The sequence below is a fragment of the Xiphophorus maculatus genome, chromosome 14, assembly GCF_002775205.1.
Source record: "Xiphophorus maculatus strain JP 163 A chromosome 14, X_maculatus-5.0-male, whole genome shotgun sequence".
NCBI classification, from domain to species: domain Eukaryota; kingdom Metazoa; phylum Chordata; class Actinopteri; order Cyprinodontiformes; family Poeciliidae; genus Xiphophorus; species Xiphophorus maculatus.
The window spans coordinates 7972196-8107342 of NC_036456.1; the positions used below are offsets into that span (position 1 = coordinate 7972196).

General features: G+C 39.7%; 4 protein-coding genes across 7 annotated transcripts; 3 read left to right on the plus strand and 1 right to left on the minus strand.

The window, feature by feature from the left end:
* The first annotated feature begins 535 nt into the window (after positions 1–535).
* LOC102237452 (rho GTPase-activating protein 6-like) lies at positions 536–66127 on the plus strand. 2 transcript variants are annotated; one of them, XM_023346665.1, is made up of 12 exons: positions 536–796; positions 34857–35013; positions 44075–44143; positions 52065–52378; positions 55860–56064; positions 56152–56207; positions 58121–58271; positions 59301–59449; positions 60107–60277; positions 60409–60497; positions 60589–60815; positions 63391–66127. In XM_023346665.1, exons 1-12 carry the CDS (start codon positions 779–781, stop codon positions 63717–63719), a joined length of 1935 nt encoding a protein of 644 aa, XP_023202433.1. In that variant the 5' UTR covers positions 536–778; the 3' UTR covers positions 63720–66127. The 2 variants fall into 2 exon arrangements, with proteins under 2 accessions (XP_023202433.1, XP_005806482.1); XM_005806425.2 differs by lacking the exon at positions 536–796 and adding an exon at positions 27820–27965.
* Positions 66128–66704: 577 nt separating this feature from the next.
* Positions 66705–89332, minus strand: LOC102237191 (ubiquitin carboxyl-terminal hydrolase 12-like). Its single transcript, XM_023346217.1, has 10 exons — positions 89188–89332; positions 83001–83081; positions 82706–82789; positions 81517–81646; positions 79008–79276; positions 77807–77883; positions 77605–77688; positions 76050–76247; positions 74529–74607; positions 66705–70085 (listed from the first exon to the last, which is right to left on the minus strand). Exons 1-10 carry the CDS (start codon positions 89233–89235, stop codon positions 69984–69986), a joined length of 1152 nt encoding a protein of 383 aa, XP_023201985.1. The 5' UTR covers positions 89236–89332; the 3' UTR covers positions 66705–69983.
* A 2228-nt stretch (positions 89333–91560) lies between these two features.
* rasl11a (RAS like family 11 member A) lies at positions 91561–101018 on the plus strand. Its single transcript, XM_023345769.1, has 8 exons — positions 91561–92247; positions 94426–94482; positions 94602–94684; positions 95993–96033; positions 96124–96253; positions 96801–96876; positions 98805–98881; positions 99997–101018. Exons 1-8 carry the CDS (start codon positions 92091–92093, stop codon positions 100141–100143), a joined length of 768 nt encoding a protein of 255 aa, XP_023201537.1. The 5' UTR covers positions 91561–92090; the 3' UTR covers positions 100144–101018.
* Positions 101019–111682: 10664 nt separating this feature from the next.
* LOC102236669 (retinal guanylyl cyclase 2-like) lies at positions 111683–130407 on the plus strand. 3 transcript variants are annotated; one of them, XM_023345763.1, is made up of 26 exons: positions 111683–111861; positions 112565–113006; positions 113126–113254; positions 113346–113525; positions 113695–113812; positions 114595–114896; positions 115540–115671; positions 115783–115886; positions 116622–116740; positions 116936–117020; positions 117149–117245; positions 117617–117739; positions 118040–118120; positions 119110–119286; positions 119380–119536; positions 120019–120168; positions 121073–121221; positions 121351–121514; positions 121736–121928; positions 122015–122189; positions 122328–122426; positions 122872–122966; positions 123055–123140; positions 126014–126114; positions 128230–128253; positions 128382–128494. In XM_023345763.1, exons 2-24 carry the CDS (start codon positions 112620–112622, stop codon positions 126111–126113), a joined length of 3402 nt encoding a protein of 1133 aa, XP_023201531.1. In that variant the 5' UTR covers positions 111683–111861; positions 112565–112619; the 3' UTR covers position 126114; positions 128230–128253; positions 128382–128494. The 3 variants fall into 3 exon arrangements, with proteins under 3 accessions (XP_023201531.1, XP_023201530.1, XP_023201532.1); XM_023345762.1 differs by lacking the exon at positions 126014–126114 and having other exon boundaries at positions 128382–130407; XM_023345764.1 differs by lacking the exons at positions 120019–120168; positions 126014–126114 and having other exon boundaries at positions 128382–130407.
* Positions 130408–135147: the final 4740 nt, after the last annotated feature.

Sequence of the window (135147 nt, forward strand, 5' to 3'; positions counted from 1 at the left end):
GAATAACACACTCACACGCAAAGGGAGGGAACGACGCTTTCATCAGGGCCAAACTACCAAGCTGCATACTTCCTGTTTCTGACAGCTCAGAGCGTGCCACGCTATCTACGTCCTACACACACACACACACGCACACACACACCCACACACACACACACACACACACACACACACACCAGCTAACGCAGGAAGAGCTGACAGCAATCTGCAGTCAGCACTGAAAGACACAGAGTGAGACAGTTGTGCAGCAGTTTGTGAGGCTTCACTAATTATTCACTCAAGTTGAATAATAGGGGAAATAAAAACCTCACATGGTTACAGAGTTAGGCTGAAGATAAAGAAATTTAAATGAAAATTAAATAAAAGGAGAGAAGGAGAAGAACTGACTTTAACCTGAGGAGCAAGGGGACAGAAAATATATATATATATATTGGAGGAAGCACAGCCAAAAGAGCAAATGGGAGGGGCTGGGGACTTGAGTCATGTGGAGAGGAGGAGGAGGAAGAGGAGGGAAAGAAAAAAATTAGATGGGGAGGAGTGACATCAAGTGCAGGAGGGAAGAGAGAAACTGCAGCTAGTTCAGCATCGTGACGGAAAAGCAGAAGAAGAGGGAGAAGGATTAACAGAGGAGGGAGTTGCTTTTCCTCATCAGCACCTGATTTATACACCTGAGCCACACACACACACACATGGACTAATGATACTGCTGAATGGACCTGCCGCATTCACCTCCACTCTTCCAGCTGTGGACATTTGAGACTCACCCCTGTGGACAGACATGCAGTTCTTCTATGTGGTAAGAGACATCTGCTAATTTTGTGTTAGATGACAGTGGATGCATCACAGGGATTCTGAAAAAAGAAACTCTTTCCAGGGTGTTACAAAATAAATAATTGAAAAATGCATAAAAAGATGTTTTTTAAAAAACCCTCAGGGTTAAAAGTTGAGACACGAGCTATTAACATATATTATAAGATAGTCATAACTTTCAAACCTTCTTTAACTATAAAGGCTGCACAGCTTTGGTTTTCATTCATCATCGTCCGTCGGAAAACTAGAAGCACATTGTGAAAGCTAAACATGTGTGAGGGGAAAATAAAAAATAAACAAACAAAAAAAAAGAATAAGCCAGGCGTACGGTTTAAAAAAAAAAAAGTGGAAACAAAAGTGAAGTGTTGCCTGAAACGGTGAGAAAAGCAGACTATCTTCTTAACCCACAAAAAATGAGAAGTGATTTGTCTTTATATATACTTGAGTGCATTATTTTTAAACTTGTGATTCTGCTCTACTTCCTCTGGTGAATAAAAACCCTCTACATCAGCTGTTCAGACCTTTGACATGTGGTGCTGTACTCACCCTGCGGTCTGCTGAAGCTCGCTGTGATGTGAGGAAACTCGGCTCATCTTCAGCTGCCGCTTGTTTTATCGAAAGGAAACTCTGGGGTGGCAGCGGACGCTTAAAGGCCGCATGTGTCTTCAACTTGTCCATGAATCTTCATGGACAAGTTCATAGGTAGCCCAGTCAGCCCTTCTCCCTCCCCCCCTCCAGCTTTTACGTAACATTTTAGTGTCTTGACTAGCTCAGTGTCAAAGGTTTGTCCGACTGCGATAAACACCAGCCGGCCCCCGCGCCGCCTGATTTACGGCATTAGCGTCTGGCTGATGGATGCATTATGCTGGAGCATTTTGTAAATAAAATAACGAATATTCCCCTCCAAGGAGAAGGCGGCGAACAAACCCGGACCTTCGAGCTGTTGCAGACATTTTCAAGAGAAAGCGAATGTTGCCCCTTGTCTGAATGAAAATGCAGAATGTTGTAGTGTGTTAAAGTCTCCAGCTTTGGCCTGGAGACTACTGCCTTTTACCCCGAGCTGTTTCCCGCCGTGCTCCCGTAGTAGTAGTATTTTCCCGTAAAATTTCCCGTATTATAATAGTTACGTCGCCAATAATATAAAAGTATTTTTGAATTGGATTGAAGCTCCAAACTTCGCTTTTGCATTACTGTCCTTCCATCAAATTTCCCATATTCTCCAATCCAAAACTTGACAGATCAATTGCCCTTAGGTGTCCCTTGTGTGTGTGACTGGTTGTTAGTCCTGTGCGTCTTTTTGTTGTCCTGACTGCCGACCTGTCCACTGCCTGTTGCCCCATGACAGCTAGAGATAAGACACCGGCTTGTGCCAGATGCCGAGATAAGCGTAGATGAAAAGAAACGGTATGTGTGAAGTTTGCATGTTCTCTCTATGCATGTGTGGGGTTTTCCCCATGTACTCTGGTTGCATCCCACTGTAAAAACATGATCAAAATGATGACAGCCACACCTGTTGCACAGACTCACCATTCATTGCCCAAGGCTGTGGAGAGTCTGACTCCAGTTGGCTTTTTCTCCGGGCTAATGTGGTTTTGTTCAGCTTGGCTCAGTGTGGACGTCTCTGGGATTTACCCCTGAAGTAAATCCGGTGAAATGCCTCTCCAAAGTGGTAGTTCAGGAGAGGAAATAAAGAACGATTGGCCATGCTTAGTATTTTCAGCAATATTTCAAAAGGCCTGACCAGTTTTGACAAACTGGGGAACCAAACACGGCCTGAACGGCAGCCTCAATCAAACCGAATCCCCAACTGGATAACAGCAGGTGTGAAAATGTCATGTCTGTTTTAGGAAGGTTTTAAACACTTTTAGATAAAAATACATCTTATGTTAATCTACACATTATGTGAGCATTGTTACATATCATTTAAGGACACAAAGGAAAAAAGTGAGCCTTTTTTTAGAAATACTTTTTTCCTCTTGAATATAATTGTAATAATACATTTTCCACCTAAATGGTGAATACACCATTGATTTATTAATTTATGAATTTGTTAATCATACCACATATTGACAACTGCTTTTAGTGACCGTCACTAAAAGTAGAGCATAGCAACCATGAATAACATTTTGTTTTCTCGATTAACAGAAATTACATATTTTGCGAAAAGTTAATGTTGGCAGTGAATTTCAGAAACGTTGTCCTTTTGACAGAGAAAACATTTAAGATGTTTTACATGATAGAACTATATTTACTACTAAGACCTGCTGAAAGGTAGAAGAGGAAGAATATTTATACATACACCCCTGGAAAATATGAGTAAAATGCCCTCAAATACAATGTAATTATGGATACCATATTTCTTCCTACACTTTAATGCAAATTTATTGAGTTTGGTTAATTCTTAGAGTCGTTTCAACATGTCTGCCTTAGTTTCATGTCATGTTCACTTGTCTTTCCCATATTTAAAAGTGTCTAAGGAAAATGGATCGTGGCGTAAAATCAGAAAAATTAACTCATGGATTACTAATTAAACATTTCTAAAAAAAATAAAATAAAATAAATAAATAAGAACTTTCACTGGTTGAGGAAAAAACCTTAATAGAAATTGATCCTCCCTCCCCATTGATGACGCCAATGGGTCTGTTTTGGGTAATTTTGCTATAATCTATATTTCTCAACATAGATTTGTGTTCAGCTTTGAATAAATGTCCTCAGTTAAGAGATCGGATTTTTCTAAAATGTCCTAAGTGTGAGAATGTGTTATTTCAATAAACTATACATTTATTTTAACTTTTATTACACTTTGTTTTTGTAAGGGATACAAAAAAAACAGCAGGTGTTAAAAAATATTACAGTGGAAAAATCTGCAAAACGTAAATTTAAAAAAAAGATCATTGCCAAGCAAATTATTGAAAATTAATTATGTTATATCAGACCATCAAGCTATAAAACAAGGATTACAATGCCGTCTCTGTATCTCTGTGTTTCTTCCACTCCTTTTTAACAACACTTTGAAAGCAGTTGGAAGTGGACTAAACCAGCACAGTTGTTCAAAACAAAACAGCTTTCTATTTTCTGCTTCATATAAGAAGGTCCAGATGGTCGTCCTCCTGCTTGGCCCAGGAGACTCGTTCTCCTTTAGCCAGTCTAACACATTAAGCATGTGCAGACAGTTCCTGCACTTTATCTGCAGTTGCTGTTCACGCTTGCAGCTCGTAGTTGTTGGGGATCGCGTGGCTGTAACTCTGATATCTGGAAATGCAAAGGAAGTGGTGCGTGTTGGCATCGGCTTGGAGTGGGCAGAACGGTAAAATAACGGAAGAATGATGAGGACCGTTCTCATGCCGATGACGACGTTTAATGTAATCTCATATATTATGGATGAGGGAATGGAAGGCAACATTAACAGGAAAGCAGAATCTTTCCAGGCGGATGGATCCTCAAAGTAATTTTTTACCTAGAAGAAAATTTGCAATAACGTCTTTAAAAATTCCCCCTGAGGGATCTTCCAGGCATTTTACTCAAGAGATATCTGGGAAACCCCTAGAGACAGGCAGAATGAATCTTGTATATGTATATAAGATTGACATTCTAACTATCAAATAGTATGTTTGTCCTCATTTTGCCACTATAACCTGTGGAGTAGTGGGTTCTAGTCGAACTCCGCAAGTGTGGTGAGGCACCTGACTCGACGAGGTCCTGTCAGTCCTGTGATATGTGAGCTGAAGTCTCCATCAATTGGACTTGATGGTTGAACAGGATAAGATCTGCGGAATACCTCAAAACTTCTTGTTCTCTTTAAAGTTTTTGCCTTGTGGCAGGTAGCATTTTACTGGTGAAACAGAGCAAAGCTGCCACTCTGTCTGGTCTACGGTCTACACTTTAACTTCCTTGGAGCAACTTGATGAACACTGACCATTGTGGACTGGGAAGAGCTGAGGTTTTGGAGATGATCCAACCATGTATCCATCACAACTTCGCTCTCAATGTGGACACATCTTGTGGCTCATGAAGAATCAGGTCAATGAAAAGTTTTCCCCATGAGCAGATGTTTTTCCTCAGGGTCTTCATTGTCTAGTCTCCATCATCTGCCTTTGACAACTATTGGTGAGCACTCAGCTGGCACTCTATCATTTCTTTTAACAAAATCAGTGCTCTAACTCTCCAGCAATTGACAGTATTGTTTTCTATGGACAAAGATGCACTAAATTTCCGTCAGTGTTGACGGCACTGAAGAAAACACTCGTTTAGAAGAATCGATCGTCTTAAAACAGCAGCAATTATCTGTGCCCCTAATAATAAGTGTGGTTTTCCAGAGATTTCCTGAACTCGCGTTGAGATTTACACCGCAGAAAACTGCGACTGGTTTTAATGTTCTTTTACACAAAGATCCCAAGAATCCATTCCTGGCTTTGTATCCACTTAGCATTCTTGCAAGTTTTTTCATATCATGTAGAAAAAAACAGACATTCCTGCTTAAAAATGTTTGTTCTTTTTGATCCATGATTGTTTATTTTTTAATTGGTTTCACATCCAACTTTGAAATAAATACTTATCTTTGCATTACAAATTGGCTAGCTAAAGCTAATCCCTACATAAATAAACTACTGAATGAAATGAAGTCTTGTGCAGTGTTACTTGTAAACTTTTTTTCACAGCAAGACCAAAATTTGGAGTCCAGAAACGTTTGGACAGGACTTTGCTAGCACATCGATATTTCCTCTCTATGAGAAAGGCAGGAGTTCAACATGCTGCGCTGTAGCACAAAGGGCACAAAAAACAGTTTAAGATGCTCTAAGTTGGCAGCCGCTGTAGATTTATGAAGTGCGTGTAATGATGCAGAAGACTGCCCTGCCATCTGCGCTGGAGCACCGGTTGGCCTCGACTTACACAATCAACTGCAGCTAAATCTTAAACTTTGTTGGCGCTCCATTCACTTTCCGTCTCCCCTTCTCCTTCCTCTCCAGCATTATCAGACAGCTGCATCGCTTTATTCCCAGATAATATTTCTGCTTCGGCCCATCTGTCATCAGGTCTCCGTCTCCGTCTGCTCGGGGTGTTTTAGAGTCCGCCGCCTCGCTCTGCCCTGCTTTGGCGCAGCCTGCAGGACCCAGTCGTATTTCACGCTTGTCTTTTTTCTTTGATTTGTGGGCGCGTCTCTGGCACGTTGATGTCTACCAGTAGATCCCGTTTAAGTAGGTGGAGATTTGCCCAACGTGAGTGATGGCGTTGCCGTCCCACGGGTGTTCTTCACTTGGGACTCGCTGTGAAGCAACAAATGGAGTTTTTGTTAAATTTGACTTAGGTTTTACAATTGATCTGCTGAAGATGGAAAAGCTTTCTTACCTCATCAGAAGTCATAGTTGGAGATGAATTTTACTGAAGGGAATTCGATTACAGTTTCAAGCGAGGCTTGGAGCCTCAACAGGCCTCACTCCGGAGCTCACGTCAGATATTGAATGTCTATTAACGGGACCACCGTGCATTCTACACAGGTGGTCCTCATGGAGGAATAACCTTCAAGACAAGGAGTTTGTCAGGTGCTCAACAGTAAAACTAATTTAGCTTTTTTAGTTTCTTAATCTCTAGTTCTTGAAACAGACCTGTCAAAGACCAGTGCTTAGTCCATTGGAAAAGCTTTGGGAAGATTTACAGGGTTGCTAGCATCCATCGATAAGCAGCTGATGTAGTTATGCCTCGAGGCTTGATGTGCCAAAACAGACACGCCTAAAAAAAAAAAGCTTCTACCAGCAAAAACCACAGGAAAAAAGCAAATTGAAAAAAAAAAAAACCACGCATAAATCTGTTAAACTGCTTAAACTATGTGCTGTGTGGTAAAGACCTGGTTAGCACACATCCTCAGTGGAGCCCTAAGGAGACTTCGTCTTCGCTGTAATGTCTGATCGACGGTGACATGATTTTACTTATGGTGTTTGTCTGACGTAAGTTTTTCAGGTTCAGGAAAAACTATTTAAATACCAGAAAAGGCCCAGAATAAATAAAAAAATGTAATTTGTAAATGTCAATTTCAATTATGGAAATCATTTCTATGGCTTTGGAACTTCAACAAACTACAGAGTATAGTCTTTATCTACAAACGGAGAAAGCATTTCCCAATGGTGAGACTGCCCTGCCGAAATTACTCTAAGAGGAGTAAAAGACGACAAAGCTTTTCGCACATTGTACGCAGTTTTCCAAATCCAGCTAGCATGGCTCCGACCAGTTGGAGTAGTCAAAGTAATTACTCATGTATTTTTTTGTCTTACATGCAATTTTTTTTTAATCATTTGAAACATTCAAGTGTGACAACAAAAACAACAAACAAAAAAAAAACTTTTGTGTTGAAATGCATCTCATGAAGGCAGATGGAAATGAACCTCGGTTGGTGTGAGAGACATAAAACAAACCCGCTGCTGCTTCATGCTTTCAGTGACTCATGCTTCGGCTATCTGATCCCGGTCTCAGCTTGTTTTAAATGAATTAATGAATGTCACTTTGGTCTTCTTCAGAGAAATCTTTTAATATATATACAGTACATATATAAATAAAAAGTTCCTATCCTTTCACAGATCAAACAAAGTTGTTGAACTTTAGCATAAACGTGAGTTAGTTTTGTTTCCCGTTCGGTTCCTTCGGCTGACTGGAAGAAACAGAGCTGGTGATTGTGGTTTAACCTTCCCATTGTGCGCAGCATTGCACTGGGTGCCTTTAGGGTGTCTTCATAAACAATCTAATCTCTCATCAGCCTGCTTGCAGTTACATAACCCAAATAAGACGGGTCACTTCCAGGCTCAAGCTTACTCTTCCCCAATCATCCTGTTGATCATTTATTGCCGCTGACTCTCGTAGAGGACTTTTTGATCAGTGTTACTTCACTCAGCGCAGCGTCAACACACCGCCATTTCCACTTAATTTAATAGATTAATGGAGTGAGTTTGTTCTTTGGAGAAAACTCGGACTGGAATGTTTTGATGCAGAGTTAATTTATTTTATGCTAAACAACATCTGGTTGTACTTTTCGACTGAAACCTGATATCAGTCCCAAATGGGGAGAAAACTATGTGACGGGTCTCCTCTCTAAATCATATCAGGGCTGTGCTTTATTTTCTTGGAGGATGTTGAGGAAAGTGTGCAGTATACATTAAATTTAAACCCACTGGATTTTCTTTAAGACATATAAAAAAATTACAATATTTTTTCATTCGTTGTAGTATAAACTGTTGGTTATTTTTTAACTGTTTAGGTCGTCTGGTCAGACTCAAAGATGTAGAACAAATGAGTAAAATTTCTCAGCATAGGTGCAAGCAGACTTAACCTATGAACCCTAACTTCACTCTATGCCCCAACACAGGGTTGCCCAAAGTCGGTCCTCGAGGGCCAGCATCCTGCATGTTTTAGTTCTCTCCCTGGTTTAACGCACCTGGATCAAATAATGGCTCGTTAGAAGGCCTAAGAAGAACACTGACATGTAAACGTGCAGGATGCCGGCCCTCGAGGACCGATTTTGGGCACCCCTGCAACACCTACCCCCTTCATTTTGTGTTCATGTAACAGGTGCATGGATATTTTTTTATGTCTGACCAACATTTTCTGTGTTACTTTGTTTTCATTATCCTACTACAAAAACCCTCAGAACAAACCATATCCATTTATCTGGCATATCAGGTCCTAGAACGTAATCAAACCGTCAATGACTTGAAGAGTTAATGAATCAATGCACTCTAACAAGGTTCTCAGGGATTTTGGAGGTGAAATTGGCCCACAGGCTCATAGAGCCTCCTCCATACCTCAGCATAGGGAATGAGCAGATTTCCTAATTGGGCTACATATTACATGAAATTGTGCAATTTTTGTTCAGAATTGCAATTCAGTTAACCCACATTTTACACTTTTTCCTATTATTGCAGTGATGCCACTACTTTATTTTAAGACAGATAGATTTTTTCTTAGTTTCAGAATGTCTTCACTTAGTTAATGTCAACAATCTCATATTCTGGTGGGCGTGTGTGTGCGTGTGTGTGTGTGTGTGTGTGTGTGTGTGTGTGTGTGTGTGTGTGTGTGTGTGTGTGTGTGTGTGTCTCTGTCCTGTTAAGAGTTATGACAGAAAAACCACACAATTCCCAATACTCGAGCATGTTTTGTTTCCGTAATCTGGGAGCAGGAAAGAATCGACTGGAAACAATTCTCTTCTGTTTTCCCTCCTGCTTTTCTACCTTTGAAAAATGAAGTGAATGCAAAAACAAAAAAGTAGAGAAAAAACAACAACCTCCTGCTTTGTTTACATCTTACATGACAGGCTTTCGGTTTTCAAGTCCGTCCACATGTTCCCGTCTTTGTATGAAAGTGTGCGTTTGTCAAATACGGCGGCACTCTGTGTCCTGACATGTGATGGATCTTCGTCTGGTCAACCGCAACCTCAAGCATCTGGTTGACTCGCAGGCGCCTGCCACTGCTGGAGGATCACTCCGCGCCTCCGCTCATGCGGCAGAGTGTCTCTGGTCCTGCGTCTCGCTGTCGAACATCCCGCTCTGACGGCCGAGTCACGAGCTTTACCAGGAGATAATAAATCCTTTAGGATGAAGCGAGAAAGCCGAGGGACTCAGGAGGTTTTTACGGACATGAGCTCATGTCTGTTGGTAATTTGTCAGTGTATGGTGGGAACAGGTTTAAAAGGTATTCTGACGTTTGTTCATCAGCGCTTGGCAGCTGCTGTTGTCTACAAAAAGCCGTAGATCATACAAGAAAATGGATGAAAGAGACGCAGAAACACTGGCCAAGTAGAACATCTCTGGCTTCAGGAAATTCAAAAAACATACGTCAGTCATTAGTATTATTAAAACTATGATCCTTCTATAACCCTTTTGTATTTTTGTAGAGATATAGTGTGCTCTCTTGAAAGTACTAATGGCATTTTATTTTTTTGCCACTTTATGTTACAAAGCAGATCCAGATGTTAAAGCCTTAATTTACTCCCTCTAAATTCAACATCCAGTTCACAATTAAAGCCAATGACATTCAGGACAAATTTCATGTGTCCTGTTGATTGAAGAGGATGTGGAGTGACACACAATTGTGTCTATGCAGTCCCACAGTTGATCGTATCACAGCAGAAACCAAGCAATAAAGTGACCAGATTGTGGCAAATCCTAAATTGGGGGCAATGTTGAGTGTCCCAACACGTTCTGAGGTCTCCATTATTTAGAAATGGAAGACGTTTGGTACCAACAGAGTTTTGTTTAGATCTCTTTGTCCAACTAAAGAACAGTCAGGGAAGAAGGCCCAGATCCCAAACCCAGACAATGTAAACAGTATAGCTTTTTAGACTGAGAATACGTTGGAACCTACCAGAGTGAGCTTTGGTTGAAAGGTGGTTTGGGTTGAACAAATTCAACAATCCAAGCCTGAATTTTTAGCGTCTTTGTTTAGAACATCATGGGTTAAAAAAATGGTCACAAAATTAAACACAAAAAAGACTGCCGTCGATGGCATTTAGAGGGTTGAATAGTTACCTTGGTGACTCTGCCACGCGAAGTGAAGCCAAAGGATGGATGAGTTTTCCCAACTCTCAGCATCTTGCCAAGATAATGAACCTTACAGTCCAAACAAAAATAAATGACACCCTCTAAAACTGAAGGGTTTTAAGAATTTTGCACTTCATGCAAGAACTGACGCTTTTTTCGACATGCATGCACACCATTGTACTTGGGCCATTTCACCATGGTGTTTGTGATTTTGATAGGCCAAAGCTGGCTTAGTTACCCAGCAATTTAAAGACAATACTAGTTCTTTTTTGTTGTTGTTCCTTGGTGCAGGCAGAAACTTGCCTTGATGAAAAATGCACTGCATTTTATCTCCCCTAGCACTTTGTGTATTTTCTTTAGCTGTATGGAGGACAAATGTAACTTACAATTTCACTATTTCTATGAATTTCAAGGAAAACTTCTCCACTGTCCTAGAAAAAAGATTAGAATGTTTTAGCTTAGTAAAAGCTGTTTTTTGACATTCAACCCCCCTTGCCCCCGACACTGTTTTCTATTTTCAAAAAAAGCACACATGCCTTTCAAATGAACATTATTTACTATGGCAGCATCTGTTTAGATTGTGCCTCATGCTGCTTCTATTTATAACATTGAGCAGCTTCAGCGGGTTAAGAAGATTTCCTCGTACGTTTTGCCTTCCAAGTTGATGTTTTCTGCTCATAAATCCGCTTCTTAACGTTGTCGTGGTTTTGTTATACAAGTCGTGGGCAAGCTGTCAAATGTGAGTAGTTAATGGGGCTGAGGCAATCCAGGAACGAAGAGTCAGATACAGATTTGGTTTTGGGGTGATAAATGATATTGTTTATTTATGTTAAAAAATGTTCTGAGGGTACCTCAGATTTGTAAGCGAATTCTGATAGTAAAAGCCGTTATGGTCGCATTAACATGAGAGTTGTGACTTTTCAAAGTCAGTTTTAGAGATACAGGATTCCTCATGACTGAGATTTGAAAGTCTCAGTTGACATTTTGCACATTTCCCCTCTATTCCCTGTAGACAGCCCCCTCCCATCCTCTTAGTGCCCACCAACAAACTCAACTTTTATTCTAAGACTTTGTGCAATTCTGTAAAGATTTTACTACAGCTGGTAGACAACAACCGAAACTCATCTATACGTATTACATCCATAAAAACAGTTTGTTGTGCAATTCAATCCATTCAATTTAGCCTTTTTTGTCTTGTTTCTGCTAGTGTGTTATGAACTAAATATTGTCCAATTTCATAACATTTTGGCTCTATGTTTGCCTGTCCATGTGTAAAAATAATGACTCGGACTCCAGGAGATTTCAAGTTTGGTGATCCTGGAAAATGTCTGCACCATCAGGGAAGATAAAAATCTTCTGATGGATATGTTCTTCTTCTTGCTCATCATTCCAAAGTCCAGTCCTCATACTTGCTATCTAGCTAAACATTGATGTAAAAGGTTAATCTCAGTAATTAATGGTGGTTTTCATAAATTCATCGAGCTGTTTTATCCCAAAACCTTGACAATTTGTGGATGAAAATGTTTACCTCTAACTCCATTGCTCAGACACTTTTTTTCATAGCAATTCAAACGCTCGACTCCTGCCATCCTTCTAAGTTTAATCAAGTGGATGACATTTTGTTTTGGCTGGACAAACTTTGGCAGTCTTCTCTTAGATACTGGCTCCATTTTTGAGTGGCAGCAGCCGGTTTAAATGTATTTTTATTTCTAATCGTTGCCCTCAGTAAAGCCAAGCACGGACAACTTGGCTGGTTTTGGGTTCTGCATCATGACTGTTTGCTGAGGAAATTTTTCAGTCTTGAACAGCCATCCAGATATCACAGGAGGAGCAATAACTGTAACTCAAAGTCAATGGGCTTTTACATAATACAGTTACGTATATAAACATAGTGAAATGTGTTCAGCAGGTTTTGTGTGCCTAAGCCACGCTATGAATTTATTCAGACATGTTTGCCTTAACTGGGATTTTAATTGGTCGTTGTCGAAGATTCACAAGGATTTAAGAGCTTTTCCTGATGTCTTATAAGGCTTATAGTTAAAAAAAAAAAGCAGACAAATAAGCTCCTTCACATCTTAAGATTTACAAGGGGATTTGTTAACAAACCAAACATGTATTGTGTCTGTACATGTCCTCCTAATACTTGAGTTTGTTTTTTTTGTCCACTCGCCTCACATTTTTTCAGCTTTTCTTTTTTCAGTTCATTTCTGCATCTTTTTATGCATTCTAAAACATTTATTTTACATGAGCTCGTTGCATCTCAAACAGACAGCTTCACATATTTAATCTGTGTTAACATTCAAAATTCTCTCTCTTTTTTTTGAGCTCCTTGAATATTCCCTTTTTTTTTTCACTTTCCATGAATCGGGCTGAATAGCAGCTAGCTTCAGCCCTGGTTATTATCATTGTCATCATAAATTAAACAAAGTTACAAAAGCAGGCCTCGGATCAAAGGTGGAAACAATGAAGACCTCACATGAACCTAAGGCGAGTAAACGCAGAAAACTAAATGTATGGCCACGCATGTTCATGCTACACTACACATAGGCTAACAGCAAACAGATGCTGATTGTTGCGTGGTTTCTCCGTCCTGTGTTGCGTCTTCAGGGTGAGGAGTGAAGTAAAGATGTGAGTCTGTTTAATTGGGAGAGAATGAGCAGAGGGGCTTAAGGTAAGTTGCTCCTTTTTATGTCAAGGAATAGCCAGCGGTGTGTTTTCAAGTTTGAAAGCTAATTAAAACGAGCTAGCTAACTAGCTAGCTCAAGAAGAGCTAGAAGAAGAAACTCCAAATGTGTGTTGAGCTAAATGCTAGCATGCTACTGTGATCAGTATTTGTTTACTTTTTATTTTTGTCACTTTATACATTTCAAGCGGTCTTCATCCATTTACTGAAATGGTGGGAAAAAAGGGCAAATTTTCAACATAAGCTCTGAGGTTCTATAAGCAGCTTCTTTATCCTTTTTTTTTTCTTCTCCATATTGCAACATGTACGCCACAGCTCATCGGCTGTTGCTTAGATACAATCAGCTTTTACCAAGAAAACACAGATTTGCACCAAATCCAAGATTCAGACAAAAAAAAAACCCTCTTAAAACTGAGTTTGAGCATTGAGTCAAATGGCATTTTGCCAGATGTCGACGTCTGTGACAGAGCATGTGACATCAATTCCTTAAAAAACGGCATCTGACGAAAATAATAGACCAAAAACTATTAATTTAAAGGAGATGATCTTAAAATACTTTGTGGATGAACGCATTTTAAGTGATCTGAAGCTGCAACTTGAATAAAAGTATATTTTTAGACACTATTTAAAATAATGAATCTATTTGTACAACTATTAACTTGTGAGAGACAAGCCAGACAAACAAAAACACAATCTACTGAGGTTTTGGGAATATCATTAAATTAATTTTAGCCTGCTTCTCTTTTTTTGTCTTTTTTTATGGAATTCAGGCCCAAGTTCCAAGTTATTTCAAGTGTACTAAGGTATTTGTACTAGAAAATAGACCAAGAATGCTTTGTAAGATTTTGCGTTTTTGGCGTGGAGTACACAATACTGCAGATAGTACAGGTGCAGAAATGCTGTAAATTATTCTACTGGCCTCAGACTTTACTCGATTTCCTTTTTGACAACAAGTCAGAGTTGCTACCATTGACGCAAAGAGAAGTTTACATGTTCAAGTATTTTATCCAGATATCTTTCATGTGTGCATCCAAGTACCTATCAGAAAGCAGCACAGAAGCCAACCTTATCAGCGTTTCTTTTTTTTTGTTGTGAAAAACCCTTGACATAACAAATTTAGGAAGGAAGAGGATCTGAAGAGATAGCGTTGGTGCACTGAAGCCTTGAATAGTACCATGTGGTTATGCACTACAGCATGCGACAAGATGGAGAATCACAAGTATGTCCTCAATGCTGAAAACCTGATTCCTTGCCTCTAAAGGAACAAGAGATTCTTGGAAATACCTAAACCAAGTTGTAGCCATTCGCCGTATCAATTTCTTTGGGAAGCATTTGATGAAGATGCTCAGAAACTACATTTAAAAAAGTGTTTTATCAGTTTAGCTCATGTGACTTATGTGTACTTGTTTAATGGTGGATTATTCTCTCTTGGGTTTTAAGGTTTCATCTGTTGACAAGTTAATTCCCCTTCCTGTGACGGGTGTTTGGTCGAGCAGAATAGAGAAGAGGAATGGGGACGATTACATTACTCAGGTTGATGACAACTGTGTGGCATTAAAAGCTTACAAAGAGTTGTAAGATAAGAACAATAAAGGTGGAGTTTATTGGCTTCTGGTTGTTGAAATCAGGGCAGATATAAAAGTCTAAAGTCTCCACAGCCAATGACAGAAAAATTGACCTTTCACCATTACACATTTATAAGTCCTCTTGTGCACATCATAGTAGATTTTAAAAAAAACAACCATAATACAAATAAAAAAACACTTACCTAAATGTATACTTTTGGATGGATGGACATTTTGTTTCAAGAAAACCAACCCGGTATGTTATCTGAACTTCAGAGTACTCCAGAATCCATTGTATCCGACTGTACTTTTTTTTTTTTTTTTTTGTCTTTTTCCATTGCATAGTACTAGAAAAAACATTCATGTACCCGCAAGAAATTTTCTGACTCGGCACATTTTTGGCGGAACTAAAGACTCTCCCAGGAAGACTAAAATTTATTCAGCACATGTGTTTTTGTAGACTCTAAATAGATGCTCTGAAAGTAGGACAGCAAGAGAAGAATGGGAATTCTGAATTAGAGCTTGGATATATTCACCCTATTTCAATTTATGTGGCACAAATATTGCCATGAAGGTCACGTGTGAGACCATCACAAAATAGGAGAAATGTTGGAGAAACCGCTGACAGGACAGTGAGACAAGGACGCCAGTCGGAGCTGAAGGGGAAAGCGATGGACGACTTGTTAGTGGCTGCAAAATCCCAAAGTTACAATGAAATTGTCTATTTTAAAGCATACAGACCGTAATCCAGATGTTAATCTATTGGAAAAAATGTATGTACTTTTACTTGACTTGGTCAAAATTGCAAAGAAGGATGCAGAACGTCAGTCTCTGTGTTTAAAAAGCTGGTTGGTATTGTCACTGTAGTGAAATGGGATTCTACAACAAGCAAGGAGTCACAAAAGTTTAATATAAATACATGCAACATTTTTTGATTTTCATTTGTAAAATATTTCAAAAACCATGTGTCAATGTTCCTTCCAGTACAAAATGTAATATTTTTAAATACAATTAAATTGGCTTTGAATTACGGCCACAGAAACAATTGGCTTACATTATAACATTTTGAATTTGTTTTGGAAAAAGTGATTAAAAATGGCAAAAAAGGAAGTACTGATAGGGAGCTCTCAGTGATAAAGACTGACAAAATCCTACTGACCAGACATCATGGGAAGCAGCAGTCTCTTGTTCTAGTTTGAATTTGAATTTGCCCTATTTGCTGCTTTCATCTACAGTTTATACCCCCCAAAATATTGTAGTTTAACACCAGACATTTAGTTTAAGCATTCTGTCTACTGTCCACTCCCTTTTTAAAATCCCTACAGGAAGTTCAAACGGAATCAGTGTTAAGTCACAAGCAATACCGACGTCATCTCAGACCAAACCAAAGAGCAATTTCCTCCCCCAACAGGAAGTTGTTGAATACTTGCCCCGTTCTCGCTGGAGCAAATTACGGCGGGAGGAAGCGCTAGGATGCAGGAGGCTGTCCAACTCTGAGGGTGCTGATGGTCGGGCCGATGGGCGTGGATGTGAATGTCCTGTTTAGAGAGGAGGGACGGGACAGGGACAGAGATGGAAGGGCGCGTTATCGATGCCCTCAGTGAAATCTTGTTTTTTCTGTCCCTGTTGGCATTTCCTCTCCTGCTTTTTCCAAATTCCATTGAGAAACAGATACACACCAAATGCTGACAGGAAGAAAAGCAGTCGAAGACGATGAGTATTGGAAATCAGTCTCACTAGCCGTTGTCCTCATTTACCTGACTGAGTCTAAATTGCAATACAGGCTAATATAGGCTGATGACAAAGTAATATTAGCCTTTTTGTGCTTTTCATGCATTAAAACAAATGCATGAATTATGAATAAATGTTATATACTCTAACTAATTGAGGAAACAATTTGACAGGTCCTCTGTTTCCCATTCAAATCTGGCAAGTTGCTGTAATACTATTGACATGTCAGTAGATGATAACTGAAATCAAAATAATCAATATTTTAAAGAAGATTCTAGCAATGCTAGGTTATTGATTCTAGTAAAACTTAATTCACTCATTGGAGTTTTCACCCGACGGACCCACCGGTGGGTCCGTCGGGTTATCCTGTTCATCGCAGGATTCTTTTACATAGACTATTCACCGAACTCAGATTCAAAACCTCACAGCATTCTGGGAGATGTAGGCACAAGGAAGGCTTTAGTAGCTCTAGCCATAGATATGAATACGTAGACGCCTCATTGAGCGCTGAGTCCTGCGTTACGTCACCGCCATCTTGTATGTGGCAGTAGAGCGAACGGCGCTCCATAAGTCATGTGCTGTGTGGACTTGTTTCAACCGTCTTACAATACAAACTGGATTCATTGGCATTACCTTTCAAAAAATATTCTGCATGAAAGAGCAGAATTACTTGACTTCGCAGCCAGAAACTAGCTTCTAAACAACCGAGAAGTATTTCCTATGTAGCTAAATTGGCCCGAAGTAACCACTGATTGTTAGCGGAGCTAACATTTTCATACTGTGTTTTCTAATGAGAGAGAACTGATGAGAAACTGCTGTTATAAGGGAAGTTTATGTAATGAAATAAAAAATAATTTACTCTGTTAGAATTATTTTCACTCTTTGCTGTCAATAGCAGAGTTGACATATACTGTAATATTTTTTTTTCTCCATAAAAAAGTAAGAAAAATATGTAGTTTAATGTTTGACAATGATTGATTTATCAAAGTCATTATCAAGTGACAATGACTTTTATAAATCAGTCATTTATAAATAATATATATATATAAAAAATAAATACAAGAAAATGTATTTTATTTTCTTGTTTTGAAATGTTAAATGTACATTAAATCACATCAATCAATCACAAATCCGGGCAGAAAAAGAAAAAAATGAAGCCCTTCAACAAGAGCTGGGCAAAGTGAAGACTCACTACAAGGAGCTTCAATCAAAATACGAAGCTGCAGGTGTGGGGACCCTGCAGCTAGACATGCAGCTGTTCTATGAGGAGAAAATCAGGCATGAGCAAAATTGCAATGAAAACCTGAGAGCGGAGAAGGACAATCTCAAAGAACAAATGTCCAAGGAGATCGCCTGCCTGCAGGAAACGGAGAAAAGTCTGCAGAGTGAGCTGGAGCAGATTAAGGTTTCATACCAAGAACTGAACTGGAGGTATGAAACAGATGTTTCTGCACTGAGACAGAAAGCAGAATGCCATCAGTACGAGGTTGACTGTGAAAAAGAATTTAATTTGGAAAGAGCAAAGTATGACCGTCATCAACTCACTCAGATTAGAAAAGAACAATTTGCGTCAAGAGTTCACTTTCCTGCAGCAGCAGTCAGCGGAGACAGTTCAACATCTCCAAAGTGAACTGGAGCGAATTAAAGTTTCATATCAGGAACTTAATACCAGATATGAAGGAGATGTTTCTGCTCTCCAAAACCAACTCAATGCCTTCCAACAAATGTACTCTGCCTGTGAGGTCAATTACAAAACGGAGCTGGAACATCTGAAAACGGAGCTGCAAGACAAAGAAGAACTAGGAGCTCCAAGAAGGAAAGTGGCCAGGCGTCAAGAAAGAAATGGGGAAAAAAGACACTACCCCTGAGAATAACATCTCTGACCCTTATTCATGGACATGGACCATCTCTCAGAGGGAACCTTGTCAGAGGATATTGAGGTACATGTTCCATCTTTCGAGGAGCTGAAGAGAAGAACCAGACATTCCTCTAGAAGAACGTCTGGTTCTTCTAGAAGAACCAGAAAAACCTGAACCAGTGGAGGCAGTCTCCTGTGGAAAACGATACGACACACTTTGAAACTCAAGAAACTCCAAAAAAGGAAGAGAAGCAAGAAAACCTCCAAAACAAGCAACTAGCAAAAAGCGTCCAGGTCAGAACCATTTGAAATTGCATCTCATATTTTGGACCAAACTAAAATGTCTGTGGGTTTTCTCCGGGTGCTCCGGTTTCCCCCAGATTTCCAAAACCATGTAAATTGGGGTGATTGACCAATCAGATTGTCGGTACGGTGTTGCAGTGGTTAGCGCTGCAACTTTGCACAAAAGAGAACTTAGTTCTTAACCGGGCGCCTCTTTCTGTGGGAGTTTGTATGTTCTCCCTGTTTTAGTGGGGGTTTTCTCCGGGTGCTCCGGTTCCCCCCAAATTTCCAAAGTCATGTAAATTATCATCAAAAAAGGTCGTATTAATTTCTAGAAAATTTAATTTGCAAACATTTCAGATTGGCGAAACAACAAAAGTCTTTTGCAGTGAGAAAAGCAAGAAGCTTGTTTTAGAATGGTGGACCATTCTGTGGATGGTTGTCCATCTAATTGTAATATTGCTCTGACATTTTAGGACATGTCTGCTCCCGCTGCATTAACAACCAGCTCCCCTCGCCAGCTGCCAGCTGGCCGGGCGCTCCAGGTTTGGTATACCGGGAGAGAACGCCTGACTCCCGGCACATTGTTTTAAAAACTCCCGCTAGCTTTCCCCAATGAGTCTGACCGATATTAGTCAGACAGGTAATATCTAGTTGTAAAATGTTTCGTTTACTAAAGTATTTCATTTATTCCTAGGCAAATCGATTTGATTGATTGAAGTTAAGCCTTCAAACATAACAGTTTTATTTAACTGTAATGGCTTATCTGAGATCTGGAGAGTATTATACTTAAAAATGAATAATTTGCTTATATTTATTCCTGATAGAAATATGTAATATAGGTTTGAACATTTTAGAACTAACAGATTTCTTGTTTTTTTTTTTTCTTACTATGGAACAACCTTTACTATAAAGGTAAAGTATAATACAGAAATCAGGAGTAATACATGGCTAAAAAACAAACTTTGGCTCTGTTGTTTTTTTTCTTCGCAGCTCTTTGCTTCACGCTGGCAAGGTTGCTAGGCAACATAAGTTACAGTTAGGTGGGGGCGGGGACAGTGGGTGAAGGCTAGGTCTGTCCGAATTCACAGCTTTTCTCTTCCGGTCTTCGTTTATTCACGGCCTTCGAAGGACCTGGTTTCCGTAGACCGGGTCCTTTGAAGGATGCAGACCCTGAATTCGGACACAGCTATAGAATGAATTTAGGTAAAAGTTTACACTTTCTCTACTAACAGTCCTACCAAAATAATTATATTGGCCTTTCAGATTAAATTGTTTGTTACACAGCTCTTCGGAGAACTTTAGCTAACATACCTATTTTGACTTTATTTTGCTAATCCTTCAGTTAAATGTAGTTAACTGTAGCTACTGACTCTAACCCTTCAATAGCTACAGTTACATAGCTACAGTAGCTAGGGTTAGCTTCAGTAGCTCCTTTGTAAAATCCCTACAGGAATTTAAAACCAGTTTACTGTAACTTTGGTAGCTACAGAAAACTTTAGCTACTGAAGTTAGCCCTGCAGAAGCTAATGTTGACTGCAGCTGCAGCAGCTAATGAAGCTAACAGTAGCCACAGTTAATTGTAGCTTAACTGTTGGTGAACTACAGTTTAGTATTATGCCTGTAAAATTATGCTTCCAGTTGTTACATGTTTTTGTTAAACAGAACAGTTTGATAAAGTTTTGAGAATTCAATTCAGGAACTAAAACCCACAACATCTGCATAGAATCCGCTAACAGAGGCAAATAGCTAAACTTCAGTTAATCTTGAAGTGCTAGCGCTACTAGAAGATCAATTCAATCTACGTATTTCCTACTTTCAGTGTGCATTTGGGCACTGTTTCATTAAGACCAGTAGGTCACAAGTATAATTCAAAACAATATTTTCTCTAACAAGTATGGTTAGCCGATCTTGTGCTGAGGTGACCATGTGTATCTGTTGGAATGTATGCTTTACCGCTGTTTGAAATCCTTCTATCTAAAATAATTACCAGGGTTTCTGGTTTGAATATTTAGAATTACCACATGCATTCACTCAGTAGCAGCAGCTCAATCTGATCTGGGGAAAACGTCTGCTGTATCCCACAGTAAACTGTCACAGGACAAATAGTCTTGTTATCTGACTTTCATTTAGAAGAACTTAATCTTCAAGCCTAATTATGATCCCTATAAGCCTTTCTGCTTATGACAAAGTGCACTGTGACATATCCATGCTTCAAAAATAGGGTGAGGGCTCTTTATCCTTACAGCTGACAGTTTACCTATATATCTCATATTACTATAGCAATTTGAGCTGGCTTTAAAAGACCATTATGTGTACTGTCTTCTTTTCACACAATATGATCTGTAACTAGATGTGCCAGTGATTCTATAAATAGCAGCACTTCATCAATTATACTGCACCTGCACTGCTCCTCTCTAAAGTAACATAATGTCCTCCTTTGTCACTGTATGGTGTGTGTATTTATAATTGACTGTGTTTCTTCTTGCGTCAAGTAGGTGTGTGTTTTTGTGTATATGTGTATTTTCCTATATATGTGTGTTTTAGCATTTCTCACCTTGTAAGGCCCATTTTTACAATGTTTTGAGTACGATAGAAGTGTTGTTTTTGGTTTAATGGTTGGGTTTAGTGTAAGGGGCTGGGTTAGGCTATAGAAGTGAATGAAAACTGAATGGAAGTCAATGTGAAGATAGAAAGACGTAATCATGTGTGGATAGATGAATGTGTGTGTGTGGGAGAGAAATGGCAAAAAAAAAAAAAAAGAGAGAGAGAGATAGTGTGAAGATAATTGCATCTGGTTCCAGTAATGTGCAGCTTGCAGTGTTGGACTCTGTCCTCTGTGCACTGAAACATCAAAGTTGCAACATATTTAATTTGGCTTACTCAAGGCTGCACTCTAAACCTTCAGTCTAATCTCATTTTTAGAGGTTTAATGACATAAAAGCAATTGTAAATACTTTTTTGATTACTTTTACAAGGGATATACAGAAAGGTTTACAAACCCCGGGCTTCTAAAAAAAATTACATAATTGAAAGGCTATTTCATTTTAGTAAGTCAATAAAAAAGTGCAACCATTAATTTTGATGATAATGGCTTACAGGCAAGGAAAACCAGAAATTCAGTTTCTTAGTAATAAGGTACACTCAGCATTAGCAGATCAATATAAAATGTTAAATAAACCTATTTTGTGGCTTACACAATCACAGAGTGCTTTACCCAGACTTATTATTAGAAAGTTTAGTGAAAGGAAAAGCATGTTAGAAGCAGCAGAGCTAGTAATAACCATGAGAGGACAAATACATGCAGGACATTTGGATACACCTAACATATCCCTTCTGTTGATGCATTTCTGAACAAAAGGCAATATCGGAGGTGTTTTACCGCGACTAAGGAGATGGGGAGATATTTTTTCCATAAAAGTATATTTTCCATTTCATGGATTTGGTATACATTAACAGAGAGGGGAAATGCCATGTTCAAGGGATTTTTGATTATGGTTTTGGTTTGTTGCTATGTGTTGTGTTATCACACTTACATCTTATGACTCTGGGTGTACTCTTCTGAAAGTTTATCTTTATTTGATGCTTCTGTGCTCTTGCTTCCATAGCCTGCTTAAGCCCCCATAAAGTTAAATAATTGTAATAAATTTTTTTAAAATGTCTTTTAGCAGTATACAGATAAGAACTGCTTTGACTTGATTGATAAAATATTCATTTAACTTTGATGTTGAAGGTTCTAAAGGACCACATAAAATCTTATGGCGGGCCAGATTTGGTCCCCGGGCCTTGAGTTTGACACATGTGATCTAAAACATGCTCGTCGTTCATGTACTATTTCTAAGACACATGCTTTTAGTTCTTGCCCTGCTGTATGTGAATACTCTAAACATCATAGTGTCATATTATTACAACGATACTGATAACCTCCCCTTATTTTCACATAGTTTTCTAAATTTGATTCATCTTAAAGTTTAAAAATCACATATTCATATTTACATGTAAATAAAACCCTCAAATTGATCTTAAATTTAAATGATCCCTTTCATCAACCCTTGAACTTAAAAGTATCCATCTGTCTTTTGCTGCTCTTGCCATCTTGTTGAACATATTGTGGCCTATAGGTGGTGCTGTATCCTTGAAGTTCATCCATATGTCCTGACATGGATTTCCTGCTCTGGCAGAGAGCATTAATTTGAGAGTCGCCTGTGCATCATCGTTCATCCTGTTTTGAAGAAGAGCGCTGGAGTCAGCACATAGGCTTAGGGACGTGACCACGCGGTGCCACCTGTGACCTTTGAACTGGAAATGAGTGGCAGGGTTAGAGGAAGCGATGACGGGGAGGACAACCAGAAGATATCCATGAAATCAGTGGAACAAGACGGGCAGAGGGGGCCGCAGGTCAAAATGGTTTCTACAGGAGTAAGCGCTTTTCTTCACTATAGGAAGCAGAACCTTTGGCTCATGTTTTTCTGTTTGTGTTTTTTTTTTTTTTTTTTTTGGTAAATTTGTACATTTTTACATTGATGCGTTTTGCTACAAAAATCAGAACACCATTTAAGATGTTTACCAACAGTGGCATAAGAAACGCTTAGTGACCAGAGTTTCAGTAAATTTTAATTTTGGAATCATTAAACCATCTAAATCAACTGAATGTTATTAAAGGAACGGACTGCATTGATACTGTGTCCAGATAAAACCCCAGAAATCTAATAAGAACGTGACCTTCTTAGTGACCACCTTTTATTATAACAGTACGATCTCACATTTCAAAAATAAGACATTCCCAGCCTTTATTTTAAGTATATTTTAAAGAAACAAAATTACCCCATATGAACTATGAAAGCGTCATACAAAAATATCAGATATAGGTCTAGAAATAACCGTGTTTTCAACACAATCAATGTAATTTATCATGAATGTTAGCAAAACATGGCACAAATATTTTTAATATTTTACCTCAGTTTATTATTTCATCAGGTATCAAAATCACAGTCAGCTGAACATTGAGTGTATTACATTTTACATATAGTACTTTTTTTTTAAGCGATCAGGCTGTTTTTAGAAGCCGTAGAGGTCCTGGTGCATAACTTAAGGTTCAAGATGGCAGGATATTGTCCTTCGGGATTTTCTAAAGAGCAGAATTCAAAATTCCATCAGTTATGGAAAGTTTTCCAGCCTCTGATGAAGCAGGCCAACACCAGACCATTAAAACTTCAATTTCTTTAGAATGGAGCACGTTGTGTTATATTGCTTTTAGAGGTCGTTTAGGCTATTTCATGTTGTCAGACAGGTTCTATTAAATTATTTACTGAATCTGTGCCTTGAACAGATTGTAGTTATCCAGGTTATATTTTCTATCATCAGAAATGTGTTTGATGAAGAAAAATCTAAACCAGAATACATCTGCATGAGGGCAAAAATTTTTTTAAAGCGCCGTTGAAGTTGTGATGTTGTGGGAAATTGCAGATGTTTTTGCAGCTGAATGGGAAAGCGAATTAGCCCTGAGAGGAAAAATTGGTTGCTCTAAGTTGAGAGCTTATAATCAGTCAGATACTGTTTGTCCGTTTGTGTCTCTGTTGGTCCAGTTTGTCTTTGTTTTCTTTTTGTTTTGTTTAGTCTTCACTGCCCTGCAGTCTGTAGTTTATTTGTTCGTCCTCCACTCTGCGGTATCTTCTCCATCCACCATCTCTTGTATTTGTCTTCCATCATGGGATGTTCGAGGTCATTGAATCCAAACTTGGCTGTGGTGACCTGACAAGTCAGATTTTTTCTTCTCCCCCTCATATTAGCTGCTTTTGTTTTGGGCTTCGGTGTGTGTGACAGACGTGTTCCAGGCTTATTCTCACGCACGCACACACAAACACAAGCTTCAAGATGGCTAATAAAAAAAAAAAAAAACTAGCAAAAAAAAGACACTCCATAAATGTTATTTAATTTATCTATTACTTACCTTCATAATTTCACTCTTAAGTAATGTAAGTGATGATTATGTGCTGGCTTCCTCTGTTTTTTATGAATTTATAAATAACAGATTAATCAATTTGGACTTTGATACTTTGATTGCTGCTTGGGTTTCTTTTTTATTATTATTTAGAAGTGCATCTATTACATATTTAGTGTAATTTAAACCATATTTTACTTGGTTTGAATCACGGAGTTCCACTGGGTTTTGTTCTTGGCCCCATTTCATTTGTTCTTCCTTTGCACCGTCTCTTAACATAAAGTAGTCACATATTCTAGTACTACTATCCTGGTGATGGTGAGTTTTATTTCTCTTTTTGAAACATCAGTATATTTCAATCCAATACACATTTAGTGTAATTTAAAGTATGTTTCAGTTGCTCTGAATCTCTCATGGAGTTCCGCTGGGTTTGTTCTTGGCCCAGTTTCATTTGTTCTTCCTTTGCACCGTCTTTTAACATAAAGCATAGTCGTATGCTGCTGTCTTGATGATATTGAGTTTTATTTTGCAAGTTGTTGAGAATAAATAATTCTGTGTTTTCCTCTATCTCTTTTAGCTATTTGCATGCTCGAATATACTGTACATACATGCATTCACATAGATCACATGCGCTAAAGCTAAAGGAAATGACATGTTAGGAAACACCCTCAAAGGTAAGGTTAAGGAATATGACACAATAGGGAACGCCCTCTTTAGGGCGTAGCTTAGATAGAGGCTAACAAATAGAATTGCAAACTATTGTTTGATGCCATTTTGTTCTGCTAGCCTTTAAGGATAGCATGAGCTATGGACCAGCTGTATTTTGGTTAATAAATGGAATTCATAAATTCAACTCACTGACTCTTCTTCAACCTCATACATCAAGAACTTAGCATGGAGAAAGGATAATTCTCCACAAAATATACAGATTTTAATATTTGAAAAGATTATTTTTAGTCCTGCTGAAGCTAAAACTGAAGTATTTGGCCATAATTACACTTTTTAAGAAATGGAGGAAAACAGTGGAAACTAGTAAGCCTGAGAACACCACGGCATCATGTTATGGTTTGCTTTGTTTTTTTTTGCTTCTTGATGGTCCACAAATTATGTGGTATCATAATTAGAGACAATCATGTGGAAATATTAAAACCACATCTTAAGTTATCAGCTGGGAATTTTACATTTGGACACACTTGATGTTGTCATCCAAACATAAAATTATCCTAATCATTCTTTCATTTAGTTGCAAAGGCAGCTGTCCTACAGTGGACAGAACTTAAAAGGTTTGTGTGTGTGTGTGAACCAGATTTTTATATACTTGTGGGAACCTGTTTCTGTCTGCAAAGTGGGGGTGTGGGGACATTTTCTTGGTCCCCATGAAGGGAAATGCTGTTTTTGAATTAGGGGCTAGGTATGTGGTGGTTAGGGTTAGGATTAGGGGTAGGCTGTAGAAAATGAATGGAAGTCATGACTGTGTGTGTGTGTGTGCGCGCATTATGGCCTACAAAACTGACTCAGCCGGTCAGAAATTCCCAAATTTAAAGAAAGTAATAAAGAAAAATCATCTATCATTATTCTGGCATTTAACAATTAGAAGTGATTTTTGTAATTCTGATCAAAAACAACAGGAATAAAAAAAACCATACGTCTACTTCATGCTGTGCTATGTATAACTTGTTGCTGATCATGTTGTTTTGTCTCTTTAAACATCATGAAAGCCTTGATCATGATCTCACATATCCAACGTCATAGAGGTGGTTTAATTCCAGCTCAATTAGAGGAGATCCAGGTCAGATCGGGGCTCAGAGAAGCTTTTGACGCCCACTAACATATCCTACGACTTGATCATCTCTCACTTCAGCAGGTTTCCTCACAGCCTTTTTCTTTCTTTCAGCTACGCTCTCCCCTGTCCTTTTTATAGACCTTTTATCCTGTCGTTTTAATCCTTTGCTTGCTCCCTCCCGCTTGCCTCCCTCTTCTTCTCTTTCTGTCTTTCTCCCTCCTAACTTCTTCTGTGTCCTTACCTTCCTATTGGTTCTTATGAATTAGTCTTGATACTTCTTAAAATCTGTATTTCTCAATCCAACATGTTATCATTTCACCCGCCCTGACCTAGCAATACCTTACTGTCTCTACATGTTCTTCAAAGTAAAATCTGTCTCTGTCTCTCTAGCCCTTGAATAATAGTAGGGCTGTATAATTATATCGATTCTACGATATTTATCGATTTTTTCCACCCTCAGAAGGTATCGATTTTTCATCTGTGAGTATCGATACGTTAAACCATAGGGGTCCCTAGGCTTATACCGTCGTTTTAACATGTCTGGTTTGTGACGGCGTAGCAGCAAGACTCCGTCTTCCCCTGCCTCACTTTCATCTTGTGCTTAAATTGCACATTATAAACTACACACCAGTTTTTGAATTGTGTTAATAGGCCAAGTAAAACCGGAGTTATGCTAAAATAAGTAAACCATATTTTTCCGAATGTCCAATCAGAGTCAGGTATTGTGTAGTTGGTGCTTTTAATCAATTTTCAGTTAATTAAATCCAAGTCTATGGAACACAAAATGTCACTAAAATCACTCTGTCCTTCTAAAATCTTTCAGAAAATCGTAAAAGTGCACTGAATTGTACTGTTTGCCAAATATCGTGATACTTATCATATTGTGATCAGAATATCATATATCGTATTGTGAGATTATTGTATTGCTACAGAGAAGTTTAACCTTTGGAATATTTTCTCAAAGTTACAATATTTGGGCTGGTCATACCCACTGACTTCTGACCATTGAGAGCAATGTGTGTGAACTGTGACTATATTGACTAAATACTGTATATGTTAACTATATTTGTAAAAACCAAACAAAAAAGGGTTCTTGCTTTGCCATGCTAACCCGTTGTTGTGTATCGTCTTGTCTTGGGAAGCATTTTACCGTTCTTCTTATTACCTCCTTCTCTTCATAGGTAGCTGATGCTTTTTTTCCATTTCCTCTTCAGTTATCCCTGTAATATTTTCTCACCATATTCCTGTTTCCTACTTTCTGTCCCATCTCTTTTTTTCCCTTTTCTGTACCCGTGTTTGCCAATTTTGATTCTCTTTTCCATTTTCCTCCAAACTTGTCTTTCTGTCTGTGTTTGCTCAGATCCATGCGTTTCTTTAAAGACCCCTCCTCATAAAGTGGCAATAACATCCCTTTATTGCCTCTTTAAATCCCTCCTCTTTATTACGTTCATGGTTTCTGCTGATAATTTCACCCGGTTATCTTTCCCACTGTCTATAAACTTCACTGCGTTTCCATCTATCCAGTTTCTTCTGCCCTTTTTCCCCGTCCCTCCTCCCTCCCTCCTCTCTTGTGTTTATGTTGTAAGAAGTCGAGTCGGCGGCACCGCTTCTCTTCCTCCTCCTCCTTTTCTCTTAATCTAACACACTGCTCAGCCCTCTCCAGTCAGTCTCGTTCAGCTCAGATGAAGCTGAGATGAATTTGTTTTGCTGAACAAAGTCTGGATAACCAAGGCTCTGCAAACTAAAGGCAACAAAAGTTTGGGGATTTAACTGAGAAAAGCCCTCCTACAGGTACAGTTGGTGCGTGTGTGTGTCTGTGTGGATACTGTGTGATTTTCATGTTGACAATCTTTGGATATCTACCTTTAGTTGTTTTGTTTGCCTTTTAGGCCTCATAAATCACTGATAATTGCATGATAGTTAGAAAGTTTTTCCAAATTAGCTCAAAATATAAAACTCTGAGTTTTATATTTTATTAATATAAACTCAGATTTTATATTTTACTCTATTTTCTCCAAATAGACCTGAACATAGCAGAATTTGTTGTGTTATTCTGTGTTTACTAATAGTTTAGTTTATGTGAAACATAAATTTACCGTCTTTACTCCCCGAGTTGTAGCAAATTCTGCTACAACAAAATTAGCTAACTAGCAGAATTTGGACTATATCTGAAAATATAGTCCAAATTATAAGCTTAACCCAACCCAAGTGTTTGCCTATGATCACCAATTGAGGTTTTCTCATAAAAATTTTATTATTGAAATAAAAATGAGTGCGTTAATGTAGAACCTTTCCAACCTTCCTGTCTGAAAAAAGACAAATAGGTAAATCTTTGAGGGGTTATCATTAGACGAGTTTCAGGGAAAGCTCAGATGGTTTGAACTCTGTATGATATCAATTGCCAAGCAACAAAAATGTTGCCTTTGTTCTAATCTGGAAAAACAAGCAACATATTGACTTCTTCACAAAGGGGGGCAGGTTATTTGCTGAAAAAGTGCAGGAGCTCTAATGAACTTAAAGCACAATCTTTTGTCAGATGAGATGAAAATTATTCAGGTTGGGTTCAGGATTACATCAGAGTATGAAATGTAACAGTTAAAGCACAGCGGCGGAGGTGTGATGAGATGGAGCAGTGGGGAGTGTTTGGGTTCTTGGAGTTGGTAATAATGCACAATTTTGGAATATTGTTCAGTCTCAGTGCGTAGATATTTATCTATTTGGCTCATGATGGACTGGCGACCTGACCAGAGTGTGCCCTGCATCTTGCTCAAGAAGAGGCACCATGTGTACACAAGCGTGATTAACAGCACTAAGACCCGCCTTCTGGTTCTGATTGGTTGTTTTTAGTTAGCACTGGAAGAAGGCAGAAGAGCTCGATTTTTGTCAATTATCTGTCTCATACTACACTATTATGAGATATTGACAGATTTCACAAAAATCCCAAAAATATTTTTATAAAACAGCATTTGATATTACCAAGAAGGAACACCAATATCTATTTCAGTGTCACAGCTTTATCGACGTGTTTGGTGTTTTCTTGCAAAGTGTGAAGCTGTTAATGCTCCTCTAGTTGTGCAAGTCTGGGCTCATGTTTCACGCCTTAACAGTTGTGGGACTGTTTTAATTTTAGTGTAGACGTCAAAATTGAATCTACGTGTTTGTGCGGTAAACATGAAATTTTAGTCGAACGTGACACAACAGCTGCTGTGTCAACGAGTGACCTGTTAAGGCACAAGTCTTTGGCTCTGCCAAGAACCTATTAGTAAATCCTACTTGTGTGCGTGTGTGACTGTATGTAAGCCACTCCCAGTCAGAGCACGTTTACATACTAATGTGTGTAAAGCTGTGTTTTGAGACACATCTTAATGAAAACCAGCCACCGTGTCCTATTAATTCTCGGGAACACAGTGTGAAGCCGAATAATGAGACGTCATTAGATCTGAGGAAACTCTGTTCTTACACGTTTATTATGTAAATCCTCAAACAGGACAGAACACACTGAAGGATGTGTTTGTGTTTCCTTGATAGAAAATTAAAAGCTTTTGTCAAACTGTATCAGCAAAAAGACTTAAATGAAGAAATTAAAATCTGCTTGATGTCACAGTGTGTTTTGTTCCTCTGTTGATGTGGGTGAAATCTTGAACGGATTATTAAATGACGAGCCTCTGATCACATCAACACACCCCTGATGAAAGAGATGCAGAAAACCTAAGGGATTGTTAAGATAAGATCTGAGTTTTTAGTTTCCATTTATTATTCTTTTGAATTAATGTGAGTTACAAAAACACTTAATTTCCCTTTGGAATCAATAAAGTATTTTTGAATTTGAATTTCTATCCTAATTTTTAACTGTGTGTGTTCAGTCTGAAGGCTTTGTGTAATATTAGATCATTCGTGTCTTATCTGTCTTATTATATCCTCAAGAGCTTTAACTATTTCATAGTGCTCATGCTCTTTTAGATTGCCAGTTTGCAGGAACGTGTTAGGCAGAGAAGTGCGTCATCAGCATATTGGTGAATACTGACCGGCGAAATAAAATATTAGCTGTAAAATTGAAGCAAAGGCAGAGTGTTTGTTTCTGAAACAAGTGTAAATATATTTTTACAGGAAATAAAAATGTAAACAATTCTCAAATGAAAAAGTTGTAAAGTGCCACAAATATAAACCCCTATCCTCATCTACATTCTGCCTTCTCCAGGTACCAAAGCTTTCAAATTTTAACATTTCTGGTCCTAAATATCAAGATTTACTTACTTTAGTGTTTAGAGTTAGTTGTCTCTCTCATCACTTCTTTTTAAAAGGTTGTTCATTTTCCTAATCATTATTTTACCAAGTTTCTCTATGGAGGATGGAGATTTAGCAAATATTAATCTCAAAAACAAAAGAACTGGTTCTCTCAGGACATTCAACACTTCGTCTTTTTTTTAAACACTCACCTGGATCAGGTCATTTCACATCACTGAAACGGAAATGAATGCAGCGCAAAATAAATTACCTCGAGCTAACGAGGCTAACATGGGTTGGCATTCGGTCTCATTTGGCTTTGTGGTCAACTGGTGAGGTCACAACGAAAGGCCGCGGCCAGTGAGGAACATCACAAAACGAAGACAGAGAGAAACATGGAGGCCTGGAGGGGAGACGTCAACATGTTTGATCCCGCATGTGGAGGAGAGGAGTGAGAAACACCTGCTAGCTGTTAGAGAGTGTTTCTGTAGCTCCGTCGCCTCATCATGAGCCTGGCATAGCAACAAGCTGGTCTTTGCATGCATACACATTATTTTGTATTTTTTTGATGCTTTTATAAATAGCCATATTTCATTTTAAACCTAGATAATCAGTGTGGTACAGCAGGTGTTTCTCTGCAGTGATTATTCATTCTGTCAGTACAAAAGTTTTGCAGATTTAAACAACACTTTGAACATGCTTTTGATGCAAATTAGCAAAAAAAAAAGCAGTTCTCTTAATTAGTCCAAAGATGTAAAAAAAGAAAAAAAAAGTAAAGAATATCTGATGTTCTTATTCTACTCCAGACTGTTTTTGGTTAACATGAGGAAAAATATCTTGCAAGCCTGGCACAAAATACTCCATTGCTCCGTCTTCCTGTGTGGGTTGGCTGTCATGTGGCGTGAATTGTCTTGTTTCCTACTTCCTGCTATTGACAGCAGCCCATAACTAGACAGGGTGTAAGGAAAGGTCGGGAAGAATGGAAACTCAAATCTACAAATGGAATCAGTGCAGTAAGAAATGCTAAGTAGTGTTTTGTTTATTATGGGGTCATAACGTATTATCACTCTGTTTTCATCATATGTTGTCATCATGAAGGCACACGGAGCATAACTGGTCAACTGCAGACCTGGGATGGGATATTATTTTCCTTTCCAGTAAAAAAAAAGAAAATGAGAAAATACGTAATGACTTTTAGTGATGTTACAAAACATTATGCATTTTCTTTTACTAAACTTCTATAAAACCAGATGTTTGCATCTTTTTGTTCATATCGCTGTGATGAATAAAAAGCAAGTTGAATGGTGAATCGAAGTTCTTAACACATCAACCGTACATATCAGTCAAGTTTATTTCAATAGCAAATTTCACCAACAATGTAATTCAAAGGGCTACACCATAAAAACACCAAAAATCAACTATTGAAACATTAGATGTTTTGTTACATCAAAATAGACATAGATGTAGCCACATGTGAAGCACTTTATATTTGCTTTAAACATAATATACTGTTGTATGTGTTTTCATAAACGCACACACATACAGTACATGCGTATTCGGTAATGAACCAAGGTGGAGATCTGAGTTACTCCATAAAATATCACAAATTAAACCCAACATCTTAGCCAGCGGAACATACATGCTATTTCTGCAGCTTCTAATGGCAACAGTTGCCCCAAACTTCTCTTCCAGGTTATGTAATGCGACAAATAAAACTGATTTAGAATGGAATGCATAAACGAATCCATTTGCATGCTTCAAATGTTTCAGTAATGCTGGTTAGAGTCTGCAAAAGACAAAAACATTTTGAAGTTGTAGCAGTGGCTACGACTTTACAATGCCCCGACTGAACCATTGATCGAAAAGAATGCGCCGTGACATTGATTTAGCTCTTCCCATCTAAAAGGTTTGAGTTTTAGCTTTAAAGTATTTGTTTGTTTTGCACCAAAACTCTGAACGTTTTAGTAAACACAGTGTTCCTGATACAGACGTCTTATTTACATTTTGCACGAAATTCCTCCTTTACTCCTGAGAGCTCAGCAGTTGGAGGAAGGAATCCCTTTTTGCCTGCGGTCACACTGCAGACGGATTTGCATTTTTGTCTGACAGGGTTTGAAAAGTTGGGAGGCAGACATTTCATGAGTTAGTCTGGCTCTGGTTGACCTTCATCTCACCAATCTGTCCTCCCAACACTGTACATTCACCCTGCTCTTTTCAAGATCACCTTCTCTGGATCACAAGATTCTTTTTAAGCGACATGATTCCAGTTTAAAGCACCAGTAATTCAGATAAGACCCTTTATTGTTTTTATTTGCTACATTCCAGAACAACGAGTCTCTCTTACAAATTAACAAGTTTGCCAACACGACTTTGGTACTTTGGGTCAAACATTTTAGGTTTCCTCCCGCAAACTTCTCACAGTATATACAGCTTGCTGAAATTTTGAACCAATCCAAATCATTGATTTTGTACTGCTTAATCCCAATTGTCTCCTACTTTATGCTATACTGGTCGTTTTTTTATCCGATACACCTATTTCCATCAAAACTTTAACTTTTGAGATGTTGCATCAACATTTCCGCATAATATTTTACTCCTCGTCTATTTTGTGAGGCGCACCGGTCCCTCTGAATGTAACAAACCGTCTAACATTTGAATTTAACTCTCACTAGACCTCTGGACATTTCTCCTAAATACCTGACTGTATTTTTAAAACTGAAGTTTGGCTTTTTATGTTGCATAATGGCTTTTCCCCCCCCCCTTTCAGTCAGCTTCCTCACAATGCATCTTTACTTTTGTTTTGAGGTTGACTCAAGTATTTCACTCCTAAAAACACACATCCTCATGCGTCTTTGGGACACAAAACTGAACGCTATCCGACGGCCGCAGCTGTGTAAAACAGCCCATACTGAAAGTAAACACATTTAGATATAAATTGCTATGAAACTGGGCTGCCACTATTAAAGTCCTACTTTCCTTTTTATTTAGAGTGAAACTTCTGTCAAAGTGCTGCCACATTTTTATACTTTCATTCCACCGAGCACATGAATATTTAAGCGAGACTTGAGTGTGTTTTGTGTGCCCGTAAGTCCACCCAGTGATATGAATGTATACAGAAGATGTTTGATGGTACTGCAAGTTTTACACAATGCATTTTACGAGTTTATGTTAACGGTCTAAAGTCGGACGCTGTTTGACCGCCATGTACGGATTTTATATACAGTTTATTTTTACCTCTGCAGCTGAGGGACAGACGGCTGATCTGAGTCAAATGCTCCATAAGCTCGATGAGAGGCGGCGGGAGCCACAAAGTCACATTTACAAGCTCTACTGACAGAGAAAAGGGAAATTATTTGAGCTCGACACTTTCCATTCTGATGATTAATGTTCTTTGAATTCTGTTTACAGAGAAATCATAATCCATTTTATTTATGGTGTTGGTTGTGTGTGTTTTTTTATTTCTGTTTATTGGTTTTGATGTGTTTTATGTTTGGATATGTAAAATGGGTTTCAGTTCCAGTGTTAAATGTTCTTTACTAAATTGAAGTTTGTTGGTCTTTGAGAGGGAAAACTTGCATTATTATGCCGTTATCAATATATTCTATGAAAATGATCTCAACGCAACTATCTTGTTATTTATCATAATATTTAGCTTGTCAACTGTAGTTGGTGTTTCTTTAATTTTGATGCATGACCGTCCAAAGAGTCGACTTTGTGTTTCTTGCATGCAAGGAAAAAGTGTCGTCGTCTTCTTTCAGCCAGCCTAGTAACAGGTGGGGGAGGGGAAAATCTGTGTTACTCTGTGCTGCCTGAGAAAGTGGATTTCTGACTCTCGTCACTCTGGCTTCTCAATAAAAGGACTTTTAAACCATTTGGGAAAAGTTGGCTAATCGTAAATCTTGATGTGACAACCTTTTTAAAAAAAAGTTACTGGCAGAAATATTATTACAACTTTCTGAAGACTTTCCTGCCTGTGTTTACATTTAGTCTGTTTTCTGAAAACAGAAATGTGACAGACATTGATGCTCCGTTCTAAAATGTATTACCAGTGTGTTGGCCGAAGCTTTGTCTAATGAGAGAAATAAAACCAAAGACCTCAAGGTCAACAGACAAAGAGTATCAAAATGGTATTTTGCAAAGAATGGCTCAGATAAAAATAAACCAGTGAATAATACCTGCAAACACAATTAGCAGGGCAATAACTCTATATTTTGCACCAGAATAGAAGCGCTTGACTTGAAGTTGGTCACTAGAAAACTCTTACTTTTTGTGTTGTGGACGTTTTGAGGCATCAAACAACGTGTTTGATGGTTGTTTGATCATCTTTGAAGAATTTGATGAACTCTGATTTGTTTCATCGAACTTTTCAGGATAGAAGAGAAACCTGTCTCTGTGATTAATGACACAAATGTCTAATTTTTGCAGAGATTTTAGACCTTGACTCTTCTCTGCTTGCAGGGGGACCACACCTGGGCGACCATGTTGGGACAGAGTGTGCGTCTGCAGCCGGTTCCCATCCAGAGCCTGTCAGAGCTGGAGCGCGCCCGGCTGCAGGTAGTGGCGCTGTACCACCTGGAGGAGAGAGACCTGGACTGTAAGATCAACATTCCCAAAGGTAGGAGGAGGACAGTGGAGTAGCTTCTTGAGCATTCGACCTTTTAGCTTGAAACTGATGAAAAAGTACTGGCTATAAATCAAATAATCTGGCTTTGTTGTCACTAACAAGCTCCCATATATTTTAGAAAATCTATCTGTCAGTTAGATTTTGTCTTATTTCAACCGTATTAAGATATTTTCACCAGAAACTAGTCCAAATGTACTTGGTAACATTTTGTGTTTTTGCAATGTGGGCTGAATCACTTTCTTCTTGAGAACAGGGGCTTTTTCTTTTTTTGCTTGACCCCAGATTTCCATCATCATCATCATCATCATCATCATCATCATCATCATCATCATCGTCATCCTTTGGGATAAATTCCCAGAACGAAATAGAGAAAACAAGATTCGTATTTTTCCCGTAAATATCCCATCCTGTTCTTATCGTCTTCGTCTCGTGAGATGAGTGAATCGTTGCAACATATTATCCTTAGTAAAACCTTAATAATCAGCTGAAATATTAAAGGCGGCAGCTTCTTTACATGATCCTTTTTTAAGATCCAGCCAGGAAGAAGAAGAAGCCAGTATATTACTGCTTTGTTAGATAACACTGTGACCAAAGCCTCAAGATTAACCTTTCCGTGACCCTCTTATTTCATTATCTCTGCCCCGATGAACCAAAAAAACCAATCAGACGTTAAACCGTCATATGATCAATTCATTACTCTAGAGGTTTTCTTCCCGTCTCGTGACTTTTTGAGATACCTGGGGAAAAAAAAAAAGCAAACATTCCTCAATCCAAAGGTGCTTGACTTTGTGGCTGCTGACGCATTACGAACATCGCACTAGGAATCTCTGAAGTGCTTTCAGAAGGAAAGTTGAGCCTTCATCCTGGCTCAGATGTTTATTTGCGCGGCATTCCTCCGCTTGATGCTCCCCGCTTTGAAATATTGTTTTCATGGAACCTCTTGATCCGCCTGAACTCCAAAGAGCTGAATCCACGTGGTAATAGGAAATAGTTGCTCCAATGCGCCGCAACCGTTTTTTTTTTTTTTTCTTTCCCCTGCACACACACCTCACAGACCCGGACGTTTTCTCCCAGGTTTTATTGAGACCTGAGGGATACAGACGGGGTTTTTTTTTTTTTTCTTTGCTGCTGTGGCCATTAAGCTACTTTTCTCAGACTCAACGTTTTCTCAAATAACTAACCAGCTCAACTTTGACCACGTTTCTATTTGAGGCTCGATATACGTCTTCTTTTTTTTTTTTTCTGCTCAATTATGCTTGTTTCTTCACAGTTTGTGGGTTTCGTTCACATCCCCAAAGAGAAACTTTAGCAGCCATCCAACTTCGCAAAACTTGCCCCGTGTTTGCGTCTTTAAATTCCCCCTCAGGGAAACTAAACCCTGTTTCGTTGACTTCATCCTGTGGAAAGAACTGGAATAAAAACAAAATTGAATCAACCTGCAAACTAAAATCTGAAAAGTGTGATGTGTATTTGCGCTCCTGCCACTTCCTCCTGTACTTTGACTGTGCCTTTCTAATACATGAATGTGCTTTAGTTTGAAATTTTTAACTTAAACATGTATTTCACACATTACAGGTTTCCCAGCATTCTATGTTTTGCATTCGGCTAAAGGGAGCTTAATAAAAATGTTTAAAAAACATGCTGCACTTTTCAGATTTTTACTCATTAATCCCGATACAATTAAAGTTTGTGTTTGTGACAGCAAAAACATTTTTTTAAAGTAGTTAATACTTTAAATACGTTTGCCTGGAACAACAGCAGAACATCCACACTGTTTATTTGAAATTGATTAAATGATTTTGATCATTTAATCAGTTTGTGATTAAATTATAATCTTAAATTGTGAGTTAATCATAAATGTTATCCATTCAGCCTGTCCAGTTTCATTTTCCATATGGATTTTTTTTTTTTTGCTGCATTTAAAACGGTGATAGTAAAAAAAATAATTGCATAACACGTGAAAATCGTAAAATTTGTGTCACATTTTCCCTCTTGAATTTGGACCAGCATGGTTGGCCATAATTAATGAAGCAATCGGTCTTATATTAATAAGAGAGTTCATAGTGAAAATGTGTAGGTGTCATGGGGTGCGGGTGGTGAGAGTGGTGAGGCAGACGCTGTAGACCCAGGTGGGATGAAAATGATGATTTTAATGGTGAATAAGTCCAGGAACAAGCAGCAGGCACAAGGAAACACTGACAACGAATAGACTAGACGTAGACGAGGACCCGACGAGGAACAAAGAACACAGGTGGAGTTAAATACACGGGAGGGTAATCACAGAGACGAGACACACCTGGGAACAATCAAGGGGAGGACAGGACAACGAAGAGACTAAAGGACACAGAAAACTCTAAATAAACACAGAAAAACACAGATCCTGACAGTACCCCCCCCTCAAGGGCGGCTACCAGACGCCCACAAAACAAAAACACAACAAGGGTGGGCGGAGGGGCGCTGGACGGGGGGCCAGAGTCCAGAAAAACAAAAAACAACCCACCATCGTGGGCGGAAACACAGGGAGGGCCAAGAGTCCAAAAACAACAAAAAACTACCCACAGGGTGGGCGGAGGCAAAGGAGGCGGGAACCACAGAGGCGGTCCGGCGGCCGTCCGCGGCGCTGGAGGCGGGAACCACGGAGGCGGTCCGGCGGTCGACCGCGGCGGCGGGAACCACGGAGGCGGTCCGGCGGCCGTCCGCGGCGCTGGAGGCGGGAACCACGGAGGCGGTCCGGCGGCCGTCCGCGGCGCTGGAGGCGGGAACCACAGAGGCGGTCCGGCGGCCGTCCGCGGCGCTGGAGGCGGGAACCACGGAGGCGGTCCGGCGGTCGACCGCGGCGCTGGAGGCGGGAACCACAGAGGCGGTCCGGCGGCCGACCGCGACGCTGGAGGCGGGAACCACGGAGGCGGTCCGGCGGCCGACCGCGACGCTGGAGGCGGGAACCATGGAGGCGGGAACCACGGAGGCGGTCCGGCGGCCGTCCGCGGCGCTGGAGGCGGGAACCACGGAGGCGGTCCGGCGGCCGTCCGCGGCGCTGGAGGTGGCGATGAGTCCCGGGGACCGCCCACAGACGGCGACGACGAGCCCCCCGAGGCAGGGTCTCTGGTGGAGCACAGGGGGTCTCGGTCGGAACGCTGGGGGTCTCGGGTGGAACACTGGGAGTCTCGGTCTCGGGTGGAACGCAGGGAGTCTCGGTCTCGGGTGGAACGCAGGGAGTCTCGGTCTCGGGTGGAACGCAGGGAGTCTCGGGTGGAACGCAGGGAGTCTCGGGTGGAACGCAGGGAGTCTCGGGTGGAACGCAGGGAGTCTCGGGTGGAACGCAGGGAGTCTCGGGTGGAACGCAGGGAGTCTCGGTCTCGGGTGGAACGCTGGAGGTCAGGGTCTCAGGAGGAACGCTGGAGGTCAGGGTCTCTGGAGGAACGCTGGAGGTCAGGGTCTCTGGAGGAACGCTGGAGGTCAGGATCTCTGGAGGAACGCAGGGAGTCAGAGTCGGAACGCAGGGAGTCTCGGAAGGAACGCTGGGAGTCTGGGTCTCGGAAGGAACACTGGGAGTCTCGGAAGGAACACTGGGAGTCTCGGAAGGTGCGCCGGCTGGAACGCCGGCTGATTCGGCCTCGGGTGCGCCGGCTGGAGGTGAGCCGGAGCGGAGCCTCGGGGCCGGCTGCGGGGGCGAGCCGCAGCGAAGCCTGGGAACCGGCTGCGGGGGCGAGCCGCAGCGAAGCCTGGGAACCGGCTGCGGGGGCGAGCCGCAGCGGAGCCTGGGAACCGGCAGCGGAGGTGACAGCTCCGGAAGGCGACGAGGGGCCGGGTCCACCGGCGGCTCACGTCGCTGTCTCCGGGCGGCCTGGGGTGCGCCGGCTGGAACACCGGCTGATTCGGCCTGGGGTGCGCCGGCTGGAACACCGGCTGATTCGGCCTGCGGTGCGCCGGCTGGAACGCCGGCTGATTCGGCCTGCGGTGCGCCGGCTGGAACGCCGGCTGAGGCCTCGGGTGCGCCGGCTGGAACGCCGGCTGAAACGGCCTCGGGTGCGCCGGCTGGAACGCCGGCTGAAACGGCCCCGGGTGCGCCGGCCGCACCGGTTGGGGGTGCTGGTCCCGGAGCTGGAGCTGGATCCGGGCTGGCGGAGAGACTGTGCGGCTTGGGAGGCAGAGGTTCGCCAGCCATGACGGCTAGAGCCGCCATACGCTCCCACTCTGCCTCCCTCTGCAACTCCACCAACCCCGGGTGCGGAAAGCGAGGAACCCAGTAGTCCAACAGGAGCCCCAAGCGGATGGCGAAACCGAGCCGTCGGATGGCAGCGTACGGCTTGGCCATCGCCTCCTTATACTCGCTGATCGTTTCCGTCAGCTCCTTTATATCTTCTGGGTCCATGATGTAAAACTAAAAAAATAGCGTGCCTCACCGTTCGTCCTGGTCGGGTCCTTCTGTCATAAGGTGTGGTGAGGGTTGGTGAGGCAGACGCTGTAGACCCAGGTAAGATGAAAATGATGATTTTAATGGTGAATAAGTCCAGGAACAAGCAGCAGGCACAAGGAAACACTGACAACGAATAGACTAGACGTAGACGAGGACCCGACGAGGAACAAAGAACACAGGTGGAGTTAAATACACGGGAGGGTAATCACAGAGACGAGACACACCTGGGAACAATCAAGGGGAGGACAGGACAACGAAGAGACTAAAGGACACAGAAAACTCTAAATAAACACAGAAAAACACAGATCCTGACAGTAGGTGCATATGTCATTTTATATAACCATAGATGACAGAAAATTCAGTTTGTAAGTATTTTAGGTTTTATGTTTGCTTGGAAGAAGTTTTTAGCATTTAATTATTCTGAGAAATCTGTGAACATTCAAACGAAAATGTGTCCAAGTTTTAAGAGCTGTAAGAGGATTTCCCTAAAAGGACCCAGAACTTTCCTCTGCATATTTTTCCAGCACCTCATCTAATCCAAAACAAATCTCTATTCTACGAGCAAACAGGATCCTAAAACATCATCGTCTGTGAGGCTAATCGAGGCTAAACTGTCCAAAAATCTAAATGCACTCTACATAGTTTCCTGTTTTTAGATGCAGGCCTTTGGTTCTCATAGATGTCCAGACTTGCTAAGTGATGAAATTCATAAATCAAGGTTTAAAAAAATAAAAAATCCAATAATAATAATTTTTAAAAATCACAGATTTTGCTCCTGCTCACATTTTCTGGTCAGTGTCTTTCAAGAATGCTCGGCGATTTTTATTTACAGATTTCATATTTTCCAGTCCCAGATTTTGTTGTTTCCAGCGGTTTTTCTAACATCTTGAACATTTGAGTGCCAAACATTTACTTGTTTGTGCTTCTCTATATTAGTGCAGAACGCTGAAGCTAGCTTCTGATTTGACGGCGTGCTAAAGGACCATTTCACAGTTTTCACTCATTTTCTTGGAAATCTAAACGTAACTGAGTTTGCTTCATTTTATTTTATTTTTTAATAGAATTCATAATTGCTTGACAAAGGGTGAAAATCACTCAAAAGACACTGTCTATATTTTTCTGTTTTTGAAAGAGTCTATACTGTCTTTGGTTTGTGACCAAAATGATTAATGAACTAGACACAAATGCAAAATGTCCAAATAGATGAACATCATTTTTTTTAATTTCTTTATTTTCCTCTGATGTTATTTCTTTCTTTGATAATAGAACAAAGAATAAATTTGATCTTGAAGTTAAAAACTAAAAATAAAAATTTTCAGCAACAAAAACTCTCCTCATCGAAACAGAAGCACTAAAATATTCTATAAGAAAACTCTGAAATGTCTTTTGAGGTTGAGTTACTGCATTTCTTCCTCTTCCTGTGAGACTCTCTGCTTGTATCATTTTCTGGAAATCTTCTCATATCTTACTCATAACATTTAAAAAAAACTATTTACTGTAACTTGACGTCTTTTCCTTATTGGGCCGCAGATCAGAAAGACAAGAAAAAAATGATGGGGGAAACGGACGAATCATTTTCTATTTCCTGTTTCTTAGTTTCCATGGCAATAAAAATGTTAAGTATACACTAATATGTGAAGTACTGATAAAAAAAAAAGAAGCTCTTTCAACAACCTCTATTAAATTATGCAACTTTTACAGTTTACTGATATGAAACATGCTTGTATCTTACAAACAAATCATGCTGTGGTCAAAAGTGAAAGTTTGGTTTGAAATTGTGTCAATTAAGAATTGAAGCATAGTTAGGAATAAAACTAAATATCTTTACGCCTTGAAATTGTGTCGTATACTTAGTTTTTTTTTTTTGTTAAATTTACGCACATATTTTCTTCGGCTGATTCTTTTGTTTTGCTTAAGGAATATTGACGGGATTAAATCTGTTGGCAACTTGAGGGTTGTACAAATAATCTGAAACTCGTTAAACAGCAGACCGCCGGTATTGTTCCTTGGAGATTTCTAAAAAATTTTCAAATTCACAATTTCCCACATCTTCCTTGTCGAACAGAGGCACAGTTCAGTTCTTTGGAAAACTGTCCTCTAAAGATGATGTTTGCTCTAAAGAAGATAAACTTGGAACAACAAAGGGCAACGTGACCGAGGATTTTAGCATCAGCTGAGTGAAAGATTTTATTTTATTTTATTTTTTTCCCGCCTGGCTTGCAGACAAAAGCTCTCAGTGAGCGAGTGTGGGAATAGTTTAGCTCCTCGTCTCCCCTGAGGGGGGAAATCTCCGCAGAGCAGCGTGTCTGTTTCGGCCGAGGCTTCGCCCTCCTCCCCGCTCGTCCTCCTCGGGCCTCTGTTGCGTTCTCCCTCAGTCCGCCTCGCTGCTTCTATCAGATTTCGCTCCATAGTTTTGTTTTCTCATATCACGTTTTAACCAGATCCCTCACTGCTACTTTTTGTTGTTGTTGTTTCTGGAGTTCATTCTCATGCCCCCTTATTCTTGAGTCTCTTTTCTTACCGGGACGACGACGCTATCTGGGTCTCCGCGCCGTCTGCTGTGCCGTCTGTTTTTCTCGTTTTATCCGCTCTCCAGCCCGTCTACCTTCTCTTAATTCAACAATAATCAAACTCAGAGCGGCAGAGAGACCAGCAAGCACCAGATCTTTTGATGAACTTATGGTGGAGACTAATTTCAGATTAAGAATTTAATAAAACTTGCAGCTGCTATTGTTTTTGTTTTTTTTATATATCGCCAGAGATATAGTTAGGATATTACGCTGAACCCTTTTGTTTGTTAAGAAACTAATTAAATTAACACAATTCGCACACTAATCCCTGCAAATATTTGCACTTCCAGGGGTTTTTTAATCACGTCTGTTGCCGTGTGTTTGGACACAGACACCAACAACAAATTACTTTCTAGTAGTTCAGAGGAAAACATTGTCACACTCCTTTAGTTTTTCACTTTTGATCACATACTTTCATGTTTTCTTTTTAGGATTTATGCAACAGACCGTCACGTTCACATTCTCTCCAGTTCACGGTGATGTTACGCTTGCAGTCTATCCCACGGAAATCTGAATAAAGATTGACGTTCATGGCTGGAACCTGGCAGATTTTAGAAAATATTCAGCGTCTTTGCATCTTTTGCGTTGCAGTTCATCTTTTTCCTTTCTCAAACTAGCAACGGTTCCAACCCACAGACCGCAGAGACTCTTAGCTGGAGCAACTTTGTTAAAAAGGATAGACAAACATTTTAGTCTATAGATGTTAGGTTGGATTCAGACAATTTCCGGGTATTTATTTACGCAGGTGCTACAGCTTAAATTTGTAAAAGCTAAACAAACAAACATTTCTGCAAACATCTCTCTCTATTTGACCATCACTTTTTCTTCTTCTGTGTTTCGTAAATGTACAAGTGCAGCGACACACACTCATCGATAGAAAATAAGCCTTAGATGGAGGTGCCGTGTGTTCACTGGGAGGAGCTCTGCACTTTAGAAATAAACCTTAATTTCCTGCAGTCGTGGGAATTTGAACTCTTTATCCCAACAGCTGAAACGCTCCCCCCCCCCCCCCCCCCGCTCTGTTTCTATTTCTATGTCTATTTTTGAAAATGTCCTTGTCAGTAAGGTTGAAAACAAAAAGGAAGGGATTTTGTTACTCATGTCGCAGGTATTTTGGAAAGCGCAACTGTAGGTAATAAATCAAATCCTTACGTAATCGGGAAAAGACTAATCCATCCTCGGATTAGTCTTTTCTAAACACCAGACCCCGGGATTCTTGCACATACACAAGTCTGAAAAGTGAAACGTGGAGCTTGTAAAAGAGAGTCGACCTGCTTTGAAACAAATTACATAAGGAATCGGTGAAGTTCCTGTGAACCATTTTTGCAGGAAGCTGTGGATATACTGCTAGTTCACATCAGATCTGGTTGGAAATCTGATTTGATTTTCAGTCAAATTGAGCAAAAGTAGTGAGATTAGATGTAACAAAGTTGTTTTTTCAGTGCAGAGACTCTTAGCTGGAGCAACTTTGATAAAAAAAAAAAAGGATAGACAAACATTTTAGTCTATAGATGTGCACGTTTGAGTATAAAACAGCAGGGAAAGGTGGTTTTACAAAGTCTAACTTGGATGCTAGCGAGAAGAAAAAAAAAAGACTCAGAAGACATGTACTTCACAACCAGGCAGCGCCGCGTTGGTGAATCACATAAAATCCAAAGTGCAAACATTAAACATTGTCTCTGTGTTTTTCTTTGACCCCTTTTCTTACGCTCACAAAGGAAAGCAGGCAGTTCGAACAAACAGCTATTTCTCATCTACAGAAATATTCAGCTCTGCTGTTGAGGGAAGAGAAGAAAGTTGTGCTGAGGATGCAGTCTGTACGGAACATGAAAAAGACGTCGGTGGGCTTTTTGGGTTCACTTCTGTCTCTAAAGATGGCCAAAAACAATTGAGCTTTTCCACACAGAGGACAGCGCAGTGTTTGATCTCAACAGTACACAATGCGATAAATAGAAGAAAGACACTTCAGACCGTGGATTGCACAATCTTTATTGTTGAGAATGAAGCGCAGACGATCCGACGGTTAACATTCGTTGTAACTTAGTTTTTCCCTTTCTCCCCGCAGAAATACGCAAACGAAGAAAGTCCCTCCGCAGACGGTTCGACTCCTTCTCAAAGGAAAAGAAAGAGCGAGGTAAGTTCACGCAGCACTCTGACATTAAAGCGGTAGAACACAATGCCATCCGCGGCCGTAGGCCTCTCTCCCAAGACGAGCCGTGAACGCATTTCCGCGAATCCGATGTTTACCACAGCGAACGTCATTGTGAAGCACAATGTCCCCTCTGTCCGTTCAATCAGCATCACCACCGCTGACTTCCAGTGGCTTTTACTAGCGCTAACCACTTTTGGTCCCTCTTGAAAAACAGTGTTTATAAAGCACGAGGAGGCTCAGACTGAGTCATGCTGGGTTCCCAGGGGGAGGCATGTGCGTCTTTGTTTCTGCTGGTTTAGTGTAACATAAACTGAATAATGAATGAAGGCAGTCACCCGCAGGGCGCTTTTACGTGGCGCTGTGTCACCGTTGTTAACGTAACGGCCCGTTTTCTGGAAATAACCACAACATTGTTTAGGCTGTGTCAAAGACTGAATTACTCAACGAGCAAATGTCACAATCGTAGTTCCTTGGTTAATAAGCTAACCAAGAAGCTTGGGTAATTAGCTTGGTTTGATGGTAAACCAGGCTTCTTGGTCAAACTGAGTCAAATTTGGATGGTTAATGAACTGAATTTAAACCTTCAAGTCCTAAACGGAGCGCCGGCGGTCCAGCCAAATTTGAAGTACCGCAGAGAGAGTCGGGTGAAAATGACCTGGGATGTGTGACTGATAGGGAGAGGTGCATTAAGCAAATAAGCCAGTCGAAGAAAAAATGTCTTGGTCTACTCTGCAGAAGGAATTTGTTGACTAAATTAGGACTAAATTTGCCAACTTAATTGTAGCAGCATGTGGTTTTATTTTGAATCATTTCACAGACATCATCACTTCTGCTGTAGCCTCCACATTAATCCCCAAGCCTTGTTGTATTACAGCCTATGAAGAATTTGTGCACAAACAAAGAATTTGGTTGATTTAATTGTATTCTTTTATTCAGAAAACCTGGTGTCTGTCTGGATTGACAGTTTTATTCAACCAGGAAAAATGGTGCTGCCACATAAGTGCAGTCAGAACCGGTGTAAAGACGAGTTGAGGTTTCTCTGTGATGGGTTTTTGAACTTGCTTTGCATTATGCAGCCACATTTACGAAAGCCAAAGAGTTCTTTGTGTGCCGTTTAAAACCAAGGACTCGCACTACAACAATGGACCAGGACGGATGTTTGTGGGTCATGTGTTTGTTATTACGCTACGGGTTTATCCCACATCCTTCCCACAGTTTTACACTATTTGCTTTTTATAATTTAAATTTTTCTGTTGAGCAGCCAAACGGAAAACAAAGACAGCTGCGTTGGTTGTGAACGTTAGACCTTTCTGCGGTTCTGTGTGCATCTGCTGCTGCTGCTTTAATCGCTCTGCGTCCGATCCGGCTCCCTGTCCTGGGGCATCAGCAGTTGCGAGCGCGTAAACAGAGGCGGCTCACACTCATCTGTCGAAATTAGCCTCATTGAGTTTTCTGTTCCCTCCCTCCCGCCCGCTCGTCTGGTTTATTTACCTCCATCAAGCCATGTGACTCGAACCTCTCAGAATGAGATGTTCTCTGGTTTCAGGTGATTATCGCTGCAAGATGCCATCCGACACACTCGACACACACATTCCTGGCTGTCTGTGCAGACCTCTAAATCCCGCCTGCAGCCTCTCACACACAGACGCTGGAGCGGCCATGTTGACCAGGCTAATCAAAACACAGAACATCGGGGCCTGGCGCTGCTTTCCTGCTGCCTCCAGGGGTCAGCAGGTTGCAGATTACAGTACATGTAACAGGATTACGCAGTGGCAGCCGTAATCTGTTTGGAGAGAGGCTGTGAAGGAATCAGATGTGAACCTTGTGTGGCGAGCTGGTGGGTACTGGAGTTACTGTAATGGGAGTGGACATTTTGTCGCTGTAGGCGAGATTTTGTCACTTTTGATTTTGAGGCTCTTTCTGTCTAATAGTTTTCTGCCGTAGTTCCGATTGTGCAAATTGGAATTACAAAAATAAATTTGCCTTATAGAAACATGCCAATTAAAAAAAAAACAAAAAACAAACTCACAGTTTTCGATAAAAAAAGTTTTTGCATTAGGATTATGTCATTTTTTGGCATATATCAAAATTTGTGTATTTCGAAAATTGTAAGAACTGCAATAGAAATACTTTTTTTGCGTGTCATGTGATCAACAACCGGATGTTGCTACTGGCGGAAAAGACGAAGAAAAAAACAGGAAGTGGTAGGATGATGATGATGATGATGCAGCATGTTTTTTACTTATTGTGAGAACCAATATGTTCACATGTGATTTTAATTGAGTTTCTCATTTAATATATGGTCTGCAATTGTGAAATTGTGTTTTTATATCAACATTGGGGGAATATCGACATAGGGTTTTGTACAGACTTACTCAATTGTAAGTCTGTACTTGATAGTTTGCATACAGGATGCAGGAACAGACCAGCTAGTAGAGAAGAAGAGGGGCAGCTAAACACCGTATCATTATTTTTAAATGTCGTATTTATTATTTTTTTATTAAGCAGCTAAGTTAGTACAGAAATGTTCACATTAAGAAATTATGTTACCTAAAAAGACAACTTTTTTTGTTGTCCTTTTTATGGCGCCCTACATTCCTGGCGCCCTTAGCATTTACCTTTACTGCCTAAGCTACAGGCCAGCCCTCGGTGTACTTAGAGGGCAACAAGTGTTAAACCAACAGTTATTTTTAAAGATTAATACCCCAGATGACCCATATTATTATCCGACTGCTGCTGTGGCTAAAGAAGAACAGAGGAGAATCCTGAGCAGCAGTGCAATAAATCTCCTGCAATCTGGAGATCCTACGTTACTGGAAGAGTCTGAGCTGATGACTGGAAACGCTCCAGAGGCAGAGGACTCAGATTTATGAACACAAACACAGCTGTCTTCCTGTCTGAGCTTTAGTGTTCATTTCACAATTAATCCCTGCTGCCCTGGCAGTCAAACAAAGTCAGGGTAAGGCTAATGTAGAAGGAGCTTGTCATCTTTTAAAAAATATTTTATTCTTTTTTTTATTATGTTTTGGTCCTGAAAACACTGCTGCAAACCAACTTTAAACAATAAAACTTCAAACTTTAAAAGATAGTCGTTCTTGACCAGTGCATGACTTTTATATTGAGAATTTTGATACATCATAAAATAAACTGTTCTATGGACATCAGAAGTAAAGCATTTTGTTGGAGTCTAAATTCAGAACAGTTATATTGTCATGTAATTGTAGAGAAGCGTAAACAGAAGAAAGATGTTTTGTTTTGTTTTTGTTCCATAAATAAGGAGCCCCGACTCAGGACATTGTTGAGCCAAATATTGCTACAGTTTCAGCTGCAAATCTTTTTGGGATTAGTTTCAGTCATAGTAGCTGAGGCTCATTAAATTGCTAACATCTGTTAACCTCAATATGATTGAGGTCTGGCCTTTGACTAGGCCAGCAGGTATATTTAAGGTCTTCATTCATTTTTTTAAAGGTTTTATTGGCTCTAGTGGCCTTTATTTGATAGTTAATTGACAGGAAAGAGGATAATGAGAGAAGGAGAAGACATGCGGCAAAGGTCACCAGGCCGGGAATCAAACCTGTGACTGCCGCATAGAGGACTAAGGGCTCCATATGTAGGGTTGTGCTTAACCCTCCGCCATCACAGCACACGTAATGTCAGTTTTCAACACTTCGTGGCATGTACTTTCCATTCTTTCTCCATTTTCCACACAACTTGTGGCTAAATGAAGAAGGGACTCTTTTTCTTTCTCCACCAGAAAGACCAGATTTGTGAACTGAAGGAATAGTGGTTGTGTGTATCTCAAAAGATTTGCACAAAAAAAAATAAGAGAGGCGCAGGTCAAGAACAATTTAGCACAACTTTCCCTTAAAAGCGTACATTTTCCAACCAACATCCTACTATAAAGTCTTTATCAACACAGCCTGCAGCTATTGGGCATCTAAACATCCACTCCATGTGTCTGTTGGCCGAATCAGTCAGTTGATCAATGTGCTGCTTCCTGAACAAGCAAACAGCTCGAGTGCAAACAGCTAAACACATCAACGTGATTATTTTTGCTAGTAATTACAGCTAAAAGAGAGACAGCACCATGGATGGTCAGTCCACCAATAAACATCAACACTGAGGAATAAGCGCAGGCTTAGTGAACAACAGTCTGAAGCCTGTTCCTGTTGGTGGGGATGCCGCACTTATTTAGGAGAGATATTGTTGGGGGAAAACAAGACGAAGGGTTCGTCTACGCTGCTGCTAGTGTTTATGGAAAGCAGTTCTTCCTTAAGTGGCAATCTGAAGAGTTACCGTTACTAAATACATGCTCTGACTCAGCTGATGATGTCGATAAGAAGCAAATGTGGTCATTAGTGGGGAGGAAATTCCTGAAGTGTGGAAAGCACATGTTCTACTTTCTTAAAAATCTCTAGAAAAGGTTTTATTGTCTACTACTTTGACCATTTTCTCCATTTGTGGCACAGAAACTTGCCTCAAAAGCTTGTAGAAAGTAACAAAAAAAATTCCCATGTTAAAACTAAGCACCATTTATTGTTTTAAGTTCTTAAAACTTATACAGAGAGTCATGCATATCACAGCAACGTAAAGGAAATCACCCAAGCGCTTGTCTGCGTACGTCATTATACATTATTTTACTTAAAGACTAAACCAGATCAGGACTAATGAACAAAAATGATCAGCAGAATGATTGTCTACCAGACTGTCAGAGATTGACCTCTTGTAATATTGGTGGTTATGCAAATCATAGAACAGAACCAGAAGACTATTTCTTATTAATTTGGATACTATTAAATATAATGAAGGAGTAGATTCATGCTATTATATTAAAGTTTTTGGTGGCGGGTGAAAAATCCTGTTCACCTTCCATTCCTGATTAGCTGCTAATCAGGAAACTGTGGCGTCAGTCTTCATTTAAGTCACCTTGCACCATTGCCTTATCACTGAATCGCATATATTTGTGTTGCAACAAAGGCATGAAGCATATCTGCGTCCTATGTTCCTGTGTACCATAAAGGCAAACCCAAACAAACCCTTGGGGAAGCACCCTGGGGTAGGGGGCTTTGGAAGGCAGATATTAGTAGAAGTGGAAAGTTGTGTTTGTTGGGGAGCAACAAACACTCCCCAACAAACTTTTCCCCTTTAGATTTCATCTCTGTTTGGTTGTTCGCTACACTTAAATCTTTTAGATAAATGTGTTTATATCATTGAACGATTGAGGAAATACAAAAAGCAGCCAGTTTCAGTCACTGGCAAAGAGTGTTTTGGACAAAGGTTTTGTAGACTAGACCTCTACAAAACTTTTATGTTTTTTTACTCGTTCAGAGACAAACTTCCTGGTGGCTTTCGGATCATTGTCCAACTGCCTAACCCAACTGCGCTCGACCTCAAGGCCAGGAAGGAGTTGGATGTTTTCCCTCCATAGCAAGTCAGAATCTTAAGAACATCATCCTCCTACCACCATGTCTGATGATGATCTTTGTTTGAGATGTTGTGTTGTCTTCACTCCAGATGTAACGGCGTAAATGTCACATGTCTTGGAGTCATTTTGCAGGCTAGTCGGCTCTCAGTGCGGTTTTCAAGAGTCTTTAAGCTCAAGAAGTAACTCTGTAACCTTTTCCCCTTAGACTTATCGTCAATTTCTAGGGATCAGGGTGTGATATGTTGCTCTTTGAGATCTTTGAACCTACTTCTTGTTTCTACATCGGAGCTTAAATGGAGTTTAAATGACGCCTGACAATAATTCGTTCTGTATATTGCTATTGGAATCAAACTTAAGTGGTGCAGACAACATAAATAATCACTGCTGAATCATGAATTTACGATGAGTCGATTTTAGATTCCACATTGGTCCAGGTTGGTCTGAATAGCTTTTCCTCTTCATGACTCAAAAATAATCATTTGAAAACTGCCTTTTGTATTTAATCGGGTAAAAAAGAAACTAACAAAACCTTTAATGGGGTAAATGCTGCTTTATTGTGGCCTCATGCTTTGTGAACAAGCTAGTCTAGCTGCAGTGACCATTAGCATATTCCACACTAACAAGCTAGTTGTTGCAGGCAGCTTGCCATCAGAACAAGGAGCTTATCTGTGGTGTGGCACCTGACCAGGGCACTTGTGGAGGAGGGGTGAGCTCAGTCACTTCAGCTTGAAAGTACACAGATTTAAGGGAAAACGGGGCCTGGACGACAGAAAGCTGAGTTATTGAGAGTTAAGAGTTCAAACTGGAAACTTTGAATTTGATTTGTAGTAAAAGGGGAAAGAAAAAAAAATTTACTTTGAATTTTACTGCGTTATGTATTGTGTTCCATTAAGAATTGGAAAACCTGCAGAAACTTCAGACAAAATAAGTATTAAATTGGCTTGATGTGAACACAATATGGCATTTTTTTTAATGCACATTTAATAAAAAATAATTTCGTCCAAGTTTTATTTTCATCATTCCTAAGTTTCTTTCGCCGTCTTCATCGATGAGCTTGGAACGCCTTCAGCCAAACTGCTGAGAGCAGAAGTCTGTGCAGTTATTTAAGGCTCAGTCAATCCCATATATTTAAGGATTTGCGTGGCCTCCTTCCAGTCCCTCTCTGCTGCGCGACCTGGTTGCCGGGTGTTGGCGCACGTGGGCGTCACTTGGTGGCCCATGTGTTTTTCATTCAGGCTATCATGTGCTGCTTCACGGTTCTCTGAGTGCGAGAGTGAATAGATGGAGCGAGGGTAATCTCCTCACCGTTTCCTACCTCATGCATTTTAATGGCACAGGTAGAAGTGATTCAGTTCCGTTAAGTGCTCGGCTTGCTTAGCGATTTTAGAGATCTAATCTTCTGAGAAGAACTCATTAAATGCACCAGAGAGTTAGTTGCAGTCAGAAAGTCAGATGTGATCAGAAATGAAGATGTTAACATTAAGAGGAACTGTGTTTACATTGACCGTAAAAGTGCGCAAATTGGAATTACACAAATTTGCTTAAAGAAAATGCGCTAATTTTGAAAGAGCAAACTTTTTTGATAAGAACAATTCTGACAGGCCAACCTGAAACTGATGTTCAGCCGTCATTTGCCGTTGACCTACTGATGTAAGGCATTTGGAGGGTTAAGTGTTTGTCGTCGCCATGTTGTTTTACGGACTTATCGTGTGAACAAGCTATTCGAGTGCGATTTTAATTGCATTTCGTGATTAATGGAAATGCTGCAATTGCGATATTGTGGGGATTTTTTGACATTAGCGGAATATAAAAAACGTTTTGCACTTGGAATAGAAACGCAGCTACCGTTTTTTTTTTCTTTCTCTTTAGAATACAGACAGATGACAAAAAATTCTCTGTGTATTATCCTGTTAAGATAATTCAGTATAATTTTTTTTGGTTTATGTTTTTATGCCTGGGTACTCTTTGGGTACTCCGACTTCCTCCCACACTGCAAAAACACCAAATCTTACCAAGTATTTTTGGTAAAGTTTCTAGTGCAAATATCTTAATACACTTGAAATGAGACAAACTAAGTTAAAAGCTATTTTTCAGCGAGATGCAGGAGCTTGTTTTAAGTAAATAATTCCTTAATATAGATTAAAAAGTCCTCGTTCTGCAGCCAGATAAGTTAAGTTAAATAATCAGCCAATGAAACAAGAAATCTTTTACCAATATTAAGGAATTATTAACAAGCCTCTATATCTTGTAAGTTAATTTTGTCTTATTTCAATGTTTACTAAGGTATTTGCACTAGAAACTGGACCTAAAGTACTTAGTAATATCTGGTGTTTTTGCAGAGCACAGTCCAAACACATAACAGTTGGGTTAATTCGTCTCTAAATGTCTCTTAGACATGACTATTGGTCACATATGTGTCCATGTTGCCCCTTTTCTTAGTCTGTGTCTCTTGGAATAACTCCCTACGATCTTCCCCAGAAAATGCCCCCAAAGCATTCGGCATCCCGCTCTCCCAGGCGATCGCCAACGACCAGGCGTACAAGCGGCGCCAGGACGCCCTGAAGGAGAGCAGGCGCGACTGTCTGGACCTGGAGGCCAGCATCCTGCGCTTCAGGGCCGAGAAGAGGCAGTTCTTCAACGGGAGCAAACCTCTGGGCAGCTCCTCGTCCATCACAGGAGGAGTCCCCGGGTCCCCCTCCTCCAACTCAGTGGCTCCGGCGCCGGTGTCCGACACGCAGAGCAAGGCGGCGTCGCCGACAATTATGGACAACGCCAGCCGAGGACAAAGAAGGGTGAGATGGGTTTCGCCTTCAGACTTCAGCAACAGAGACGTCGCACAGAAGGAGCGTACATTTAGTCCATGAAACCTGCGTATTTCTGCAGATTGTTTTTGCGATCTCGCAAGCTAATCAGTTTGCTCAATTACCTGATTTTATGAATAGTTCTTGGAAACACAAAAGAATTTTTTACACACTAACCTGAAAAACCCAGACACTAATCATACAATAAAAAAAATCAGCACTGTAATGGTAAGGTTTTCTACTGTTATTATCAGCAAGGAAATACCCACATTTTACAAAAAAAAGACATTTTTAAATAGTGTACAATGACCTGAATCTCACATGCTAATTCCAATTGCTAGTGCTGCTGGATCTTAACTAAAAACCACAGACTAATATGTAACGTATTTGAAAACTTGTGCATTTGACCATCAAATTCTTGTGTTTCCACTGCCGTCTGTTTGTTGGGCAAATTCTGTATGTTTCCGTGTGTGTGTGTGTGTGTGTGTGTGTGTGTGTGTGTGTGTACACACATGATTAAGGCTCACCAGTTATTTGTCTACATGCTGATCTGAAACCAGTTGTTTTCCTAAGCTCATAATGAGCATCATTACAGCCACAGAGGACGGCAATTGAGCATGAAGCAGCAATCAGGCGGAGCTTCTAGAAGCCTGTGAGGGAGGAAAACTCTGAACAGACTGGAAGCATTTAGAAAAACGCCACCATGTAGGACTTGTGGCAATTATCCATTTAAATTATTGCTTAATACACATTTTCTTGAGAAAAAAATTTAGAAAAAAAAGAAGCCTACTCACAATTTGTATTTAAGGATTAGCGTCAAAATGTGGTTAAAGTAAAAAAAAAAAAATTATTTTTTTTTCCTTCAAAGAATTTTGGAATTATTTAGTAAGACATTCCTCAGATTGTAACTTAGAGAAATAAATTTAAAAAATGTACGTAAAAGTCGTGCAGAAAGTTAATTTAAAACCACGTAGAGCTCATTGCATGTGAACAGCAGCAGAATTTTATCATTTTGTCTCATGCGTCTCTTCCAAAGATCTCTCTACCATACAGCTTTTTTAGTGAGACTATCCATCACTAATACTGAAGAAATACAGTACAGACCAAAAGTTTGGACACACCTTTTAATTCAATGAGTTTCCTTTATTTTCATGACTATTGACATTGTAGATTCACACTGAAGGCATCAAAACTATGAATAACATGTGGAAATATGCACTAAACAAAAAAAGTGTAAAACAACAGAAAATAGCCCTTATATTCTAGTTTCTTCAAAGTAGCAACCTTTTGCTGTGATTACTGCTTTGCACACACTCTGCATTTTCTTGATGAGCTTCAAGAGGTCGTCACCTGAAATGGTTTTCACTTCATAGGTCAACCTGCCCTGTCAGGTTAATAAGTGGGATTTCTTGCCTTATAAATAGTCATGAAAATAAAGAAAACCCATTGAATTAGAAAGGTGTGTCCAAACTTTTGGTCTGTACTGTATGTCTAATATATCTAAAGAAAAGAACCAATAAAACGTAACACCACAATCTTTAAAGCAAAGCCAATTAGAGTTTTAAGTGTCTAGTTTTCTCACTTCCTGTGGAACCTAGCTGCGCCGCCTTGCCAACACATGCTTCTATGGAAACACAAACAACAGCTGGAGATTCAGTTTGGTCATTTCATGCTCGCCCTTCTTCCTCCCAGCGCTACGATGAACAGCACGGGCGCAAACCAAGATAGAAACTCTTTATTGCTGCTAGATTATTAAGATTATTAAGCAAATTCCATTAAAACTCTTGACATATTGTGACTGAAGTATAAGGAATAAGAAAAAGTGTAGTATTTTATGACCCGGTTGTAATTGGTTTAAAATTCAAAAGTCAAAAACTCTTTTTGTCGGCCGTGGTTAAGGAAAACTTCTGCAAGTTTAGAAACTTTGACTTTTATGAAAACCGTTTCCATATTAAGTTTAGAACCTGCGACAAACATCACTCCTCAGACTGTTTTGTATTTGCTGTGCATGAAGACATTTCCAATAATTTATGATAATAATAGAAACACAGAGGATAAGTTAAATATAGTTAACAAATATAGAAAAATGCAGAAGCAATTTTTGCACAAAATATGTACGTTTTTAATTCTAATATAGTCACTGCTTATCTGAAGTACACAAACCTCATAGTTTTTCACATCGTCCACCACCGTTTTGGCCATGTGTGCGTTTAACACACTTCAGATGGAGGAAATGTCTTCGGTTTTACGAGCCACAGTGTTCTGCTTGTTGTTGCCACTGAGGAAATTCCTCTGGACTCTTGATGTTCCTCCAGGAGATTTGAGGCGCAAATTATTTCAACTCCACTTTGAGTTTTGTCACATTGTTTTCTGAGCCCACCAATGTGTCCAGTCACAAATATTAAACATATCCATCTAAATCTGATGTGTACGCATTCTAGTGCTATATAGTTTACGTATCTCTACATTTATAGATAAAAGCGAGTTAGAATATTCCTTGGGTTAGATTAACTTAAATGCGAGAGTAGATGCGTCCCAGGCTGTCCCAGAAGTTTTAAGATTTTTCTTGCTATTGTATGCGTGCAGAATTTTGATCTGTAGCCAAAATTACTGAGCATAAAGGATATAATTCTTCTTGACACGCAGGTCAAGATGAATTAAAATGAAAGACATGCCTCGGTTTTAAAATAAAACTGGAAATTTTTTGACATTTTACCGTCTAAGCAGACACAGTGAAGAGATGTCGTTTTGATTCGAGCAGCAGCTGTGTGACCTTCACTCTGCAAACACACAAAAATCTCACCAAGTATTTTTGGTCTAGTTTCTAGTGCAACTATCTTAAAATGAGACAAAACTAACTTAGTTACTTTTCAACAAGAAATAGGAGCTAGTTTTAAGTCAATAATTTCCTAATATTGATATACAAAAGTATTTGAGAATATTACACTTACAATTTAATAAGAATTTTTTTCCATGTTCTAAGTGAAAGAGTGTACCAGCGGAGCTAGAAGTACTAGTAAAGTAAGATAAATGGGCCAGTTACTTCTATGGAATATTATATAATAATAATAATGTTGTCACCTAATGTGTCATTTTTTGAAAAATATAGAAAACATAAAGAAAAGAAAAATCATTCATTTTTTTCATTGCCAAAAGATTATTTAGAGAAGAAAAAAGATCACTTTTGGCAAAAAAAAAGAAGAAAAAAGACAATTATTTTAGAAAGGTGATGATATGATACAATTTTAGAAATCCAGTGTAATTATATATACAATGTGATACGATATAAGATACAACCTGGCACAGTACATTGTAACACAATACAATACAACACAATGTGTAAAGTAAAACGGTACCATGTGATCTGTTTTATGTCAACACTGGGTTACTGTATATTTAATGCGACGTGAAACAGAAAAGAGTTTAATATTGTGAACCTGATGACCTCCGACCTTGTGTTTCTGCTCCACAGGGTGGGCTGTCGGTGGACTGCCTCTCTGACCTTGTAGAGAGTCAGTCTCGCCTGCTGGAGGCCCTGCAGCTGTCCCACCCGGCCGAATTGGAGGTGAAGAAATCGCCGTCCGAAGGGAGGACCCAGTCCAAGCTGAGCCTCAACCCCATCTACAGGCAGGTGCCTCGGGTGGTGGAGAGGTGCTGCAGCCACATCGAGACCTATGGTGAGACTGGAGGGTCTTCCTGGGTGTCTACCGTTCCCTTTGATAACAAAACTCCCAGCAGTAAATGCTCACAAACCTCGTCCTCAGGGCTCCAGACTGTCGGCATCTTCCGAGTCGGGAGCTCTAAGAAGAGAGTTAGACAGGTGAGGACTTGTGCTTTTTATCTTTAAACGAGTAAAGTTGAATACAATATCTCAAATAAATAAAATGGATTGTATATATTAAGTTATATAAACTGTAATATCACACAAAAGGCACAATAACAATATATGATAGGCTAATAAATGCTAAAGAGCATTTATTAGCATAGTTTCATTAAAAAAATTTTTATGAACTGGTCATAATTTATGCATACATAATAATAAAAATATTTATTAATCATACTTTTCCTAAACATACTATATATATATGTATATATATATGCTTGAGAGCATTTAGTAGAATGTATTACCGTATATTAACTATAATAACTATGCTAATAAAAGCTGTTAGCATTATTAGCATAGCTAATAAATGCATTTATTAATGCTAGTAAATGCATGATAAATGATATTAGCATTTGTTAGCATAGTTTCATACAAAAAAATCTGATGAACTGGTCTTAGTAATAATTTAAGCATACATAATTAATCAAATATTTATTAATCATACTTTGTCTTTGTATACGAAATATGTAAATACAGCATAGATGCATGAGAGCATTTATTAGTATATATTAGCTGAACTGACAGACAATACCCATTAATGAACATTTACATGTAAACGTATGAGATTATAACGAAGCGGCTAATTTCCATTTTTAGTCCTATTACAGCACAATCCTAAACACAGGGATAAAACCCACAAAGTGACACTATGGAATAAAAAAACACATAAAATCTATACGTATTTACATAATATTTAACTGACAGTATTCGTTTTTAAATTATAAAAATATTCAAAATGTTTCAGTTTGTTTTTAAGTGACGCCAGGTGTCAAAAAACGTGAGTCGTAGTTTCCGAGCTTCATGGCTTTTTATTGGAACGGCGTTGTGCACATTTGACATTGTAAAATATTTGTGGCATCGCAGCATCACATTCCTGTCCATCTTTTTATTTTTTTTTTACAGAGAACATTGGACTGAAATAAATTAGTGGCAACAGCGATTAAGTCAGCAGTCGGTGATAAGATCTGCTCACTCAAAGCACAAAGAATTGACTTGCAAATCAAATCAAGTGGAAAAGCGAAGATGCTCAGCAGAGGGTAAATTATGTGGGTGTCTAGGACAATCTTAGCTTTTATTGCTGCCTGGAAGGAAAAGCTAAAGGAAAAGGCAAGCTAACAAAACTAGATGTAAATGGGACATAAATTATGCAGAAACTGTGCTCCGTAGCTTTAACACGCGACCAACAGGTTGGCTAAACTAGCTCTCTTGATTTCTCAAACATTAATTCTACTGAGGATTTGTATTATAACACCACCTGTTACCATGGAGATCTTGATTAAGTTAGTATAATGAATGGATAAATTTATGGATGGATGTTTACTTATAACTTGGACACTTTACATCAGTCATCACATCTTTTCAACTAATGAAATATTGCGATAATTTAGCTTTCTGGCTAATATTTGTGTAGTTTATCTTCACCTTTCAGCTACGTCCAGAGCTTTTTTTTGTTGTCTTGCAGCTGATTCTGTGGTCTGCTAAAGCCTGAAATGAGGTCAAGGCCACCAAACTAAAGCCTGACCCATAAATACATTTTTATTTTAAGAGCTGTGACCCCAATTTGACTGCTTCTTTCACTCTTTTGGCCATAAAACACAGAAGCGCCGCTGCCTGCAGCGACATGTCGTCCCCTGGTTCACTCTGCGCCGTTTCCGGCTACTCACTGCTGGATGCTACAAAAATAAATATAATCTCCAAACTGATGAAGTGATATATCCTGTTATTTAGAAATCACCTCCACAGGGGGGGAGAGTGGCCCCTGTGTAACCCCAACATGTCACGAGCCTGTTGGTCATGTGAATGAGCTCGAGTTCCTTTGCGATATTAGCGATCTGCTTTGCTCCCCGTAGCTGCGTGAAGACTTCGACATGGGGGTGGACGTCCAGCTGGACGAGGAGCACAGCGTGCACGACGTGGCGGCGCTGCTCAAGGAGTTCCTGCGCGACATGCCGGACCCTCTGCTGCCCCAGGAGCTCTACCCCGCCTTCCTGCACGCTAACCGTATGTGAACGCAAGACGCCTGCTGTCATCCTGAACAAATACTGTACCTCACAGTCAGTGAAGGGACACTTTCAGGTTTTTTGTTGTAAAGATTTTTTTTATTTTATTTTGCTATTAAAGCTGCAGATGTAACTTTTATTTTTTTAAATATGTTTTTTTGACATATTTGTTAAAACTGTCACTGTATGTCGTGACGGTGTGGTAGCTCCCTGTGGTCGCATACCCATCTGATGAAATGCACCGTTTACTCAGGAACCACCAACCAGAGTCAGGGGGAGGGTCTTAGCGCTGTCAATCATGCTTGTGCCACTCAGTGTCCTAATGGTGGAGAAACGACTTGCCGTTACAGGAAAACCATTTATCCACCGTCATCGGTGGCTATGCTAACTAGCTTTAGCATTCACGGACGCTTCTGGTGAGGGTGCACTAGCTGTAGCCTAGCAGAGAGTAAGGGGTAGAATGTGAGCAGCACCTACACAAGCATGATTGAAAGCGCGAAGACCCTCCTCCTGACTCTGATTGGTTGTTTATTGAGCTGCGTATTTCTGCAAATAGCAGTAGAACCACAAGATTTTTTTTGTTATAAAAATGACTGCAGCTTTAACAACTGTATAATCTGTGCATATAGCTCCCATATTTATATTTATACACAATATCTATATCTCTTTGCTATAACCCCTTATAGTCCATACATACATAGTCTTGTACATCTGTAAATAAATATTTATATCTCGTAGAGCACTTCTGGATAGATGCAAACTACATCTCGTTGCTTGTACTTGTGACAGTGCAATGACAATAAAGTTGAATTCTATTCTATTCTAACAATCAGAAGCTACTTAGTGTGTGACTGTCGTATAAAATCCCAGTAAAATGGATGGACAGATGTTTGTGGTCACAGTATCATAAACTGTAAAAAGAGTCAAGGGATATAAATGTTTCTGTAAGTTGCTGCACTGAGTTTTTAAAGAGCAGAGGTTGCAGCATCGTTGTGGCTCCGCTGGTAACCCTGGTTTATGCTTCACGCAGTGCTGAGAGGAGCCGACCAGCTGCAGTTCCTCCAGCACCTCCTCTACCTGCTCCCTCCCTGCAACTGCGACACGCTGCTGCGCCTCCTGTCCATGCTGCAGACCGTGCAGAGCTACGCCCAGGACACCGTAGGGACCAATGACGAGGAGGTAGGCAAAGAAAGGATCTTGATTCAAATTAGCGAGGCTCGTCGGATCATATGTCATGACATCCTGTGTCGAAAATCGAAATAAAAATCGAGCATCACGTCTTTCTTTGCCAATTCAGAAGAAAGTTGGGAAACGCATCGAGTGGCAAAAATGTTTACTTGTCTTATCTGTTGGCCTACGAAGCTTTAGCTCTTGCGGAAAAAGTGGCAAAAGGACATTTTACATGTGGAAAATTGTGGAAAACTTCCGCTAATGCTGAAATCCCCCCTCCCCCCCCCCCACACACACACACACAATTTTGTAATTGCTGTGTTTCCATTAAATAAGAAGTTAAAATCACATATGCTTATGTTTTTTCACGTGGTAAAATTAGAAATCCTGTCATGCCTTCCCCCTCCTTCTACTTCCTGTCATTTTCATCAGGTTGTTGATCACGTGACTCATGCGAAAAAGTGTTTCAATTGCTGTTTTGGAAAATACACTAATTTCGATAAAGCCGATGAACAACCTCTTTGAAAAATTTGAGGTTTTTTTTTTTAAGTTGATGTTCCCTTTAAGCAAACGTATTTTCATAATTCCAATTTGTGCCACTATATGGTCATTGGAAACGCAGCCGCTGTTTCCTTCCCCACCTTTACCGCCATCACTCCCCCGCAGATTCCCGGTAACAAGATGACGGCGGCTAACCTGGCCGTGATCTTTGGGCCGAACCTGCTCCAGAGGGAGGGAGGCGGAGACACGAGTCCTCAGGCGATGGGCATCGAGGACAGCACGGCGATCATCAGCATCACTCTGGTGCTCATACAGAACTACAGGAGGCTCTTCACGGTACGAGAAGAATCACACCCATCATCAGAGACGTTGGAGAGACAGAGATTTTACCACCAATGTGTTCGGTTGACTCTTCTCTTCCAAAGCTTTAGATTAAATTGGATTGGATGGTCTGTGTGTTCCTGCAGGTGTCTGCAGAGCTTCAGCAGGAAGTCTTGATGAGTCTGATCCAGACCGACCCGGATGTCATCGATTATCTCCTGCGGAGGAAGCTCAGGTGGGTTCTCCTCCGATCTACTGTCAGGTCAGACGCAAATAGTTTCTGACTCTTGCTAATCATCGATCTGAGCTTGTCTTCTTGCTCACAGTGGCAGCCACCTGACGGTAGAGGGCAGCAGCGAGTCCGGGGGTCGCCGGGACACAGGGGCCTCTTTGGACTCAGTGGGGGCCTCAAGCGGAAGTTTGTCCCCTCTTGAGCCGCCGTCGCCGCTTTTCCCTCCGGATGGGAGCGGCGGCGACGGCAGCCTGACCAGCGAGGTCTTCCTCAACGTCCTCAAACTGAACCAGACCAGAAACTGGCCAGAAGGGAGATTCGGTACTGGTTTCATTTACTATCTGAATATTTCGAAACAAATTTTTACACACTTTATATTGATGTTGTCCATTTATGCAAAATCTCAAGGGGAACAATTCTTGCGTGGGCTGCGAGAAGTCCAAGTTTAGGTCACGGACGAGCCCCCAAATATTTTGGAGTTCAGAAGTTTAAAGGATAAATATGAAGATTAGGAAACGTGGCAAGGACAGAATTCACGTTTGGTGACAATAACAGATAAAATAAAAAACATAGCTAGAAAAAAAGCTACAGACTAGCCAAGCAGCTAAATTTTCTATGTGTTCAATACTTGTTTTACCCGCTGGTTTGTTTCAGGCGCATTCACAGCAAAATGCTGTTTTCAGGTAATGACATGAAAAATGTTTTAGACATAAATCTGTTGGGGGAAAAAAAAAAGAAGCTGTTTCTACATTTAAGTTTACATAAACTATTTGGGGAATCTGATGAAATAATGTTTAATGCCGAGGCGCAAGATGTGAACATGCAACTACAACCCAGCATGCAACCTGAGCCCTGTTGTCGGATGATCGGTAGGTCGACCTGACCTGACGCAGCACATCCAGCTGCAGCACAAACCCAGAAAACATGTCAGGCTTGTGATCTTCTGAGACAGCCGCCGTACACTCCGTGTCCCTGTTAGTTTCCTCCATTGTTGGGGGTCAAAGTGACTCTGCTAGTAACTGTAAAAATAACAAAAAAAGGTTTCAAGGATCTGATGTCCTGTCTTGTTAAATAAAATCATATTTGAGTGTGAACAAAAAGTGTGTTCAAAACTACAAGGCTGTCGTTTTAAATCCAGCAGAAAATGAAGTAATTTCAAGATAATCTAGTGTTATATTTCAACCATTTGAGTGATTTCTACTAAACTCCAGAGTGCATCGTGGAACATGCTGCTTGTTAATAATAATGGTGCGTTTAACAAACAGGCCAAAATCAGTAGTCAGAGCCAGTCAAAGAAAAGATGGATGATTTTGATCAACAGCTGACTGGTTACTTAATAGTTTTAATTCTGGAAATCTGTACGCTTTCACATTTCTGTTTATTGGTAGATTTTTAAAACAGTTCACAGGAGATTTGCTGACTATTGACAAACCAGTTAGATGGATGTTAAAATGAGTTTTTTTTAGATGTGCATTTTGCTTTGGACTTGGACAGAAAAAAAAAAAAAAGCCAGTAGCGTCTCTAAACTGGTGGAAGATTTCAGGAGTTAATCCTGTGGCTGTTCTGCATCTCATTAAACCTTCTCTGTCGTATCACTGTGATGAGATAAATGAGGCAACAGCGCCATCTGGCTTCACTCGGTGGCAAGTCAGAGAGGTGGTTGTTTTTCTATGTACGCAGCATCTTGTTTTCACATGTTGTGGTTACAGCCACAAACTCGAGCGTTTTATTGAGATATTATGTTAAATAAAAACTCCTCTTTTGGCAGAGACTAAGCCATTTATTGTCATTTGCTTTACGGAAAAGAAGCAAGATAGAAGTTTAAAAAATGAAAACAGTAGAAATCCTATTTCAGTTCCACATGGAGCCGGATATCTGGGAAAACGAATCCATTTTTAGCCGATTTGGATTTTCATCCACATAAACACCGGGTGCAATACAACTGAAAACAATTATTTACAAAAAACTACGAACCAAGCGGAGATTTGAGTAAACTCTGCGTTAGTGTTTGTGTGTGTAGATGGGAAAACGGAGATTTAGGGCGTTACAGTCCGCGACGAATAACGCGCCAGTATTTCCGCTGTGTCTTCGTAACTTTCTGTTCCATTTAAAAGCGGTTCAAAATGTCCCACTAACAAAACGCCATGTTTAATTCCTAAGAAGCCGTCGCGGTTGTTTTGAGGAGATCTGATTGGCTGACACGAGTTTTGAAGCGATCTGATTGGCTGACACAGGTTGTAGCGTTGCGCTGCACTGCCCCCTGTGGGTTTGGCATGTTTAAAACAACAATCAGTGGCGGGTTTGTGCAGGTTAGCGGTCATAATTTGAAGCTGACGAGTTAAAAGATTTAAGCATTTCTATTAAGTATCATCAGTAAAACTTATACCAAAGTATGACTTCACAAAACGCTCAACATTATTCAATTACATTTTTTGTTACTTTTGTGTTGGAGTTCTTGTAAATGTACTAATTCATTCTAATATTACAACGGTATCCTGATAATATGACTTTATCGTCAAAATAAAAAAAAACACAACTTTATCTGGTTTTATTATTCTGTCATGGAGTTGAATTCAAAGTCCACGTAATTGGAAGCTGTAAAATACGCACGTCAAACAAGATGGCGGCCTTCGGCGTGCTGACATCCCCCTGGCCTGTGGAAACTCCAGGAATTCATCCGCATTTTCTAAAAATTCAATTACCAAAAGTTCAATTAATCAATAAAATTGATTTGCTCTAATCCAGCTTTATAATTATCAATAACGCGACCCGAATGTTTTTGTAAATTGACGAAAGGTGAAAAGGTCAGAGCGTTTGCGGGACACTTTTAAAGAAAGGAGGGCGGCACCTGCAGTAACAGCATAACTGACAGCATCCCTGCGTTTTGATTGTGCAGGTGAGGCCCGCTCCGCCAAGTCCATCCGCCACATGCGACAGTTCCACTCCCACCACAACCTGCTCAGCCTGTCCCAGCCGTCCACCTTGTCCAGGATGCACAGCCAGGACGGCGACCCCCAGGACCGGCGGGGTGGCGCGCTGGGCGCCGCCATGAGCTTCACTCTAGGCGGCGTCGGCGGCAGAGGAAGCTGCTCTAGCCTGAGCGGCTCCACCGAGAGCAGCATCTGGGTGAGGCAGATGCAGCAGGATGAGGGCAAATCGTCATCGGCCGCCAACTTCTGGGACTTTTTTACTGGAAAAAGCTCGGGCTCTGAGACGGTGGTATGACTAAAGGGAGGGGGAGGAGCTTAAAGGGACAACTGGACAAGCTTTGGCGTTGATGCTGTCTGAATCCCCCAAACAAACGGTCAGTTAAAGATCTTAAAGACAACAACAACCAGGAACGAGACTCACGCACGCTCCACTTCTTAGGTTGAACAATTCCAAGTAGCCAAAGTTGCACAACTTTTGGCGTCTATACAATACACAAAAAATGAGGAATGACAGCAATTAAGCATCTCTCTCAAAACATTAAAGTGGTGTAAGACATTGATGAGGACATCTGTGATTAGCTCAGTCAGTCATGAACAAATGGGGGCCAAAATCTGTGTTATTAGAAATGGATGGATTTATGTACATATGTTGTAATCTGGACTTTACACACATCTCTGCTCTACATACCAGCCGCTGTTTGGCCTCTACTAACACGTCGCAAACAGCTGAAACCAGATATTTAACAAGTTATAAAAAAAATACACACCGTCTTCTTCCCTTCGTTCTTGTTAAATCTGAATATTTGTTCCTGGTTTAGGTCATTGAGGATTAATAAAATGATTTCTATTTACTGAATGTCTAAATAATGAAGACAAAACTATAATTATCTTCAAATTCAGAAGTTTACATTCACTGGGTTTATTCTGATGTCAAAGCTTTGTAAGTTTCTGAAAGGTTAGTTCAGACTAGCTGTGCTTCCATTGACCATAAAGTTGCGCAAATTGGAAGTGGAGATAAATTTGCTTGATGGAAACACGTCAATTAAAAAAAAAAAGAAACTGATGGTTTTTGATGGGACGTTTTGGCTCTAGGATGAGGTGGTTTTCCGGCTGTATCAAAATTAATGCATTTCACCAAGCTGCAGTGGAAACGCTTTATTTCGCATCACATGAGGCAGGAAAAGTTTTTTTTTTTTAAAAAGAGAACAGGAAGTGGTGGGAGGTTGATGGCATGAACATGTCAAAATTAAAATTCACGTGATTTTAATCGCATTTCATAATGGAAACGCCGCAATTATTAAATTGTGTTTTTCCGACATTAGCCCGAACATCGATAAAGCTTTACGCACATTCGTAATGGAAATGAAGCTGCTGTGGACGCATTTTAAAATATTACATGATGCTTCCTTGTGTGACAATTTAGGAAAATTAGTGTGACTCTGTAATGAAGCATCAGCTTTACCTTTCTGCACATCTGAAAGCGAGCCAGGTTGCCGTCCATTTCCTGTCGCGTTGCAGCTCCAAAGACGTCAAATACATGCTGCACATGTATGTGGCAGAATTTAGGTACATGCTACTCAAACGTCATAGCCATCATGAAATACCATTACGCTAATTCATGCTACGCAACGCTATTGCTTTGTCTGCGCCGATGAAGAATCCCTCACCTCAGCATGCTGAATCTTGGAGTGACTCCAGCTGATGGCAGCCTGACCTACTTTCTGATTGAAAGATCAAGTGATTATTTAAAATTAAGAATGGAGTTAAGAATGTGCTTCATTATATATACAAAGGATTATGAGAATGTCTTGGCTTTGTAAGCTCCTGCCAGGTTAAGTTACAGGATTTGATTGAAAGCTTTATATGCAATTAACTTCTTGCTAATTCCTTTTTTAAAATTCTTTTAAGGCCAACATACATCGCATAAGAAACTGTGGTGGGAGGTGAACTTATCATCCCTGTTTTAAGTTGTTTTGAACTTTGTAATCGTTGCTCTGACTGATACTGGCCAGTATTAGCAAGCGGGGCGTTTTCCTGTAGCCATTTGCTGACTTTTCTGTACACATTTTCTCGCTTAAACAAATTTAACCTGCGGAAGCAGAGCGTCACGATCGCGCATTAAAATTTGTCACACATTCTGATTAACTTCTAAAAGTTGGAGTTTGGATTGCAAAAAATCTTTATACTTACTTGAAATGAATAATTGTTGCACCGAGGGATTTCTCCAACCTCATTGAACGAAAGGAAAAGTTGAATTTTTAAAACGTCATCAATGTGACTGCAATAAGTGTGGCAAACAAGAGGCTTTAAAACATTTGAACCCGAACGGTATAGTATGCATTAATTCAAATGTGAGAAGCGATTCTCAACAGTGCTCGAGATTTTCTTTGCATCTTCATGTCCTTTTTGCAACATGTCATATTCGTACAGCTAGAGGGCAGCATTTCCCGTTTTGACCAGTCTGTGGATAAATGACATCATCATCAGGTTAGCCAAATACAGCGTGCATCATGTGCAACTATCAGCTCAGCAGATGTTCGGTTCCTGTTTTCCTGACCCACATACAGAACCTGTCCTTCACCTAAGCAGGTGATCCTCATATATATATATTTTTTTTATCCATTGTAGAGGAAATTGTCTATTTTTCTTTTTGTCTGTTTTTCTATACCATTGTATAACCTATTAAAGTATTGCTGAATGCTGCCTCTACCGTGCTTTTTTTGATGCAAACACAAAGAAGAGGGATTCACTTACCAAGTCCTCGTCTTTAAGACTTTCCTGGAGTTCAAGTCGAGCTTTTGGCTTGGGAAAAAAACGTGCGAGAGACATGGTGCGAGTTACAAAGATAAAGTAAAACTCTTCAGAAAATCACATGTCACTTAACAGGAAGGAAGAGCGCTTTACAGATCCGCTTTAGAGCACAGTGGACGATGATTCTCAATGAGGCAAAAACAAAAAGAAAGGAATTAATAAGTACACAAAGTTTCCCCCAGAAAACCTGGGTGTTTGGATGCTAGGGCCGACGTACGAAAGAAATACGGAAATATCACTTGATAATTGTGTGTTATTGAAAGATCAGAAGATGAATACCTGAACACTAACAATAAAGTCTTTAAAAATGCAAACATTTCAAAAGGACTTATATAAATAAGCAATGCTTAGTTTGGTGGGGACACAAGTAAAGCCTGGTGGCCCGCCAGGCTTATAATAGACTGGGGGAAACCCTGAATATACATATATATATATATATATATATATAACAAACACAGTAGGAGTCAGCTTTTTCTTCTCAAAATCCTTTATGTAATTCAGAGCAGATTTTTCCTTCCAACACATTTCAGAACAGGAGAACTTTTGGAAAACGTCCCGGAGAAGTTGCACCGAGCGAGGTCGTCCCTCCGCACTGAACACCGATCCTCACTTGTCAAGCCAGTCAGTTAATTATTTTAAGCAAGCATTCATTTAAAAACCAAATTATAATATCAATATCTGTATTTATGTACACAACAACATCTCTCGTTACAAACTTCCAAAAGTAACTCCTCCTCCCTCCAGAGCTGCCCACGCAAAATTGGTAGACAGGACAAAGAAAAGTATAAAAAAAAACATTCAAAGTAAAAGTTAACATTCATAATAATAATAATAATAATCACAATAATGCTTAAATAAAACAAAAAAGTTCTTGTTTGAAATTAGGTTTGACAATTCATAAAAGATCCACAATCAACTTAATCTGCTATTTTTGTTTTATTTTTAATTCCCCAGTCACGTCTTTGTGCTTATTGGTGAAGCTTTCAGAAAGCATAAAAAACCGCCTCGCTCTCACTGGGTGTGTGGGAAAAGGTCAGAGCTTCTGCCTGAATTCTTCATTTTAAGACCAACTGAACTGCCTGAAATCCACAAACTTTCAAGACGCAAAGCAACGTTTTCCAGCACCTTCTTCAGTGCGTTAAAGAGCAGCAGAGGCATGGAGAGGAAGTAGTGATGTCTTTTTGAGGTCTCTACCCTTTAAAACAAGTGCTAGAGGAGTGATTTTAAAACCTTACGATTAAATAGCAAAAGTAGGCACATTAAACTCCATCATGTCTGCCATGTCACCTGGGCAACTGAAGAGAAAACTGGAAAAAAGGTCATCAGAAACTAGAGAAAAGCAAACTTCAGACCTGCAGCTCTGTTTTCTTCTTATTTGCCCTCTTACTATTTCGCCACATACAAACAACTTATAAAACACCCGGATTCTAATTCTTGTTTGTAAAAGAAGAGGGCTGAATTTGTCATTTAATGGGTTTGGCATTGTAACAGTCAAATTAAAAATAATTAAAAACATAATTGACGAATGGAAAAACTGAGATTGTGGTCAAATTTGAATGGCATGTAATTTCTTGAACTGACCTTTGGGGGCAGAGGTGTGCAGCTGGTCTTCTGCAAACACAGTTATAAGAAGTAGAAGAAGAACTGAATGCAACAGATAAACAACTGATGGAAAATCTACAGAAGATTTTCTTGGATGGTCTTTCCGATGTTTTCCCAGTAACATTTGAAGTCAGTAGCAGCTGCTTCCTTAGCTAGCATGCTATGTGTGTCCATTACACCAACACATGCCAACTCTGGTTGCAAGCTGACAAATTTTCCTTGCTAGCTTAGCTTAAGTTACTTAAAGCTATTTAAGCTACATCCAGTTTTAATAGCTTAAGCTAGCCATTTAAGCTTAAGCTAAACTTAAACTTGGATAACTTGAGCTTAAGTTAGCTTAAGCTGTGCTTTTTAGTGCATTTCATGAACAAAAAACAAGTCAAATAGCCAACTTTGTGTCTTAGTTTAGGGATCAACAATTTGTATTTAATTTGTTATACAATTCATAAAGATATACATCATTATTTTCCTGTAAAATTCACTTTATGTTCCATTTTTCGTATTTTGTTGCTAATCCCTTTTAGAGCGAACCGACAGCCAATCCCGTGTTAGCAAATTGAACTTTTCAAGCCCCGATCAGATAGGTTCATAATTATGTTACACGAGTTAATGTGTTAGTTTATGAGTTACATAAACAGTTCTCACAGATTATACGTTGATTATAGAAATTTACTTTTAAATTAGGCACAATGGAATGACCAGCATCTTTAGTTTCAGATAAAGGGAGAAAGAAAAGTTAGCCGTCACTCAGCTGGCAGCACAAAGCAACACGTGGGTGAGGGGAAGTTCCCTAAAGCATTTTCACCTCTTGGGGAGAAGTTTAAGCCACAGAGATGATAAAATGTTTTTTTTGTTGTTTTTTTTTTTTAAACGTGTCGCCACTAAATGAAAAGACGGCGCCATCTTTAGATCTGCTGCTTTATAACAGCCTGAGTGGGGATGGAGAATCGCAGAGTGAAAAACGTGTTGAGGAAAGATTCTTCTCAACTTGAGAGCTGCAGCTGGACTGGATCGCCAACGGAACGAGGCAGACACTGATCAAATCTTTGTAGTGTGTCAAAACTGAGTCTGCTGAGAAATTAAAGTGGATATTTTACAGGTTTTTAAAAATGCACAGTTTTTCAGACTTGCTCTTCCTTCGGTCCTCTCTCTCCTTTTCTCCATCGTGTCATCAAATGTGGCTCCTAATGGCACAACACCACTTCATAACCAACCTCCAAGTCTCGTTCCACTACAGGACAGCTTTTAAAAACTGTCCTGTAGTTGAAAAAGTTAAAAGTTTAAAAGCTGCTACTGTTAGACTCATTGCTAGTCCTGGTACTTAAAAACACCCCCCCAAAAACCTGCAGCTTAAAATAAAATAAAAATACATTGTAAATAAAAACAATATTAAACCGATAAAAACACTGAAAAGGTGAAGTTATACATACTGCAAATTGAATTTTTGGTCAGTTTATGTCACTTGATCTTTGAATATTTAAAATAAAACGATTTCTTTGCTCTTTCATCATAAATACGGAGCTGTGCTCATCAGTTTGAGACATGTTCCCACCCCTCCAGTGACTCCCTTGCGCTAAGATACTGTATATGAGCCACAGATCGTAGAAACGGCGCTTTTTCACGCAGCGTTCGGCCTCCAACCCTACATGATGTCAGAGAGGTCTGAGGTGATTGGCTGGACGTCTATCGGTGCCGTCAGATCATAGTCGCTTCACTTCCTGTCCAGTGAACACATGATCTGGCAGTTCCACCGCTGCTGGGGAGGGAAGCTAACGTAGCAAGGTATTAATACTCAGAAAGAAGCTGCTGCCTCCTCTGAAGCCGCTAAAAAACACACATGATCGGTTCAGCCACTGGTCTCCGTTCCTGGTGCAATAGTGCAAAGCGAGTGTTAGACAGTGGGGGGGTTTCTTGGTATATCAAGGTGCTTGTTGCAGTGTGTTCTCGGAGGATTTGGCATCCCGGAGGCAGGCATGCAACCGGCACGCGCCTCGAACCCGTTTCCCCAAGCGGCGCTCCGGGGTCAAAGCCGCTCCCTGCCGCAGGGGGAATAAAGCCCGGATACTTGTGTGAGCGTACTGGAGGCAGCCGGCGGCTCGTCTGCCACGTCCAGACAGTCTGCTGGGGGAATTCACCGCTGGCTGCGTCAGTCTCTGGACTGGTAGAACAGGATGTATCCGGACTCTGAGTTCTTGGAGATGTCGGACGTCAGGCCGTAGAACTCCTCGATCGCCTGCGCGTCGATTTTCTGAAAGGGAAGAGTGCAAGGTCTGAACCGAGACACATTCGGGACTCTCGCGTTGTTCTCCAGGCCTTTGTAACAAACACCTTTAGCATTGCTGGGTCAATATTTATTCAACTTTCCCTGCAGCGTGTGGAAAGCTTCATAACAAAAATAAATATACATATTGTCCAAACTTCAAGGTTTCTGCAAGTCGCACACATTTAAAGTTAAGACCACATGAATGAAATACAAGAAGTCAGGCAAAACAAAACATGTTCAGTTCACTTTTTTTTTCTTTTACATAAAATTATTCTTAGATAATGAGATCATACTTTGAGCTCCTTTCAGAATGAGCCTTTTTAGGATCTCTGTCACTTTAAATCCAAACAAGCTGCTGCTGGCCACGCCCTCCGACACAAAAATGGCCACTGGCCATCAGATTGCTCAACAATCCCATCACTAAGACTGACTGAAAATGCTAAGTTATATATATGTAGCAATATTTCACTTACACGTCTTTGTGCAGTGGCAATAAAATAAGTCTAAGTATACAACCGTACATCTTTGAAAAGCGTCACTAGAGCCTCCGTTCGGGTTGCTTGGTAACAGCTCACACTAACCCTGCGTGAGCTTTTGCAAGTTTTTTTTTTTGTGCGTTTTTGGGAACACTTCCTCGTCGTCTGACTGTGGGAGGGTTTGTTTTCCCCATTTCTCATCATAGCTGCATCTGCTGCTCTCTATTCGTGTTCTTTCCTCAGCTGTATTTCTCCTCCATGACAACATGCAGGGGAAATACCTCAGCTACCTATTCAACAGGTAAGGACTGGTGCTTGACCACCATGTTTAAAACCCGCTAAACCTCAGATTTCAGAGTTTGTGTCACAACGAATGCTGCTGTCAGATCAGTGCTAAGTAGCAGTGCTAACTGTTTCCTGGGAAGCTTTTTTTAGCCACGATAGGGGAGAGAAACTGTGGCATCTCTGATGGTCCGTTTGTGGTTCTTGGTGGAGATTTATGATTCTCACGCTGCACATGTGGCTCTAAACACATTATTTGTGCAGAACGCATGTAGCATCATAGGGGTTGGCATGTGAAGTGAGCTGGTGGCGACGATAAACGTCGTCCAGCCAACCAGCAATAAATTTGTACTTACTCATGATAGACACACAAAGAGAAATTCTAGCTAGCTCGGCTACCGGTACATTAGCAGCTAGTTAGCGATAATTGAAATGAAGATGTTTGTGCGCGAGTCAAACTTCTGACGGTAAAACTACCTGAATATATGAGATTAAACTGAAGACCTGTGAGTAATGTATTTAAAATTTAAAAAATTTTACTGCATATTTGTCCCAAACATTTGACGATTTCTTCTCAACCTAAAGCTAAAATCTTTGCAAACCCTGCGATATGCATTTTGTTGGTCTGTTAGAGTTTTACACTAAAAGCTTCTGGGCTGATTGTGAAAGAAATGCCGCTTCAAATTTTGGAGCACAGAAGAAGTTTCAGTTCCAGGTGGAAACGCCCCAAACAGCATCAGTTCAAGCTCAATTTAGACTCCCCAGTTCCTGCCAGACTTAAATAAAGAGAGGCAAAAAAAAAAAAGCCAAGCAAATCTCCTCAAAACATTAAAATGATAAGTTAGTATTTATGTTCTGCGAGTTCAGCAGAATCATCCAGACCAGATGGCCGAGCAGCGGAAAAACCCCGCTATCGTCTTCCAACACCGGGCCCTCAAAGAGAGCGTCTGCCATCTTCTCTCTACGCTGGAACTGAACGGTGATGCGTCCCACGCTTTAAATAAAAACGGATGAATGACACAGCGAAATGCTTCCTCTGGTTAATTCAGCCAAACTAAACTGGCTGAGCACTGAACTGAAGCTGTGCCTCAAAATGTTTGTTGTTTTTTAACATTCGTTGTAACTCATTTACATCAGAACAAGAAACAAAGTTAGTCTTAAACCCACTCTTGTGCAAACTGCTGCACTTTAAACTGGTTACTCTGTTCCTCTTTGGTAGCAATTTATAGTTTTTTTTTTGTTACTATCTGATTCGCTGGGTTTTTTTATATTCCTCCTCTCATTACTTAAAGTAAGAACAGCAGAGGAAAACTTATCCAACTTTCTCTGCTTCTACTGCGTCTCAACACCACGTCTGAACAGCTTGCTGTGATCCAAACTGAGTTTATGAAAAGGTCACAAACTCAGTTTATTATTATTAGAAAATGATGGATGGCTTACAAAATATTTCACAGATGGGAAGTAAAAAAAATAGCTTGAACCTCCCTCCCCCTTAGCTAGATTATTCACCTTCTAGTTCAATAAACTTCTCCGCGCTGGTTTATTAAATAAAATACACCAGGTAAAACTCGCAGATGTGACAAAAATGTAAAAGGTTTTAATAGAAGAAACTGCCTGAAAATGTTTAGAAACAGTGGCTGAATGAATTTGAATGAAATTACTAAGAAAATCCTTAAAAGTACAATCCTTGGTTTCTGTTTCTATTTAAAAATAAATCTGGCTTCAACACTGACAGAAGTTCACTTTTCAAAAGAGAAAAATCCAGGTCGACCTGACCAGCAAAGCTCCTCCGCTGCAAACGGCTGATGTTTTCATTGGGAAAAGCACAGAGCTGAATGTCGACTAAGAAAAAGAGATTGAAGGCAAGGAAAATGGAAAAGAAATCCAAGAACTAAAACAGATCTGCTTTCTTTTTTCTCCTGGGTTTTACTGTTGGTAGAAAATACGCCTAACCTTTTGTTCCTGATCGTTGCTCAAAATTAAACGTCAACATTTATTATTTCAGTCAATACTTGCAGCGCAACACAAAACACTGGAGTGACCAGAAGGTTAAGCTCATATTTTAGCAGCTACGTTTCCATGTTGGTTTTGACCCTCCGTGTTTCACACCGATACATTTTATATCCTACTGGAGTTTCCATGGACCTCACCAAGCTCCGCCCACAACCGACCCACGTGACAGCAAGTCTCACAAGCAAAGCCTCGCAGCGCGTTGTTTCTATGTAAACATGACTGCATTAGTGCATAATTTCTACTGGATTTTCACAATATATCAGCTACTACATGGACAGAGGAACTAACAAGTTCCTGTCATCATCTGGGAGGAGGTTACTGGTTTCTCAGTCACAAGCTGGTTGCAAACCTGAGGCCAGCAGGTGTCAGTCAGTTATGGTAGATCTGAAATTTGGTTTGATGACGTCAATATGAGAAGCTACAGACTGACAGGAGGAACCAAAGAGCTCTGTAAAGGTAAAGGCAAATCTTCTGAAGCTGGGATATAATTCATTTAATTTCACATAATTATCGCGGTAGAAGCCATTTGTTTGTTAAAATTGTATGAAATATGTTTGTTCTATTTGATGTTTGTTGTGAATGAAACTCACAAATAAACGAGGTAATTAGTCCAACGTTTAGAAACTACAGCGGCTGTAATGCGCCACAGCAAAGGGAAACAAAGGTAAAATAACCCGAACAGGTGATCAACTCAAAACCACTCGTACCTTTTTACTCTCTCTCTCTCTCTTTGTAGTTTAAGCACACCTGTTACCGTGGCAACCGCCTGCGCCCCCGCAAGAAGAGCAAAGATTAGGTTAAAAACACAACATTCAGTCCGTTGCGATATCAAGTTTCCAGGCTTGATATTTATTTCTCGATTATTAATCAGCGCTTCCCTGAACACAGCGATGGTTGATTGACTAGCTGTAATTGGTGCTAACGTGGCTAACAGGAGTAACAGTTTAGTCCAAAGCCTTTTCTGCTAAAATAAAATCTTTAGTGTATGTCAGATACAGACACATTGCATATTGATCTGTTTAGCTAACGTAAGACTGTGTAGCAGACAGGCTTCAAGGTGTAGAAGTTGTATCAGTTCTGCCATTATGCTGTACTTAGCTAACGGGAAGCTAACGGTGTGTTTGTGAGACGGCCACGCACGTGACCACGTAGAATGGCCATCAGCCAATGAAAAGCGGCCCCTCTGGTAAGGTCCATTCACCTCAGACTGTGGCTTTTCAGGCTTATTTCACCATTAATGAAACAATGTTTATTAATATTAATGTTATATATTACAGAGGAATGCCTAGGCTTCGATTTTGTTCGGTTTCCTTCAACATCAGTTTTTGCTCTTAATTATTTTTAACCTTTATATACTACTTATTTAGTTTCCTCCTGTTTTAAAGGGTGTCTCTTATAAAAATCCCTCTTTTCTGAGAGCAACTTGTGAAGCTGCAGCCAACATTTTACAAAGTCATCTCAGTTATGGCTGCACAAGAAAGTCTGAAGTGTTTCAAACAAGTAAACTTTGTACATTTTTGACTAACGGCAGAAAAACAAGCAAAACACCACAATCATTAATGCTCTAAATGTGTTACCCAGACTACTGAATTGCTAAATAGTCCAACACATTTCAACATTTTACGACTACTTTAAGATTAGAAACGTCCTCTCTCACCTCTACAATGTCGTCATCAAACAGCAGCCAGAAGCCGTGGCTCTTGACGATGGTGATGTAGTGTCCGCGGTTGGGGCCGCTGCAGCGCAGACAAAAAGGACAGACACCAAAAGAAGACGCATGTCAAACAGATTAAATGTGTGCTTCTGTTTTCAGACGAAAGAGCAAATCAAGTTTAGAACTCTCTAAACTTAGCTGAAGAAAAAGCAAAGACTGGCGTAAAATCCGTGCTAATCGTGGTTAGCAAGTCGTTACAAACTGCAGCAAGCTAACCTGGGGGTTTAAATTAAATCACGAGTCACTAATATTTTTTTCTTACATCCTTTCAATAAGCGGCTGAAGAACAAAACGTTAAATTCAAACAAACACTTGACTGTGGATGACAGCAACTTGGTAACTTTTACCCCCTTTGGGGCCGAACAACTGGGATTTAAAATATAAATTTCACAACCAGTCAGTGTCTGTTCTGAAATATTTGGAAAGTAAATTTTATTCAATTTTATAACTTGCCTCTAGTTCTACTACAAATAAATCACTCCAGTATGAGTAGAAAAACATTGTTCCTGTGTTACAGTTCTTATAGATAAATATGAACAGCATGAAAATGGGTATTAGAAGTTAAAAAATTTAACAGAAACTGGCAATAAGAATTTGTCACACCGTTATATATATATATATATATATATATAAAAAAGCAATATTTCTTATAAAAAGTATCTTTTGCAAAATAAGTATCAGGTAGCATTTTGTACTACAGTGACTGGGAACAAGATGTAACGTAGGAAGAGACCAGATGAGTTCACTTCTTTAAAGTCTAAAATGATTTTTTAAAAACGACCGTCAATGCTGAAGTAGGCTTCAGACTTGAATCCTCCCATTTGGTTTTCATATTCAGTCAAATCTAAGCTCAATGGTTTTGCGTTGCTTCGACTCTATAAATTAGCTATAATATCGAAGACTAGGAATTTACTTATGAAACCCCATAAAACGCAGTTACACCGTAATTTTGATCTGTAAAAATAACATTGAAGTTCTGTTCCAAAAAAACCCAACATTTCCAACAAAGGCCGTGGAAACGGTATAAACGATACAAACCAGATGTTTAGAAAAGACATTTGTTTACTGTGAAAACTTTATTTGTAGAAACACAAACAATGGATTTCTCTTATGTTTGCAATTTGGACCGTTACAGACAAGTGTCCTGTTACTTCATGAAGCTATTATTCTAAACTGATTTCTGAATCTTTTTAAATGCTGCTTTAAGATGAGCAACCTTTACTTAACTTTAAAGTCACATAGTTAATATCTTCATGAATGAATGAGTCAAAGCAACAACCCAGGTATATTTTTGATGAGAAAACACTATAACATGATGTAGAGCTAAAAAAAAGAGTTGATTTTACATAATACCCTGCCTTCTAATCCTCTGTTTGCCTTTAATAAACAGATTTGCATATCTGTAAACTATCAAACCAGAACGACAGAAGGAAAAATAAAAGTCCGATCTAATTCAGGACCTACCTGCCGCAGTGAACGACAACCGCGACCAGGTCGTACATGCGGTCGGGGTTGGTGGCATCGCCTGACGTGTTGAAAAGGCGGAGCTCCAGCGGGAAGACGACGCGATAGGACAGCTTGGTGTAGCGGTGCAGCTGGTCCATGTACTTGAAGCGCTTGAGGTGGAGGGCGAGGATCATGGGCAGCTTTTTTACCCTCATCCTGACAGAACGACACAAGCAAATGTTTGCTTCGTTTGTGAGTCAATTCATTGGAAAAAAAGGATTTACAGTGAAGTACAGCTGCATAGCAATTCATACAGTTTTAGGTTTTGTCCTGCTAAAATCCCATTTCACTGGAAATAAACATGATAAACCGACAGAAAGTTGAAACGGGAAAAAATTGATATATGAGGTTTTATTAAACAAATAACACCAGGAAAGAAGTCGTCGTTTCAGCAGGACAACGACCCAAACATGCAGAGACACGTGAAATAGTTCAGGTCAAAGCATATTCATTTGGTAAAATGGTCAATAAAAGTCCATAGTTAAACCCAAACAGAAATCTGTGACTAGACATAAGCATTTACTAAGAAGAATAGGAAAAAACATGTTACTCTTTACCTGATAATCCTCGTCAGTCTGTCACAAAAACTCCCTATAAAATGGGCTCAAGTTTGTGTTTGTAACTTGACAAACATGAATACTTTTACAAGGCACATGTTCACAGATGATGATCAGAAAGTTTTGATTAAAAATAAACAAAGCTTGCACAAAAACAAAAAACTTCAAGAGAAGCTTAAAAAAGCTGGGAGTAATTAGTTCAAGGCCTAAACTTTCAACGAAACATTTAAAAATACCAAGACATTTCCAGAATAACCAGAATATCGCAGCATGTTTTCACTGTTTTTCCGTCCTCCTCATTCAGCTGCAGCTCTGCTGTTCTTTCTCCTTCGCGTTAATGCAAGGCTCAGCCTCTGCTGGTAGCCCTTCACGTCCTTAATGGATGTTACTTGGTGCACTTAGCGGGCTCTCCGGTACAAAAATACATGCAGCAGCAACACTTGAGAAGACGCGCTTAACGGTTTCCAACCGCAGAAAGCTAAAAACGCGGCAGCGCTGTTAATGCAAAGGGAAGTCTGGGGGGGTTAAGCGACGTCCAACAGGCGTCTGGCCAGAGATACGCCCGCGAAACCGATTCTCAGAATGTAACAGGAAGGCCCTGACAGGCTGCCATGGTGACGTCAGATGTGGTTTCAGGGCTGATCTCTAATGGAACAAAACCCAGCAGAGTTTGTTTACTGTTACTCAAAACACCCTGCAAAAACTAAGTAGGAGCTCAAAAGGGATTGCATGACGTTTTTTTAATTTATTTTTGTGCGATACAAAAGACGTGGCGTGTGTTTGGCATTATTACATTAAAGCCACAGGGATGATACAAGATGATCGTCGTGTGTTTAGCTGCTCTACAAAAATTAAGCGTATTTCACCAAATCAGAAAAGAAGGCCACTAGATTTATTTGCGAGTTTTCTGCTGTACGAATGTGAAAGACGTGAACAGAAAAGGTGACGTCACCTACCGTTTCTGGGCTTCCTGTTTGCTGCGACATTGCTCACAGTAATATTTGTACTCGCTGCATAACGTCTCTGTGTTGCTGAAGCCCCTGTTGAGCACAAAAAGGAGAACTCATCCATAAATCTTCACTAAGACCTAAGATTTTTTTTGTTGGGCTTGATGAAATAAAAAAAAAGAAAAAAAAAGAAAAGAAAAAGCAGGACAACCTGAGACAGTGTGTGATCGAAGTGTTCTGCTCCACGTCCACCGACAGATCCAGGAAGTCCTCGTCCTTACTGCTCACCTGCAGCAACCAACAACAGGTGAACTGCTGACCAACCAAGGCGGGGCTGATCAGTCCCTCCAGGTCGTTTGCAAGGTGTGTTTTTTTTGTGATTGCTGCGGCCTAAAATTGCTGATTTTGTGGCACGATTTTTTTCAAAAAAGTTGCACATTTCTTGCTTTGCCTGGTCTTACAAAAACGCTGAAGTTGCTGTACATAACCTTCCCATTATTCCCCTCTGTCTTTCTATTATGGCAATAAAGATTTCTTTGAAATATTTGGAATGCAACAGTGGGCACAACAATTCCTTTACTGAAATTAAAGAGAATTTGGTTAATTCCTGGTATTAGCTAGATAGAAAGCGATGTAAAATAGGCAACAGCATTAGTATTCTTGTTAACAAGCTTAATATGATGTAATGGTATGGATTAACTAGTCAACGTTTAGCTAACATCTGCATGCAGCGTTTAAAGACAGTTTTTAAGAAAATTACGTTTCTACGTTGTACCCTGCAAGCAAATGGTATCATTTAGCATCACATATACTTTCAACTTGAACACGACGTTAAATTGTAAGGAGGCGAAAGGGATTGTTCATAGTTCAGTTGCAGTGATTGGTCAGGAGAGAAGGAACAACAGATATGTCAGATTTGAGGAAAAGTTGCAATGAATTGTGAAAATTGCAAGTCCGCGCCAAATCTGCAAATGAATAGTCGCAATAAATCTATTAACAGCTTTATTTATATTTGCATGATTTGTCATTTTTCTCCAATCTGGTACACTGGTTTCAACTGGACCTTCTTTTTTTTTGTAACCCAGTTTTGTTTGCAGACAAAATTGTAATTCATTTTATTTGTTGTTTCTGATGTTTCGTTTATTTATTTTAGGTATTTAAAATGTCTTCCAGTTCCAGCATTTAAGAGAATGTGCTCTTGGATTATTATGCCATTTCCATTATAATACCTAAAATGGTCTCAAAACAACAATACTACCGTTTATCGCAATAAGCTCTGGGACGATTTATTGTCCAGCAGAATTTCTTATGACATGCCTACAAACTAGGAGTGAACTTGTGTTAACAGTTGCAATCGCAACTTCCTGCAGGGACTGGCTAACGGAAGCAGCGGACGTGAAAACCCAGCTCACAGCTTCGCAGTTGAGGCAGCGCGTCTCGTTGGTCAGCGTTCCCTGGAAGATCTCGTGGACCCACGTCTGCTGCGTCCCCTTCCCACCGTCGCCTTCACCCCCGCCTCCCCCTCCGTCACCACATCCGCCTCCTCCGCTCCCGTTCTGCACCAGTTTTCCGTTCTGCTGTCGCTCCTGGCTCTTCTCCTCCTGGAGGAGGTCTGCGATAGTGTTGAGGAGGTAGTTGAGGAATTCGTGGGCGTCCTGCTGCATGTAGTTGTCAAACAACTCTGGGGAGGGGAGATGCGGACACGTCAAGGGCAAAGATAAATATTTGATTGCGTTACAACCACAGATTTATGCGAGTGACCGGGCCGGTCGACAGGAAGCCCGGTTAAAGTTGGCATGGGAACAGATGGAGCTAAATACAGGGAAATCCATGTTCACCTTCCAGCAAGACAGTGATCTTAAACAGCTGGAGCTGTTCTGTGGTGGAACGGTTTAGATCAATGTTTCTCAAATGCTTCCCGTCATGCAACTTAAGTTGTACAACTTAAATGTTGTAAGTCTGGGAACAATTCAGTTTTTTAACTCAATAAGTAACATTTAATCTAGACCGCTCAGACTGTGTGGTTCTCTCAAGAGAAAAAGAGCAACTGAGTCACTAGGATGTAAAACCTTTTAAAACTGTAAGCATGGGTTACTCGTCAGCTTCTTCAGTTTGTTCTTTTTCAAAAGGTATATAGCTTTCTAAAGAATTTTGGTGCAACATTTACAACAATATTGCTAATATTTCAGCTTGTCAGAAGATATGAAAAGTGCAGAACAGTTTGCATTCATACTAAATAAGCTTTGTCTATTTTTCCTTGCCTTTTTCTGCGAGCTACAGTTACTTGCTTACGACGGAGTATAACAGCCAGACTAAGGTTTTAAATCGTAATTTTATGAGAACTGTACGCCAAACTACGTTAAAATGAGGAATGCTGGACGCGGCGGCGACACACGTACGTACGCCTCAGTCCTCCACGCGGCCATGCCAGGTTCGAGTCTCATCCTGTTGACCTTTGCCCTTCTCTCACAAGCTACTTTCCTGTCGTTTCACTTTCAAATAAAGGCCAGCAGCGCCAAACAAAAATTCTTCTTCTTGTGAAATTATAGTTGGTGTCGATTACACAAGAAAATAATCTTTTAACATATCAGCATCAAATTCTCATCAGCTGCAGGACTGAATCGATTGTTTAAACTTGTGTCCATTTCAAAGAACGAACCACAGACTGTATGAGGTGTCGATAACTCCATTGAACCCTTTTTTCATTAAAGCGTTTTTTTCTCATAATTTTACGACTTTCTTCCGCCAATATTTCATCTTTATTGTTCTAATACTATAACTACTAGCCTGGTCACAATACACCGTCATATTTGCTTTACTAACCTCTGCCGCCATTATTCTTTTCACTGTCACAAACTTCTCCTTGGGCCTGTTTTCTGCTCCGCTTTTATTCACTACGTGTGTCTGTGCAGACTGCTGCTGCTACTGGCTTGAACACGCAGCCTGTCGATACATTTGAACACTAATGCCCCCTAGTGACCGGAGGCTTGATTATCAGTCAAGCATGACTAAAAACAAGAATTAAGTCTCTCCTGCTTCTTATTCCCCATTATTTCAGACGTATTGGTTAGGATAAAAGATATTCTCGTGCTAGAATTGATCACTTGGTAGTTTGGGATGCTTCACTACTCTTGCCAGTCGCTCACTGAGCTTTGAACTACTTCAGTCTCTAGGTATACAACGTTGGTGGACACAAACCACAACAACATGCAGATGTGATTCTTGGGAAATCTGGTTCTACTGGACCAGAATACAAATACATGCCAAACTCCTCTGATTTTTATTTGTAAACATTTTTCAAAACCCGTGTAAGTCCTGTTGTTTTCCACCTTACAATTATGCACTACTTTGTGGCGGTCTTGTCACAGAAAATCCCCATGTATTTTTTTTTCTTCTTCCACTTCACATCAAATCCCAATTATCTCCATTAAAGTCTGTGTTTGTAACGTGGACAAAGTGTTGGACAAGTTCAAGATGTATGTCTAGTTTTGTAGGGAAAAAGTAAACTTTTAAACCAAAGTAAAGTTTCAGAGACAAGTGGCATCTGTGTGCCATTCTTTTGATTTGCTTCCTGCTCCGTAATTTCACGGACAATACGACTTCCTCAGCTGTGTGATTAACTTCTCAGCTGATATCCATCGTCCCCATCTCTTTCCCCTTTTCCAAGGCCGCTGCCTGCATCAGTACTCTCAGCTGCGCCGCTCCGCCATGAAAGGAAGTTTGTTTCAATGACTCAATGTCTTTGTTCTAAAGACTTGGTGCTAAATGCTTCCCAGTGAGATTACAGGACGCCTCGCGCTCTGACATCAGCGGCAGCTGCACATTCTTCCAAAGCCGTCCCATGAATATTCTATGAGATTATTCTGCATCTTGACACAAGCCTCCCTCCTCACCCCCACCCCCCACCCCGTCGACGCCTACCGTTTTCCTTCCTTAGCCGAGAGATGAATTTCTTGGGAGGGATGACTCCGACTTTTTTCTTCTGGGTGGCGATGCTGTTGAAAAGGTCGGCCAGGCAGGTGAGGAGGGACTCCTTCCTCCGAGGCTGCACCTGAGATCAACGGCACGAGTCACAAAGGCTTCCGTAGCCTCCAATTGTGTCTTTAACATCAAACTGATATGTGCTTTAACATGGGTTGTAATCATTTGTTTTTGGGGTAAGTTGCACCTTAGAAAGTCTTGGTCAGTTTTGAAGCCAATCGTTTCATTTCTACCTTCTTTCATTTCCTGTCAGTAAGCAAACATTTTCATACTAGCGTCAGAGAAATACATTGTATCTGGAAGGCATTTCACATTAATTTATAATTTAAAGGGACAGTATTATGTATGTTCCATGTTTTAGTGTGATAAAGTAACTATGTTACCTTCAGAAGAACTCAAATTCTAGGAATTTGGGTTTTTAATTTAATGCCTTGAAATTGGGCCTCTGTCTCTTTTAGAAACTCCTGCTCTTTCTGAAACTCCGCCTTCAGGAAGTCGACACAACATCGCTCCTCTATTAACCCTTTAAGAACATTTTTACCAGCGTTGCACTGAGAAGTAGATGGTATAACGAGCTTAGCAGATGTTAGGTTCCACCAGGTGTTTGCCATTTGCTGCTGGCTAGTCTGAAGGAGCTGGGGAGGGGCTAGGTCCATCCAGGCCCTTTTGCACAGCTGAAAGGTTGCCATGGAGATAAAAGGTTTTCTCAAAGATGCATGAGAGAATCAAGGCAACACTCCAGGTGTATTTTTGATGAGGGAATAACATTATAACATGACGTAAAGCTAAAAAAATCAGTTTTACAAAATAATGCCACTATTAAAACGATCTAACACAAGAACTGTGTGATTTTGACTGGGAAAGTGCTTCATTCCTCAAGCACTTTCCCTCAAATAGCTGAAATAGGAACAAATGCGTCTCGTCCAAGTACATCTTTCTGCTTATCAGCTGCACAGTTTCTGTATCTGCTGTTGTTATTTTGACCGCTATTTTGCGCCCCGTTTCCAGAAACTCGTCATAAAGCCTCCTGATATCAGTGATTTTTGGCCGCCTGCTGACAGCTGTGAGGGAAGCGTCTGAATCAAATCCAGGTGGCCACCGGTGTGTGAGTTCTGTTTTCGACACTCACCTTGTACGCCAGCACCTTCTCCCTGAACGGTCGGCAGAAATACAGAGCCTGCAGCACCGAGTTGCAGTAGCAGGTGTTGCCGAACTAGATGAGGCAAAAGAGGCAAAAGAACAAAGAGGCAGATGCGATTCTTTAGAGTGCGTATGTTTTATTAGCATCCATTTAACACAAAGAAAGTACAACTGTCCAGGTTTGCTTTAATTTAAAGTCCGAATTATGAAAAAACAAAAATATATATATATATCAGAGCAGGCACGTCATTAGCTAGTAGTGCACTGTATCCAGATAAACTTACGTTGACCAATCCAAAGTAGTGTTCATTAACAGGAAACTGTTCCGGTCCAATCTCCTTTTCCAAGGCAGAGGCATTGGCGCCCTGAAGAAGTCGGGAGGAGAAAACAGCAGAATTAATGTTTTACTTAAACGTTTCTTGTCACAGCAAGAAAAAAAAAAAAAGTAACCACAGACTGGTACGATTTTCCAGGATACAGTTTCCTAGACTTTTATTTGTTTCTGTTTTCGTTCTGCCCTGCTGGAATCAGCACTATTTTTAAAAACAGCTCATAAAACTCTATTTAGACCCGGGGTCTCAAACTCCAGTCCTCAAGGGCCGCTGTCCTGCAGTTTTTAGATGTGCCGCAAGTACAAAACGCTGGAATGAAATGGCTTCATCCTTGTATAGATCAGTTCTCCCAGCCTTGCTAATGACCTAATTATCCTATTCAGGTGTGGTGCAGCAGAGGCACATCTAAAAGTTGCTGGACAGCGGCCCTTGAGGACTGGAGTTTGAGACCCGTGATTTAGATGGTTTGCAAACTATAAAACAACACGTCATGGTCTGTTTTTAAATTCAGTTGACTTTTTTGAAACTATGGCCCAATAATTCGGGTCTATATTGATGTCCGATACTAAAACCGCCGTTAAAACCGATATTATATACATTTCAGTTGTCTTTTATCAACGTGGAAAATACGACCACTGAACCACTGTTTAACTTCTTCAGTTAAGCAAACACATGACCAGCAACATGACTTTAAACATCGGTTGTTAATATCGGCTTAGTTTTACTTACTCCAATATGTTGAAAAATGACTAAAATCAGTCGATACCGATGTTAATGCCGACATATTGTGCAACCGTAGTGCTAAAATCATAAGAAGGTCTTCAACAATCATTTATAGCCAAAATATTCATAAAAACGAGGGGTGGCGATATGGTATTAAAGTTTTATCATGATATTTTGTGTCTGCATGACGCAGAAATCAAAAGCTGCCTTTGAAAAACATTTGGAATACGCTAAAAAGTGTGATTTATATTGCTAAACTGCTCACAGAAACTGCATTTACTAAAACTTTCAGATTTACTGACATGCTCATTGAAAAAAGACAGCAAAATTATCAATCCTGACAATACGGAGAGTTTTGGGCAATTTCAAGCATTATTAATTGGAATATATCATGACAACGATAAATCTAAATTCTTATCACAATAACAAATGTATCACAATACATGATACGATAAATGCCCACCCACAAGGCATTTGATATATATATCAGAGCAGGCACGTCATTAGCTAGTAGTCCCAATATTTTCAATATTGGGACTTGAAAGCACTTTCAAGTCCCAATATAGATGTTTTCTTCAGCACTGTGAGATCATCTGATATTTTCCTCCTATAATGACCACAAGAGAGACAGTCATCCAAGTGAAACCCCGTCAGTTAACACCAGGAGGAAGTAAAAAACCACAACCTACCAACCAGAAACACGAACGTTGCAGGTCCACTTAACTGGCAAACTGCGTAACTATAAGGTTACATGAGTAAGATACAGCATTTGCTCGTTTTCAATTGGTGAATATATATGTGAGGCAGTGACGTGCGGTCACAGGAGGCAGGTGAGGCCTAATGGAAAACTATAATGATAAAATAATTTATATTGCTATTTTCACCCTGTGGTTTGTACTATAAAGTACCTATTTTTCATTTAGCTTAACCAATTCTGGTTATTTTTTCTTCAAAATCGCTGAATTTTCGCATTTGTCCATTCATATGCTCGCAAGCGCAGCTGGTGAGGCAGCAGCGAGCCGAGCCTCACCTGGGATTGATCAACCTCTCGCTAACTGCACTGGCTGCAATTTTATGAGAGCACTTTCCTCCTGTCTGTACGGCGCCAATAAAATGGTTAAAAAAACATTCAATATATAAACAGATTTTCCATAATTTATGTTATGTATATAACGTACAGTGTTTTTTGTAACCAACTGTGTGTGTAATGTGTTTCGTGGGCTGAGAAGCGATCAGAAACGCCAGTGAACAGATTCGAGATGAGGCAGGCAGTTCTCCTGCCTCATGGCAGGGGGCGCTCATGATCCCAGACATTGTGACTCCACCACTGCAGAGTAAGAGACAGTAACAGCCAGCTAGAAATACAGTAAAGTGCAGCGATATATTTATAGTTTTCTCCTCTTACCACAGCAATCACTTATTAGTAATCGCAAAATAAACATTAAGCCTAAAACCGTACTACTGCGACAGGTTGAATGTTCTGCTCTTTGTGTGGGAAATATTTAAGTGTGTTTTTGTGGCGTTGTTGTCAGTTGCTATGGCAACGAGTCTGCGCGTAGCTGCGCTTCTACAGAGAGCGAGAAAGAAGTGGTTTTGAGTTGTACTTTAACGATTTTCCCCTTGGAGCACAGCATAAAATTAATAATACCTACATGTCCAAGTTTGATTGAGTTAACGGAAGAATAGCCTTTTTGCCCTCCAGCGTTGTCCGCATGCGCGAAATTTCCTTATGTAAACAATAACATGCCGGGGGGGGGTCTATATTTGTAAATCTGATGATGATTAAGTCAGTGCCTCACCAGCTATGAACCTCACCGCACGTCGCTGATGTGCGGAAATGAAATAGAAAGTTGAATCCGTTTGCAGACGCAACTCAAATGCTCCAGAATCTCCTTTAAAACTTGTCAGATCTTCCTCTTCGGCCATCTTTACTAACGCCAGTAGCCTGACCTGTGAGCCTCTTGTGATGTCATCAACCCAAAAATACACACAAAGCAGGATTAGCAGCCTTTTTTCCCCCCCCTCCTACAACCTACTTTTAAAAATTCTATATTTGGTGGAATCCGGTTGAGAAAATCCCTTCCTCACGATCAAGTTATTTTTATTAATGTGTTGGTAGACCGCTGATTGTCATACTTCCCTAAAACGCTTTTAGAAGCATCAGAAAAATCCTCACTATAGCACCTTAAAGTGAGGAAATTAATTTGTTGCTACAAGAGCACAAAACGTGACTTTACAGAGAAAGCAAGTAAATAAATAAAACTTTATGATCATTTCCAGGGTTTCCTCTACATGTAACTGATCGTGACGCACCGCTACAGCTACATAAAAGACGCCACCACTTCAAAATGAAATGCCACCACAACCTGGTTGCATGTTTCGCATATGAAATATAGCTCAACATATACACAGCTTACGTCTGTGCACTTATACCAACCATAATCAGAGTTTGGAATCAATTTAAACAGTATGAAACGTTAAAATGTGTATTATTTGTTTAAAAAAAAAAGAGAGAGACGTCAGCTCCTGGAAGCTGGCCACCGTGCGCTGCGCTACTTTCAGGAGTGAGGAAAAATTAGAGGCGACAGTCTGAAGTAGAGGGAGAGTTCAACCGGTGAAAGTTAATGTAGTTAATTAATATAGCTTGCCCTTAATGCATAATGGTTCAGATATATCTTACAATATAGAGCAAAAACAGAAAACTAAATGTTTTACAAAAAGCTCTTTCAGGCGTATTTTGGTGGGAGCAGAGACACAGAAACAAAGGACAACGATGACAGCAGTAGTGATGATGATGCAGCTTCTCCCCTCAGGGTGGGGGGGGGGGGGGGGGGTCGAGCTCAGCACCACATTGCAGTCCATGTAAAGTCAACAAGAGGCTAACAGCGGGTTGCTGTCTGGGCTGAGGTTATTTATCCAACAAACAGCGCCTCAGAACAGCCAAGAGGTTGTAAACAACAAGACACAGCGAACTAACTCTCTGATGTTTGAGAGGCAGAGGAGGGGGGGAAAAAAAAGGACCTGAAAACACACAAAGACATTAATTATTAACACCGTCATCGCCGGTTTAAAGTGACAGCTTGGAACCGAGTGTTAGAAATGAAAGTGAATAGAAGAATTATTCATAAGACGAATGCAATAAAAGGAAGTTAAATGAAAGCCGACGACAACGCCGGTTGCCTAAAAGTAAACATCTTTCCTCTATTAATATGCTATCCGAAGTTGCTCAGCTCAGCTTCAAACCATCTCCGGCGTGAGAACGAGTCCAACCCTCGACCGCTGGATGGTTGTCGTGGTGAGAGGTTGGTTTTTTTTCTTCTTTTTCCTTTCTTTTTTTTTTTTTCAAACCAACAGTGAGACGGAAATTTCAAGCTGCCTTGGACTTATAAATAACTGTTCCTTACCCCGACCTGCTCCTGCACACTGCTGGACAGGTGGCTGAAAAAGGCTTTGCTCTCACTTAAAGCAAAGAAAAATCCAGCTTTAAAGGAAGCTTCAAAACCACGACTAAATTTAAAGGTTTTTTTTATTTTTTATTTTTTACATTCTATATTCTTTCTTAACTCTGTGCTGCTATGGCAACATAAATGGCAACATCTATGTACCATCAAAAAAAAAAAAAAAAGATAAATCATTTTTTAAAAACTAGCAATAATCAGTTTGCTCTTTCGTTTTAGCAGCATTAGGGCTAAATGTTGATGTTCTGTTTCCAATGAAAGAACAAAATCAGGGATTTTTACTCCAGAATATCATCTGGTGAAAACCTTCAATCTGCAGCAGCAGCAGCAGCATTTTTACATTCCCTAAACGTGTGAGAGAGAGAAAAAAAAAAGTGAACCCAGCTCCACTTCCTCTGTTTCACCAGCCAATACGTATAGATTTAAGCATTAAAATACGACAAAACTCACCCGCTAAACCAAACTCTTCTTTGAGCTCGATATGAGACCAGTTCTCGCGGTTCTGTTCTTGACAGAGGAACACAAACACACCAAAGCTCATATTGGGAAGTTAATTAGTCAGGCGATCTGTTTAAATAGCCAGCCTGCAGTCAGCAGCTTAACACATCTCCCACACTTTAGCTGAGCACTTGTAGGTTTACAAACAGCATAAGTTTAGCAGATAGTACTTTTTTTTTTTTTCTCCTACCGCTTAAAAGAAAGACAAATGATGCTGTTTGTGATAAAAACAAACATCTGCAGGCTTGAGCAGATATCAAATTTTAATACTCAAAAATTCATGCCTAATAAGGACTTAAAACAACTATTGTGTCCAAAGCAAAAACAATGGGTAGATAACATTCCTATAGCATAAATCATGTTGCACTGTTTTAGTATCAGTAGGCATAATAGCTGGCTTTTTGTTTTAAATGGAAATAATTAATCCAGTTATACATTTTTTTTGTGTGTATTATTCCAGGAGATCATGAAATGAGGGTTATGAGCATGTCCAGAAATGTCACACCACGAGTGAACATACAACAGAAAGTACTACCAAAGAGTTGAATATGTTCATTTTGTAGGTTTGGCAAAAAATAAAAAAGTAGCAGACCGTTTTTCAGCCAGCTCACTGGCTGTGTGCAGCAACAGGTAAGTATTGAAGCACAGAAATGCTACGACGAAAAGTTTTGTGTTTTTCTACGGCCGTTTCAGAGTATTTTAATGGGAGCTTTAGATTTAATAAACATGATTCTGTGGAGAAAGTGAGTGTCTGTGAGGAATGCGTTGCCTGCCATCCTGACTACAGAACCTCCACAGGGTCTTAGAAAACTTAACAATTGTTTCACTTTATTTTCACCGATCAAAGCTCCCTGTTGTTGTTTTTTTTATTAAACTATTAGGAGTTTTACTGAGACATTCAGGTTCTATCCTGTGTCATTTGGTTTAAATTTCACCCTCTTCAGCTCAAAGCAGCATCAGCTGCCTTGAGGTGTTTACATCCTCTGAGTCTGCAGCGCAGCTGGTTTCTGTTATATTTCTGCTATTTGGGGGAAAGTACAACCGTGTAAGCAGGAACTGTAAGTTTCGGGGTTTTTTTTATATCTAACAACAACTTCAGCCCAAAATAGAACTCCAAACGGCTAGCTGGCTAAGCTAGCCGTTTCCCGACCATCTAGTCAGTCCAACTAAGCACAACCCAGATGAAGCTGCTTACTAACTCTCTCTCTCACACACACACGGCCGGTGTGAGCACAACGCGATCCCGTTAACTCTCCACACAGCGGCGTGTTCGGGCCCGGCAAGCCGCCCTGGCCCGAGCAACTTTCTGGGAACGCTGTGTGTTTTTATCATGTTGTTCTGTGAGGCTAACAAACAGGCTAGCAGCAGCAGGACAGCTAACCGTAAAACATGAGAGCAGGCAGGGTTCAGCAGACCGGGCAGCGAACGGTCCGCCGAACCGCCCGCTCTGCCCTCCTTACCATCGTACAAATCGAGGCGATCTTTCGGACTGTCATCAGTATTTCCATCCGTGCGCCGCCATGTTGGACCGAACCCCGATGTTAAAATGATCAGACCCGCTGCGGCTGCAGAGTTTCCGGGAGGGCGAGTCGAGCCTGCCTGCTGCCCCTATCGGTACTGTCAAAGCGGAACAGAAGGGGACGACAGCGAGAGCTTCCGGTATGACCTTTCAGAATAATTTAAAACATTACAACAAAACAAAAAGGCAAATTTTGTGTGTGTGTGTGTCGGGGGAGGGGGGAGGGAGGGGGGGGGGGGGGGGGGGGGGGGGGGGGGAATAACACATTCCATTCCACATTTCAAAGTTCACCAAACTTTACCGAAAATTGTCTGAAATCAAATAATTTTAAAGGAATTAAGTGGGCGTGGCCAAACTGCTCCACAGCGCCCTCTAACGTGAGATAGGCCAAGTCGAACATAGTAGAGATCTGAAACCCAAATAGTGAGAAGTTGTTGCGAAGTAGTGAAAGGTTGTTGCTAAATAGTGACACGCTGTTGCCAAAAATATTGTTGATCATTTGATGCTTTTGTTTAACCATAAAGAGGGCAAAAGCATCCCCCATTTTTACTGACGTTATTGTCAATTATTCTGGTCTTGTTCCATAGTATTGTGATGCTATTGCTCATTATTGAGACGCCATTGCCAAATAGTGACACGCTGTTGCCAAAAGTATTGTTGATTATTTATTTACATTGCGAAGCCATTTGTTATGACTCTTGCCAAAATAGTGCAAAGTGGTTGCCAAGTAGTGACACACTGTTGGCAAACATGTTGTTGATTACTTATTTATTGATATTGTGACGCTGTAGCCAATTATTATGACATTGCATGATACTGCAACGCCGTTACTGAATCGTGCAGTGCCGTTGCAGACTGTTGCAACATTGTTGCCAAATAGTGACATTTGGCAGCAGCATCTCATCTCAGGGCAAATAATCAATTGCCTTGTTGTTGTGTTCACTTGTTCCTCTGATGAAGGCAGATTGAAATGTTCATCTCCATCAAGTTCGCACAATAAGGCTGAAAACTGAAATGTGATCATCAGTATTTTATGTCTTTGCAAGCTTTTGTTTTTTTAAAAGAATTTTTCAGCACCATAGTGACCTTTATGTGTAGAATATTGCAATAATGCTGCCAAATTGTGAGATGTTGTGGCCAAATGTTGACACGCCGTTATAGGCTGGTCCTGTGGTGACATCACAATTTAAATGTCTGTTTTAAAATAATTTTAAAAACTGCACGTGTCTCTAAATAAACAAAAAGAATAATTTTATTTATTTATTTTTTTGCTTCATGCAGCAAACACAGTTTCAAAACCATAATGATCTTTGCTGTTTTATTCTGAAAATACAAGCACAAAGTTTCCGCTTTAGTTGCTGGTTTTTTTTTTTTTTTTTTTTTGCTGTTGTAGTTTAGAGTTTCCTGCCGTCCACTCCCGGAGGTTGTGAGGGAGTGTCGCTGAACAACTACTTACTTGCTCATAAGTGTTGGTTCGGTTCTTACAGGGCGCCGGATTGGTGGCCATATCGTAATTAATGTTAATTAATTACGATCTGCTTCTCAAAGACCTTTGGTAGTTGTTTTAGGCAATAACAATAAGACAGTTTTATCTCAGCAGTTTCTAAAATACCTATATAAATTCTTTCAAAAAAAACAACAACATTTTTTTTGCATGTTTTTAATATTATTTCATAGTACAATACTTATACTGAATTAGAAGATTCTAATCTATCTATCTATCTATCTATCTATCTATCTATCTATCTATCTATCTATATATCTATATATCTATATATCTATCTATATATCCATCTATATATCTACTGGTTTTAATTGTTTTTCTACCATCTCACAATTTTTTTTCCTTTTAATAGACAAAATAATACAATTAAGCACACATATGAAATACAAAAGTATTATTTCTCTAAAACAGACATCGCAAGGTATACATCCAAACAAGCATTATCTGAAACAAAGAAAAGAAAATATTATGCCATTTATATAATATTTTTATAAAGAACACGAGTAAGATTTAGTTTGTTGTTGTTTTTTAAAATCTAGGTGCCCCCCCCCCCCCCCCCCCCGCCCCCCTTTACAATTGACATTGACGGACTTCCATACAGAAGTGTCCAGCTATAGAGAAAAAGTGATGAGCGCCAACTTAAAGAGTGATGGTTTAAAATCCCAATCCACGTCTTTGTTTAAACCTTTTCTTCACCCCCACTTGATTTAACGCCGGTGCTCTCATCGTTTATAAAGCATCAGGCTGAGAAGTCGGGCCGGATTCCCACCGGTCCCCCGGGAATATGTGAGGGGACGGATCAAAGTCTACATCCCTCCCTCTCATCACTCCTTCTGCTCTCTATCCACAGCCAGAGGCATCTGGAATCTCCGGGAACCGGATCGGTTTTTTTTTTTTTTTCCTTTTAGCTATTAAAGCATAAAAATGGACCAGTGACGCGTTTCAGGATGCCTCCATTGTGAAGCTGAAAGCCAGTTTTACCCCAGGAGAGAAAGACTTGGAAGAAATTGTGGCACACTTGGCTAATAACTGGGAATTATTAGGGCAAACCAAAATTTTGCTGATCAGTTTCTAGCTGCTGCTCTTTGCGGAAAACAAGAGGGATTTTTTCTTTCTTTCTTTCTTTCTTTCTTTCTTTTCTTTCTTTCTTTCTTTCTTTCTTTCTTTCTTTCTTTCTTTCTTTCTTTCTTTCTTTCTTTCTTTCTTTCTTTCTTTCTTTTTTGGGTTCAAATCTGGATTAAGCGCAGGAATACAAACACGGAGTTATTTCTCCCAGAGTCACAAGAATTTGCTGCAATTCCCCCCCCCATAAAGCTCGACGCGGTTCAGAGGGGAGCTAAATGCGGCTGTCTGGCGATTCTGCCCCGGGAAGCATGAACAGCAGCGGGTCTGGCAACTTCCTGCTGGTCCCCATCCCGGAGTATCCCCTGCTGGACTGCGTCCCCAACAAGACGGTGAAGATCGTGGTGCTGGGCGCCAGCAACGTCGGGAAAACCGGTATGGCGGTGGGATGCAGTTATTCTTGTGGATCCGGGAAAGTTTTCATTTCGGATTAGTCGCGTTGCATTCAAGCGATAAATGGAGGCAAACTGTTTTTTTGTTGTTGTTTTTTTATGACCAAAACGTTATTGCGGCTCAGCTCACCTTAAGAGAAACAATTAGGTTTTTTTTAATTTGTAGGTGGCAGAGAAATAAATAAACTGCTACCATTGTTCGACGACAGAGGGCGATAAACAGCACTGATTTCCTGAAAGAAAGAAAGAAAGAAAGAAAGAAAGAAAGAAAGAAAGAAAGAAAGAAAGAAAGAAAGAAAGAAAGAAAGAAAGAAAGAAAGAAAGAAAAAAAAAATCAAGCAAAATTTGAATTTGATTAATATCGTTGATGAACTGTAGGGGGGCGGGGGGATAAAATACCATGGAGTTGGCTATAGAGGTACGAACATAATCATTTCTATGATTTACACTCATAATATTTATGAAAAATAACAACAACTTTAATCATCTTTTTGAAAGTGCTGGAAGTTCAGTTTTAATTGATGGTGTGAGTCACAGGGTTAAATCATTTTTGAAACATTGTGTTTAACAAAACATGATTTTTAGAAATATCCTTCTGCTAGAGGGCAGGTTTCTTCACAAACATATGTAGTGGTTGGACATAAACATGGACAAATTTAAGAATTATATTATTTTTGCACTTTATGCGGATGCTCCTTTATCATACAGATACAAATTCCACCGGGTGAATGTTATCACTGAAATATTTTAACTTTGGTCCAGCTCTGTCAAGCCACAACTGTACACTTTAATATATTTGGTTAGGGTTTTGTGCTACAGACCAACACAGAGTAGTGCATAATTGTGAAGTAATTTCAAAGGCTTCAATGTCATTTTTAAACTGAAAATATGCCACTGCTGTCTTTCACTGTGAGCGAAATAAGTTTAGGGTGACATGTCATTTTAGTTTTCTGCCACACGTGGAATAGATCAAAGTCTTACGTTATAAATGAATGTTTGGGGTGAAATAATTGACTAATCTATTCCAAGTGTTATAACTTTGTATTATTGCCCTATATGTAACTGTTAGCGAGATGGACAGATTCTCACGGCAGCAATTGCTTACACCCGACACAAATGACCAAAACGGTGAAGGTCCCAGAGAAACATTTGATTGCATTTTGTGTTTTTTTTCCGTCTCTTTTCTTTAGCTGGAGTTAGAAAGCTAAACAGTTTTCTTACACTAGATGAACTATGAGCTGGGAAAACAACAGAGAGTGATCCACACCGCATGTCCAATGAGGCAGGAATGTACTCTGTAGCAAATCTGGGAGAACCATCAAACTCAGTTATCTGGAAAAGAAGAGCATCACATGTCATAATGTATTACCTCGGCTAATAATCCATGAGTTATTACTGCTGTACTCCCATTCTACGTTCATTCAGCGTAACACCACCTTCTGTCAGATCCCAGTCTACCAAACCACATTCAATGGCACCACTGTTAAAAAAAAAGGATAAAAAGAGATTAATTCACATTGTAGTAACTCTTATAATGAGTTTTGGAGATTTTCTTTAACCTCATTTATCATCCTGCTCACTGTGTGTTGTGGCAAGAAAAACTCTGCTTTTTTTTGTCACTTTGTTTTTACCACTTTCACACAGAATATCAATACAATACATTGACGTCAGAGAGATGCAACGACCCACCAGTGTCTCTGGATGTTATCCAGTGTGCCACTTCAATGAAAAAACACAAAATCTTACCAAGTATTTTTGCTCTTAGTTTCTAGTGCAAATATCTGAGTTCTCTTGAAATAAGACAAAACTAACTTACAAGTAACTTTTCAACAAGATACAGGAGCTTGTTTTAAATAAATAATTCCCTGATATTGATAAAAATGTACACGTTAACTGATTTTTTCACTTGCGTGCATTTGAAAGTGAAACAATCTGCCAATGGATTAGTACTTTTTTGTCAATATTAAGGGATTATTTACTTAAAAGGAGCTCCTATTTCTTGCTGAAAAGTTACGTGTGAGATAGTTTTGCCTTATTTCAAGAGCATTAAGATATTTGCACTAGAAACTAGACCAAAAATACTTGGTAAGATTTTGTGTTTTCCATTGCTCTTCTTCCTCACCTTTACGTCACTAATTGACAATTTCTGTTTCACTTTCAGCTCTGATTGTCAGGTTTCTGACTAAGAGGTTCATTGGAGATTATGAAGCAAACACAGGTGAGGTTTCCCCCCCCCCCATTCATCTGACTGCCTTTGCCACCAGCGAGCCCCCGCCACGATTGATCCTCTCATCCCTTCACATTCACCCTTCCACCCGGATCTTTTTGTCTCTGCAGGAGCGCTCTACTCTAGAAAGGTCACCATGGACGGGGAGGAAGTGTCGCTTCAGATTCAGGACACACCCTGCGTTGCCCTCCAGGTTAATTTAAGTGAAGCAAATTACTTGTAGGCATTTGTTTCTAAGGATGTGTATTCATTAGGTTATTGTACATTCTTAAATAGTAGCAGAAAGTTGACAGGAAAGACATTTTTTGGGGCGGACGAATTACAGTCTGTTTGCGTAGGTTCTATAAGGTATGCATATGATGTATGGCACTAGTGGCATGCCAGAAACAGACCTTTTGTTATTTTATTAATTTTTTACCAAGAAGTCAGTAAAGAAAAGAAAACATGGACAGTAGCTCCTAAATAGTTTCTGACTAATTGGCACTATGGAGGTTAAGGCTATAGAGAGCATTACAAAATGTTAAAAAAAAAAGAATTCTGTAAATTCGTGTCATGATACAGGTCTTGAATTTCAATCATAATGCCCTTAAAAAGTCTTAAATTTGAGTCGATGAAACCTGCAGAAACCCTGTTCCTTGCCATGGTCTGAGCCATGCTCTGTCTTAAAATTCCAGGTTATTAATTGGAAACGTAGGACTAAGTGTTTGGGATTTGAAAAAGAGTAATACAAATAGTCAGTGATTTCAACAGGCATTTAATGGAATAACTGGATAATTGAGCTGAAATAATTTTCCGACTGGCTGGCAGAAAATGATCTGCACTGGAATGTTGTTTCTAGATACTGATTCCCCCCACACACACACACGGACCGGCTTTAATGAGGTGACTTGGCAAACTGACAGACGTCTGTATCTCCACAGACGATGTATCAAATATAGTGACCTTGATATGTTAAGATACATGTTTCATTTTTACTCCCTGGACAATTTCACTTGACCTTATGTCTTGGCACAGTCTGCACTGAACTTGGAGGAGAAATACTTGTTCTGTTCAGTGTGATTCTAGCAATTATGAGGCCAAATTTTGGGGAATGTAAATGTTGTGCAGTTCAAATTCTGCCTTAAAATTAAAGCTAATTAGGCTGCATTTGCATTGCTGGACATTTGGCTTAAGTTTTGTAATCATTAGTGAGTGAGTGGTTTTTTTTGTTGTTGTTGTGGGCGTACAACTCTTGTTTTGAAACTTCTCAATAAGAATAACATATTGTATGTGTCTGATAACATTGAGTTTGATTAGTTCCCGCCTGGAGAACTCACATAGAGTGAGAGAGAGAGGGGACAGAAAGGCAAAAAGAGGCACAAGTTTAAAGCTGTGATCTTCATTTCATACTTAATAACATTTAATTGACACATTCAGTCTATGCTACTCATTTCTGTTGGTTATGAGCTGGCAGCCAAACCGCCACCTACGTACTCATGTGACTCTTTTTGTGTTTTGGCAGGATGACGCTGAAGGCCTGTACTGCCAGGAGCAGATCAACAGGTCAGGCTTACACCACGTCATTGTAGGCTTTAACATAAAATGAATGTTTTCAAGCTTATTTTCTTTACTGTCTTCCCTTTTTTTTCTCAGGTCCATCTACTGGGCAGACGGGTATGTGTTGGTTTTCTCCATTACAGACAACAGTAGCTACCGAACCATTCAACCTCTGTACCAGCACATCAGGCGAATACACCCTTCTGGAAACATCCCAGTTATCCTGGTAAGGATGATTCATGTGAATAAATGTTAGTTCAATTCCATCCAATTGATATTCCGTCTGGCATGTTTTTGAATTCTTTTCAGCTACAGTAGCTCACTGTAAATATTTTTGTTATATTTGTCACATTACAGATATGAAATTCAGTGTCTTTTATTGGGATTTTATGCAACATACCAAAACAAAAAGGATTTGAAGGTTTAGAATAACTCTAAACCTTCAACCAGAGCTACAATGAAACACCTAAAGACATATTCAGGTGTTACAATGTCCCAGTCAAACCTGAATCTAGTCTAGTTTTACCACAGGTCTTCTGTGGGAGGACTTTCAAATGTTTGTTCATAGACACTTTCCTGCCATTCTGACTCAGTTAGACCTTTTCTGCAGGGAAGCAAGAGGTGATTTCGCAAAGTATTCAGTCCCGATAAAACACATTAAGGTTTCTGGGTGTAATGTGCTAACAGTATTTATTTCAACGCAGACCAGACAAGAAGCCTCCCGACCTTAATCCCTTAATCTAATCTGCATCATAATCTGTTCCCCACTGCAGGTTGGCAACAAGAGTGACCTGCTCCGAGCTCGACAAGTCCCCGCAGAGGAGGGCGACACGTTAGCAACTTCACTAGGTGTGGCATTTTCCCGCTTTCACCAGCCATGATTTGAATTCAGCGCAGCATAACCGGTGTTAGGCTTGAGTCTTTTGAAATACTTGCATCTGACTGGAGCCTATGTAATTTTGAAATACAAATGAAAATGTTAATGCTTCTGGAGAAGATTACAAGTTTTGCTTTGAATGGAGCAACAATTTATCCCTGCACTTACCCAGGCATACCTGGCAATATTCAGTGCTGTGTTAATAATAATTAAAGGTAAAGATGCTCCTAGGCTTTTAAAAGACCGGTGACAAGTAAAGATTGGCAATTGTTTTCCATAGAAAGTTATCTATTTTTTGCAAGGACAAAAACACCTATTTAAAAATTTTTTGTTGTCTATCTTATGTTAAGATTTTGCACGTAAACACTAATTATGTAAATAAAACTTCCCGAGGTCAAACATTTGAAGATTTAGCATCAAATTTGACATTTTATAGGGTAATATAGCAAGGCTATAAATGTTGGCTAATATTCCTACAGGCAATGGCACAAATATGACTTACATAGTTTGTTAGCAAGATTACTCCTACCAGGTCTTGCTATGCTGTTTCCAAGCAGGAACTGTCCAACGGTATGTAGAGTGTATGATATAAACTTCAAAACAATTGATAGGGAGCTTCACAGCAGATGCCAGCTTTAGCATTGTATGCCTAGAGATGAGTGAATCTACGTTGGCGTAGACAGAGAGTATGCACAACTTAGCATGAGATTAAGTTACATTAATATCAGATCATTGCTTTGGCAACTTTGCAAATTTTGTTGCAGTTGTCCATATGTGTTGTTCATATTAAGCTCATATACCATGCAATTTACCAGAGTAATACATGGCAGCCTGGGAAAGCTGGAAATGAAGTTATTTGTGTTGCTCAGAGAAACACACTGTTTCTTAAGGCAGCTGTTTCCATAAAACTTAAAAACACAATTCAAGTATGCAGTAATAATACACACTCCCTTTGCATTAAATGGTTAGTTATTTACACTGATGACTGAGCTTTAGGTCTGTTAAAAGTAATGTTCCATGTAAAATCCATAACACCGAAAGCATCAGGTACTCATTTTTACACTTTCTATTTTAGGTAGGCTACTGGCTGCTGATAGGAACCCAACAGAACCGATCTCTGCTGAACTGAATCTATTTAGAACTTCTATATTTAAGCAAGAACTTTGTCCCAACTTTAGTAATGGCTGGAATGTGTTTCTGAAAAGCTTCTTGCGTTTACCTAGGAGACATACAGCATAATAACACCAGCAGCTACAATCTAAGTTGACAAAATTCAAACTTATTTATACCCTAACCCAATGTTCCTTTGTGATTCTTTATATTTTGACCCACTCTGAGTGTGTGCAAGGTCGATGTTTTTGGTTATCAAGTGAAATATCTTGAAAGCTATTTGATGTTCGTGGTTCACAGGAGATAATTGCTCTCTCACTTCCTGCCTTGTTCTTGATCCAAGAATTCCTGCTTGCCCGGTTTGGAAAAAAGAAGCAAGATAAGTAAACAAGCAGCCAGTTCCTAGATGGTTAATTGGGGTCAAGCGCAGGTCACACCAACCAATACCAACAGCTTCAAAACTAAGGAACAGGTCTAGTTGAGCTCCCTTACAAATTTGTTGCCTCGATAAACTGTGTCCTCGATGTTGCCTGATGTGAGAGGAATGTTGACAATTATCGGGATGATGATAAACCATCTCATGAAACTCTGTCCTGAGTTTCATGAGTTACATAAGGAACACCATTTTGATGCATTAACATTATTTCAAGCATATTTCTAGTTGCGCTAGTTTATCATAACAATAAAGTAAAGATCAAATTTTGCCAGTTTCGCCAGAAACAAAACTATTCGCTTCGAGGAAATAGTTGGGTGAGGTTGATATTTGTCTGAACTATGTCTCTGATCCCAGGGGGCGTTTACTTCGAGGCCTCGGCCAGAGAGAACCACGAGGGAGTCCACGCCGCCTTCCTCCATCTCTGCCAGGAGGTGGGGCCTTATCTTTCTGTCAAAAAACGTTTGATTGGTGAAGAGGCGGGAGCCCATATTTATAGAACAGCTGTCCTGATGACAGCATTTTATTTAGCTCCTGAGGTGTTGGTCATTTTTAGATCCACCATCCTTTAAAGGAATTTTATGCTCTGTGGGAGCTATGATAGCTGAGTGATGACTAAAAAAGCGGAAATACCATCTGTTTATCTTTTTGGCCTTAAAGGGAAACCAAACTGCATTGTAAATTTTTTTTTTCTCCAGCAGAGTAACAGTTGTTACCCTCAGGGAGGATCACTGAATGTGCAGCTTCCTGCTTCTTGCTCACACATGCAAAGTCAACACTGCAAAAACACAAAATCTTGCCAGATAATTATTTTTGTCAAATTTCTAGTGCAAATATCTTCATTCTCTTGACGTAATTTTTCAGCAAGATAAAGGAGGTTGTTTTAAGTAAATGATTCCATAATATTGATGAAAAATACAAGTGAAAGAATTAATCTGCCATTAGAACTACAGTCCATTTTTTAAATAAAATTTAAATAAGCTCCTATATCTTGCTGAAATGTCACTTTAGGTTCAGGTAGTCTTATTTCAAGTGTTCTTGGAATTTTGTAGAAAATGAATTTGTAAACGATTGTTGATCCTAAAGAAAAACAGGACCCTGCACAACTTTCATATAGTCAGCTTCCTATAATAATGGCCTAAGTCGATTTTCGCCAAAAGTGTTCCTCTTTTGAAAGAAGTCATGATTTTTTCCCCCCAAAATAAATTTGGCAAAAAAAATTACTTGGGTCATTATTTTAGGTAGGTGATGACATTAGATCCCCAAAATTGATCCAAACTTTTTTGGGGTTATCTTTTTTCTATTTTTCATTTGCCAACATTTGAGCAGAGGTTGTTGTTTTTAGCAAAATATGCTTGAGAGGCAAATTCACTCCATTTTTGGTGGATGGGGAAGCCAAAGAAAATCATCCAGAGAGCCGTAAATGGCCCTCTGGCCACAGTTTTGGACATCCCTGACTTAGGCTACATCCATTTGATGTAGTGATTAAATTGTTTCACTGAAACAATTTAAAACGGAAACCTCCTAAAATATGCCTTCTGTGCACCAGGTGATCCGGGCGCTGGGAGGCGGGAATGGGGAGAAGAGGAAGGGCGGCCTACACCTGGCCAGACCCAAGTCTCCCAATATGCAGGAGCTGAAGAGGAGGTTCAGACAGGTGCTTTCCTCCAAAGTAAAATCAGCTACAACTATCTGACCTGGAGCTGAATGGGGACAAAGCGTGACATGGTAGCAGCTTCCACGCAGGAGGCGATATCAAAGTCTTCTGTCGAAATTAAAAGGTTCGGCGTCTGAAGCGGGACATGAATACTACCGAGGCGTTCTGAGGAGATCAAAGCCTTTCAAAGAGCACAAGGAGTTCCTCCTTAGATAGACAGATAAAGGCAGAGACTGAGTTTAGCTCTGGAAAAGACTCCTGGTCAGCAGAATCTCCGTGCTGGAATTAACAAAGAGCAGGAGTGATTAATTTCTTGCTCTCAAGAGAATGAAAATGGCTTTTTTTTTTTAACCCAAAGCAATAAAATCTTTCAGAATTTCATCCGAAGACAGATTCTTAGATTATACTTACAAACTTTGTTCTTTATTTTTCATTTCCACTGGTGTTGTTGTTTTAAACAGCTGATGTAAATATTTTTAAGAATGTCAGGACTTTTTAAAATAATAAAAGAAATGCCTTCCTTGCATCCTCGTTGAGGATATTTTGAACAAAAACAGGAAATGACCCCAAAAATGCAAGAGTTCATGGCTATACAAAAGGACAAATGACAGAGGACGGAAATCCTTTTATTCCAAACTGAGGAGCGAGTTCCTCATCTTTAAAGATGCCCTGGGTTCATATTTAGAGAACAAAAAAATATAAAAGATCTGTTCAAATGAGAAGGAAGTCATTTTACATCATACGCTGATAAAACAGACAGGTAGTGTCTAACCATTAAAAAGAGTTTAATAATTTCCATGAATTTTATTCTATTGTTCAGTCTTTAAAAAGTTGTTTAAAGAAAGTAGATCCCATCTGTTGTTCGCAATCCCTTTGTACCAATAAATTGTTGGTATTAACACTATAAAATACTACTTGTTCTGTGTGAAGATCATGGCTTGGTTACTAGAAACAGTGTATGTTTTTATGTGTGTGCGTGTGTTTCCACTGTTCTCATGACCTCTCCTGCTGCTGAAACACACACACACACACGCACACACACATACACACACACACACACACACACACACACACACACACACACACACACACACACACACACAGAATTCCCAATAAAGACAAATTCCTCCTCATCTGGAATTTCTTTCTGGGTCACTGAGCCACTAGTCTTTAGCAATATACACACACACACACGCACACACACACACACACGCACACCCGCCCACACACACTAAACACTAAACCTAACCATTACCAGTACATGTCTAACTCTAAATCTAACCAAAACTAAATTCACATCTTAGTCCTAAACCCAACCCTAAAACAGCACTTCTTTTATGTGGTCTGTCCTCTGGACCCCATTAGGAGCACAGGGTTCTCACAGCGTATGTGTTAGGACAATTGTTCCTACAATGTGTCAAAAACAAGAACACACACAGTATGTTTATCTTCACAAGGACTTTTTTATTTACTTTCATTAATTTGTCATTAATTTCTACAGCATAACCATGACCATATCACTAAACCTAACAATTGTCAGTACATGCTTAGCCCTAAACCTAACAAACTCAATTCACACCGTAATCCGAACTCTAACCTCTAACCTAAAACCAGCACTTGTTCTCATGGGGGCCACATAAGGATCTCTGGGTCCTCGCAATGTAGTTTTTGTTGGAAAAAATGTGCCTTACAAAATGAGAAATGTTAAAACAGACACACACACAATCACACACAGTGAAAAATGTTTGCTGACCCCAACTCTAACCCTTTTGCTCTCTGACCTTTGGAAGCAGCAGGACTCCATCAAACTCAGGAGAAAGCCCTTTCAGAGAACTCGCCATGCATTTGGTCAAACTGCCATTAGATGAATGCAGACCCCAGAGTTGTGTTCTTGTCTTACTCAACCTATGGATGTGGATGTGTTTAAACAGTGACGACCTTCCTCCACCGAACATAACTCATTGTTTTTTTGTAGGAACATTTTTAAGCTTAAGGATAAGGTAAGTAAATACAATATTGGATTTTTAAATTTTTTTTACTTTTATCTGAAAAAGAGTTTTTATTACAATCTCTGGTGTATTTTGGTCACTTGTTTTCAAATGAGCTCTCAAATTTCTTCCTCTACCACACACACACACACACACACATAAAAACACACACACACCGATCTCTAAAATCTCCTTCCTGTGAGCCACTGTGCCACATATTTGGCTCCACTAGACAAAGAGGAAACTTTTGCACTTTCCCTCTAGGCCACTTTATCAGCTCCGACTCTTACTTCAGCAGGGAGTTAGTGTGATAGATGGAGACCTAATGTGACATTATGAGGTTAGATTCATAGAAGTAAGCCTCTTCCAAGTGTTGCCTTTTTTTGGTGAGGGCAGTCCGAGCTTTACTGGGATCCGTTTCAAATGTTAGAAAAGCTGGGAGAACAAGATGACTTTGATATATATGTCCAACTCTATAATTCATAACAATACAATTTGTTGCACAAGTAGTCACAATATTTGACCATTTTCTTCTTCTGTCACGCTACGATCCACAAACATCGTTGTATTTTATAGGGATTTTATGCGACAGACCTACAGAAGGCCGTGCTGCGATTAGAGTGAGAAGCCTTTAGGAAATGTTTCTGCCATTTTTGTACTTCTAGAGACAAAAACTTTTGCCTACTTTGCTTTGCAACCTCCATCAGGTTTGATACAAAGACTCTGACAGATTTGTTTGTCCACGTCTTGCAACAGATTCACAATTTCATCCAGGTTAATTTCATTTGGCTGTATATTTAACATGGAAATGCTTTTAACACGCTTAAACGATACTAGTACAACAAAACTGTATTAGTTTTAGTCAAGGCTATCATACACTTTTGATATCATACCAGTTCATTCCTTGTAGGTACAAATGGAAAGTCGTGCAACAATGCACACAAACTAAAACATGGTGAAGTTGCATTTTACTTATCTTTTTGTGACTAAGTTAAGTTTTAACAAGTTTGCAGCTACTTTTGATCTAATTAAGGTTCATAGAAACCAATGCAAAACACAATTTTTACCACATTTTCCAATTTCTTGCTACTATTCCAATTCTTCTGTCTTCCCTCCTTTCATAGTCTGTGGGTCGGGAGTTCAACCCAGACGTGACCTTTACTTCCTGCCTCCTCTTAAAGATGACATAGCGGGACCAAATGCATGCATATGTCCACGTAAGCAGCTTGGTTGTGTCCTACAATGTGCTGCTGCTTTTCCTACGGTGTTCACCATAAAACACCCACATAACGTATTTTCCAGACTGTAGAAAATACGGTATGTGTATTTTGCTATTTGGAAACAAAGAAAAACTGGAAACGTACAGTACATATATAAGCCACACCAGGCTACAAGCCGCTGGCATCTCCGCCGCTCTCGGTTTTTCGCAAGCCCTCTGCAGCATCCTTAATAAATCTGCTATTAAGGACGCAGCCCTGCGTCTCCAACGCTGAACCATGGGTTCATTCACGCCAAGCTTACGTGCAGCGACTATCGATCTGTACTGCCAGATCGATAATCCTCAACTTAAAATCAGCATCATATGAACTTCTTCATGTTGTTTCCAAGATGAGGGTGTATGAGTTTGAAAACATTTCTCCATCATGCCTGCTGCTAGCATTAGCTTGTTCTAATTGAAAATGAGAACTTTCTTCTTTGATTTCCAATTTTGACTTCTGATGATTCACTTCATGCTAAAGAGCCCCCTGGTGGTTGAAGAAAAAGCCACAGGAAAGCCTCACAGGGCTACAAGCCGCATGGTTCAAAGCGGGGAAAAAAGTAGTGGCTTATAGTCAAAAAAATACGGTATATAAGTTTTTTAGCTCCCTGCTTTTATCAGGGGACAAGCCATTGATAAGTGATGCTTTCTGTCAATGCACATTACTTTTCTTATCTGTTCCATTTTTTAAAATTTTGTCATTCAAGTTTTTATTTAGGTGCCAAGAACATTTCTCAGCTGCTCCAAAAATAGAGGTAAAATAAAACTATTTTGAAAGATAGACAAAACTGAAGAAACACGTAATCTTTTCTTCCAAGTTTTGAAATCCGTCAGTCTACCTAAAATAAAAATGTTCCTAGAGTTACAACACATACATGCACAGAGTCACAACTAAACAGGCAGAATAATATTATTCATATTATTTTTTTATAAATTTGGCATCATTCAAAGTGATGAAACACAACAAGCATCACATTAGGTCACCCCACCGGGGATGTTCACTAGTCAGTAGGACTGTTTCTAAGTCTGCAATAAATACACTTTCAGCCATTTGTCTCAAATTGTTCCCATTTATGTGAAGGCCTCTAGAAATTGTGGCTCTTTGGAAGTAAAATACAAAAAAGTTTGAGCTGACGCGACACTTTTGCTCAGAACCGTAGATTATAAGGAAGGCAGATGGAGTTGATAGACATTTAAGATACAAAATTAGAGAGATAACAATGCAACTGAAAAACTTAGAGAAACATTTTCAGCTCAGATAAAGAGAAACTATGCCAGCACAGTTTTTTTCCATTATGATAAAATCATGGCATAAATGTTTTTTTGTTCAAATCTGTGAAAGTTTAGCTAAAAGTTTCTTTAGAAAGCAGAATAAAAACACTTTCTAGTGATACACTGAGTGCTTTGGGATCCAGACTCCAGGCCCTCCATCCAACTACACAGCAAACCATTTGATTACAGCTTTGACTATATTAGGGCCATCGCCTGTCTCCATTCCCAAGTCTTCTTGCAACCTCCTTCACATTCCTCTTTAAAAATTTGCCAATCTGTAAGAAACATTTCCTTAAAACCCCCCAAAAATGTCCTGGAGGAAATTACAAGGATTTCCCATTAATTGTACGAACATTCTCGTCAACAATAAAACCGATTTCTTTTTACCTTGATTATCATGTTTCATTTATTTACATTTCTGTTTATCCAGAACTGATATTTTCCATATTATTACAAAGTATATCTCATGATACATTAACAAATATTCCATAAAATAGAAAAACAGCTTTTAAAATTGTTGACGGAAAGTTTCTTCATATTTCTATGGTAAATTGACAATTTTTTTAATGCATTTCTTTTTACAGTGCAGTAAAGTACAGACATCTGTAAAAAAAAAAAAACCCCAAAAAAACTATTAGTTGTCCTGCCAGAAAATTACCCTCAACATTAACCTTTTACAACTTGATTGGAAATCCCCAGATAACTGCTGACTGTAAACAGGAAACTTCCCGGAATAAAACACAAATCCCAAACTTTGACCTGGAAAACCTCTGTTTCAGTAAGTGAGGGGTTAACGCTCTGGGGGGTTGAGTGCTGGGTGTTCCAGATGTAGTTCCAAGATGTTTTAATAAGATTAAACTAAAGCCTTTTAGCTTAAAAGTGTGTTAGATAGGTGCAGTTTTCCCTTTTGTACTGTTTTATGTAATCTTATGCACATTCTGATACAGAGTTTATGCATGAGCAAGATTTTAGATCTGTTGTCTCTATTTCTGGCTGCGAAGCTCCCAGTGGGCAGCCCATTTAGCTTTCCATTTCCCTTCTTCAAGACTGGTTCTAATCCCTGCTTCAAGCAGCGTTCTACGAAACTAAGCAGAATATTCAGCAGTGACTTCAGAATTCTGCTTCTTATATATTTGTGAAAAATATCTTATTCCCTGTTATTTTGTTGAGGAAAAGAATAATGCTTTTGTTCAATTATTTTCTCACATCCTCATGATTTCTTGTAACCATTTTGTGTTCCCTCCAAGGTCTCTCCGAAATCTGGGAGTTTTGTAAATGTAACACAAAATACAATATGGTTGGGATAATTTTCACGTGTTTGCAGTTGTTTCTGCATGTTTCTGTTTTGAGAAAATACATTGTTTGGCATTTTGTGAACATTTATGTCGTTATTCGTTTTGTCTGTGATAAGAGTTGAAAAGACGATGCAATACACCGACTACAATGTAGCATCTTGTAGCTTCATTAGTGCAATCAATGGGCGTCTGTAAGGACAAGCTGGAGATATTTTCAAAGAGTAAAATTACTTAATTTTATTATGACCATATAATCAAAAAATGGGACTATATATATATATATATATATATATATATATATATATATATATATATATATATATATATATATATATATACTGTTTGTTCTTCTTTTTCACTATTTGGGCATACCAAATGAACGAGTAATTTCTCTAAATTTAAAAATATTTGTTATGAAAGACTGCGACAGACTGGCGACCTGTCCAGGGTGTACCCCGCCTCTCGCCCGGAACGTAGCTGGAGATGGGCACCAGCAACCCTCCCGACCCCATTAGGGACAAGGGTGAACAGAAAATGGATGGATGGATGGATGGATGTTATGAAAGACATAAATGCAGTATTTTATTTAATCCCGTTTTGAAACTAAACATTTCATTTTGAAAATAAACATTTTAGAAATTACATAAATTAATAAATATTTCCACGAGTTCATGAAAAGAACATTTCTAGGAAAATCTAGATCTACATGAGGTCATTTGCAGCAGACCTCATCTAGAGGTCTGCTTCAAATGATTAATCAAATAAAATGCAATGGCGCCACCGGGGTAATGTCCACCTTCATAACGTCAAAATAAGTCAGTTGAGCAAATGGGGGCCAAACTTTCTGGATGCGCCCCTGCTGATTTATGTCAGTGCTTTATCTCTGTGTTTTCCATGAGCTATCTGTAGGATTTGTGGGATGTTTCAGATAATCCTTAGTTACAGTCACAAACAAAAACCCCAGCAGCTCGCTGTCTGCGTTCTTATCGTTTTACTGGGCATCTGGAGGCCACTTATCCAGCTGCCTCACAGACGCTATCTGATGGACAAACAGCTCAACAAGCCAAAAAAAGGCAACCATTGCGAAACTAGCAGTGAGAGATCCAAATTGTGTGCTTGTTTTAGATCATCAGAGGCCTTCAGGGTGTGTTTCCCTGCTACTTTTGGGACTAGATGACTAATAAATTTAGTCCTTTCGAGTAAAGGCATCCCCCCCCCTGACACACATCTGGATGTCTGTTGCTCCAATGTAAACTGGCTGAGTGGAAAGCAACAGGGAGTCCGGCCTGCTGATTTATGTGACACATCATTCAGGAAAGGGGAAATTCTGTAAGGGAGGTCAACTCTGGAAATGAGACCACAAAATGCTGCATCTCAAAGTTATGATTCTGGCATGTTTTTCGCAAACCTGTCTCTCATTAATATATCATTGAAGGTTTTAAATTAGAATCAGATCAGATTTGAGGTCAGGGTGATGTGGCCCAGTTAAATTCAATTCAATTATTTTCACAGCTTTAGTAATTAAAGCTTTTAAGGCATAATAACCTGGACATCCAACATTCAGAACACGAGCTAACGTTTTAAGTCAAGTTTATTTTTATCGCACATTTTATTAATGCAATTCAAAGTGCTTTACAGTACAAAAACATGATATAGTCACCAAATACAACACAAGCAACAAAAATCAAAATCCATCATCAAGAATAATCCTAATTAATTATTCATCAAATATATCAATCAGTGTTCCAGTTATTATTGTATTGTTGTAAAGCAGCTCTATACAGGCAGGGTTTATGCCTTGATTTAAAGGATCTCAGTGTTTCGGCAGTTTTGAGGTTTTCTGGAAGTTTGTTCTAGATTAGTGGGGCATAAAAACTGAATTCTGCTTCTCCATGTTTGGTTCTGGGGTAACAAAGTAGACAAGAGTTAGAAGAAAAGACTGCAAAGGTATTTATTGAATCCTGCTGACGTGTCTGAAATGATACACTGTTGATGTGAAAGTGTTGTTGCTAACGTACGTGGACATACCTGGCACAAGCCAGTGGTTGGGAACTTCTCTTGTTAATCAGTGAAACAAGGCACATTGATGCTCAGACAAAGAAAACAAATGTAGCCCTTTGTTGTGTTCGTAGTTTTTGTCTTGGGATTGTCTCTTAATTGGCTAAAATGCAAACGCAGCTTGTTATCCCAAAAGGCCTCCGGCGGCAGTCTTCCATCACAACCAGAAGCTTTGACACAGACGACGTCGCTGGTGGAATTTGAGAACTTGCCTCATCCTGTTTTAGGTCTCACAGAGTCCCTCCGGTGCCTGCGTGTCTTCAGAATGACAGGTTCTCCGTCAGTGAACGCTAAGTGGCCGTTTCATCAGGAGTCATGAAAAGAGAGCTCCCGATCAATTCAAAGAGTTGCTAAAGCCAGAGGCTGTCAACACTTGGATATAAGGAGAGCATTGGTATGGCATATGAACCTGTGGGTTGAACTCGGCTTCAGGGGAGTTCATGAACATGTATCTTCAGGTAGAAGTCTACCTGACTATTCCAACGACTGTTTTGATTTATTGTTTGATGCCTCTTGTGCAACTATGCACCAGTTCTGTCACATAAGCAATAATCATTTCTGCTTAGCCTGCAGCTATGAACTTATTTGACTGACTCTCAAAGAGATAATACAGCATTTGTGTTTTTTAGTGTTGACGAAGTAAGACGTATCACTCTAAGGCAGAGGTCTCAAACTGTACTCCTCGAGGACAAGAGTCCTGCAACTTTTAGATTTGTCTCTTGCCCTACACTGGAATGTCTGAGCTACCTCACTAGCATGCAGTCAATCTATACAGGGCTCTGCTAACGAATTAGTGTTGGAGCCTGAAGTAGAGAGACATTTAAAAACACTGACCCTTGACGACTAGAGTTTGAGACCCTTGGTCTAAGGACTCAACACATGGTGAGCGACATCTCTCACCCTCCATTCTTTTCTTATGGAACTTGTACAATGAGGCAACAATCGCTTAAACTCCTCCAGCCAAGCGACCAACAAACTTTGTGCATGTAAATTCTCGAGCTTGTACACGTAAAGGTACACACAATACGAGAAAGTTGAACAATAGCTGCTTTTCCATTGACCATATTATTGCGCAAATTGGAATTACAAAAGAAAAAAAAAATTGCTTTATGGAAATTTCAGGGTGAAACTTGAAATTATTCCTCTTAAAGCTTTCAGTCTTGAAGCGTGGGTCTTACAATGATGATTTAACCATCCGAGAAATCCAACTGGCAGGTGATGAATACTCATGATGAATAAACATGGGAAAGCCTTGAACTTTCCCATGTTTTGTTACATGACACCCACGGACTGCAATTTACTTTATTGTAATTTTTCTTATGGATCAAGTGAAGATCCATAAGAATTTAAAAATATTAAATTCACTTAAATCATTAAGTGAAGTGGGAAGAACCTGATAATTTCCGAAGGCCCTCCATCAACCTCTGCCAGCGGACTTTCAAATAATCACGTGCAATAAATCACATGTGCCTTTTAGGTCACTACATGTGAGCTCTCTGAAGCTGTGAAAAATGTAGGAAAATGACAATAATAAATAGATCTGAAAAAGTCTTACTGGTACTTTTTGAGCCTAAATTTCAGCATTTACTAAATATGCAAATAAATCAGGATTAAAAGTTTAGAATGGTACTTTAGAATTTGGGACTAAATTGGAAGAAGGAAAAAATCTAGGCTTTTTACAAAAAAATATCTAACAGTATCACAGTAAAGAGGAATATGCATCAAGACAGAAACACATGAACAGTTTTCCACTGCTTTCTGTTGGTCTTTCACATTAAATTCCTATAGAATTTGATAAAGTTTGTGGCTGGAATATGGAAAAATTTGCATATACTTTTGCAAGGCACTGTCTCAACAATAGCTGCAAGTACGTGAAAGCGTCTAACGGGGCAGGACAATGTGTGCATTGCAGAAAGAGTCAGAGTTTATCTGGCAGGTCAAGTCTTCACATCTGGACTGATTTGTCTTGGTTCAGTCTGAGGTGATGTAACTTTATTATGAAAACAGCTGCCGAAAACGTTGCTGTACTTCTCTTGCCATGGCTAGGGTTGGAACAGTGCTGCATTGTGTACTCAAAAGACCTAGTTATTTTTTTTAAAAAAAAAGTATTTTTATATTAAATTCTTATTTTAAATTGTTGAGTTTTAAAAGTTCAAGATGGGAAAAGGAGCCAGATAAAAATGTAAAAATATCAGCACTCTCCCTAGAAACATCAGTGGCCAAACTGGCTTTTTATTTTGGCTACTTCTGGATCATACTGCCCTCTAGCTTTCAGAGGACGTCAGTGCCTTTGGGAGATATGCAATTAAAACAGGATGAAAGAAAAAGGTGAGAGTTTGTTCCTGTTTAATTTTTCTCTTTGTCTCTCTCTATTTTTCTTCCCTTTTTATCTTTCGCTTAACAAACTGCATTTCTAAGGCAAAAGGCAAAACACAACCTAAATTTCATAAAATATTACTGATCTGAATTTATTTATCCATCCATCCATTTTCTATACACCCTTGTCCCTAGTGGGGTCAGGAGGTGCTGATGCCTGTCTCCAGCGAACGATTCGGGCGAGAGGCGGGGTTCACCCTGGACAGGTTGTCAGTCTGTCGCAGTTTATTTATCCATATACTTTCTTATTATGATTTGTAAATGAAAAACACTTGGGTTTGAAACTAAAGCTTCTGTGTAATCAATGATATAAAACATTTTATAATCTGAAAAATAAATAAATAAATAAAGAAAGAAAGAAAGAAAGATAAAAAAAAAATGCATTGAGAATGCAGGACACAGAATTTAAAAAAATTAAAGGATTAATTGATTTTGATTCACAGCTGGAAAATAGTAAGACATGTCCAACAGTAAGAAATGCCAGATAAATAATACTTCTGTAGCCATTAGGTTGATATCTTTCAGTAACATCCAGTAAAATCTACGAAGTAGCATGGTTCTGACAAAACAAAGAAATCCTCAGTGTCCGGAGAGCATCCCTCACAGTCGTGCGCTCGAGTCATGTTTGGTCTGCTCACATGGAGACAAAAGCACCGGCAATCTACAAACATTTCTGCACCTACTCGCACAAAACGTCTGCTTCAGTGTTTCAAATTATGGTTTGAATCAAGCGAGATAAGAGTTTTGATGTGTTGTTATAGTTTCATTCAGTAGAGTTTGTGGTTTTTGAGTTACACATTTGAAATCATGCAAAAGCCCGTTACAGGCCTACAAGGACCTCTGGTTATGTGTCTTTTCCTGCTCTGATTCACCTGATTCAAAGAAAGACATGACCTCACTAGATATTCTTAGAATATTCTCTAGAAGCCTTTGAATGAATCGTTAAATAAAATAAATCAAAGTGTTCAAAGAGAGAATGCACATCACCAACATGTCCTACGCGTTGCTTCCTTGTCATTTCTTGTTTGTTTTTTTCTGAGGGTTTTTGTTGTCTCAAGGTTCTTGTCTAGACTTCTCATCTATCCCTCTATCCCTAAAAGCATTTTTAAAAGAGAGACTATATTACATTATTAAAATACAACTAAATTCTTAGCATCCACAATCCATCCTAACAAAGAACAATTAATAAAAGCTACAGTAAAAGAAAGTATTATGATGACATTGATGTAAATGATTATCTCTAAAGATTCTGATTGGATTTGACATAATCTGGTAGGACAGGTCGTACACTCAGTGCAGGTCGTCTCATACGGACTTAGAGGTTTGGTTAGTCAAAATGTAGAGAACCTGTTAGGTTAATAATGTTAGACTAGTGCTGAGTGGACCAACTGTAATTAAAGATTTTTATGTCTGAAAAGAAGAAACAATGAAATCGCTTCTTAAGTTGCTCATTGGGGTCAGAAGATTTGCCTTTGAGAAACAAAACAACAGTCCGTCTCTTCAGTACATGGTAAGATATTTTACATGTATTTATGACACCCGCAATATAAATAGGAATAGATAAAGTGAAGGAAATTAAGAAAAAACGATGGGATAGTTGGCTAAGCGTGTGATTAGTATTTGCAATAGGTTTGCAAAAACTAATCACAACTTCCTTATATTTAAATAACACTTATCACGGAGCTGTTTGCTTTGCTTTTTATACAGTGTATAACTGTGCTTACCTGCAGTAACTGCAGGCAAGCACAACATGCTTCCTGAAAGATTTTATGATTCATTTTTATTGATTAGGAACCTTGTTTGGTGGAATCAAGATTGGATTTTTAAAAAACCCAACAAAATAAAATAAAAGATTGTACCACCAGTAAAGCACAGCGGTAATCACATTATGCTCTGGTATTTTAAAACTAGCTGGCTGAATGTTGTTGAATCTCATCCCAATTCAAGCTGATTCCGGAATTAATCAAATCAGTTCATATTTAGCTTCTGGACAGGCTTTTCAAAAACTCTCACTTTAACCCTGTTAGTAACAATTTACCCAGGCTTAAAAGCCTTGGCAACACAAGGCAACCAACTACTGTATGTATCAATCAATTTCACCTTTGGCAAGAGAACTGCTGTAAGAAAATTGCAATTTTGGAATTTTTATTCCAAAATTGATGAGTACGCATAAACTTTTCTACAATATGTTTTTTCTCCATTCCTTACTGCAGGGGAGACCTTCTTTATCCAGATTCTACTGAACTCCAGGGGACTGAATGTTGTGAGATGCTTCAGCTACAACATGACTTCATCCCCTTACTTCCAACATGGAAACAGCAGACACCCAGTGTCGCCCCGTTCCATCATCATCACACACCGACATCATCTTCTTCATCCCCATGTCCCTGCTCTTTCCTTCCACAACCTTCAAGTCTTCTCAGACTGCATGGAAATGGTCTTTTGAGGATCCTCCTCACCCTCCTTACTGCTCTCTGCATACTGCCCTGCCAAGCGCATGCAGTCTTGTTTCGGGTTGGAGTGGTTGGACCGTGGGGATGTGACCGGCTCTTTGCCAAGGCACTTCCAAATGTTGCAGCACAGCTGGCGGTAAATCGCATCAACAGAGACCCCTCGCTGTCCTACGCTGCTACATTTGGCTATGCCGTGCTGCAGGTAGAGTGAAAGTCCTTTCTTTAACAATTGGATGTTTTAAAGTTCTTGGTTATTTCATTGGTTTTCTTGTGTCAACTTAGGTTTAGATATCAATTTGTTGATTGAATATTTCTGTTTAGGAGCCTTGTGAAACATCCAGGGCACTGGAGGCATTTGTGGGTTTCCACACAAAGGCCTCTGGTTACATTGGACCAGTCAACCCTGGATACTGTGATGCTGCTTCGATGTTGAGCAAAGGCTGGAACAAAGTAACTATTGTCCACAGAAGTTGTCTTTTCTTAACTAGAACAGTTGTTAAAGAAGCTGCTATATTTTCTTCTCTATGCTCTCGTCTATAAGGCAATATTTCCTTGGGCTTGTGTGGGCTATGAGTTAGATGATGTCCGTAGCCATCCTACGTTTGCCCGATCTATGGCGAGACCCACCGCAGTGCTGCACAGTGTCATGACCTACTTCAGGTGGGCTCACATTGGCATCATCTCTTCTTCTGATGACATCTGGGTGGATACAGCAACCAAGGTCTGAATGTTTGTCTTTTGTCAATTTTCACTCTACGTAGAAGACCAACAATTTAAAGTTGTACATGTAAAAGTAGAAAGTTGCATTATAGGTGACAAAGCCAAACTTGCTTCAGCTTTTTACCAGTATGTGCAGACATATTATGCCAAATCTTTTATGTCATGTCTAGGTGGCGGACTCTTTAAGAAGCCATGGGATGAACGTCAGATTTGTCAGTTTTATGGAAAACACACCTCATGGCATTAGGCGAACCCTGGCCAAGGTCCGCAAGATGAAGGAAATACGAGGTAAAACTGATGGCTCTTGTTGGAAAGAGTTTGGGATGTTCATTGGACTAGGAACAAACTATTCCTGAAAAGGCAAATTACATTTCTCTTACACCTTTCCCAACTTGTGCCTCACTTTAGTCATGTAAATTTCCAGATCTGTAGTTAAGAAATATGTCAAATAAATAATAATAATAATAATTTCAATTCAAACTCCAAGAAAGGAGGAATGAAAGTCTCCAGTGCCAATGTAAGATTGTGGTCTGTATGGCGAGTCAAGAGACGAGCAGATATTAAGCAGAAATGTTGCCTAAGAGATTTGTAGTTTGGATACAAACCAGAACCGTATCAAACAGCAATCCATGGTAAGCCTAATCCACCTTTAACTTGTTAATATCTTTGTTTGGAAGCACTATAATTCAGTGAGATAACATTGTAGCATCAATGAGGTTACTGTGGTTATTCATTCAACTGTACAACTGTACAACTCTGATGTACAGTACTTTCTCTGTTTGGTTGTAAAATTACAATTCCGTGAATCAAACTAGTTGTCATGAGTTAGTCATAAAAATTCACTTCATGCCAATGTTTCATGTTCATTGCAATTATTAGTGTTAAGATTCATACACCAGCAAGAAAATATAAATAAATTTATCATTTAACCATAAACTATATTCTAAGAGTTTTATTATGTTCCACATATTTTATATAGTAATGTTGACCAAAAGCATGCCTAATCTTATAAAAGACATTTTAGACACCTTCAGGCAGTCTCTGAGGCCAGTCGTCTTTTTCTGTCCTAGCTGTGATCCTCTGCATGCACTCGGTACTCATCGGCGGTTTGGCCCAGAAGCTCCTCTTGGAAACAGCCTACGACATGCAGATGATCGACGGCTCCTTTGTGTTTGTACCTTATGACACTTTGCTCTACAGCCTGCCATACATTAATGCAACTTACCCTACTGTGAAGAACAACAGCAAACTGCTGCGGGCCTACGATGCCATGTTGACTATCACCATCGACTCCCCCCAGGTGTCATTCTATGATGCCTACAGAGAAGCTATGGAGAGAGGAGAGGTGGCAAGAACGTTGAAACCCCAACAGGTACATCAATTCATACCAGCCCTGTATGGTTTGCTTTAATCAAACTCTAGTTCATTTGCCTACAAAGTCCGGTTCATTTGGGGAGGTGTGAATGCGCAATCTAGCTCCGATGTGGAACAAAAATGCCTAAAAACTGAGATCTCGGTTCAATTAAAGTGAACTATGGTGTGGTTCGAATGCATATGTGGATGCAAGTAGACTGTAGACTGCTCCAAATGCAGGAAGCGGACTATAGCACAGGGTATTCTGGGTAAATGGAACCAAATCAAAGACGCGGGTCTCGAGCTAGTGGGAGAAATGGCTTGGGGTCCTTTACCAAAAACAAAAGAGAAATCCTACAGCCACTAAAATCTGACTCCATTCCATTTTTCTTTACATTTTGCGAAGAAGGTAAATTTCTCATTTCTTTTTCCTTCAGTAGTTCTTGGTGCAGGGTCACCACAGGCGAGGTGGTTTGGATCATTTTGACAGTGCAGTGTGAAAGTGAACCGCACCATCTGGAAATGTAAAAGATGTTGCAATTTTGGTCCTCAATCAAACCGAGTCTACCGGACTAAAACACCCTACGATTCAAAAGGAGGCTCAAAGGGTTAGTTTGTCTTAAGAACAATAAGTAAAGCTGATATCTCTCTTTGTGGTCCAGGTATCCCCTCTGTTTGGAACCATCTACAACTCTATTCTGTTCATGGCTCATGCAGTGCATCGCGTTCGTCAGTCCGGGGTATGGATGTCTGGAGGAAACCTGGCACAACATATACGCAATTTGGATTTCCAGGTACAGATAGACCCAAGAAGTCCATAACACCAAACCACTTTTTTCTAATTTCAGCATAACATGAGGTAGATAAAGAGAGGTTATAGGATTTTACATTTCGTTAATTCACAGGGCTTTAGTCACCGTATCAAAACCAGCAGCTCTGGAGCCGTTCAGCTGGACTACCTCATCCTGGACACAGATGGATCTACCTTGAATCTCATACCAACATACAAGTAGGTCTCAGTGTTTTATGATTTCCAATGAGCAACAAAGAGTTTGCTCCACCAAGATAAATAACAAATGAATAAGAAAGTCACTTGCCTGACTGACTGAGTTAAATGTAAAGTTTGGTATGGAAGTGTTAATTGTGTGGGCCTTCTTTTCTAAAGTTTTCTAGCCTTGACCTTTTTGTTTGAGTAAACAATACAACGTGAACTGAACACCAGTGTACACAGCAAGGTCCAGGAAATGAATTATACAATAAGTTGCCTGTGTTCTATGACCTGTAGTAGTAGCCAAAAGTATTCAAAATTAAGTATTTTTTGTTTACATTATCAGTGTCGTCCCAAGAAACTTTTTATAAGGGTGGCCAGACCAGGCTAGCAAAACTTTTAGGGAGCACAGCTAAAAATACTATTTATTTTGCATTAATTTTTTTATTGGGTTTTATATTTATGTCTTCATTGAAGAAGTAGGTGTATGGCTTTCTATGATACTAATATTATTCTCTGAGGAGACCAGTGGGGTGACCGGCATTTATTAAGAGGGCCCATGGCCTCCCCTGTAACCCCCTTTGGAGACGCCACTGTATATTATTTTCCAGGTGATCTAATATTATACGGAGCATGGCATCTTTCCTCCAGCTCAGAATTTAGCTGTCTCTCATATTTTAACAATTTGTTGAAAAAGAACAGCCTAATGAACTACACCCTCTTCAATTAACCACTGATCTCACTAATCAATGGCAGGATCGACATGGAGATCAGCATGGTTCGCTTCCTGGGTCGAGACATTCACTTCCCACAAGGCTATGGGCCCAGGAGGGATGCTGCCTGCTGGTTTACTCCCGGGGTCATCTGCTCAGGAGGTGAGGAAAACCACAAAAACATTTATTCAGGGTGTATATATTTAGGATCTGCTGCCGTTAATTGATCTACTTTTAAATGAATTTGTATGCTGCACAGGGCACATACATTTTTCAGAATTCCTTTCACAAAATAAAGTTTTTTGGATAGCATTATAGGTTAAAATTTGTTCTCTCTGTTTTTCTTTTCTTTTCCAGGAGTGGATCTGCTCTTGACTTTCAGCATGTTCTTTGGTTCTATTGCTGCTTCTGTCTTCGCAGTGGCTCTCCTGTACTGCATCAAGTACGAGATCACCTATAGAAACTATTAATCTAAAGCTAAAGTGAATCTGAATTTTAGGAATCTTTAACAGGTAAAAACAACAAAACATAAACAAATTTTTTACTTTTTTTTCACCGACTCCCTATAAGGCGACGCGTCAATCAGATTCGAATGGTCAGAGGTCCCAACAAGATCTTGCTTACTCTCCAAGACGTCACATTTATTAACCCGTCACTTAGTAACAAGGTCAGCCATTATGCTGTGTCATGAAAACACTATTTTCCCATCACAAATCCCCCCAAAATTATTGTTAAATAATGTTTTTTGTACTATTTAAACCAGCGTTTCTCAATTCCACGCCACCCTGCCTTGCATGTTTTAGATGTTTTCCTTCTGCCACCCACCTGGATTGAATATTTTGGTGATTAACAGGTTTCTGTAGTATTTGATGGTCATGCAATCATTTGAATCGGCTGTTCTGGAATAGAGGTACATCTAAAACATGCAGAGCAGGGGGGCCTGAGGACTGAATTTGAGAAGCACTGATTTAAACCCATGCACTCGCACTTTGTTACTCCTGATACTTTTCTAAACCGGTAACAATTTGCTATCCACAGAAGCTGAGCCTCGATGACAGCAGGACTAGCGGTGGCCGGAGCACGTCTGAGCGCAGCCTCAACACACCCGCCTCCTCCCAGTCTCCGGCCACATACGAGAATTCAAACGTTGTCATTTTTGAGGTCAGATTTCTAGATCTATGCCAGATTAAGAACATGACATCATCACTTTCAGTTGGAAAAGATAAGTGGTAAATTTAGCATGACCATCAGCGCAATAAGATGACAGTTTTGAGACGTCTTGATCTATGAAGAGCAACCTCACTTAAATGCTATATTATCTCGTCTGTCCCTTTCGTAGCTCAGAGTACATAATCTGTTTTGCCTAAATCTAAACTAGGTACATACAGTATATAAAAAGAATAAAGTTAGTGTGTGAAACTTTGAGGAGAGTTTTAATTCCGCACTCTTTCTCCTGATCAGGGTGACTGGGCGTGGCTGAAGAGGCTACCTGATGGCAGGTTTCGAAGCATTAACCCTAAAACCAGCGATGTTTTTGAATTGGTATGTAAAAATAATGAGAGATACAAAAGAACATAACTATTTTTTTCTAAAGCAGTATACTGCAGGGTTTCCCAAAGTGTATTATAATCCTGGCGGGCCACCAGGCTAAGCATTGCTTTTTTATTTAAGTCTTTTTAAAATATTAGCATTTTTTTAAAGACTTTATAGTTGGTGTTCAGTTGTTAATCTTCCAATCTTTCAATAACACAGAATTATCAATTGATATTTTAAAATTTCCTGTCAACTTTAAACATTTTTAAACTCAAAAACACGACGGGCTGCGGGTGAATGACTGCCCTACCACCCAAACACCGGGCTTAGTAAGTTTTCTGGGGGGGGTTTGTATAGGACATTTGATATATAGATAAACATTTCTTTGCTAGAAAGGCTGCAAGGACTGAGGTATGTTGATTTAGAAGTGTTGAATACCATAATAAACTATATTCATATATTTCATTGGTATAAATCAGAATATTTCATGATTTCAAAATTGAGTAGGCTATATTTACACCACCTATGATAAAACGGATTTCTTCCTGCATGTGTGGACTCTGTTGAGTTTTGAATTTTACCCCATCACTAACGTTTCGCCTTGACATAATGCGCCAGTTCAACTCGAACTTACTGGAAATTGCCTGTGCTGCTAACATTCATCTCAGACTGCGAAGAAATAAGTGCCAAGCAGAACTAGGCAGCTTTTAACGTTAATTTAATATTTGAAAGCCTGGCCAACACTTACTCAATGGCTTCGTTCACCACCTTCGGCGCCATTGCTATTGCTACAGTAGGCTAGCAATGGCGCTAACGCAGTAGGAAATTGACGTCATTGCCCGGTTGAAACTGCCGAAGAAATCTAGGTCAGTCGGAGGAATCTCAAACAAAGCAGTGAAATGAGATTAAAATCGAGCGGAACTGCGTGGGAAGGCTAATTAAAACCCAACGTTTTGCGAAACTACACGAGTGGGTTTGTGCTGCCTTGCTTCCTGCAGATGAACGACATGCGTCACGAGAACGTCAACCCTTTCCTGGGCTTCTTCCATGACTGCGGTGTGTTCGCCATCGTCACCGAGTTTTGCTCCAGAGGAAGCCTGGAGGACCTGCTGCTCAACGACGACGTCAAACTCGACTGGATGTTTAAATCGTCTCTGCTGCTGGACCTCATTAAGGTAAACGGCAGTGCGGGGAATTTAGGTGGAAGACAAAATTTCAAACAGAGAAGTCGACGAAACTGCACCTACTTTCTTTTTTCAATTTGAAAGGGTATGAAGTACCTTCATCATCGTGGCGTGTGTCACACCCGTCTGAAGTCTCGTAACTGCGTGGTGGACGGACGTTTTGTCCTTAAAGTGACAGACTACGGCTACAACGAGGTTCTGGAGTCACAACGGTTCCCCTTCGTTGAATCGCGTCCAGAAGGTAACAGATACAAAGCTTTTTAGTAGTTTTCACTTATTTATTTCATTTCAGGATCTGGACAGTTTACTTACTTTTGGGGAAGGTGTATTCATTAGAACACAAAATACATTGTTGACCCTAACAAAAGCAATGAAAATATGGCAAACACGTTCTCCTTGTTCTTCCAGGGAAAACTTTGTTATAACTTCTGAAAAAGGTACTCTAATTATATATAAAAAAGATAATATACATCAATCTTACCAATCTTTTGCTTACACTGAATTGTGGTTTAGGTTTTGACCAGGCGTTTCATAGATTTGTGAAATAGAGAAGCATTGATTATGGTTTCTTTCTGAAAGCTGCTCATTCTGCAACCCTGCAGTGTTGAAAATTAATTTCTGTGGGGTTCACGCTGTGAAAACTGGACCCTGCGGTCTCACTGTAGCAGATAATTTCTCAAACTGTAGCAACAGTAGGACATTAAATCACTTTTTTGTTGGAAGAGTTGCTGTGGACGGCTCCAGAGATCCTGAGAGCCAGTCATCCGGGACTCCACGGCACTCTTCCCAGTGACGTTTACAGCTTTGCTATCATAATGCAGGAGGTCGTGGTCAGAGGGCCTCCGTTCTGCATGCTGGACCTGGCTGACGCAGGCAAGACAACTCATTTGCAAAATTGGTTGTACTGCTGATGACGGAAGGCACAAGATATCAAACATTTTAAAATCAGCTAAACGGATTAAAATATTTGTCAGTTAGATCAGAAAAATGGAAATAAATAAGATATATAGTTTTCAGATACATAAAAATATATAGTGTTAAAAATGTTTGGTTTTTTTTAAACAATTTAGTTTTTTTAAATAAAGGTGTGTTGAGTACTTTCCGATAGTCATCATCTTATTTTACTGGGTCAGTTCACTTTTGCAAAAGGAAATCAGATCAGAAACAGTCAATTTTATGAGGTATGCTGTTCATTTTTGGACATTCCCATTAGCAGATATGACTCACCACCCAAGGTGGCATAACTTATGGGGCGGCAAGAGAATTTCAAGCAAAAAAAAAAATTTTATTCACATATTTTGAAAATATAGTTTGTAAAAAAAAAAAAAGAAAATAGTGTTTGATAATAGATATTGCTAAAATCGTTCTATTTGCTATGTTCTATAAGTTTTTTTTTTGAGGCTCTGGATAATGAAATACTGAAAAATGAATCTGCTATTTTCTTATAACATATCCATAAACAAGATGGATCAAGATGGGTAAGATGGGTAATAAACAAGACATAGGCGGTTTTGCTTCTTTAAAAAAATTTACATACAAAGTTAATGGGTATCTATTGTAAAAGTGTCAAAACTCTACAACATTACATTCTCTCACGTCAAATCATTATTAAATCATTGATTTATTTCTAAGACAATTCAAAAGTACTTCAAACAACCTTAAATTGTGGAAAAATAAATGATCTCTAACGTCTAGTATTAGACTCAGGTTTGCTGTTCGGATTTTAGCATCATTTGAAAGAGGAGAACCCTGCTAAGCTCCTGTTTTACGTCCTCAGAAATATTAGAAAAGCTTCGTAAGCCTCCACCTCTGTGCCGTCCGGTGGTCAGTCCAGATTACGCTCCTATGGAGTGCATCCAGCTGATGAAACAATGCTGGACCGAACAGCCAGACAAGAGGCCGACCTTTGAGGACATATTTGACCAGGTCATTCTTTTTTTTATTTCCAATCAAGTTGCGCCTGAATATTTTCATGTTAATTCTAACAAAATCTACTTAAAAGTACACTTTTTAAATGAATTCTGTTGGATATGCATGCGCTTCTGGTCCTCTCAGTTCAAAAACATCAACAAAGGGAAGAAGACCAACATCATAGACTCGATGCTGAGGATGCTCGAGCAGTACTCTTCTAACCTGGAGGAGCTGATCAGAGAGCGAACGGAGGAGCTTGAGATAGAAAAGCAGAAGACAGAGAAGCTGCTGACACAGATGCTTCCCCCGTACGTTACCACTCATATGAATGAACAAGGAAACATGCGTGGAATGCTAATTTTATTTTTTTTTTAAGGTAAAATGAAGGATAAAGACGAAAACAATACTGATAAATCTGTCAGAAAACCGTTGAAGATTTGTTAGCGCTCTCAATTGTCCATTTAAAGTGCACTTTTAGTTCGGCCTGGGTTATGCAAACTTATTTGAAAGTTTTTTTTCACCCCTCCAGATCAGTGGCGGAGGCTTTGATGGTGGGAGCGGTAGTGGAGCCGGAATATTTCGACAACGTGTCGCTCTATTTTAGCGACATCGTTGGCTTCACCACCATCTCAGCCAACAGTGAACCTATCGAGGTAGTCGACCTCCTCAACGACCTTTACACGCTGTTCGACGCCATTATAGGAAACCACGATGTCTACAAGGTTCCACTTTTCTACTTAATCTTGTGTCCAAAGAGGTAACATTAGGTGGTTGAAATTGGTGCTTATTTTCTCACCGCCTTCTCAAGGTGGAGACTATCGGCGATGCCTACATGGTGGCGTCGGGTGTTCCCGTCCCCAACGGCAACCGCCATGCTGCAGAAATTTCCAACATGTCTCTGGACATCCTCAGCGCTGTGGGAACCTTCAAAATGAGGCACATGCCAGACGTTCCTGTCAGAATACGAATAGGACTCCACACAGGTGAGTAAAGGATGGAGTTTAAGTCGAGTTCTCCGACTTTCGATCGACATTCAGCCAGACACCGAAGATCCATATGTACACCAAATGTTTTGTTCTTCAACGGGAGAAATTTGACTTTGGATCTGTGGTGTGTTGCAGGTCCGTGCGTAGCAGGCGTAGTGGGTCTCACCATGCCTCGCTACTGTTTGTTTGGAGACACGGTGACCACCGCTTCTCGAATGGAGTCCAGTGGAATGCGTACGTTCACACAAGTCAGAGAGCAAGTTTGTGGATAAAGTTCTAATTAAAGAAACTGGCACATATTTTCCAATCTATTGATTAAGTCTTTCTATGCAGAAACCAAACATTTCCAGATTTAAGTACAATAAAAAGGTACAAAAAAATCTAAAAATGGCTTTGAAATGATGTAATTTTTCAGATTTTTGATTTTAGTCAATAAAATCCCAATGTACTTTTTTTTTTTTACTGTATTCTCTTGATATTGAGCACAAACTTTGGATTTGAAGTCTTTGCAGTTTTCTTAAGGTTTGCAATCTGCATTTAGGTGTCACTTTACCTATAGGTTTTCTGACCCGATGGAAAGCTTTCTACTTGGGCTTTTTTCAGATTGTTTTCTTTGTTACGCTTTTTTGGTTAGGTAATCTAGGATGTTTTGATGTTAATTTTTTTTTTCTTATGATAGCCTACAGGATTCATGTCCATCAGAGTACAGTAAAGGTCCTGCAGGAACTCAATCTTGGCTACAAGCTTCAGTTGAGGGGTCGTACAGAAGTCAAAGTACAAATCTTCAGCAAATAAAAAGATAATTTCACCTGTATGACTAGAAGCTTGAAGAAATTATTTTTTGTTTCTACCTCTTCTTCAGGGAAAAGGAATAGAAGAAACATACTGGCTTACAGGGAGAGATGGATTCACCAAACCTCTGCCGGTTCCTCCAGAACTTAAGTCAGGGTAGGGATGAGTTTCTTCCATCCCCTCCTCGTGTTTGTCTTTCTGCTCTTTTTCTTTCCCCCACCTCCTTATATAGCTAGAATTTTTCCACCCTGGTCAAAGTTCTCTCCAGATTCTGAGTCCTGCACTGGTTTTGAATAACTACCTACAAGTAACCTTATCAGTTCTTCATTCAAGTTCAAAATCAGCCACTTTCATACTGGTCCTTGCATGAACTTGCTCTTCCCATCTGAAATCTTACGAGGGTATATCATATTGTTTACAGTTTTATAAACAGATTAAGATACAATGTTTCATTAGAAATTAAAAAATATTGTACAGTAAACAAGAAAAGCATCAACACTATCACTTTGATACAATGGTTCTTGTTTTGTTATACACTTTATGTAAAGTACAGTACATGTTTTAGGTGTTGTAATCAACCATACCACAGTTACAGACACCATGTTCTAGTAATATCTTTGTACAAACAGTTGATTTTAAGACAGCTCCACACACATGCACACAATAGGGAAAACGCAACATTCAAAGAAAGGCTACAAAGAAACAACACACTCTCCATAAATGTGACAATTCTGCATATTATTTCCAACTTTTGTTTCAAATTAGTTCACATTACTCTATAATACTATCATCCTTGATTTGAAACAGAGTTTAGGTCATTGTTTGCATGCACACACTGTATTCACAGCAATCCGTAATCTGCAGCCACAAGTTTTTTGGGTCTCTTCTTGACGGGGTTTTCAATTTACCCTAGCAAATCCAATGCCAAGTGTCCGAAGTAGATAAAAATCAACTAAATCTTCTGTTGGTGGTTGCTACTCATTGCCAGTGTTTCCAGAGTCCGCAGTCATAAGCTGGTTCTCCTCCACTCAACATCTGCTGGCTCACTTTGTGCCAGCTCCTCCAGGGAAATCCTAAAACTTTACCAGGCTAGTCGAGAAACAGTCCCTGGGCTTTCCTCTGAATTTTCTCCTGGTGGTATGTGCCTGGAAAAACCTCACCAGGTAGGCATCCAGGAGCTATCCATATCAGATCCTAAAGCCAGCTCAACTGGCTCTTGAGACTTTGAACATGGAATTGATTTGAGGACAAGACTGTGGAGGTAAGTTCACCAACTCAAGCCACTGGAAGGACATGTGGACTAATGTGGAGAGTATCTGAATGTAAGTGGGGGTCAACAAAGCCTACCATCATTATTTTCTGATGAGGTTCAAACAAACTAGATGATCAGGAGCTCTGGATATTTGGTGACAGAGCAGGGGAGTGTTTTGATGGACATTATCGGCTTGTCAAAAACAGGGAGAATTGAGTTTATTCATGATCCAAGAACCTCCCAATGTATTTCATTGGTCTGATTGGTAGGCAACTTGGGATAAAGGACCTTTCTCTACGTATGAGAGAAAGTAGCTGGAATCAACCTATCACTTTTGGATCGCAAGATGACTCCTCCTTCCACTGGGCCACAGTCAAGCGGAGAAGTTGACCACAATATAAACCCTGGCACTGAGTCAACCTTGCCTCTCTTCTGGGGTAATCTGACAGAATACTTGTGTACCACATGAGTTACTAGACATAGTTGCTTAAGGAGTTGGTGACGGGTTGTTCTTCCAGTAATCATCTGTGCATGCTCTTGCATTCCTACAATATACTCAAGTGGCTGAGTACATTGGAGCTCCTTGGTCTCCAATGGCTGAAACAGTAATTTGATGGACATTATGGACATTATCATATAAGAGATACTTTGAGCAATTAATGAAGTTGAAGACAATGCTGGATGTGTTCTCGGGCTGGGCTTTCTGTACGAAGAAGTTGAAGATTAGTAACTTGTCACATGCAAGTGAAGGCTATTTGAAAGTAAATGATGGTGCATAAGGCTTGGTCACTTCAGACAGTCTAGGGCAGGGGTGTCAAACTCCAGTCCTCAAGGGCTGCTGTCCTGCAGTTTTTAGATGTGCCACAGGTACAAAACACTGGAATGAAATGGCTTAATTGCCTCCTCCTTGTGTAGATCAGTTCTCCAAAGCCTTTCTAATGACCTAATTATTCTATTCAGGTGCGGTGCAGCAGAGGCTACATCTAAAAGTTGCAGGGCAGTGGCTCTCCAGGACTGGAGTTTGACACCTGTGAGCTAGGGCACTGCATTCTAGTGAGGTAGTTTCACCATTTAATTCAAGTGTGGTGGACAAGAGACTTGTCTAAAAGTTGAGTGTCAAACTCGAGGACTACAGTTTGAGACCCTCGGTCTACGGGATACAGATCTTCAGCCATCTTTCCAGGAGTAAATTCAAACAAGAGAAAACAGAAAGTCCTGGACTGGCAGAATACAAGTAGTAATTGTCCTAATTACATTCTACACCTCAAAATACTGTATAATTGCTATATTGTATCCAGAGGTCCGTAGTGGTGATGGGATCTGAGTATATTTTATTCAGGAGGAACTGTTGGTAGACCTAACATCAGTTTGTAGTACCTTGGAAAGGATTAATTGGAACCACTACACTAATAGTACTCTTCCATTTCCTCAATCAATGGACTCATGGGCAAATCTTTAGGTTGTCTTAGAATTCTTAGAAGAATTGTGTTGAAAATTTTGAAGGAATTTTGCTGCTATGTGAAGAAACACCTTTAAGGAGAAAACTTGCATTGGGTCAAACCTTGTAAAGTCCTTTACAGACTTTCTAATAAAATTAGTCTCCAAGGAACCTACCTTTTAGTCACTTCTCTTTAAAATGGTGGACCTATTGGATAACAAAAAAGAAAATACAATGAACGGCTAAGTTTGTTTTTTTTAGAGAGAAACATGCCATTGCAGGACTGCAGAACGTGAGTGTGTGTGTGCTGTGATCACGGTGTTCGCTTCGTCTCAACAGGCAAATGGCCCATGGGCTGCAGATGGCCGAGATAGCCCAGTACAAGAAACGGAAAGCCGAGAAACAACAGCAGGAACAACTTGCAAAGAAGAAAAACTGAGGTAATGTTATGCATTATAAAAATGTATAACATTACTGGCTTGGTTGACAACGTGACTCGTCCTTTGGCAAACATAGTTTGGGGACGAACTGTCTTCAAGGTGTTACCACAATTTATTTAGACTTGATTGGTCTTTAACACAACCCATTCCAAGTTTGGTGAGAAACATTGGCTTTGACAATATGTATATATTAGTTAAAATTGGTTATTATTCAATATTTTTGAATACATTTTAAATTTAGAAACCTTTCAAACATCCAACTGTTTTTCCCTCTAAGGAATAGATCAGATGTTTGTTGCAGTTGCACATTTACTGACTGTGCCTTATTATCTGCGCTTGACTTAAGTTGTTGACAAAATCTCTTATTGGACTTTAACCTGTGTTGCATCAGTATGTAATTTAATGCTATTAAAATCAGTGGCATCTGAAGACAGTTCATGTGAGGATTGTGGGGACTTTGTCCGTGGGATTAAAAGAAAAGCTTCTCTTTTTTGTTCATAAAAAAACTCAGTTCTTCTACTTTACAAGTCTTTTAAAGTGCTCACCACATCGCTGCTGTCACTTGAAAACGTGTACTAAATGTCCTTCACACCTTCAAAATGATCAATTCAGCATGTTTTTCATTCGACGGCAGCAACGTGTTGTTGCTGACTAGGTTGATGGGAAAAGTCATGATCTGTCTTTGAAATAACAGTTTGCCACTATCAGTCTGCAGTGGAGAGCAGTCAGAGCAATTCCAGTTTAAAGGATCAGCAAGAAATTTGCGTGGACCAGTCATGTTAATGGCTCGTCAGATTTGGGCTGGTTTCAGTATGAATTTCAGCCATCTAAACCAGTCAAAGCTTTTAAACTTTCATAGCCATCAACGCTATACAGATATTCCACAATTGTATAGGTATATTGCAAGGGGATGCTTCACATGGTCCATTTGACAATGTTCTACTGAAAGATAGAGAATCTACGGTGCCAAATTTCACCCCCAAAAAAACTAATCAATAAAAAATTACACAAAAGTACTCAGGCTACTTTTAAAGGTTTGATGAGGTTTGCTGAAGTTCTCAAAAACCAGCCCTGGTCTGTTGGCTTGACTTTACCCATGAGATCGTCTGTCTGTCTGATTCTTCATAAAGAAATGGTCCTGACATCTGCCTACTGCAGACATGGCAGTGATGACTTGATTAAAGATGTGTTTTTCATGGATATGGAAATCTGATAATCCCCATATCTGGTATATACCGTTTAAATTTCTATAATTCTTCTGTGCTCATTGTGTTGTATTCTATGTTCATCAACCTCAAACATAAATCAGGCATTTCTTCAACATGACAAGCTGGAAACTTGGGAGTTTCTTTGAAACCCCTTATAAGGGGCAGCTAAGATTTTATGGTGATGTACTCAGACGTCCTCTGCTGTGTGTTCCCCTTTTTTGTGTGTGATCCTTTGACTTTAAAGAGTAGACACTGAGTGAAAATTTGATTCTCCCTCCATATTTACCTTCATGTGGAAGGTAAATATTGGAAGGGCTGACTTTTTAAGCATGTTTTGGTGTTTGTTGCGTGTTTCTTTATGCTCTAGAAGTAGTTTACGTAGATAGTAGTTGTTAGACCAGAAAGTTGGCGGTTCCGGTCCTGTTGGTTTGGTGTCCTGCATGTTCTAGATCTTGTTCTTTCCAAACACAGCTGGTTTATATATTCGCTTTGTACCTCCTCCACATGTTACCAAGGTGTACTGGAGTCTCAAAATAACCTTTTTATTTAAATCTAGTTTTCAGGCAAGATCAAAACTTAAACCAGCATGGCACTAGTCCTTGGGGACCGGAATTGCTTGCTCTGGGGGCTTGATCTTGTACTTTTAATCTTCTCCATGTTTTTTTTTTTTTTTGATGAAAGAAATGGTTCCAGATGTTTTGACGTTGTTTGAGAGAGCACAAGATATATGTAATTTTCCTGTGCGTTTGTTAGCTGTTTTTTTTTTTTAAAACTAACACTTTCTACCAAGGGAAAAAATGCTTTCAACTCAACTATTTTTTGGCTGTTTGCAAGGAAGAAGAAATATTTCTGCTTAAAGCTTAGCTCATTGTTCTTTCCTTTACCTCTCTCTTTTTTTTTTCTGTAGGTGCAGATCTTTCGACGCTTCAAAGTAAATACAATATTTTTCCTTAAAAACATAGAACTATTCCTTTCCAATTTTTTATGACCCGAACCGATTCTAATTTTCTCCCTCCGTCATCCACGCTCCTTCTCACAGCTTCTGTTTCTCTCACTCAGGATGTCATTGGCTGAAAACAGGGACATGAAGCAGGTGTTTCACAAGGCAGTAAAGAAGATCTCTCACGTCCGCGTTGTGACGCAGCTTTACGTGCCCGAAGACGACCACAATGTCATGCTGACGCACCACTGAGTGACTGACTTTGTCTGGAGACAACTCAAGAGCACCGCCTCCACAAAGCTACAGTGATAGAGAACTGTGAAAATGAGCGTCCAACTCGAGAGAGAGAGAATGAGGGTAGTAAAAGTGTTGCTTGGGGTTTACAGCGGCCAGAGCGTTTGAGTGAATGTCTGTGGGCAGCGGCACAAAAAGTGGGTATGTACTACATGCGACGCATAGGGGCGCTGTGCTAAAGGGGGCGCCATAGCGAATGGAAAAATGATCTCTAGTCGTCATGAACGTGTCCGCCTGCACCTTGGAAAGGGCATGTTTGCGCCGCTGCCTGTGAGTATCAGTGGCTTGAGCTGCAGAGATGACGCCTGAATGGAGAACGATCTATGGAGGCTGACAAGTGATGAGTCGGCAAAGACGGGATCTGCAGAAAGTCTCGGTCAGCAGCAGAGGAACGCGGCTAATCTCTCTCTTTCGTCTCCGTCACCTTGGCTCCTCTTCTGGAAGGACATTTACTAGGGAGGAAAGCTCTTTGGTGCTCTGTCTTCTTCAATGTACAAATAAATAAGTAAAATCCCAAAAGATTTGGGCTTAAATAAAGGAGAACAGACATACATAGGCATTCAAGACCCAGACAATGTTTACAGTCTTTTCTGTCAGTTAGTAAAAATGTTCTAATTGCTTGTGTTCATTTGTACTAACAAAAAAACAAACAAAAAAACCCCCAAAACAAAATATATATATATAATCATGAAGCAGAATAAAACTCAATGTAGAAAACAGAAATATTTAAATCTTACTGCTAGCTGTGTAATATTGCAAGGTTTGCTTGTTACTTTTCAAACAGGGAACAAAAATATGAAATCACACAATGTGAGGAATGTGATATCAAAATATTAATAAGAAAAAAAGAGAAGCTCAGTGTTTAATTGGCTTTAAGCACAAACGTGTCGGATGTGAACTCGTTTCAAACGGCCTTTTGGCTTCGAATTTTGAAAGACTCCTTTGGAGAAATCCATAATGAACGATGGAGTTAAATGGCGATTGTTTTGTTTCAGGTAAAACACTAATGTGTTTTGCAGTGTAATGTTTACATTATTAATATCACAGGGTTATTGATCGGATGTAAAATTATCATCTCAAATGCTGCATTTGATCAGAAATGAAGGAATAACATCAAGAGACTCAACTGTGCATGCAGGTTGTGTGAAAAAGCGACAGAATTTACTGTTTGTAAAATTGCAAAACTCTTCCAACAACACACGTCTCACTCCCAGAGAGACCCACAGCGCCCTCTTGTGGCTCCACAAGACCGAACCGAGCCTTTGCTCTTCGCAGATGGTGTCCTGAGCGTCCTGCAGGATTATCCCTCTTCATCCATTGTTCATGTGTGTAATTGTATATTTAAAATGTTGTAACTGACCGCCAGCTTACCGCGTTCTTTCCTATACATGAAACGTGTTTGAATTAATGCACGTTCTGTCACATTACAGCAATGCTTCACATGTTGGGTTGAATCCCTATGACATAAAGCAATGCCATGTCTAGTTGGATGAGCTCCAGTTATTTAGTCAGAAAGAGAATTCATTGGCAAGAAGAAATAAAATGTCCACATCTAAAGACAAGAGCAGAAAATGTATACTTAATGTGCATTCATAAAATAGACACTTTTACATTCTGCTGCCGAGTCCTGAGATTTGGGATAAATTTGTAATGAGAAATGTCTCTTTTACATAGAAATGTTCAGGAAATGTCTGCCTTTGACCAAAGTCTAGACCATTGGTTATTGCAGATGTGCTGCTGATATTTGCTCCCATCGGCAGATGACATATGGCAGAAGCATAGAGCTGCAGATTATGGCTGTGTACCGCAGGATTTACATGGTTAGCCAGATGTCAAAGGGACATTGCTTGGAGGGGGAGGGAAATAAACACAAGGGTGGATTATTTTATAGTGATATAGAATAAGCTGGACCATGAATTGGACAAAAGAGACCTGGATAAATCCTATGAAGGCGAGTTGTTGCTTGGAGACACATCGGTGGCCCTCGTTGCAAAAAAAGGGGGGAGAAAAAAGACTGCTGCAAGTGAGACATGACACTTTTCTTCTGTTGATCTTCTCATTCAGTCATCCTGTCTACAAGTATGTTTCACCACAAACATGATTCTGCTGAACATCAAGCAAACATGTACAAATTGGTGAGAAACATTATAACAAACAGAAAAAGATTAAAGACTACTTACAATATTAAACAAATATAACCATCAGTTTGCTGGTTATCATCAGACAACATTTTTTTTGTGGTTTTTTTCAGTTATACCAAAATTGATCATAGAGGTAAAGCAAAATCAAATCAAGAGCCAATCACATGCTGGCTGGAAAACACTTCCTGCTGCCAATCCTACAAGAAGTAACTCCGTAAAATAGTACTTTTATATATATATTTTTTTTACCATTTCACGCAAAGCAGTTTGCTGACCCTCTAAAATGCACTAAGTTAAAACTCACCTTCTACTTCCTTCGTGTTAAAACTCTTAACATTTGTTCGGTGTGACGAGGTGTTGCTCGCCTTCTCTGTGAATGAATCTGTGTCGTCTGAAAGTGGGAGTCCTCGACAAGAAACGTGGAAACGCTGCATCGGCTCGTGTCCGGCGTGGCCACAGAAGTTTGAAAAATCGGCCTACAATCCTTAAATCGTGTGAACCAGACTTAAGACTTACAACTCCACTCATCTCGTGGCGACCGCTGCCCTAACGCCAGCGCGTTCGCTATGCTAACGTTTACATATCCCTTCAAAATGAGATACAGATGCGCCACAAAGAACAAACATTTTATTTTCGTGAAAATTGTAACTCACGATAACGACTAATAATGGATAATGTGGGAAATCACCTCATATCCACTGTTTAGCATGATGCCAGTTTCTCTCCCAGCACACTAGGGGGCAGTGTCTCAAGAACTCTGAAATCAGTCTACATTTTAATTAGAAATCTGGTGGATTCTACTAGAAAATTGAAACAGGGTGATTAAGTGTGGCATCTTTTTTTTTTTAGAATAAGAAAATGCACACTGGAAAAAGAAAATATGTGATCCAATTACCCAACTAGGAACTAGACATCACAAAAATGTCTGTAACAAAAATAAACCAACAAATGAAATGAACTTTCCATTTTCGTGTTCCCTCGCAATATGCTTACTGCAATATTTGCTGGTCTGTATCGTATACAGTCACAAATGTCAATTTAACATTTCAAATACACGTGCAAAGAGCCTCAGAGTTTATTCTTAACTCTTTGGTGCAAACGTTTGATTGAAAATCGGTTTATACGCTGCATGTCTACGTCTGTCTGTGTAAGGTTGAGATGGATCTGCACATGAAAACAATCCTGCACCATTCAGAAAACCAACACAAAAGAGACACAATCAAACCTGTCAGATGACTCACCACGCCATCATAACTCAGAAATAGTCCAAATAACTTGGATGCATGTTTTCTTTCTTTCCTACTTACGGAAAGTTTCTGTTTATATCATGGGTCTGTGGCGCTTTTCTGTCCTAAAGAAAAATATATATAACACTTCAGATATTTCACAACGAGATATAGCATACATAGAAAAACCTCACGAAGGCCTTACATTATAGCAGAAAGTACCATGTACACCGTAAGAAAGGCTTACAGTATTCAATTATGTCGCATGAATTCCAAGGGCATATTGTATTTGACGATATTACATAAAATGAAACATGCATTTCCCCTCTGTGTGACATTAAATCAGACTATAAACAAGAGCGACGTTTGTAAACGTCACTTCACAAGGGAAGGAAACGAGTTTTTTAGATCTCTATTGAATGTAAGCTGGACAATAAAGCTGAAAAACTCATGGCAGTATAAGTATTTCACATCAGTCTGTCAGTAATTGTGAATATTGATAATTATTTATTAGTGTTTTGTTTTAATTATCCAAAATACTACCAAACTGGTGGCGTGAAATGTCCTATTTTATCCAGTTTTAACTCCACACGTTTGTTTTTTAAAAAATTTTTTCAGTTACGAGGCACAGTGGCCAAACCTGAAACTGCTGCTGCGCAAGTTACGCAAAAGGTCGTTGCTAGGTAACCAAAGAATGACTAAGTTGCTAGGTAACCAAAGAGAGAGTGAGGAAGGACTGCTGAAGTCATTCCTCAACCTACATCTCCCAGAATGCTGTGCGGTTCTGGTTCTGAGTTCAGATTCAAAACTGATTGGGGGTTTTTTGTGACTCAAACTTTTTCCATATCTAAATGTGAAGCTAAAAATTGAACAAAAAAATTTGTGTAACAGACTTTTAGACAGTTACATTTTGTCAGAAATATTTACGAAAAGAAATGGAGCTTATGGGATCATTTCACCTCCTCTGGGTGTCACAGACAGAATCTGAGCCTAAGAACCGGCAAGAGGAGAGTTCATATCTACTAGGTAAGGTTTATTTGACTATTTTTATAATTTAGTGTAATTTGTCAGAAATAGGCTATGTATTAGGAATATATGTTTGTGTGTGTGGCTGTGTCGCATTGTGTGTGTTTGGCTTTGTGTGGGTCAGACACACAACGTGTCTACATTTGTGTGCTTGTAGCCTGTATTTGTGTGGGTCATAAGCATTGTGTTGGTTTTGTGTTTGTATGGGTGAGGTGTGGAAATTAGGGAATAAGCAAATTATTACTTATTTGTATAAGTAATAATTTGCTTACTACTTACCTTAGTAATAAGCAGATTATTACTAAGGTAAGTAATAATTTGCTTACTACTTATCTTAGTAATAAGCAGATTATTACTAAGGTAAGTAACAATTTGCTTATTACTTATCTTAGTAATAAGTAGATTATTACTAAGGTAAGTAATAATTTGCTTACTACTTACCTTAGTAATAAGCAGATTATTACTAAGGTAAGTAACAATTTGCTTATTACTTATCTTAGTAATAAGTAGATTATTACTAAGGTAAGTAATAATTTGCTTACTACTTATCTTAGTAATAAGCAGATTATTACTAAGGTAAGTAACAATTTGCTTATTACTTATCGTAGTAATAAGTAGATTATTACTAAGGTAAGTAATAATTTGCTTATTACTTTTCTTAGTAATAAGCAAATTATTAATAAGTAATAATTTGCTCATCTTAAGCAAATTATTCTCAGGTAACAGAAGATCTTACGTCATGGTCCTGCTGCTGGCCTCTGGTCTGTTGTCTCCTCTCCGACTCTTTGCTCCTTCTGTTGTGACAATAAACATTTCTTTAAAATATATCAAAAGCAACTGGTGACAAAGGGCAACCTGTGGAGAGCAACCCGTGGAGAGCAACCTGTGGAGAGCAACCCGTGGAGAGCAACCTGTGGAGAGCAACCCGTGGAGAGCAACCTGTGGAGAGCAACCTGTGGAGAGCAACCCGTGGAGAGCAACCTGTGGAGAGCAACCCGTGGAGAGCAACCTGTGGAGAGCAACTCTCACCTGACATTATGTTTCTCTAATCTGAACCGTTTGTAAATTCAGTTTTCTAGAAATTAATGCTACCTTTCTTGAGGACAATGTTCATTATGGTCAATCACCCCAATTTACATCATTTTTGAAATCCTGGGGGTAACCGGAGCACCCGGAGAAAACCCTCCACTAACACGGGGAGAACAGACAAACTCCCACAGAAAGAGGCGCCTGGTTGAGAACAAAGGCCTCTTTTCTGTGAAGATGTCGTGTTAACCACTGCATCACCGTGTTGACCTTTTGTTTTTGTCTAAAATATGAGATGTAATTTGGGGTTTTGAAAATGGTTCTGACCTGGACTCTTTGTTTTAGAGGTTTTCTTTGCTCTCCACAAATGTTTCTCCAATCTGAACCGTTTGCAAATTAAATTTGACAGAAATTAATACGACCTTTCTTGAGGACACGTTACATTGGGCAATCATCAAAATTTACATGGTTTTTGGAAATCTGGGGGAAACCGGAGCACCCGGAGAAAACCCACGGCCATTTTTTTTTTTCTGGTCTAAAATAAGAAATTTATTTTGGGGTTTTGCAAAGGGTTCAGAAATTCACTAGACATTTTCGCCTAGTTGCTCGATTAGGAAGTTTTCTTGCTTTTCTTCTTCTGTTGTGATTTCTTCAGCCTAAAACTGTCTTGTATCCTTTTCCACACTGATGTTTTTTTGCCCACTGCCTCCACTGGTTCCTCTGACCAATTTTTCACACAGCTGTCTCTCACTTCGATGGGTTTAGGATCGCTCACTTCCACAATATCATTTACCTCCTTGTTAGATGTATGAGGAACATCAGTGTCCTCTGACAGGGTTCCCTCTAAGTGGCCGTCCTGTTTCATGGCTCCAGGCTGAGAAATGTTGGTCGTGTCTTCCTCGTTTCCTTCTTGACTCTTTGCCACGTTTTGTTTCGGAGGTCCAAATTCGGCTCCGTCTTTAAGCTCATTTTCCATATTTTCCTGTTCTATTTTGCAATTACAGGCGGAGTGCAGTTGTTGTAATTCACTCAGTACCTTTTGAAGATTTTCCTTCTCAGCTTCAAGCTCCTTGATTTTTAGCGAGGAAGCTTCCCTCTCTTTAGCTCCGTCCTGCTTCAAAATGTCTGCCTGCTGCAATAGAACAGAAACTTCTCCTTCATGTCTGGCTTTA

Excerpts from the sequence above, each read along its gene's own strand:
- LOC102237452 (XM_023346665.1), top strand. Across the intron at positions 56,208-58,120 it reads CTAAGAAGAGAGTTAGACAG|CTGCGTGAAGACTTCGACAT; the intron begins GTGAGGACTTGT and ends TGCTCCCCGTAG. Across the intron at positions 60,498-60,588 it reads CTCCTGCGGAGGAAGCTCAG|TGGCAGCCACCTGACGGTAG; the intron begins GTGGGTTCTCCT and ends TCTTGCTCACAG.
- LOC102237191 (XM_023346217.1), bottom strand. The coding sequence starts at position 89,235 with ATGGAAATACTGATGACAGTCCGAAAGATCGCCTCGATTTGTACGATG. Across the intron at positions 74,608-76,049 it reads GTTGTCGTTCACTGCGGCAG|CGGCCCCAACCGCGGACACT; the intron begins GTAGGTCCTGAA and ends TCTGCGCTGCAG. Across the intron at positions 70,086-74,528 it reads TTGATGACGACATTGTAGAG|AAAATCGACGCGCAGGCGAT; the intron begins GTGAGAGAGGAC and ends CTTCCCTTTCAG.
- rasl11a (XM_023345769.1), top strand. The coding sequence starts at position 92,091 with ATGCGGCTGTCTGGCGATTCTGCCCCGGGAAGCATGAACAGCAGCGGG. Across the intron at positions 96,034-96,123 it reads TGCCAGGAGCAGATCAACAG|GTCCATCTACTGGGCAGACG; the intron begins GTCAGGCTTACA and ends TTTTTTTCTCAG. Across the intron at positions 98,882-99,996 it reads TCCTCCATCTCTGCCAGGAG|GTGATCCGGGCGCTGGGAGG; the intron begins GTGGGGCCTTAT and ends TCTGTGCACCAG.
- LOC102236669 (XM_023345762.1), top strand. The coding sequence starts at position 112,620 with ATGCTTCAGCTACAACATGACTTCATCCCCTTACTTCCAACATGGAAA. Across the intron at positions 118,121-119,109 it reads CCAGCGATGTTTTTGAATTG|ATGAACGACATGCGTCACGA; the intron begins GTATGTAAAAAT and ends TGCTTCCTGCAG. Across the intron at positions 123,141-128,229 it reads CCTCCAGAACTTAAGTCAGG|GTGCAGATCTTTCGACGCTT; the intron begins GTAGGGATGAGT and ends TTTTTTCTGTAG.